General features: G+C 43.2%; 1 protein-coding gene across 3 annotated transcripts; it reads right to left on the reverse strand.

Moving 5' to 3' along the window:
• Positions 1 to 7481: 7481 nt before the first annotated feature.
• LOC137353714 (transcriptional enhancer factor TEF-1-like) lies at positions 7482 to 94308 on the reverse strand. Of its 3 annotated transcripts, XM_068020077.1 has the most exons (14): positions 94146 to 94307; positions 93785 to 93902; positions 90243 to 90351; positions 67660 to 67912; positions 56323 to 56387; positions 55740 to 55802; positions 24694 to 24825; positions 21455 to 21516; positions 13589 to 13653; positions 13015 to 13148; positions 11896 to 12069; positions 9588 to 9728; positions 8943 to 9095; positions 7482 to 8149 (listed from the first exon to the last, which is right to left on the reverse strand). In XM_068020077.1, exons 3-14 carry the CDS (start codon positions 90246 to 90248, stop codon positions 8036 to 8038), a joined length of 1362 nt encoding a protein of 453 aa, XP_067876178.1. In that variant the 5' UTR covers positions 90249 to 90351; positions 93785 to 93902; positions 94146 to 94307; the 3' UTR covers positions 7482 to 8035. The 3 variants fall into 3 exon arrangements, with proteins under 3 accessions (XP_067876178.1, XP_067876180.1, XP_067876179.1); XM_068020079.1 differs by lacking the exon at positions 24694 to 24825 and having other exon boundaries at positions 94146 to 94308; XM_068020078.1 differs by lacking the exon at positions 90243 to 90351 and having other exon boundaries at positions 94146 to 94306.
• Between the last annotated feature and the right edge of the window lie 6954 nt (positions 94309 to 101262).

Consider the following 101262-nt stretch of genomic DNA (forward strand, 5'->3'; position numbering starts at 1 on the left):
GAGCTGTAAAGTGGGATTATGTTGGATAGCTTTTTCAGCCAGCACAGACATGATGGGTTGAATGGCCTCCTTCTGTGCTGCAAATTTTCTTTCGTTTTAGGAATGTTGACACCTAAACTGCTCGAACCAGGAGTGCTGGGTTTGGGAGCCCTGGGACTGGCAGTACTGGGATCGAAAGAGCTTTAATTTGGGACTCTCAGTGCCAGAAATCAACTGCAAATATTCAAGACGTAGGTGAAAAGTTTAAACCCCCTCTGAGGCAACGCTCAATAACACTTTTGTACAATATCTGATGATGTTTCATTTTGAAAGAGTCTAAGGGACTGTCACAAACATGTACGAAATAGTTTAGGTGCCAGGTCATGTTGCTATTGGGGTTAATTTGGGAATATTTAATCCAACACAAAGCATTTTTTAAACAGTATGTTCTCATAAAAAGCATTGCAGTATTCTGGTTGCATTTCCAGGTGCAGCTGCCATGCAGTTTTACCCATTGTGGATGATTGGAATCCTTGTCAGAATGTTTGGAGTTTTCACAGGTGAGAGACCATCTGACTGAATGTCTAAAGGTTCAGTGAGAACTGTGGAGCCTGCAATCCATTGCAGGGGAGGGAAGTCAAATTTAGGGAGATTTTTCTTCAGACCTAAGACTTCTGGTCATTCCAATCTGCTTAAAATAGCAGGGCATATTTCATTAGTATACCAAAGGATTTCTGGGGGTCAGAGTAAATCACTGGGGCTCAGAGTAATCTTGACATTGTTACTTTTACGCTTAACAGTAGTGATGGGCAGTCCTCTGAACTACCCCTCTGCACCATCGAGATCACACTGCATGATGTGGGGAGTGTATAGTGGGGAGAACAGTGACCCAATGAAGGAGCACTGGGTAATGTGCAGTAAGCCAGTATAGGAGCAGTGGGGACTGGGTAATGATCCATGGAGAGAGGGGTAATGGGCAGAGAGCCAGTGTAAGAGCAGTGGGTAATGAACAGTGACTCAATGTGACAGAACAGAGGAATTGGGTGATGAGCTACTTGACATGGTCACTGGCATTTTAAAAAATTCATTCATGGGATGTCAGCATTTGTTGCCCATCCCTAATTGCCCTTGAAGGTGGTGGTGAGCTGCCTTCTTGACCGCTGCAGTCCCTGTGGTGTAGGTACATAGTGCTGTTAGGAAGGGAGTTCTAGGATTTTGACCCAGCCACAGTGAAGGAACAGTGATATAGTTCCAAGTCAGGATGGTGTGTGGCTTGGAGGGGAACTTGCTAGTGGTGATGTTCCTATGCATTTGCTGCCCTTGTCTTTCTAGGTGATAGAGGTCGCAGGTTTGGAAGGTGCTTTCAAAGGAGCCTTGCTGAGCTGCTACAGTGCATCTTGTAGATGGTACACACTGCTGCCACTGTACAGTGGTGGTGAAGAGAATGAATGCTTAAGTTGGGATGCCGATCAAGCAGGCTACTTTGTCCTGGATGGTATCGAGATTTTTGTTGCTGGAGCTCATCCAGGCAAGTGGAGAGTATTCCATCACACTCCCGTCTTTTTCCTTGTAGATGATGGGTATGCTTTGGGGAGACAGGAGGCAAGTTACTCTCTGCAGAATTTCCAGCCTCTGGTCCAGTTCAGTTTCTGGTCAATGGTAACCCCCAAGATGTTGTTGGTGGAGGATTCAGCGATGGTAATGCCATTGAAGGTCAAGGGGAGATGGCTAGATTCTCTCTTGTTGGACATGGTCATTACCTGGCACTTGTGTTGTGCGAATGTTACTTGCCTCTTGACATGACTGTTAACCCTTTTCTGCAGCATTATCACTGATGCCATTTCCTTCGCCGTCTCTGGTTCAGTAGCACTGACTACTGGTGTACAGGAAAGTTCTCTAATGATTCATTTATGTGTAAAGTTTATGGGTATCAATTTGCTTTTTTCTAGAGGCCCAGTTGCTTTCAGTGATGACACATGATTACTGCGCTGGTTTGCAAAATTCACACGTGAGTGTTTATTATTTTCTGTCTTTTTAGAGAAGGATGAATCTGAGGCAATTAAGAGGCAACTTCAATTCTGGAATCAAACTGATCAGAACTGTTTTACATATGAGACAGCATCTGGACACCCAGCATTCCTTGATCTCCAGGTCCTGGGGTGAAAGGCTGATGTGGTATATGGCGTACAGCCACAGTGGAAAAATCAAGCAGTTTGCCATCATTTGAAGTAACATTTTGGTTTAAAATGTAAATCCTGGAAAACTAATGTCTTTCAGATCATAAATACCACTACAGACATCTTCCCTCTGTGTGGGGAGAGACGGAGATATCCCATCCCTCCTGTCTGAAGGCACAGAATCTTTTAGTGGCTTCCTACCAGATGCCACCAGTAACCTCATCCACACAGACATTCCTTGTTACTGAGCCCAGGGACTGCCAGTCACATATTCAGCCATGGGAGTATCCATTAGGAAGCTCCAAAGAAGGGTCACTGACCCGAAACGTTAACTCTGCTTTTCTTTCCACAGATGCTGCTAGACCTGCTGAGTGGTTCCAGCATTTCTTGAATGTTAAAACCTGTTCATAATTATAATTATAGCTGCCTTTCAATTTCTAAAGTGAACTTAATAGGGGGACTGCCAATTTAATGGAGTGTTTGCTGGTGGGCTTGACTCTATTGGGAGTCCCGATGAGGGAGCATTTAACTAATGTTCACTTTCCTTTTTGTCGAAATAGAGAAAGTTTGTATGTTTAGGGTACATTTGGGTAAATGTTACTTTACATACGGTTTGTCACACAGGAGGAAACTCTGTTTCACTCAATAAACTGTCCCAAGGAGGTTGAAGATTGCAACTCAGAGAAACAGAGGTTATGTTTTGAAGCAGAATCTGGACGAGTAAAGGAAACCTCATTACAGGTAGGACTGATACCATAACCCACACATTGGTTAGAATCTGTTGCCTGCATCATTACAAGAGGTTTCCTGATTGTTTCCTGTAACTTCAATGGAAAATCTTCGAACACCCTGGAGAAACGGTATAAATGAACATTTAGGCCGTTTCTTGGAGGTTTTCTCCAAATGTTACAAAAGGAGATCTAGGAACCCCTGTGAAAATTTACCACTAAAGTTGGTTTCTCTTCTTCCTCCCCTGACTCTATTTTGGTGAATATGCTAACTCCTGCTCAGGATGGGTTCTACATATGCTGACTCTCGCTGGGCTAAGCGTTCCACAGCACTGATTCCTGCTGGCCAGAGGCACTCTTGGGTATATTACTCAAGGCTTTATTCTTCACATGGGAGCCAAGATGTTGAGTTTTGTTGCTGTATGCTACTGTGAAATCACCAGCATCTGATCCAGTCTTCATCCACAATACACACTTTTTAGCAAGCAAGACTATTTTTAAAACTTGGTCTTCGGATGTGAGCATTGCTGGCAAGGTTTTCCTTTATTGCCCTTGAAGAGATGGTAGTCAGCCATCTTCTTGAACCATTGCAGTTCATGTGGTGTAATAGTGCTGTTATGGAGGGAGTTCGAGAATTTTGACGCAGTGACAGTGAAGGAATAGTAATATAGTTCCCAGTCAGGATGGTGTGATACTTGGAGGAGAACTTGAAGGTGGTGTTCCCATGTGTCTGCTGCCCTTGTGCTTTTAGGTGGTAGAGGTCACAAGTTTGGAAAGTGCTGTTGAAGGAGCCTTGGTGAGTTGCTGCGGTGCATCTTGTAGATGGTACACACTGCTGGTGTAGCCACAATATTTACATGGCTGTTCCAGTTAAGTTTCGAGTCAATGGTAATCACTGGCATGTTGGTGGGGGATTTAGTGATGGTAAATGTCATGGGGAGATGGTTTAGATTCTTTCTTGGTGGAGATGGCTATTGCCTGGCACATGTGTTGCACAAATGTTACTTGGGTAGTGAGTGGGAGCAGGAAACCTGGCTGACTTTTCCCTTCCTTACTCAGGGACATAAATGCCTTGGCTACAATTGGCAGATCAACCAGTGATCCCACTTGGCTTTTCAGGTGAATGTTAAAGATCCCCTGGGCCTACCCAGCCAGCAGTAAGTTCCTTGGGGTTCTATGTGATAAAGGGCCATGCCCTCTACCTACATAACATTTATTGCAATGCAGCTGGTTGTATGTTTTGTGCACAATGGGATGTTTGAGTTGTGCTGGTTTCCTTTTCCTGCTATCTACCCTAACGCAATGTTTTGTCCCCAGCCCCTGATGTGCAAGGCGTGGAAACGTGATCAGAAGCGAACGCTGAAGGAATCTGGCAGGCAGAAATCACCATACATTTTGAAACGACAACTGAATTTCATCAACAAATGGCCTTACATCCTGCGGCGCTTTCTCAGGCTCCCACTCCGCTGACTCTTGCAGTGGGTCCACAAAGGGAGGAGCAGTACCCTCCCCCCCCCTGCTCTGTAAAGCCACTTGCAAAGCAAAATATTAAATAAAATCACTTCCTGCATGTAAATGAGTCATGTTGGAGGAAAGGCAGCGTTCTCAGTGTTACAGGGAAGATCATCTATCCACGCATGAAGAACTGATTAATGCTTAAAAGTGTTCGCAATGGTGGTTGACTCTTATCTGACCTCTGAAATGGCTTAGCAAACCACTCAGTTGTAAAAACCACTACAGCAAAGTCTAAAAAGGTATGAAACTGCACAGACCACCTGGCATCGACCTAGTCATCGGCAATGACAACGGCACACCCTGCAAAGTCCTCTTCACTAATATCTGGGGACTGTGACAAAATTGGGAGAGCTGTCCCTTAGCCTAGTCAAGCAACAGCCTGATAGTCATACTCACTGCATCATAGCTTACAGCCACTGTCCAAGATTTCTCCCTTACCATCCCTAGGTATGCCCTGTTCCACCAGCAAGACAGACCCACATGTGGCAGTACAGTGGATAAACATACAGTTAAGAGAGAGTGACCTTGGGAGCATGCAATATTGACTCCTGACCCCATGAAGTCTCATGGCATCAGGTCAAGTATGGACAAGGGAACCTTTTGCTGATTCCCACCTACCACCTTCCCTCTGCTCCTCTATGTTGAACACCGTTTGGAAAAAACCACTGAGGGTAGTAAGGGTACAGAATACACTCTGGGTAGTGGACTTCAGTGTTCATCACTATGAATGGCTTAGTAGCAACATGACTGACGGAGCAGGCAAAGTACTGAAGGACATATCTGCCAGACTGGGCCTGTGACAGGTGATGAGAGAACCAACCAGAGGGAAAAACCTTCTTGACCTTGCCCTCACCAGTCTACCTGTTGCATCTCTCCCTGACAGTATTGGTAAGCGTCACCACCACCCAATCCTTGTGAAGATGAAGTTCCTTCATCATGTTGTGTGGCACTAGATTTGGAATAGATCTAGAAGCTCAAAAGTGGGCATCCATGAGGTGCCATGGGCCTACAACAAGAAAATTGTATTCAACCACAATTTGTAAACCCGGACACAGATAACTATATACGAAATACAAATCACACCTTAGCTAATGTCATTGGATCCACTGAAGGCTGCTTAAACGTTACACTATCGAAATAACTAATTTAAGGGAAGGGCCAGCATGGATGTCCTGGGATCAGGATGGGCTTGAGGCACCATCTAGTGGGAAGTTATATATTTTAACTGGCAATTTTATGATGTTGTAAGTGCACAGTCTTGTCTCTTTAGCAAAGAAAAATCAAAAATGAAGGCAGCTGATTGTGTTCGACAGTACCAGCTCAGCAAACGCTCAACCTAGCCCAATGCTGAGTGCCTAGCTAACAGCACAACATCTCTGACCCGGTGTAGGAGTCTTGAGGGCCTTCCAATAGCATTGTATCCTTCAAGAGAACATTTCCCAAACTCAAAGATTTCCCAGTGAATTTTCCAATGGGGAGAGAGAGAGAGAGAGAAAGAAAGAAATGACGAAGGTGTCAGTGTTTAAAGTTAAGCCACATTCACTAGTGAAATAGCATATTGAGGATCGTTACCACTGCTTGTGTACAGCTGGTACGATGCTTTAATTTACATTTTCCCCCACAGTTCTCTGCTCCTCTGCTGAAGGCATGTGTAACAGTGAGTAGTGACTGGCATCCTGGCCTGGCCTGGCCTGATCCAGTCCTCAGCCAACAAACACACACTTTTTAGCAGCAGTGTTTTGTTTGTGATTTGGAGCAAGAATCCAGCTGATTTTTGTTTTCTTCTCTAGCTCTGCAACATGGAAGTTTAATTCAGTACCCCCATTAACATGCTGCTGAAAAGCATGTGCCACAGATTACACCAAGATTCTTTACAACCAGTACTGAATGCTGGGTTACTCATTTCCAAACTTCAAGGAAGTGCAGTGACAGAATACAGTCGATAGTGGCTTCACTCCACATATCTGATGTCAAAATACTGTCTTATGCTGAAGTAACCCACATGCAGCATCAGTCTGTGACTCTTGCACTTAGAATTTCAGCAGGGTTTCCCAAAGTTATAGGGGGAAATTGGGGCACCCCCACAATCACTTGACCTGGTTGTCTGTGAGGATTTAATAATGAAGGGCTTGGCTCAAAATGGCGCAATAAGTTGAGCAAAACAGCTTTGAGAATTCAATGCTGGCAATTTAAGGCTGATATGCTGGTTCCATTTTACCCAGTCTGCTTTCTCCACGCACACCCCTCCAAACTCTACCCCCATACCCTCACCCTACTCTACCCAGATCCCAGCTAAAAAGAGATGGAATAAAGGCAAGAGGACACAAATAAAGATGAGATAAAGAGTGAGAGAGCTAGAAAGAGATGGTTAGAGCAAGGAAGAGAGAGATGGATAAAAAGTGAGTGAGCTGAAGAGAGACGGAGTGAAAGATACAGAGACAGATGCACTTTCTGTCTAGTTGGGCATTTTAAAAACAATATAAATACCTTATTGCAGAGCAGGGGAATGGTCATTGTTCCCTCCAGGTACTGGCTCGGCTATGCACTGTAGCTGAACCTCTAGAATACCCAGGAAATATATTTCCCATAAATAGAATCTGAAAAAAACAAATAGAACATCTCCTGATTCACAACTTAAGTGAATAAAGTAAAAGTTTGTGTGTAAGTGGAAGCAGTTTGTCAACCCCCACTGCAGCCTCCCTTCTGGCTTAACCCACCTCCCTGCCTGAGCAACTGAAGAACCCATCAATGGCCATCACTGTGATGCCCATGGCCATGAATCATCCAGGCCGTGGTAAGGGAAAGTTCAACAAGGCGAAATAGATTTATGCACACAGACAGGCATACACACACAGGCATACACACACACACAGCCAGGCATTTCTCTAACCTGTCCAGAGTACTCAAAAGTATAAGGGCATTCTGCAAACATTTCAATAATCACCACTGTATCATAATGATGCAGTGAGAGGTAATATATATATAAAATATATAATAAAGCAAAGGCCATCTGTCCATTTTAGGCAGGTGAGGGTGGCTCGTTGTATATGGATGAGGCTGATGCAGGTTGGAAAGATCACTTTCAGACAATTTATTTACCGTTCCCACACCAGCTTGTGAGTGTGGATAAGTCAAAACACACGCTTTAGCCACTACAGAAGGGCGAATGACTGGCAGATCTTCTGCACCGACAGGCTCAGGAATTCTCTCTTCCAATCTTATCTCCAAGTCTGTTTTAAGTAGGTGACATCATCAATGAAGATAAAGGGAACATTTATCAAAAACAAATGCCAAATGACTTGATTGACATTAAGGTGTAACACAAATAGGCAGCTCCTGGGCTCCTCCCTCGACCCAATTAAATTAAGGTTATGATTTGCTTAAAGCCAAACATGTTGTCATTTTTACTCAAGCATTGGACAGCCTTCGAGGGAACCTTGATACAGTCACCGTCATTGCAGACCCAGCCACTAGATTTATTTTGTCTTGTCCAGAAATCTAGCCTCACCAAGAAGACCTGGTTGGGTTTCCAGTGGGTAAAACGTCAGAATGGTGCATGGACAAAGGCGGCACTGCGAGCCGATCCAGAATGTCCTCCTAGATGTTTATGTACGCATTTGAAAGCAAGGCTTTGGCCTAGTCCTTCACCAGTCTGTAGATGTGATGTTGAGCTCCATGTTCACTGGTTGAGACCTCAAAGACATACGCAACACACAAGAGTAGTTCCTGTGTATCTCTGTTGGTTACCACCTGCAAAAGAAAAAAGAATGCCTGGGTAATCATTCATGGAAACTGAACAGGAGACAGTGAGGCATAAACAGCAAGTGTCGCAAGATACTGGGCCATACAGTGAGAAACAGACAGTGAACAAGAGAGAGATGGGGTGCACAGCACAGATCTATAAAAGTAGAATCGCATGTGGGGAAAGAAAAAAAGGCTCAGTTGGATTTCAGATTTATGTACTTTATAGTTGTGGATAGCGAAACATGGAGATGATGCTGAATGGATTCAAGATATTGTTTAGTGAGAGTGCTGTGTGCAGTTTTGGACATCATGTTATGTAAAGAATACTGGAGTCATGGAAAAGGTATTGTGTGGATTCACTGGGACGATACCAGGGATGAAAAGTTATGGCTGTGATGAGATACTTGAAGAACTAGGGCAATACATACTGGAGTAGATGAGGTTAATAGAATATCTAAGTATTCAAAATTTAGAAAGCAAACAATTATTTCTACTGGTTAATGAACTAGTATCAAGGGACATATATTTAGGACTAGTAATAAAAAGCATTAAAAATTCACAAAGGACTATTAAAATTATGGCATATTACCACAAATGACTATTGAAGTCATTAATTCAAAACATTCAACAGAGTTGAATAATCACTCGAAATAGAAAAAAAAATTCAATGTTATGGAGAAAAAGCAGGTAAATGGGACTTGTGTAGATGGCTCCAGTGAGAGACTGGCAGTGGCATAGGCACAATGGACTAAACGTTCCCCTTCTCTACTTAAATTTCAATAATTGGCAACAACCATACCTGCAGAATGGTGAAATTCTCCAAGACACTATTCATCATGTACTTCTCTGGGAGTTGCTTGAGTTTGTGGATAAAGTTAATCAGATATTCGCACATTGGAGAACGATGGATTCGGTACAGAAAGCGGCCGTTCTCAAACCGTGCATATTCTGTCTGTAAAAGGAAAATAAAGGAATTCTTTGACAAGAACCTGGAGAACTGAGCAGGAGTGGCATGAGGTGGAAACAAACTGGCACTCACTTTCCCAACAGACAGCAGTAAGGTTTTCCACCCTATGAGAAATAACAAAACTGCAATCTCGAGATCAAATAGGATAACATTAGTTAAAAGTATTGGGAGCATTTTCCTCCCCCGTCCATGTGACATGTAAATATCTCTGGGAGATAGCACTGAATTTACAATTTGATGTTCCTTGTACAGGGCTGTAGCATATCACATCTCCGCCTGTGCTCCACCTATGACAGGTGTATCCCAGATGTAATCCCATGGATTTAATTTACAGGTGTGTCCTACAGATAGGTTAGAGGTGTGTCAAAGAGGGTCCACAGGGTACATTAGGGGCAAGTGACACGTAGGAACCATGCAGGTGCAGAACACTAGCACTTCTACCAGGAATCTGCCAAATCTAAGAAAACATGAACTTACTTCAACTTTTTCTACGACTTGTTTTCCAAAAGAGCAGACCTTGGAGGAGCAAGTGATAGTCATGTTCTCAGTGCTTTCATACTGGCTGGTAACTCCATAGAACATGCCTGCTTCATCTTGGATATTAATACTAAGATCGGCCTACAACAAAAGAACAAAGTATTTGAAACTGACCAAATTCTAAGGAAAACTAAACACTTCCCTCCTTCTTTGATTTGATTCACTATCGAAGAACATAAGAAATAGGAGCAGGAGTAGGCCATTCAGCCCTTCGAGTCCACTCCAGCATTCAATGAGATTATGGCTAAATCTTCTACTTCAACAACATTTCCTGCACTATCCCCGTATCCCTCGATGTTTTTTTAATATGTAGAAATTTATCAATCTCAGTCTTGAACATACTCAATGACTAAGCCTCCACTGCCCTCTGGGCAGAGAATTCTAAAGATTCACCACTCTCTGAGTGAAGAAATTCCTCCTCATCTCAGTCCTAAATGACCTGCCCCTTATTCTGAAATGGTTCTGGACTCCCCAACCAGGGGGAATATCCTTCCTGCATCAACCCTGTCGAGCCCTGTAAGAATTTTGTATGTTTGAATGAGATCACCTCTCATTCTTCTAAACTCCAGAGAATGTAATCTTTCTTCATAGGACAATCCCTCCATCCCAGGAATTAGTTTGGTGAACATTTGTTGCAGTCCCTTGCAAGTATAAGTTTCCTTAGGTAAGGAGATCAAAACTGCACACAATACTCCAGGTGCAATCTTACCAAGGCTCTATATAATTACAGTAAGACATCTTCACTCCTGTACTCAAACCTTCTTGTAATGAAGGCCAACATACCATTTGCTTACTTAATTGCTTGCTGTACCTGCATGTTAGCTTTCAGTGACTCATGAACAAGGACATCCAAGTCCCTTTGAAGTTCAACACTTCCCAGACTCTCACCATTTAAGAAATACTCTGGATTTCTGTTTTTCTTACCAAAGTGGATACCCTCACATTTCTCCACATTGTATTCCATCTGCCAAATTTTTGCCCACTCATTTAGCCTCTCCAGATCCCCTTGAACTGTCTTTGCATCCTCCTCACAACTCACACTTCCACCTAGTTTTGTGTCATTTGTAAACTTCGAAATATTACATTTAATCCCCACATCTAAATCATTGATATAGATTGTGAATTGCTGGGGCCCAAGCACTGATCCTTGCGGTACCCCACCAGTCACAGACTGCCATTCCGAAAATGACCCATTTATTCATACTCTCTGTTTTCTGTCCGTTAACCAGTTCTCAATCCATGCCAGTTTATTACCTCCAATTCCATGTGCTCTAATTTGTTTACTAACCTCTTTTGTGGGACCTTATCTAAAGCTTTCTGAATATCTAAATGTACCAGATCCAATGGTTCCCCCTTATTTATTCTGCGAGTTACATCCTCAAAAAACTCCAACAGGTTTGTTAAACATGATTTCCCTTTCATAAATCCATGTTGACTTTGCCCAATTCTACCATTATTTTCTAAGTATCCTGTTATCACATCCTTTATTATAGATTCTAGCAATTTCGCTATGACTGATGTTAGGCTAACAGGTCTGTAGTTCCCTGTTTACTCTCTCACTCCTCTCAAATAGTGGAGTTACATTTGCCACCTTTCAATCTGCAGGAACCATTCCCGAATCTATAGAATTTTGGAAGATGACCACCAATGCATCTACTATCTCTACAGCCACCTCTTTCAACACTCTGGGATGTAGGTCATCAGGTCCAGGGGATTTATCTACTTTAAGCTCCATTAACTTCTCTAGTACTTTTTTAAAATGAATTTTAAGATCTTGCAGTTCCTCGTTTACACTAGTCCCTTGAATCTCCATTATTTCTGGGAGGTTTTTAGTATTTTCCTTTGTGAAGACAGACACAAAGTATTTGTTTGGTGTCTCTGCCATTTCCTTATTCCCCATTATAAATTCTCCTGACTTCGCTTGTAATGGACCCACATTTGTCTTTGCTAATCTTTTCCTTTTTACATACCTATAGAAGCTTTTACAGTCTGTTTTTATGTTTCTTGCTAGCTTTGTGGTTGTTCCTTATCCCTTTGGCTGGAGCTCTTTGTGATCACTGACTTAGGCAAGGCTTATCATGCTAATTTTCCATGCTGCTAAACAATGACAAATGGTGGAAATGTAAACTCAAATACCTCTGTAAAGTTCATCTCTTATGATGTTATTTTGATTTAAGAAAACACACTGATGCCATGTAAGAAGAGGGCCTCAGCCTCACATACAGGAAACACAGATCTTTTTACTGACCCAGAATTTTACAAGGAAGAAGGTATTTGGTGTCCCTTTCTCAAACAGTTCCTTCAGGCCCCCTTTCTTCTCTGGAAATTTATCGTAGATTTGGCGAATGTCAACTGATTCAAGTAGAGCCTCATTGTAGGATGGACTCGACTGGCCGATGTGGACAAAGAGATGTTTATTGTACTGCAAAGGGAGATCAGAAAATGCAACTGTTTCAACACTCCAAAAAGATACATTTCAATTCTAAACTAGGACACAACCAGTTAGTAAACAGCTTTGGTTAGTCAATGATTCCAGATCAGGTTAGGGGCAAAGGGAGACTACATGCTCCCCCAAGGGAGAGGGCAGAATCCAGCAGATTACTCTTGGAATTCCCTAAAATACCCAATCCAAGAGCAGAAATAACAACAGAATATGTTGGAAATACTCAGCAGATCTGGCAGCATCTGTAGAGAGAGAAGCAGAATTAACATTTCAGGCCTGTGACCTTTCATCAGATCTGAAACATTAAGTCTCTCTCTCTCTCTTCCCCCACAGATGCTGCCTGACCTGCTGAGTATTTCCAGTATTTTCTGTTCTTATTTCAGATTTCCAGCATCCGGGGTATTTTGCTTTTGTGTTACAATCCAAGAGCAGCACTGGTAGGTTCTAAGATCAGGCTACCAGCTGCTTGGCTGTGAATGGTGCATGGCACAGGCACAGGGTGATAGAGGAGGAAAAGAAATCAGGAGACTTGTAAACTAAACTTGGAATATTAGGAAGGGTTACACTTAGCCTACAACTTTTTCAGATGTAAGTATTGTTTTCATGCCCAAACCACCCCCTCCAAACTCAGTGACCCCACTTTCAAATGTAAAGTTGAAAATCCAACCACAACTTTACTGCTCCACTGACTGATACAACATTAGCAAATGGAACGGAGATCAAAGGCAAACTCTACAGGCAATAGGCAGTGCTGAAGTAAAAAAACAGGGGCAATTGGTGCCTTAATAATCAGAATGGAGCAACAAATGCTGCAAATACTACATCACCAATGTCCTTAAACATTCCCAAAAGCTTTTGTGTAGACCAGACTATAAATTCTCTCTCACCTGCACATTGCAAGATGATTAACAATGGTGCACTTACGGTTTCTGGATCCCTTTGCTGCTCCATGAAAGCTGAGAATTCCACAAGTCTGATCTTTGGAGTTCCAATGCAACGACCCTGCCAGGCTGGATGGCAGCTTGCTGGTAAAAGGCCAACAGAAGCACTGTCATATCCTGGGTGGGAGAACCATAGCTTCAAATTTATTCATTCATGTCTTCGGTGGCTCTATCGTCAACACCAGGTATTATACACTGCTTTAGGAACTTATACTTTACAGTCCAGTAGCCAGCCAGCCTGCCCTTTGTTAATCAGGAGCTACCACCCTGCTGTGAACTTTGTTCATGATGAAAGCAAGTAAGAGGATGCACTGAGTTAGTTGATCTGACCCAACTGTAGTAGAGATGCTACAATTTGCCTCAGTCAATCAGCCAAACATCTAGGAAATGTTAGTGCACAACATAATAACTTTCTATGATTCTAAAATATCAACACCAAGTGATTATATATCAAGAACACCAAACAATGCCAACACCAACCCAGCACTGCACAACAAGATCACTGCACAATGCCAGCCCCAAATCAAACTGCATGACACCAAAGCAATCTTTCTTACCCAAGATTGGAGCGTGGCTTACATTTGGCTGAACAGCAAATGGTTGTTGGATGAAAGGTTTCACACTGCAAGATAAAGATAAATGTTTAATAAAAAAACAATGACACCAAAAGTGTCCCTCATCCCAGCATTCCTTCCTGTGAAAACAAGAGCCATTCACTCCCATCACATGTGGACCGCAATCTATGGACAACAGCTCACCATAAAATATAACTTTCTTTGATGTAACTTCTGGTTGGAACTTCAAACCCCTCTAACTAACATTCCTCTTACAGTTAGCAGAAGACACGAGCAACCACAAGGGCATGATTCGCCTTTTGGGCCAGGGTTCTGGTCAGTGTCTCCCCACACAGCACAACCTACATCAGAAACTAAGTGGAAAGCATTACAAATATATGTTCGTTCCAGCATGAGCCAGTGCTTTGAGCCTCAGGAGTTTGATGTGAAATCTCTGCAGTGTATTTACTTAAACAAGGTACACAAAGAATTGGGAGAGACAGATAGCACTAGAGTAAGAGACAGTAAGCTATTAGATGTGGTCAAAGTAAGAAGAAATGCAATAAGGTCTAAATTAGGTGTCAAGAAAATACTATATGCCAAATGAGAAATATTAGTTCATCGGTTGGAAACTTACATTAGACTTTTAATGGAGAAAATCTTAGTTAACTTTTTAAAAAACCAACAGCCAAGATGGCCACTGCAATTTGCATCTGAAACACCGTTGCACATTCCAGGGCCCAATTGGAGCCAGAAGTCTGAGAAACCCTGGACCCAGAACAATGGCTTGCTCTTAGTAATCGAATTACCTAAGATTGCTTCATTAGCACAACAGTCAAGACAATCCTGACACATTGACTTTGAAAGAGCAAACCCCTCTGAGTGTAAATATTGGTATCCTGTGGCCTGTGGAGCCAATTCTGAACCTTGTATCTCATTAGAAGGTTCCAGAGAATACCCTGAGGCAGTCATGTGACCATCTGTCCATCTCTGAAAAAACTGGGAGTTTCGTTACACAGAAAAGACAAGCAGTAGCTAAGTGTGCAGCAGCAGAGAAGGCTGTGTGCCTCCCTTTTTCTCTCTCCCTCTCCAGAAAACATGAAGTTTGAAAAACATCTACGATTGTAGACCCTCCAAGCCTACAGACTGCTACAACCAGAGACCAAGGGAAGAGATCCACCTACAAGTCTGCCATCAAGAAAACCTTGAGCAAAGCAGGCCAACCACAAAGTGTACTTTGAACAGCCAAGGACTTCAAGAATACGACTTCATCCAGAAGACCACTGAATTATCCAACCCCACTAATGGTGTATTTAACTTTTATTTATTCTGGACTTTAATCCAACCAAAAAAACCTACTTTCCACTTTGTAATCTATTTGTGTGTGTGTGATTCTTGTGTGAATATGTAACCTATTTTGTATTTTTTAAAATCGGGTTTAGATTGTTGTTATAATAAACTTACCTCTTTCTTGTTTAAACTCAAGAAAACCTGTCCAATTAGTTCTTTCATGATCACATTAAAGGAAAAAGGTAAAACAAAAGGAAAAAGGTAAAATACTCATTGAAGTGGTAAGTACAACCACTGTTTAAAAAGGAACAAACCCTGTTGCAGTCAAATAAGAGGAAGGGCAAGAGGGGCGACTGTGACCCCTTTCCTCACTTGGGCGTAACATAAGTTTACAGTGCATGTATTAAACGCACAAAGTGTGGTAAATAAGGTTGGTGAGCTGCAGGCACAAAGAGCCAGATGGGAATATAATGTAGCGATAACAGAGACCTGGCACGACTAGGTTTTAAATATCCCTGGATACAAGATAGTCAGGAAAGATAGGGAAGGAAAAGGAAGGGGGAGGGGGTGGCAATATTGATTAAGGAAAATATATTACAGTGCTGGAGAGAGAGGATGTCCTGGGGGGTGGGGGGCAGTGGTGTCGTCAAGGACAGAATCTATTTGGCTACAGTTAAAAAAACAATAGAGGTACCATTACACTTCTGGGTGCATTCTGTAGGCCACCAACTAGTGGGAAAGTGGAGGAATTTGCAGGAAAATACAGAGAGATGCAAAAACTATATAGTGATAATGAGGGATTTTAATTATCCTCATAGACTGGGATTGTAATAGTGTAAACGGCAGAGAGGGGGAAGTGTGTTCAGGAGAATTTTCTTGATCAGTATGTTTCCAGTCTAACGAGGAAGGAGGCATTGCTGGATCTGGTTCTGGGGAATGAGGTGGGTCAAGTGGATAAAGTGTCAGCAGGGGAACATTTAAGGAACAGTGATCATAGTATCATAAGGTTTAGGTTATATTTCCAGTAAAAATATTTAATTGAAGGAAGGCCATTTTCAGTGGAGTGAGAACAGATCTGTCTCAGGTAAATTGGAATCAAAGATTGGCAGGCAAACCTGTAACGGAACAATGGGCTGTCTTTGAAGAGAAGATAGTTCGAGTACAGTCAAGGTACATTCCTCCAAGGGGCGGTGGGGGGTGTGGGGGTGGGGGAGGTAGGGCAACCAAAACCAGAGCTCCCTGGATGACAAAAGAAATAGAGAGTAGGATGAAACAGAAAAAAAAGAGAGTATGACAGATGTCAGGTTGATAATACAAGCGAGAACCAGGCTCTATATAGAAAGTTCAAAGGTGATTTAAGAAAGTAAATATGAGAGGCAAAGAGGGAATAAAAGGGAACCAAATGTCTTCCACAGGCATATAAATAGCAAAAGAGTAGTGCGAGGAGAGGTGGGACCAATTAGGGATCCAAAAGGGCATCTATGCATGGAGGCAGAGGGCATGGCTAAGGTGATAAAAGAGAGCTTTGCATCTGTCTTTACCAAGGAAAAAGCTGCTGCTAAAATTATAGTGAAAGAGGAGGTCATTGGATGGGATAAAAATTGATAAATTGAAGGTATTAGAAAGGATGGCTGTAATTAAAAGTTGACAAGTTACCAGGACTAGATGGGATGCATCTGAGGATACTGAGGGAAGTTAGGGAGGAAATTGCAGAGTCACTGGCCATAATCCCCCAAACCTCCTTAGGTACAGGGTCTGGTGCCAGAGGATTGTAGAGTTGCAAATATTACACCCTTGTTCAGAAAAGGGTGTAAGGATAAACCCTGCAACTACAGGCTAGTCAGTCAGTTTAACCAGTGGTGGGAAAGCTATTAGAAATGATAATCTGGGACAAAATTAACAGTTACTTGGACAAGTGTGGATTGATTAAGGAAAGCCAGCACGGATTTGTTAAGGGCAAATCGTATTTAACTGACTTGATTTTTTTTGATAAAGTAACAGAAGGGATTGATGAGGGTCATATGATTGATGTGACTTCCAAAAGGCATTTTATAAAGTGCCACCAAATAGGCTTGCCAACAAAGTTGAAGCCTATGGAATAATAGGAACAGTGGCAGGATGGATATGAGGTTGGCTGAGTGACAGGAAGCAGAGAGTAGTGATGAACAGTTGTTTTATAGTGGGGTTCTCCAGGGATGTTAGGTTAGCAGCTTTTCTTGATCTATATTAATGACCTAGGCTTGGGTGGACAAAGAACAAAGAAAATTACAGCACAGGAACAGGCCCTTCGGCCCTCCAAGCCTACGCCGATCCAAATCCTCTATCTAAACCTGTCGCCCATTTTCTAAGGGTTTGTATCTCTTTACTTCCTGCCCATTCATGTATCTGTCTAGATATATCTTAAAAGACGCTATCGTGCCCGCGTCTACCACCTCCGCTGGTAATGCGTTCCATGCATCCACCACCCTCTGCGTAAAGAACTTTCCACGCATATCCCCCCTAAACCTTTCCCCTCTCACTTTGAACTCGTGTCCCCTTGTAATTGAATCCCCCACTCTGGGAAAAAGCTTCTTGCTATCCACCCTGTCTATACCTCTCATGATTTTGTACACCTCAATCAGGTCCCCCCTCAACCTCCGTTTTTCTAATGAAAATAATCCTAATCTACTCAACCTCTCTTCATAGCTAGCGCCCTCCGTACCAGGCAACATCCTGGTGAACCGCCTCTGCACCCTCTCCAAAGCATCCACATCCTTTTGGTAATGTGGCGACCAGAACTGCACACAGTATTCCAAATGTGGCCGAACCAAAGTCCTATACAACTGTAACATGACCTGCCAACTCTTGTACTCAATACCCCGTCCGATGAAGGAAAGCATGCCGTATGCCTTCTTGACCACTCTATTGACCTGCGTTGCCACCTCCAGGGAACAATGGACCTGAACACCCAAATCTCTCTGTACATCAATTTTCCCCAGGACTTTTCCATTTACTGTATAGTTCACTCTTGAATTGGATCTTCCAAAATGCATCACCTCGCATTTGCCCTGATTGAACTCCATCTGCCATTTCTCTGCCCAACTCTCCAGTCTATCTATATTCTGCTGTATTCTCTGACAGCCCCCTTCAGTATCTGCTACTCCACCAATCTTAGTGTCGTCTGCAAACTTGCTAATCAGACCACCTATACTTTCCTCCAAATCATTTATGTATATCACAAACAACAGTGGTCCCAGCACGGATCCCTGTGGAACACCACTGGTCACACGTCTCCATTTTGAGAAACTCCCTTCCACTGCTACTCTCTGTCTCCCGTTGCCCAGCCAGTTCTTTATCCATCTAGCTAGTACACCTTGGACCCCATGCGCCTTCACTTTCTCCATCAGCCTACCATGGGGAACCTTATCAACGCCTTACTGAAGTCCATGTATATGACATCTACAGCCCTTCCATCATCAATCAACTTTGTCACTTCCTCAAAGAATTCTATTAAGTTGGTAAGACATGACCTTCCCTGCACAAAACCATGTTGTCTATCACTGATAAGCCCATTTTCTTCCAGATGGGAATAGATCCTATCCCTCAGTATCTTCTCCAGCAGCTTCCCTACCACTGACGTCAGGCTCACCGGTCTATAATTACCTGGATTTTCCCTGCTACCCTTCTTAAGCAAGGGGACAACATTAGCAATTCTCCAGTCCTCCGTGACCTCACCCGTGTTTAAGGATGTTGCAAAGATATCTGTTAAGGCCCCAACTATTTCCTCTCTCGCTTCCCACAGTAACAGTAATTGTACAGGGCACAATTTCAAAATTTGCGGATGATGCAAAACTTGGAAGTATTGTGAACTCTGAGGAGGATAGTGATAGACTTCAAGACGACATAGACAGCCTGGTGGAATGGGCAGACATGTGACAGATGAAATTTAATGCAGAAAAGTGTGAAGTGATACATTTTGATAGGAAGAATGAGGAAAGGCAATATAAACCAAAGAATGTGATTTTAAAGGGGGTGCAGGAACAAAGAAACCTGAGGGTATATGTGTACAAATAATTAAAGGTTGCAGGGCAGGTTGAAAAAGTGGTTAAAAAAGGCATACAGGATCCTGGTCTTTATAAATTGAGGCATAGAACACAAAAGCAAGGGGATTATGACGAACCTTTATGAAACACTGGTTTGACCTCAACTAGAATATTGTGTCCAATTCTGTGCACTGCACTTTAAGAAGGATATGAGGCTTTAGGAGAGGGTGCAGAATAGATTTACAAGAATGGTTCCAGGGATGAGAGACTTCAAGTTAAGGGATCAATTGGAGAAGCTGGGGTTGTTCTCCTTAGAGAAGAGAAGGTTGACAGGAGATTTGATAGAGATATTCAAAGCCAAGAGGGGTCTAGACAGAGTAGATAGAGAGAAACTGTTCCCATTGGTGTAGGGACCAAGAACTAGAGGACACCAATTTAAGGTGACTGGCTAAAGAACCAGTGGTGACATGAGAAAAACCTTTTTACACAGTGAATGGTTAGGATCTGGAATGCACTGCTTGGGAGTGTGGTGGAGGCAGATTCAATCATGGCTTTCAGACAGCCAGCATGGACATGACAGGTTGAATGGCCTCTTTCTGTGCTGTGACCATTCTGATTCTATGAAATCTGAAGATGGTGCAATTCACTACAATAAGTAACCTGATGAGAGGTTAAGCCATACAAGTTCCATCATTGGTCTGGGCTGAACTCAGTTGATACAGAATTTGTGTTGCTCCCTATAGCCTTCAGTGCCCTGAATTAGGATAAGGAAAAATCAGGCTGGGTTCCTGCTCCTGATCATGACCCAGTGACTCCTACAAGAAAATGTATGCATGGATGTTGGTGAGGTCAAGGCTTGACTTGAACATGATACAGTCCATTTTCGAATAACCTGCCCAAGCTCACTGTAGAAGGTCACCAGGTAAGGTACCAGAGCATGTTTTTTTCTTTTTATTCATTCATGGGATGTGGGTGTCACTGGCTAGGCCAGCATTTATTGCCCATCCCCAATTGCTCTTGAGAAGGTGGTGGAGAGCTGCCTTCTTGAATCGCTGCAGTCCATGTGGGGTAGATACACCCACAGTGCTGTTAGGAAAGGAGTTTCAGGATTTTGACCCAGTGACAGTGAAGGAACGGCGATATAGTTCCAAGTCAGGATGGTGTAAGACTTGGAGGGGAACTTGCAGGTGGTGGTGTTCCCATGCATCTACTGCCCTTGTCCTACTAGGTGGTAGAGGTCGCGGGTTTGGAAGGTGCTGTCTAAGGAGCCTTGGTGCATTGCTGCAGTGCATCTTGTGGATGGTACACACTGCTGCCACTGTGCGTCAGTGGTGGGAGTGAATGTTGTGAATGGGGTGCCTATCAAGTGGGTTGCTTTGTCCTAGATGGTATTGAGCTTCTTGAGTATTGTTGGAGCTGCACCCAGCCAGGCAAGTATTCCATCACACTCCTGACTTGTGTCTTGTAGATGGTGGACAGGCTTTGGGGAGTCAGGAGGTGAGTTACTCGCCGCAGGATTCCTAGCCTCTGACCTGCTCTTGTAGCCACGGTATTTATATGACTACTCCAGTTCAGTTTCTGGTCAATGGTAGCCCCTAGAATGTTGATAGTGGGGGATTCAGCGATCATAATGCCACCATATGTCAAGGGGAGATGGTTAGATTTTCTCTTGTTGGAGACGGTCATTGCCTGGCACTTGTGTGGCGCGGATAGTCAGAAGCTTTTTCCCAGGGTGGAAGAGTCAGTTACTAGGGGACATAGGTTTAAGGTGAGAGGGGCAAAGTTTAGAGGGGATGTGCGAGGCAAGTTCTTTACACAGAGGGTGGTGAGTGCCTGGAACTTGTTGCCGGGGAGGTGGTGGAAGCAGGTACCATAGAGACATTTAAGAGGCACCTTGACAAATACATGAATAGGATGGGAATAGAGGGATATGGACCCCGGAAGTGCAGAAGGTTTTAGTTTAGGCAGGCATCAAGATCGGTGCAGGCTTGGAGGGCCGAATGGCCTGTTCCTGTGCTGTACTGTTCTTTGTTTGTTCTTTGAATGTTACTTGCCACTTATCAGCCCAACCCTGGATATTGTCCAGGTCTTGCTGCATTTCTACACGGACTGCTTCAGTACCTGAGGAGTTGCGAATGGTGCTGAACATTGTGCAATCATCAGCGAACAACCCCACTTCTGAGCTTATGACTGAAGGAAGGTCATTGATGAAGCAGCTGAAGATGGTCGGGCCGAGGACACTAAAAACTGAAATGTACCCCAGTGAAAGTCAGCATCTTCAAAGGAGGCAGAGAGAAAAGGAGTGAGGAAAATACAGCTCTTTCAAGAACATTAGAGAACATACCCAGCAAAGACTAATCGGGGGAAAATCCTGCATTAAAAGGGACCAATGCAGTAAGTGAATTTCAGATTGTATCCAGGGTCAGGGTTTAGGTAACAAACCTAAATTTTCTGAGTTTTGAACTGCAGTCTATAAAGTAATGTGAATATCCAGTTGCTGTGTGTAATGCTGATTGCAGCCCTCCCAACACACTCTGCTCTTTGGAACTGCACCTACTCTTGTGAGGAGCCTTCTTCCGAAGTTACAGCACCTGGCCAAAACTGAAAGAACTCGGGAGTCTGTGGAAAGAGAACAAACAGATAAAGTTATAAATAGAAGGAAAATCTCACTAAGCAAATGTTTCTTTTTATCTCAATATCAGCTCTACCTCACTACAGGATCCTACCTAGTTTGAAAGCAAAAGAGCGTGCCAACAAGTCTGGCAGTAAACAGAACACACAGTCTGAATAGATTTCTGTCTTCATCACCTGGATGGAATGCAGAGCTCCCTTCCATTACTACAGTACAAACCTCTCTGCCAGATCTCCCTTTCTCTGTTCCTACTAGTTGATGCTCAACAGTCAGTGGTGAAAACCTGGACAACTGTGTTAATTAACAAAGGGAAATGACTGATAATGGCCTTATAAAAGGCTGTTTGTGATAAAGTTCTTCAACACAATGCAGCGGAAACAGAAAGACTGAACTCCCATTCAGAACAGTATCTTTATGAAAGATACTCAAGATATGTCAGCATAGCCAATACATACTATTGAAGAATAAATAAGTGATGGATTTCGGGGAAGGCACTATCTTACTAATCCAGTCCTGCTGACAGCTTTAACCCAATTCTCAGTAACATTTCAAACATCCAAGTGAATGATGTGTATCACCAAATCACCACAGGTTTGTTTATTTGAGTATGTGGGTTGCTTACAGCTGACAAATCACCACTCTTAACAGAGAGAAGCAGGAAATTATATAAAAAGTAAGATTATAAAAAAGTCAGATTTTTGAAGATATGAATGAAATAAATTAAATACAAATAAAAGGTAAATTTACTTAAAGTCAGCAAGCCTCATTCAGCATCTACCGACTGTGAACAATTGAGACTGTAAGAAGTTGAGAGACAGAATGTGATGTGAATCCAAACACTTTCAGTCTGTGGCACACTTAACCAACCTATAGCATCCTTATGGCACCTGAATGGAAGCTTTTTAAAACCTAAAAGTTAATACACAGGTTATATAAAGCCAAGTAAAATCAAAATACTGCAGATGCTGGAAATCTGAAATAAAAACAAGAAATGCTGGAACCACTCAGCAGGTCTGGCAGCATCTGTGGAAAGAGAAGCAGAGTTAACGTTTCGGGTCAGTGACCCTTCTTCGGAACTGACAAATATTAGAAATGTCACAGGTTATGAGCAAGTGAGGCGGGGGTGGGGCAAGAGATAACAAAGGAGAAGGTGTAAATTGGACAAGGCCACATAGCTGACCAAAAGGTGATGGAGCAAAGGCAAACAATATGCTAATGGTGTGTTGAAAGACAAAGCATTAGTACAGATAGGGTGTTAACGGACTGAAGATTAAACAGCAGAAAGTACAAACATGAAAAAAAACAGTGGGTAAGCAAACTGAACAAACTAAGATGAAATGAAATAAACTTTTTAAAAAATTTGTAAAAAATGTAAAAAAAGAAAAAAATAACAAAAAATAAAAGTAAAATGGGGGGCTGTCATGCTCTGAAATTTTTGAACTCAATGTTCAGTCCGACAGGCTGTAGTGTGCCTAATCGGTAAATGAGATGCTGTTCCTCGAGTTTGCGTTGATGTTCACTGGAACACTGCAGCAATCCCAGGACAGAGATGTGAGCATGAGAGCAGGAGGGAGTGTTGAAATGGCAAGCAACCGGAAGCTCAGGGTCCTGCTTGCAGACTGAGCGGAGATGTTCCGTAAAGCGGACAACGAGTCTGCGCTTGGTCTCCCCAATGTAGAGGAGACCACACTGTGAGCAGCGAATACAGTATACTACATTGAAAGAAGTACAAGTAAATCGCTGCTTCACCTGAAAGGAGTGTTTGGGGCCTGGGATAGTGAGGAGAGAGGAGGTAAATGGGCAGGTATTACACCTCCTACGATTGCAGGGGAAGGTGCCATGAGACGGGGACGAGGTGGTGGGGGTAACGGAGGAGTGGACCAGGATGTCGCGGAGGGAAGGATCCCTTCAGAATGCTGACAGGGGAAGGGAGGGAAGATGCGTTTGGTAGTGACATCACGCTGGAGGTGGCGGAAATGGCGGAGGATGATCCTTTGGATATGGAGGCTGATGGGGTGGAAAGTGAGGACAAGGGGAACCCTGTCACGGTTCTGGGAGGGAGGGGAAGGGGTGAGGGTAGAGGTGCGGGAAATGGGCCAGACACGGTTGAGGGCCCTGTCAACAACAGTGGGGGGAATCCTCGGTTAAGGATATATTATATAAAGCCAAGTGTTAGCCAGTCTAATCATATTAGCATTAAATTACAGGTTATAAAGAGCAGGAAGCTCCAGTATCATAGTGTCAGCTGTCTTATTTTTTGGCCCTATGGTGGAGTGGACATCGGGGTTGAAGAGCGATGATAGAAAGCAGGCGCTAGGTTGTGCTTTAAGGTCAGAGGCAGCTAGTAATTTTTGTTTACTGTTTGGGATATTGGGTGTGAATGGGATGGGTTGAGGGGAATGGAAGTGGGAAGGATCAGTTCCAAGCATTTTTTTTCTTAAAAATGTGATGAGGGTTTCTATCTCTACCACCCTTTCAAGCAGCGAGTTCCAGATCCCCTCTGGGTAAAAGAATTTGTCAACTCCCCTCTAATCCTGCCAATTGCTTTAAATCTTTGCCCCTGGTTATTCACACCTCTGCTAAGGGTAACATGTCCTTCCTATCCACTATATCTAGGTCCCACATAATTTCATATACCTCAATTAAATCTCCCGTCAGCCTCCTCCATTCTGAAGAAATTTGTCCCAGCCTATCCAATCTTTCCTCATATCTAAGATTCTCCATTCCCGGCAAAATCCTTGTCAATTTCCTCTGTACGCTGTCTAGTGCAATCACATCGTTCTTGTAATGTGGCCTAACTAGCGTTTTATACAGTTCGAGCATAACCTTCCTGCTCTTATATTCTATGCCTCAGTTAATAAAGGAAAGTAACCCATTTGTTACCTTAACCACTTTATCTACCTGTCAAGGTAAGTGTCAAGGCACAGAGAGGGTGACAGTTCCTGTAGCTGTCTGCACTGTCCAGTAAGGGATGAAGTGTACTGGGATCATGTGCTTTCATATTGTAAACCGTACTAATTTACCAATAAATCTCATCACAAAATACAGCAGATCCCTTACACTAAAACAGGATAGCATGTGGCGTCTCAGTGGCAGTCCCAACAGCCTCCAGCTTCCTCACTTTATCTCACACTGACCATGACAAAAAAAAAATCATTACCTACCCCTGATGTCATGGGAAAAGGGCGAGACATATTCGATATGTCCAGTTTGTTTTGAATTGCAGTCGCTGAGACGATCTGCGCTGATGACATGGCTGCCATACTGGCGAGGGCTTTGTCCTTTGCTGACTGATCCTAATGGACAAGAGAAAAGGGTGAGAGACAGAACAACAAAGTATTACAGGGAACTCTTGTCATCGCTAATTAAACCCCAGTAGCATTTGCTGCTGGCCCTGTAAGAGTTACAGTCATGATGGAGGCAAGGAGTTCCATAGTGTTGAGGTTCTGGGAAAGGCTGTGTTAAATTAGGAGATAGTATAAAACAATTAATTTTGGTTTCAAAGTAGTTATGTCGGGAAAGGAACAACAGGTGGGATGGGGTATTTTGAGCTTGGGTGGAAGGATAATGAAAACAAGAACACAACAGAATATATAGAACATGAACAGACAGGAAGGTGATGGCATAGTGGTAATATCACAGGACTAGTAATCCAGAGAAGAGGCTAGTGCTCTGGGGAGAGGGGTTTGAATCCCACCATGGCTGATGGTGAAATTTGAATTCAATTAATAAAAACAGGATTTTTTTTTTAAAAAGCTAGTCTAATGGTGACCGTGAAACCATTGTCGATTGTTGTAAAAACCCATCTTTAGGGAAGAAAATCTGCTGCCCTTACCTGGTCTAGACCCCAGACCCACAGTCCTCTGAAATGGCCTAGCCAGCCCCCCATTTTACTTTCATTTTTAGTTATTTTTTTCTTATTTTTTTAAAAACATTTTTTACAACCTTTTTTTTGCATTTATTTCATTTCATCTTAGTTTGTTCAGTTTGCTTACCCACTGTTTTTTTTCATGTTTGCACTTGCTACTGTTCAATATTCAGTCCGTTAACACCTTATCTGTACTAATGCTTTGTCTTTCAACACACCATTAACATATTGTTTGCCTTTGCTCCATAACCTTATGGTCAGCTATGTGGCCTTGTCCAATCTACACCTTCTCCTTCATTATCTCTTGCCCCACCCCCACCTCACTTGCTTATAACCTGTGACATTTCTAATACTTGTCAGTTCCGAAGAAGGGTCACTGACCCGAAACGTTAACTCTGCTTCTCTTTCCACAGATGCTGCCAGACCAGCTGAGTGGTTCCAGCATTTCTTGTTTTTATTATAGCAAGCCACTTAGTTCAAGGATAATTAGGATGAGCAACAAATGCCAGCCTAGTCAGCGACACCTACATTCCATAAACGAATAAAAAAAGCACAACACCAAGAATGACAATGCACTCTGTGTTCACTATGGAGAAGGATGATGTAGGTGTAGAGATCAGGGAAGATGATTGTGATATACTCGAACAAATTAGCATTAAAAGGGAGGAGGTATTAATGGTTTTAGTGGGCTTAAAAGTAGATAAATCCCCAGACCCAGATGAGATGTATCCCAGGCTGTTATGTGAGGCAAGGGAGGAGATAGCAGGGGCTCTGACACAAATTTTCAAATCCTCAAATTAGGGCGGCACAGTGGTTAGCATCGTAAGCTCACAGCTCCAGCGATCTGGGTTCCGTTCTGGGTACTGCCTGTGCGGAGTTTGCAAGTTCTCCCTGTGACCATGTGGGTTTCCGCCGGGTGCTCCGGTTTCCTCCCACAGCCAAAGACTTGCAGGTTGAAAGGTAAATTGGCCATTGTAAATTGTTCCTAGTGTAGGTAGGTGGTAGTAGAATTGAGGGAAGGTGGGGATGTGGTTGGGATTAATGTAGGATTAGTATAAATGGGTGGTTGATGGTCGGCACAGACCCGGTGGGCCGAAGGGCCTGTTTCAGTGCTGTATCTCTCTATGACTCTCTGGCCACAGGAGAGGTACCAGAGGATTGGAGGACAGCGAATGTGATACCATTATTCAAGAACGGTAGCAGGGATAAACCAGGTAATTACAGGCTGGTGAGTCTGACATCAGTGGTTGGGAAACTATTGGAAAAGATTCTGAGGGACAGGATTAATCTCCACTTGGAGAGGCAGAGATTAATCAGGGATAGTCAGCATGGCTTTGACAGGGGGAGATCGTGTCTAACTAACTTGATTGCATTTTTCGAGGCAGTGCCTAGATGTGTAGATGAGGGTAAAGCAGTTGATGTACCCTACATGGACTTCAGTAAGGCTTTTGATAAGGTCCCGCATGGGAGATTGGTGAAGAAGGTAAGAGCCCATGGGATCCAGGGCAATTTGGCAAATTGGATCCAAAATTATCTTGGTGACAGGAGGCAGAGGTGATGGTCGAGGGTTGTTTTTGCGAGTGGAAGGCTGTGGCCAGTGGTGTACCACAGGGATCGGTGCTGGGACCCTTGCTGTTTGTAGTGTACATTAATGACTTAGACGTGAATATAGGAGGTATGATCAGTAAGTTCACAGATGACACAAAAATTGATGGTGTCGTAAATAGTGAGGAGGAAAGCCTTAGATTACAGGACGATATTGATGGGCTGGTAAAATGGGCGGAACAGTGGTAAATGGAATTTAATCCTGAGAAGTGTGAGGTGATGCATTTTGGGAGGACTAACAAGGCAAGGGAATATACAATGGGTGGTAAGACCTTAGGAAGCACAGAAGGTCAGAGGGATCTTGGTGTACTTGTCCATAGATCACTGAAGGCAGCAGCACAGGTAGATAAGGTGGTCAGGAAGGCATATGGTATACTTGCCTTTATTAGCCGAGGCATAGAATATCAGAGCAGGGAGGTTATGATGGAGCTGTATAAAATGCTAGTTAGGCCACAGCTGGAGTACTGTGTACAGTTCTGGGCACCACACTATAGGAAGGATATGATTACACTGGAGAGGGTGCAGAGGAGATTCACCAGGATGTTGTCCGGGCTGGAGCATTTCAGCTATGAAGAGAGACTGAAAAGTCTAGGGTTGTTTTCCTTAGAGCAGAGAAGGTTGAGGGGGTACATGATTGAGGTAAACAAAGTTATTTGGGGCATTGATAGGTTAGATAGGAAGAAATCTTTTCCCTTAGCGGAGGGGTCAATAACCAGGGGGCATAGATTTAAGGTCAGGGGCAGGAGGTTTAGAGGGGATTTGAGGAAAAATGTTTCCACCCAGAGGGTGGTTGGAATCTGGAACACACTGCCTGAAGAGGTGCTGGAGGAAGGAACCCTCACAACATTTAAGAAGTATTTAGATGAGCACTTGAAACGCCATAGCTTACAAGGCTACGGGCCAAGTGCTGGAAATGGGATTAGAATAGTTAGGTGCTTGATGACCGGCACAGACACGATGGGCCGAAGGGCCTGTTTCTGTGCTGTATAACTCGATGACTATTATTAAGAGAGAGCGCCAAAGGAAGAGAAAGTGAAAGAAAGGGGAGAGAAAGAGGGGTAGTGAGAGAAAGAAAGAATTAGCATGCACAGCAAGGCATGCATACCCAAAAGGAGAATAGCGAAAGTGGGAGTGCACGAGACAGACACACACAGACAGACTAAGAGAGAAGGGTCATTGCTAAGCCAACTTCTGTCGCATCATGTTCAGGTGCAATTGAGCTGCTAAAAGATGCACTCCAATAGTAACCAATTACATTAAGCATACTGACCAATTTGGGCCAGGTTTCTTTGTTATATTAAATGCAAATGATACATTTAATCAGTGAGGTAAGAATTCTCTAGGGGTAATGGGAGGAATTTGTATCCTGGTGTGGCAGCTGCTCCCGTGATAACATTCTCAGGACCGGCAACTAAAGCTCTCAGACGCTGCCCTCACTCACACAAACTGCAAGACTGCAATTATGTTGTTTAACCAGGGATTCTGGTAGGGAAAGAAAATATCCTGCGAATCTACAGCATCAATACAAAATGCTGGGTAAAACAATGTGAAACAGCTAACAGCTACCTGTAGGAATCTAAATATTCATTAAACTAGGCAGCAGAGTCCTCAAACATGGGCAGTGGACATGTACAATCCCAGGTGATCCTGGAGCAGGTTCACATGCTTCCGTTTAAATGTCATGGCCAGTGGGCACAGTTAGACATATCAGTGTTGCCTATCAGAATGGAATAATATTCTAAACTCTCACACGTTTTTTACTTTGTTATGAGCTGATTCTTTTAGAGGTTCCCTCCTGCAGAGGAAATAGTGCACTTAAAAAAAATCATAGAAATCACTGAAAGTTTACAGCACAGTAACAGTATTGATTATATAATGAAAGTAGTAATGAAAGGAATCAAGTTAGCTCCAGAGTTTGATTTCTTGGTGAAACACTGACAGTCATCATCAGAATCTCTTTAAAACAGATGATAAGGAACTATCCAAACACTATTCCTTTCCATTGATGTCGCATTCCCAGTATATTTACTTAAACAGGAAGGACCAATTACATCAACAGGGAACTACCAATCACAGTTCCTCATGGTCCTCACCCTTCTTTGCAATATCAGAACACACTGAGAAGTTTTTCAAATCACAAAGCACTCAGCAACCATGTCTTCTTTGGGCCTCCTTATCTCGAGAGACAATGGATACGCGCCGGCGCATGCCTGGGCAAATTTATGGAGGTTGAGAGTTGCCCAGTCGTCAAAACCCCCCTCTCGGCCTTTCTGGTGGGGTCCAAAGGAGTGCAGGACACGACGTTTGGCACCAGTATGGCTGCAGGAACTGCCGGAAACATGCCAAAGGTGACACATGACCGCCTACGAGGTTCCGCTCCGGATTTTCTGTTAGGGTTTACTCCCTTAGCCTTGGTCTCTCCCGAGACGCCCACAAGGCAGTGGGGTTAGGACTTTAATATCCTTTCTATAATTGAGTGCCTAAACTGGACACAGTTTAGTTACATAAATACAATGTTCTTTCTTTCTAAGGCAGAAGCATTACCTTGTACTATCTTTCATTGCCTCTTCAATCTGGTACTATACACCCCTAATTATAAAACTCAAAATGCCATGGCCCTTTTTTAATGAAGTATCTACTTGCAAAGAAATGAATATTTGTACCCCTCAGTCTCACCCATCCTACAGAACCCTCCCATTCATGCACTCCCATTCTTCTGAAGATGTGCAGCATCGACTTTGTGAAATTAGCTTATGTCTTGGCTCTAAAATTCTTGGTGAATCCTCCTTAAATGGAGCTTCTTGTTAATCAGGAAAAAGACATAAGCTCCTTAAAAATAAACCCTTAAAATTACTTTCAGAAATTTGAGACTGGATTTGAAAACATTCATCCATTTTCTTGTAAAAAATTATCTGCAAATTTTAAACCATGTTCTGATGGTTTAAAGGGTTCAAATGGTGACCAGTCAGTTTCCAGCTAAGTTAAAAAGAGTGCACCTAAATTAAACAGCCCCCTGCAATTAAAGCCATAGCCAACAGTGAGAGAAGGACAGGTTAGACTAGTTATACAGCCAAGAGCACAGCTTGAAGCAGTCACTCTGTTGGGGTTGGGGCAGCTTTTTACGGGGAGACGCTGCAAGTAGGGTGACTTTACAAACTTTCCATTGTTCTCCCCTTCTCTCCTGAAGTTGCTGGCTCTTCTTTATAGTTTCACAGGCGCCACTCACCCTCCAGTATCTTCGCCAAGTTCCCATTCTTCATCAGACAGCATAAGCAGCGAATTTCAATAGGGCTATTTGACTATAGTGGACATCATAGTTCAGCCTTATCTTGTCCTCATTCAATATCCACATAGCAGGGGTCACTGAACAGGAATGGGGTATAAGGACCCTGACACATTGGGCTGGATTTTAACCAAACTCCGGTGTTGGGTTTTGTGGCGAAGCAGGCTGGAAAATGCCTGCGGGAGAGGGCTGCTATGCAACCCAATGACAGGAAGGTCCAGCCTGATATTCCCAGCAGTGGTGAGGCCTCGTGGCGGCCCCCCCGCTGCTTGGCGACGGGACCTCAATTTGAATATTTAAATAAATTCAAATGATTGATTTAATTAAACTCACGTCGCCTCCTGATGTCCCGCTACGATCTTCTGTCCGGCGTCCGGCACTCCCACGCCTTCAGATCCCCACCCAGGGAAATGAAGCGCAACACTGCTGGGGAGGGGAGGTATGTTTATCAGTGCGGTGGTGGGGGGGGGGGGGGGTGCAGAAAGAGAGTCCAATTAACTTGTTAGGGGTAGGGGATAGTGGGAAGGGCTGTAGTTGAAAGTTTGTGCAGTTTCAGGGGACAACGTCAGATGGTAAAGGTAAGTGCTTTTTTTTTGGCGGTGGGGGGGGAGGGCAAATAATTAATTTACTGGAACCACTCAGCAGGTCTGGCAGCATCTGTGGAAAGAGAAGCAGAGTTAATGTTTCGGGTCAGTGACCCTTCATCCGATGAAGGGTCACTGACCTGAAACGTTAACTCTGCTTCTCTTTCCACAAATGCTGCCAGACCTGCTGAGTGGTTCCAGCATTTCTTGTTTTTATTTCAGATTTCCAGCATCCGCAGTATTTTGCTTTTATACAAATAATTAATTTGATTGTTATTGAGGGGGGTGGGAGAGTGGCAAGAGAGATCTATTTATTTATTTTACTTCAATTTACCTTTAAATATTTAAATTAGCCAGTAGGGCTGACAGCTCTTTAAAAATGGTGTCGGTGCCTGCACACAGGCATCTGATGTCATTTCCCAGGGTTGTGGGGGGTGGGGGGGGGTGCGGGGGAGGTGGCCCCGGGGATGCAAATGGGTGCGGCGGTTCTATGCTTGGGCGGGCCGCCGTTTTTTTCATCCCGCTGCCAAGATCAGCGGCAAGATTATAAAATCCAGCCCATTGTATCTACCGTAGCATGCAGAAGACATGGACAACTTGCTGATGCTGTAATGGGGATCATGAGGTTCAGATGATATTCAAATACTATTTAAACCATGCTCATTACAGAATTATGCTCACTCTGTGTCTATTACAGCCTTGTAATATCTCCTAGCTATTTCTAAATACTTAGAATTTTAAAACGTATCCAAAAATAAAACTGGTTTTATGGCTGGCACTGGATGTGGATAGACTTCACTTTACCCAGTTAATGCTGACGCCAATTCAGCAACTGAGAGTCGCTTAGATATGTAAATCTCAGTAAGTCAGTGTTCATTCTGAACTGCAGAATGCTGCTTACAACACAGGGAGATTCAATTCTCCTTAGAAGGGTTTTATTTTTCCCTTTACTAAACATGGAAACAGCAGCAGGCGGCAAAGTCAGCAATCAGGAAGAGTTTCCATATGTCTCTCAGCACCAGAGCATGCAATGGGAATCTTTCCCCAATTCTAAAATTGGACAGGAGGTGGAATCAAGACTCAAGTTCAGAAGGTTACTTTTTTGATAGAAATTCATCGAGAACCTGAAAAACTAAATGTATCCCTATCACAAGATTGAAATAAATGGGAAAAATTGGTAATTAAGCACAGACTGTTGGTATCTAGTTTATATTTGAGCAATTTCCAGACAATTCTCTCAAAAGGCAGATGGTTGATGGCAATGCGACATTGGGCGACCCTTGGCAGTGCATTAGCAGGAAACAGGAGTCTTTACAGGAGCAGGATATCAGTACAAAGCAAGAGAGCCATTTCAAAAAACTAGCACTTTTCCCAAGAGCTCACCATATTGATTGCCTGGAAACAATGAGAGATTGTCATCCATTCCAGTCACCAAATTGGCAGTCCATTCAAAATAAAAGTAAATAAAAAGATTAATCATTTTTAAAAAGCATTTACTAATGGAGGAGATATTTCCTCACACCTCCCCATTTTTTATTTCATCCAATTATCAGTTTAACCAAAACACTAGTAACCCATTTATAACAAAACAAACTTGCTTATATAACCTTCAGTCACACATGTTGGTCCTGTTCAAAGGCTGAAAGCAGAGAGTAAAAGACAGGGGAATGGGGAAACACAAGCTTGACTCATTGTAGAGACACACCCTAGTACAAGGCTGCTTAAGGAAGAACAAAAATTTAATCTTTTCTCAGTCTCCTCCCTCAAAGAGAGATCTGCACATTGACTAGGGTCTCTTGGTCTTTTCTGTAGATTTAGCTCTTCAGTGATATTCTGACATTCTGCTCGAGTAACATCTTCAACCAGGAGTCCCCATGATGCTCCCCTCTCTGAATAAAGAGTATGTTGTATCACTTCATTGTCAGACACTGAGGGTTTTATGCAATGATGAGGTTGAAGATTGCATTCCAGAGCAGCACATGAGCATTCCCTCACACACCATGTTGAATACCCTGCTCTACCTAGAGACTCCAGATCCCTTTCCATGCTCTTTCATCATCTACATAGCAGCAGTAATTACACTTCAGAAGGACTTCACTGTCTGTAAAGTGTGTTGGAATATCCCAAGGTGATAAAAAGCACTGTACAAATGGGAGTTCCTTTTAATTGTTAGCCTACCTTGTAATGCCACTGCTATAGAATATACAGTATTCTTTTGAACTTAATTATTACTATGAAAGAACAGAAACAAGTAACAAATAATTGAAAAATATATATATTACTTCCTGTAAATTATCAGTAGCACATACACAGTCACACAAATTAAGCATCATATTGGTACATAAATAGATTTCCTTACCTGGTGATTCTCTTACTTTTTAAGCACAATCAAAATTGATGGCGGTTAATTTACTTTCTTGATTATGGCGGAAAAATTGGATAGGGCCTGAAAAGACGCATGGGTATCACAATTCAGGATTACTTTGCGCCCATTGCTTTCAATGCAGACAGCACACAAACTCTGTACTACCTACTAATGTAAATGATTGCAGAATTCAGCCAGCGCTGTTTCGTGGCTACACATCTGCTGAGCAGGGGTGCAAAATTGAGAGAGGATAGCACAAGTTAAAGCTAGGATGCAGGTGCAGCAAGCAATTAGGAAGGCAAATGGTATGTTGGCCTTCATTGCGAGTACAAGAGTAAAGAAGTCTTGCTGCAATTGTATAAAGCCTTGGTGAGACCGCACCTGCAGTTTTGTGTATTTTTTGTCTCCCTACCTAAGGAAGGATATACTTGCCATAGAGTGAGTGCAACGAAGGTTAATCAGACTGATTCCTGGGATGGTGGGATTCTCTTATGAGGAGAGATTGAGGAAACTGAGCCTGTATTCTCTAGAGTTCAGAAAAATGACAGGTGATCTCATTGATGCACACAAGTTTCTTGCAGGCCTCAACAGGGTTGATGCAGGAAGGATGTATCCCCTGGCTGGGGGAGGGTTTAGAACCAGAGGACACAGTCTCAGAATAAAAGGTAGGCCATTTAACATTGAGATAAGGAGGAATTTCTTCACTCAGAGGCTGGTGAATCTGTGGAATTCTCTACCCCAGAGGGCTGTGGAGGCTCAGTCATTGAGTATGTTCAAGACCGAGATCAATAGATTTCTAGATATTAAACATATCAAGAGATATGGGATAATGTGGGAAAATGGCGTTGCAGTAGATCTAGTTGAATAGCGGAGCAGGCACAAGGGGTCTACTCCTGCTCCTATTTCCTATGCTCCTATGTTCCTATTGTTACAACTGATGGGGGAGGAGTGCACTGTTAATTCAGTCCCACTTCTCCACAGATCACAACATGTATTTAAATTTTCCCGTCAATCAGATACTCAATTTTTACCCCAGAATAAAGCGCACCAACCAGGTTTCTTTAATAAATAACAAAATTATCCATTTATTATACCCCAAGTCTTAACAATAATAAAGTAAACATACACACGAACTGAAATAAAAAGGGATTTTTGTTTAAAGCTGTTACAAAGAAATAGAAGGAATAAAAAAAAACTTAGACTGATGAGAAGGTATGGAAGTCCTTTGTTTTGGTGAGGTGTCCCAAAGGCGAATAGAAGGCTGCCATGAGGAATCTTCCCAGAACAGTTCTTTCCAGGCGATGTTGAAGAACAGTCTGGGTAGGCTTTCAAGAGATGCAGCTACAGAAGGCTTCACATAGGTCTTACATCAAGTGTGCAGCAACAAAGGTTTCAATTCTCACACAATCAATGCAAAGTTCCTTCAAAGATGCAGAATGTCTTCAAAGAGAGAGAGATAACAGTACAACTTGAGACAGGATTTTTCTTTTCGAGAGAAAGATAAGCAGGGTCTTCTTCTGTTCTCTTGGCAGGTCAGGAAGCAAACTTCTTTTTGTTCTTGGCCAAAACTAACTGGCTTTTTTAAACATTCAATGTGAAACAAAACTGTTAAGCAATAATCCTGTGATAATTATAAATCATGGTCCGTCATTTCCTTGCAAACATCTGTCCTTCAGGTTATAACACAACACCCTGCTGCATTTACTTGAAATCAGATGCTTTCCAATAAGGGTTGTTTACTGGTCAACCTTCTGTTGACCTTCCTTTTAAGAAAAACACCCAAAGTTTAGCTTCTTCAAGATTCCAGCATCCATGAAATCCTTTTCAGTTTTTAAAATGTAGATTCTCAAGTTTTAACAAAAAATGGAAACCCTCATAACACCTCCACCCTTGGAGAAATGAAACACCATTTTTAAATGTGTTTCATTACAATGTATAAAAAAAAAGTTGAAAACATTTCAAAACACATTCCCACACCACCCCCCCCCCCCCCCCCCCCCACCCACATTGACTTTAGCTAATACAATTCTGCTTTGTACCATCTTTACTCACATAACTCAAACAAAATTAGATTCACGACAAAGCATCTGCAATAACATTATTCTTTCCCGGAATGTGGACAATCTTGAAGTGATTGGTCGGCAACAGTAAACTCTATCGGAATATTCTGGCATTCTAGGTTTTAAACTTTTCCACAAAGGTAAGCCAAATCAGCCAATTGCAACCTTCCAATCAGAGCCTCCCAGTTGTTCCAAGTGTTTTTTTTCCAAGTGTCACTGTAGACCAGACATCAACAAGGTAAACTACACAGTTAGGAACACTGGCTACCACTGGGTTCATTAACCTGTATGGTATCACATGGCACTGAAAAAACCCATCCAGTGTGACAAAAGCTGATATTTCTTTAGCTCGGGGTGTTCAAGGAACTTGCCAGTATCCCTTTAACAAATCTATCTTTGTAATAGAAACATAGAAAATAGGAGCAGAAGTAGGCCATTTGGCCCTTTGAGCCTGCTCCACCATTCATAATGATCATGGCTGATCATCCAACTCAGTAGCCTGTTCCTGCTTTCCCCCCATACCCTTTGATCCCTTTAGACCCAAGAGCTCTATCTAACTCGTTTTTGAAAATATACAATGTTATGGCCTCAACTTCTTTCTGTGGTAGCGAATTTCACAGACTCACCACTCTCTAGGTGAAGAAATTTCTCCTCATCTCAGTCCTGAAAGGTTTACCCCATATCCTTAAGACAATAACCCCTGGTTCTGGACTCCCCTACCATCGGGAACATCCTTCCTGCATCTACCCTGTCAAGTCCTGTTAGAATTTTATAGGTTTCTATGAGATCCCCCCTCACTCTTCTGAACTCCAGCCAATATAATCCTAACCGACTTAATCTCTCCTCATACGTCAGTCCCGCCATCCCAGGAATCAATTTGGTAAACCTTCCTGCGCTCCCTCTATAGCAAGAACATCCTTCCTCAGATAAGGAGACCAAAACTGCATACAATATTCCAGGTGTGGCCTCACCAAGGCCCTGTAGAATTTCCGCAAGACATCCCTGCTCCTGTACTCGAATCCTCTCGCTATGAAGGCCAACATACCTTTGCCTTTTTTACCGCCTGTTGCACCTGCATGCTTACCTTCAGCGACTGGTGTACGAGAACACCCAGGTCTCGTTGCATAGTCCCCTCTCTCAGTTTATAGCGATTCAGATAATAACCTACCTTCCTGTTTTTGCTACCAAAGTGGATAACCTCACATTTATCCACATTATACTGCATCTGCCATGCATTAGGCCACTCACTCAACTTGTCCAAATCACCCTGAAGCCTCTCTGCATCCTCCTCACAATTCACCCTCCCACCCAGTTTTGTATCATCTGCAAATTTGGAGATATTACATTTAGTTCCCTCATCTAAATCATTAATGTATATTGTGAATAGCTGGGGTCCTAGCACCGCTCCCTGCGGTACCCCACTAGTCACAGCCTGCCATTTGGAAAAAGACCCATTTATCCCGACTCTTTGTTTCCTGTCCGCCAACCAATTTTCTATCCATCGCAATACACTACCCCCAAACCGATACGCTTTAATTTTACATGCTAATCTCTTATGTGGGACTTTGTCGAAAGCCTTCTGAAAATCCAAATAAACCACATCCACTGACTCCCCCTCATCAACTCTACTAGTTACATCCTCAAAGAATTCTAGTAGATTTGTCAAGCATGACTTCCCTTTCGTAAATCCATGCTGACTCTGCCCAATTCTACCACTGTTCTCCAAGTGCTCTGCTATAAAATCTTTGATAATGGACTCTAGAATTTTCCCCACTACCGACGTCAGGCTGACTGATCTATAATTCCCTGCTTCCTCTCTTTTTAAATAGTGGGGCTACATTAGCTACCCTCCAATGTGTAGGAACTGTTCCAGAGTCTATAGAATCTTGGAAGATGACCACCAATGCATCCACTATTTCTAGGGCCACTTCCTTAAGTACTCTGGGATGCATACCATCAGGCCCTGGGGATTTATCGGCCTTCAATCCCATCAATTTCCCCAACACCATTTCTCTACTAATACTGATTTCCTTCAGTTCCTCTCTCTCACTAAGCCATGTGTTCGCCAACATTTCTGGTACGATATTTGCATCCTCCTTTGTGAAGACAGAACCAAAGTATGCATTTAGTTGGTCAGCCATTTCTTTATTCCCCATAATAAATAAATATGTTTCTATAGAGATCAATGATGATGATCATAATAAATGGCGGAGCAGGCTCAAAGGGCCAAATGGCCTACTCCTGCTCCTATTTTCCATGTTTCTATGTTTCTAAACATGGCACTGCCCACTCTGTCAATACAGTCTTCCAAGCAAGGAATTGGGTAGCAGTCTGCTTTTGTTACTGCATTAACTTTTTTGTAGTCTATGCAAAGTCTAGTTGAACGGTCAGGTTTATGCACTAATACTATCGGTGAACTCCAGCTGCTTTGACTGGGTTCAATTAGGTGGTTTTCCGCATTTACTTGGGCCTGTTTGTCTGGACTTAAGTAATAAGGATGCTGTTTTATAAGAACAGATTCCCCTACATCAACATCATGTGTGGCTAAGATTGTACATCCTGGCTTATCCCTACAGACTCCTCTGAATGCTGTGAGTAGCTTGATAGCCCAGAGTGGGAGACTGGAGTCAGACAGAGAGCGAGAGAGCGAGAGTGCGAGAGAGAGCGAGAGAGAGCGAGAGAGCGAGAAACCTGATCATGGCACCATGGTACAGGAAGCCATTCAAGTGGAGGGAGTAAAAATGAATGTAGTGGTAGGGGACAGTATAGTTAGGTGAATTGACACTGTTCTCTACAGCAAAGAGCGAAAGTCCAGAGGCTGTGTTGCCTGCCCGATTCCAGGGTTCCGGACATCTGCTCAGGGCTGGAGAGGAACTTACAGTGGGAGGGGGAGGATCCAGTCGTCGTGGTCCATGTCGGTACCAATGACATAGGCAGGACAAGGAAATAGGTTCTGCATAGTCAGTATGAGGAACTAGGCACCAAATTAAGAAGCAGAACGTCAAAGGTAATAATCTCTGGATTATTACCTGAGCCACGTGCAAATTGACATAGGGCAAATAAGATTAGAGAAATTAATGCGTGGCTCAAAGACTGGTGTGGTAGAAGTGTGTTCCGATTTATGGGGCACTGGCACCAGTACTGGGGAAATTTGAGGCTGTACCATTGGGACAGTCTACACCTGAACCGTGCTGGGGCCAGTGTTCTAGCGAGATGCATAACTAGGGAAGCAGAGAGGGTTTTAAACTGAATAGTGGGGCAAGGGATCAAATTTGGGAAGATATGGTAAATCAAGTAGTAGAGACAAAGCATGAGAGAAAGATATTAATAAGGGAAATGATAAACAGACTGTGACAGGAAGGGACAGAGCGTACAAATCTAAGAGAAAATCAACAGATAAGGCTAGAGGCTACAAAAATAATAAAAGGACACAACTAGAGGCTCTGTATCTGAATGCACATAGCATTCAAAACAAAACAGATGAACTGAGCGCAAATAGAAATAAATAAGTACCATCTGATAGCCATTACAGAGACATGGCTGCAGGATGACATGGATTGGGACCTGAATATTGAAGGATACATGGCATTTAGGAAGGACAGGAAGCTAGGAAAAGGTGGAGGGGTAGCTCTGTTAATTAATGATGGTATTAGTGCAATAGAAAGGGATGACCTAAGTTCAGGAGACTAGGAGGTAGAAGCAGTTTGGGTAGAGATGAGAAATCGTAAAGGCAAGAAGTCACTTGAGGGAGTGGTGTACAGGCCACCTAACATTAACCACACTGTAGGACAGGGTCTAAAGGAAGAAATAATGGCAGCTTGTCGAAAGGTACAGTGATAATTATGGGGGATTATAGATGGAAAAATCAGATGGGCAGAGGTAGCCGAGATGAGGAGTACATGGAATGTTTTCGGGATAATTTCTTGGAACAGTACATTCTGGAGCCAACCAGAGAGCAGGCTGTACGAGACCTGGTATTGTGCAACGAAATAGGATTACTTAATGACCTCATAGTCAAGGCACCCCTCGGCAGCAGCGATCACAATATGATTGAATTTTACATTCAGTTTGAGGGAGAGAAGAGGGGTCCAAGATTAGTATCTTAAACTTAAATAAGGGCAATTATGAGGGCATGAAAGCAGAGCTAGCTAAAGTGAACTGGCAAATCAGGTTAAAGGATAGGTCAATAGAGATGCAGTGACAGACATTTAAGGGGATATTTCAGAATACACAGAATAGATACATTTCAACGAGAAAGAAAAATTCCAAGGGTGGGACCTGCCATCCGTGGTTAACTCAAAACAGTTAAAGATAGTGTCAAACTTAAAGAAAAAGCATATAATTGCAGAAAGATGGGAGGCAGGTCAGAAGATTGGACAGAATATAAAAAACGCAAAGAATGACTAAAAGATTGATAAGGAAGGTAAAATTAGAGTATGAGAGAAAGCTGGCAAGAAATATAAAGATAGATAGTAAGAGTTTCTATAGATACTTAAAAAAGAAAAGTTAACAAAATGAGCATTGGTCCTATAAAAAGTGAGTCTGGGGAATTAATAATGGATTATAAGGAGATGGCAGATGAATTGAACAGATTTTTGCATCGGTCTTCATTATTGAGGATACAAGTAACATCCCAGTATTAGCTGTAAGTCAGGAAATGGAAGGGAGGGAGGAACCTAAGAAAATTACAATCACAGGGAAGTGGTACTGAACAAATTGTTGGAGCTGCGGGCTGACAAGTCCCCAGGTCCTGATGGACTTCATCCTAGGGTGTTAAAAGAAGTGGCTAGTGAGATAGTTGATACGTTAGCTTTCATTTTCCAAAATTCCCGCGACTCGGGGAAGGTTCCGTTAGATTGGAAAATAGCGAATGTAACTTCTTTATTCAAAAAGGGAGGGAGACAGAAAGCAGGAAACTACAGGCCAGTTAGCTTAACATCTGTCTTAGGGAAAATGTTAGAAGCTATTATTAAAGACGTCTTGGCAGGGTACTTCGAAAAATTGAAGGGAATCAGGCAGAGTCAATATGGTTTTGTTGAAGGGAAATCATATTTAACCAATTTATTGGAGTACTTTGAGGGAGTTATATGTGCTGTGGATGAAGTGGAACCGGTGGATGTATTGTACTTAGAATTCCAGAAGGCATTTGATAAGGTGCCACATCAAAGTCTATTGCAAAAAATAAAAGCTCATGTAGGGGGTAACATATTGGCATGGATAGAAGATTGGTTAGCTAACAGGAAACAGAGAGTAGGCATAAATGGGTCATTTTCTGGTTGGCAAGATGTAATGAGTGGTGTGCCACAGGGATCTGTGCTGGGGCCTCAACTTTTTACAATTTATATAAATGGCTTGGATGAAGGGACCAAAGATATGGTTGCTAAAATTGTTGATGACACAAAGATCGGTAGAAAAGTAACTTGTGAAGAGGACATAAGGAGGCTACAAAGGGATATAGATAGGTTAAGCGAGTGGGCAAAGACCTGTCAAATGGAGTATAATTTGGGAAAGTAGGAAATTTGGCAGGAAGAATAAAAAAGGAGCATATTATCTAAATGGTGAGAGATTGCAGAGCTCTGAGATGCAGAGGGATCTGGATGTCCTAGTGCATGAATCCCAGAAGATTAATGTGCAGGTACAGCAAGTAATTAGGAAAGCTAATAGAATGTTATTGTTTATCATGAGGGGAATTGAATACAAAAGTAGGGAGGTTATGCTTCAGTTATACAGGGCATTGATGAGACCACATCTGGAGTACTGTGTACAGTACTGGTCTCCTTATTTAAGGAAGGATGTAAATGCGTTGGAGGCAGTACAGAGAAGGTTTACTAGACTGATACCTGGAATGGGCGGGCTGTCCTATGAGGAAAGATTGGACAGGCTAGGCTTGTATCCACCGGAATTTAGAAGTATAAGAGGTGACTTGATTGAAACATGTAAGATCCTGAGGGGTCTTGACAGGGTAGATGTGGAAAGGATGTTTCCCCTTGTGGGAGAATCTCGAACTAGGGGTCACTATTTAAAAATAAGGGGTCGCCCATTTAAGACAGCGATGAGGAGAAATTGTTTCTCTCTGAGGGTCTTGAGTCTTTGGAATTCCCTTCCTCAAAAGGCGGTGGAAGCAGAGTCTTTGAATATTTTTAAGGTAGAGGGAGATAGATTCTTGATAAGGAAGGGGGTGAAAGGTTATCGGGGGTAGATGGAAATGTGGAGTAATCAGTTCAGCCATGAATTTATTGAATGGCAGAGCAGGCTCGAAGGGCCGAGTGGCCTACTCCTGCTCCTAATTCATATGTTCCTATGTTTGTATGCTTGTTATGTTTTCTTGTTGTTCTGCATCTAAATATGAAAGCATAGTGTCCAATCTTCCTACCAATTCAGTATTAGCTAACCGGATAGGAGGAGGTTCAATTTGAGAATTGTCTAGGCTTCTCACTATCCCTTTAATTCTTCACTGTCCCTACTACCTGACATAGCTGTGCTTGCTTATCCTCCTCCCGGCGATGATATTGTTTCTACATATTGATATGATACAGTCGACTCTTTTTCTGGTGATCTGGGTGTCAATCAAATAAATTTACCTTACCAATTCTTTTGACCACTTTATGCAGACCACTGAACCGTGCTTTTAATGTAAAGGTAGTACTACCAACACCTCATCCCCTGGTTGAAATGTTCGAGTCTTCGCATGTTTGTCTGCCCATTTTTACAATTTTTTTGGGATGCTTTAAAGTGTTCCTGAGCAAGCTTTCGTAAGCCTTTCCCAGAACACAGGTACATAATCTAGTACAGAAGATCATTCCTCTGTTCTAAAAACCTTTCTTTAGTTAGTTTTAAAAGACCTGTTCTCATGTCCGGAAATGAATTCAATAGGACTTAAACCTGTAGAGTCATTAAGTGAATCTCTAGTGGCAAATAAAAGTCTTGCCCTTTATCCCAATCATGGGGTATTCATGACAGTACGCTCTGATCATTATTTTACGGGTCTGATGGTACCTTTCTAAAACTCCGTGTCTGTGGGTTGTATGCTGAAGACTTTAACTGTTATACCCAAATTACCCATAACTTCTTGAAATATTTTAGACATGGACTGAATTTCAATCGATAATCCATATCTAGTGAAGAATTGGGTTAACTTCTCTACCACCACCTTAGCAGTAATTGTCCTTAAGGGAACAGCCTCTGGGAATCCAGTAGCCATATCCATGCTAGTGAGTATATATTGGTGTCCCGCTTTCGTTTTCGGTAAGGTCCTACGCAATCTACCAATACCTTACTAAATGGTTCTCCAATCACTGGTATGGGAATTACAGGTGTCGGTTTTATGGCAGGTTGTGGTTTTCCCACAATGTGGCACGTATGGCATGTTTTACAAAACTACATCACGTCCTTGGAAAGACCTGGCCAGTAATAGAGTCATAGAGTTATACAGCACAGAAACAGGCCCTTCGGCCCATCATGTCTGTGCCGGCCATCAAGCACCTAACTATTCTAATCCCATTTTCCCAGCACTTGGCCTGTAGCCTTGTATGCTTTGGTGTTTCAAGTGCTCATCTAAATACTTCTTAAATGTTGTGAGGGTTCCTGCCCCTACCACCTCTTCAGACAGTGTGTTCCAGATTGCAACCTAATAATGTTGACTTAAGTGATTTGATCTTTCGGATCCCCATATGTCCTGCTATAGGAATTTTATGCGCTAATCTTAATAATTCCCAGCGATACTTAGGCGGTACCCCTATCTGTCGAACAACCGTCCACTCTTCATCCGCAGGTCTGTGAGGTGGTTTTCACTTCCTCATCAGAATCCCATCTTTAATATAATAGCCTTCTGGAACTCCTTTTGCCTTGGTTTCTGTTAGAGCTGATTGTGCCACTTTATTTAACTCTGGATCAGCTTGCTGAGTTGTGATCAGAGAAGATTTACTAAACATTTCATTTGGATTATCTAAATCCCCAAAGAAATTTTCAGATATTTGGCTCTCTGTGTCTAATGCTAATTGTACCTCTGATAATGGAACTTGTTTAGCCATTACTACATACGAAGGAAAAATTCCTTGCAACCTTTTCCTGTAACTGTTCAGTCACTTTAACTTCACTTGGTTTCTCTGTGACTACGGGAGAATCTACTACTTTCGCTCTGGCCAAATAATTCCCTAGGAGTAGGTCAATTCCATCTACTGGCAAACTATGGACAACTCCTACAATTACCATCCCAGGCATTAGGTCACACTCTAGGTGCACTCAATACAAAGGTAGGGGTATATACTTCCTGCCAATATCATTGACTAAAACTTTAGCATTCAGTGCGCTCTCTGGTGGAAATGTTATGTCTTTTACCAGCAAAAGTTTGGGTGGCTCCTGTATTCCCAAGTATAACCATAGATTTACCTGCCTCACTTGAGGGATAAGGAGTTACTTTTCCTTCCGACAGGTATCTTATTCTCAACCCCTGCACTCACATTGTTTTTGATTTTGGCTTTACAGCTGCAGTAAGAGCTACAGTCTGATCTGCTGTACTCTCAGTCAGAGCCCCTTTCTCTGCATTGACTTGGTGTATCCCAATAAGTGCCATGGCTTTACCTCACAACTTCCAGCATTCTGAACGAAGATGTCCCGCCTTGTGACAATGATAACGCTTAGGCTTGTGGTCCTCATTTCCACCCTCAGCACCTTCCTTTCTGGCCTGAGGAGGGGACCCTGGGGTGTCCTCAGCTGTCCTTTCTTGTCTCTGGCACCCTCCCACTTTCTATCCTTCTTGGGTTTGTGGGGGTGACGGACAAAGGGTTTGGGCTTTTGCACAAGCTCAAAATCATTAGCAATTTCCGCTGCCTGGCCCTTGAAACCTTCTGGTCTGCTACATGAGTTTGTACCAATGGAGTATTTTTAAATTCTTTCAGGAGAATTAGCTCTCTAAGGTTCTCATACATGGCTTCCATTTTTAGTGCCTGTATTTAATGATCAAAATTAATTTGCTTTACCTTTTCAAATTCTATATAAGTCTGCCTAGCCAATCTCAGGAGCTTCCGAAATGTCCGTCGGTAAGCTTCAGGGACTAACTTATATACAGTGACAGTAGTCTTTTTGCCATCTCATAATCTGCAGAAGCCTCCTCAGAAAGCATGGCATAAACTTCATGAGCTCTGCCCATCAACCTGCTTTCCATAAGCAGTGTCCAGCTTTCCTTTGGCCATTTCATTTGTTTGGCTACCTTTTCAAAAGAAATGAAAAATGCCTTTATGTCCCTTTCCTCAAACTTAGGGAGAGCTTACCAAAATTTAAACAGCTCTCCACTGGATCCTGGATTGGAGATGGATCTTTCCCCACCAGAACTTCGTGGAGCCAAGACCACTCCTTTGTCTTAGAATTCAAATTCCCTTCCTTCTTTTTCACTTTCTCTTTGAAATTCAAGCTCAAGTCTTTCCAATTCTATTTATTTTTCCTTTTCTTTGTCAAAGTTTTCTTAGTTCTTTTTCTGTTTCCTGTTGAAGCTTATGTTTTTCCATTTTGTGTTCCCACTCAAGTTGTTTCACTTGTAACTGAATTTTCGCTAATTCAACTGCACTACCCTCTGATTTATTGGCTTCTTCTTCCAATTTGAAATGTTGGAGTATTACTTCAATTATCTCTGCTTTTTTAGCACCTGATTTCAATTCTAACCCCAATTGTGCTGCCAAATCCTTTGGTTAAGTTTTTCAAGTCACTGAGGAATACATCCCGCTTCCCCAGAAAAGTTTCAGCAATTGCTACAGGAATTCTGGTGGTGTAGACTTTACCCTATTACACAAGAAACCTGGCTCTTTTATTTTCCTTTTTTCAATTATTATTACCCCACTTACAAGTGAACATTGTCAGTGCTGGGTTTAACCCAGACAAGCCCCCAATTAATATGTTACGATCAAGGTGGAGGAGTGCACTGTTAAATCAGTTCCATTTCTCCAGAGGTCACAACATAGATTTAAATTTTCCCACTTACCAAAACTGTCAATTAGATACTCTATTTTTACCCCAGAATAAAGCACACCAACCAGGATTCTTTAATAAAGGACAAAATTATCCTTTTATTATAACCCAAGTCTTAACCAATACAAAAGTAAACATACTCGTGAACTGAAATATTAAAGCCCCTTATTTTATCCTAGCCCTCACATACACAACAGGTTAACCGGGGGGAAAAGGAATTTTGTTTAAAGCTGTTACAAAGAAATAGAGGAAATAAAAAAAAACTTAGACTGATGAAAAGGTATGGAAGTCCTTTGTTTTGGTGAGGTGTCCCAAAGGCGAATAGAAGGCTGCCATGAGGAATCTTCCCAGAACAGTTCTTTCCAGGCGATGTTGAAGAACAGTCTGGGTAGGCTTTCAAGAGATGCAGCTACAGAAGGCTTCACATAGGTCTTACATCACATGTGCAGCAACAAAGGTTTCAATTCTCACACAATCAATGCAAAGTTCCTTCAAAGATGCAGAATGTCTTCAAAGAGAGAGAGATAACAGTACAACTTGAGACAGGATTTTTCTTTTTAAGAGAAAGATAAGCAGGGTCTTCTTCTGTTCTCTTGGCAGGTCAGGAAGCAAACTTCTTTCTGTTCTTGGCCAAAACTAACTGGCTTTTTTAACCGTTCAAAGTGAAACAAAACTGTTCAGCAGCAATGCTGTGACAATTATAAATCATGGTCTGTCATTTCCCTGTAAACATCTGTCCCTTCAGGTTATAACACAACACCCTGCTCCATTTACTTGAAATCAGATGCTTTCCAGTAAGAGTTGTTTACTGGTCAACCTTCTGTTGACCTTTTTAAGAGAAACACCCAAAGTTTAGCTTCTTCAAGATTCCAGAATCCATGAAGGCAGGAACCCTCACAACAATTAAGAACTATCTAGATGAGCATTTGAAACGCCAGAGCAAACGAGGCTATGGGCCAAGTGCTAGAAAATGGGATTAGAATAGCTTGATGGCCGGCACAGAAACGGTGGGCTAAAGGGTCTGTTTCTGTGCTGTATAACTCTATGACTCTATAAATTATAGATTTTCAAGTTTTAACAAAAAATGGAAATCCTCCTAACACGATGTACTTAAAGCCAGCCTGCATCGCTTAAAGGTGGGGTACATTGTGGCTGGAGCAGGTTTGAAAATGGATCTGTAAGTGATTTTGATATGGGGAACACTCAGGAATGACACAAGAGGGCAGAAAGCAAGCTCTAAGATGTTCTGATGTTTCACTGGTGCAGAAGATGCAGAGAAGTGGGAGGGGGGGGGGGTATGATCTATTCAGAGGGGGGCAGCAAGTTCTCCAGACAAGCTATGTGAGGGAGTGGGACCAGATAGATGTGGCAGTCAATGCCTGGAGTCAAGCACAGAGGACCTGGTTGCAGTGCTGCAAGAAGTTCAATGACCTCACATGAGTGGTCAAAGTCAACAAACGTATCTTCAAATACCATATTCCATCAATTGCACTACTAGCCTCAAACACTGTTTACTTACCAATATTCTCCATCAATCACAACTCCCACCTCACATTCATAGCTTCATCACACCCTCACATACTTAGCACTGCTGCAAGCCTAACACCCACATCACACAGCTTACACACATTCACCATGACAGAATCATCAACCAGATTGCAGCACACTCACTGACAACACTTCCCTCTTGCACATAACTGGAGGCAGCAGGACTTAACTGGAGGGGGACAGGCAGGGCTGCAAGTTCTTGCTCCCATAGGGGAGACAGTATTTGCCATCATGGCTGAGGCGTGGCCAGTGGCTGAACTGGAACCAAAGGTGACAGTATCCTGATGCCTAATCCTCCCTTTCTGTTCCCACGTCACCCTCATTCCACAGTTTTGAAGCTGCAGATGGTACAAGCATGCACTTCTTGCTTTCCCATCCCCACCTTCATTATAACCCTACCTTTGTGGGGTTTTTTCTTTCAGTTACCTAAGAATTGCCACCTGGTCTGACAGATGTGGAAGAGCAACAGGTGCAAGAAAACGACCACAGTGAAGAAGAAGAAACAGCCACCAGCTCAGATACTGACACTGCGTCTAATTTAGAGGACAGCATAGAGGCGGATCTGCATGTGGGCAGACACCAGGCACGAGTGGCCTATAGCCAGGGCAGGGGGCAAGGGTAGCACAGGAGCCAACTCACCAGATGGCAAGATTGCACACAAGTTCTGCTGTACAGGACTCCAATGAGCACTTTGATGGGGCGGGCTATAGTAGAAGACTGATGGGTATGCAAAATGGTGCATTGGCAGTCCTACCAAAAAGCCTGCATGCAATGTTAAGAGGTATGGAGGAGTCTGCAATGAATGTTCAGACTGCTGCCATCATGGCTGTGAATACCAGTGTTCAAAGGGCCTTGCAGGGTATTGCAGCAGTCCAGCAACCTGTCCTACAATAGATTTTTAGGATTGTTATAACACCACCCTAGGAAACTGGCAGTGGTTCCATGCAGCAAGAACCTGCTGTCCTTTCTCAGGAAGACAACACTCGTCCTTCCAATCTCGCCACTCCGCCAGTGCTCTTGCTGTTGCCCATCAGCCAGCCAGCCCAGCCTTGTCGAGCTGCTCGAGGTCATCATGCAAGGCCTTCTGCAGTCTTCCCACTGAAACTCTGAAGCCTTTCACCAGTCATGATGCAGCCACTTGGGAGCACTGGGAAAAGGCATACTGAAGGCAGATCACTAAGGGACTGTATAAGGATGATTAGTTAACATTTGTATACAATATGGCATGGATTGATTTATAAATTTGATCTGGAATGTTAATTTTGTGTTGACTTTTGTATTTGCGCTGTGGCCAAGAGAACACTGATGGTCAGGAAGGTCAGTAACAGAGGGAAGGGAAGGTGTGGGACTTGGTGAATGGGGAAGCCGAAGCCGGACAGGTGGTTGATGTGTTGGTGGGGGAGCATTTTGGTGATAGCAACCAGAACATGGTACAATTTAAGCTTGTTATGGAGAAAGAAACAGACAAGTTGCAAAAAAGGTTTTTGGATTGGGGTAGAACGAATATTAGTAAAATAAGGCAGGATCTGGCCAAGGTAGACTGGAAAGAGTTACTTGTCGGGAAATCTACAGAAGAGCAGTGGGGGTCATTCAAAAAGGAAATAGGGAGGGTACAGGCCCAACATGTTCCCTCTAGGGTAACAGGCAGGAGCAACAAGCCCAGAGAACCATGGATGACCAGAAACATTCAGGGTACGATGAGAAGGAAAAGAGAGGCTTTTAGCAAATACAAGGACAGCAAATCAACGGAAGCATTAGTGGAGTACAGAAAGTGTAGGATGGAGCTTAAGAAAGCAATTAGGAGAGCAAAGAGGGGATATGAGAAAGCTCTGGCTGGTGAAAGTAGGGAAAATCCCAAGATATTCTGTAAGTATATCAATGGGAAGAGGATAACCAGGGAAAGAGTAGAACCCATTAGGGACCAAGGGGGAAATCTGTGGGTGGAGCTAGAGGACATTGGTAGGGTGTTGAACGAATACTTCACATCTGTCTTCACCCAAGAGAATGAGGATGTAGATATGGAACTTAGAGAGAGAGACTGTGAGGTTCTTGAGCAAATTGTCACAGGGAGTGACAAGGTATTGGAGGTTTTGGCTGGCTTAAGAGTAGACAAATCTCCAGGTCCGGACGATTTGTGTCCCAGAATGCTGTGGGAGGCGAGGGTGGAGATTGCAGGGGCTCTGACCCTAATTTTTAATTCTTCTCTGGCCATGGGGGAGGTGCCAGAGGACTGGAGAACAGCTAATGTGGTCCCACTATATAAGAAAGGTTGTAGAGATAAGCCAGGGAACTACAGACCAGTGAGTCTCACGTCAGTGGTAGGGAAACTATTGGAGAAAATTCTGAAGGAGAGAATCTATCTCCACTTGGAGAGGCAAAATTTGATTAGGAATAGTCAGCATGGCTTTGTCAGAGGGAGGTCATGCCTAACAAATTTAATTGAATTTTTTGAGCATGTGACCAGGTGTGTAGATGAGGGTAGTGCAGTTGATGTAGTTTACATGGATTTCAGCAAAGCCTTTGATAAGGTCCCACATGGAAGACTTATCAAGAAAGCAAATGTACATGGGATACAAAGTAACTTGATAAAGGTGGATTCAAAATTGGCTTAGCTGTAGGAGACAGAGAGTGATGACAGACGGCTGTTTTAGTGACTGGAAGCCAGTGTCCAGTGGCGTACCACAGGGATCTGTGCTGGGTCCCCTATTGTTTGTCATTTATATAAACAACATAGATGACTATGTGGGGGGGTAGGATCAGTAAGTTCGCGGATGACACAAAGATTGGCCGAGTGGTTAACAGTGAGGTTGAGTGTCTTGGGTTACAGGAAGACATAGATGGGATGGTCAAATGGGCAGAAAAGTGACAGATGGAATTTAACCCTGAAAAGTGTGAGGTGATACACTTTGGAAGGAGTAATGTGACGTGGAAGTATTCAATGAATGGCCTGACACTGGGAAGTTCCGAGGAACAAAGGGACCTTGGCGTGTTTGTCTATAGATCTCTGAAGGAAGAAGGGCAGGTTAATAGGGTGGTGAAAAAGGCATATGGGACACTTGCCTTTATCAATCGAGGCATAGATTACAAAATCAGGGAGGTCAAGCTGGAGTTGTACAGAACTTTGGTAAGGCCACAGCTGGAGTACTGTGTGCAATTCTGGTCGCCACATTATAGGAAGGATGTGATTGCACTGGAGGGGGTGCAGAGGCGATTCACCAGGATGGTGCCTGGGATGGAACATTTAAGCTATGAAGAGAGGTTGGATAGGCTTGGGTTGTTTCCGCTGGAGCAGAGAAGACTGAGGGGTGACCTGATCGAGGTGTACAAGATTGAGGGGCATGGACAGGGTGGATAGGGAGCAGCTGTTCCCCTTAGTTGAAGGGTCAGTTATGAGGGGTCACAAGTTTAAGGTGAGGGGCGGGAGGTTTAAGGGGGATTTGAGGAAGAACTTTTTTACCCAGAGGGTGGTGATGGTCTGGAATGCCCTGCCTGGGAGTGTGGTAGAGGCAGGTTGCCTCACATCCTTTAAAAAGTACCTGGATGAGCACTTGGCACGTCATAACATTCAAGGCTATGGACCAAGTGCTGGCAAATGGGATTAGGTAGACAGGTCAGGTGTTTTAATGCATCGGTGCAGACTTGATGGGCCGAAGGGCCTCTTCTGCGCTGTATTATTCTGTGATCATGGCTGATCATCCAACTCAGTAACCTGTTCCTGCTTCCCCCCCATATCCTTTGATACCTTTAAACCCAAGAGCTATATCTAACTCCTTCTTGAAAACATACAATGTTTTGGCCTCAACTGCTTTCTGTGGTCGTGAGTTCCACAGGCTCACCACTCTCTGGGTGAAGAAATTTCTCCTCAACTCAGTCCTGAAACTTTACCCCATATCCCTAGACTATGACCCCTGGTTCTGGACTCCCCCATCATTGGGAACATCCTTCCTGCATCTACCCTGTCAAGTCATAGAACATAGAACATTACAGCACAGTACAGGCCCTTCGGCCCACGATGTTGTGCCGACCCTTTAACCTACTCTAAGATCAAACCACCTACATACCCTTCATTCTACTATCATCCATGTACCTATCCAAGAGTCGCTTAAATGTCCCTAATGTATCTGCTTCTACTACCACCGCTGGCAGTGCATTCCACGCACCCACCACTCTCTGTGCAAAGAACCTACCTCTGACATCTCCCCAAAACCTTCCTCCAATCACCTTAAAATTATGCCCCCGGTGATAGCCCTTTCCACCCTGGGAAAAAGTCTCTGACTATCCACTCTATCTGTGCCTCTCATCATCTTGTACCCCTCTATCAAGTCACCTCTTATCCTTCTTCGCTCCAATGAGAAAAGCCCCAGCTCCCTCAACCTTTCTTCATAAGACATGCCCTCCAGTCCATGCAGCATCCTGGTAAATCTCCTCTGCACCCTCTCTAAAGCTTCCACATCCTTCCTATAATGAGGCAACCAGAACTGAACACAATATTCCAAGTGTGGTCTAACCAGGGCTTTATGGAGCTGCAGCATAACCTCGCGGCTCTTAAACTCAATCCCCCTGTTAATGAAAGCCAACACACCATACGCCTTCTTAACAACCCTATCAACTTGGGTGGCAACTTTGAGGGATCTACGGACGTGGACCCCAAGATCCCTCTGTTCCTCCACACTGCCAAGAATCCTGTCCTTAAGCCTATATTCTGCATTCAAATTCGACCTTCCAAAATGAATCACTTCACACTTTTCCAGGTTGAACTCCATCTGCCACTTCTCAGCCCAGCTCTGCATTCTCTCAATGTCCCGTTGCAACCTACAACAGCCCTCCACACTATCCACAACTCCAGCAACCTTTGTGTCATCGGCAAACTTACTAACCCAGCCTTCCACTTCCTCATCCAAGTCATTTATAAAAATCACAAAGAGCAGAGGTCCCAGAACAGATCCCTGCGGAACACCACTGGTCACCGAGCTCCAGGCTGAATACTTTCCATCTACTACCACCCTCTGTCTTCTATGGGCCAGCCAACTCTGTATCCAGACAGCCAAATTTCCCTGTATCCCATGCCTCCTTACTTTCTGAATGAGCCTACCATGGGGAACCTGTTAGAATTTTATAGGTTTCAAAATCCATTGGTCTGGATGATGACTACTACTGACAAGAAGCACCTCCTCCTCACACTCATTCTTGAAACACAGACATGCTGCCCGCTTCTTGTAGCCCTCGCTGTCGTAGGTGCGTGTCTGATTGTGCTTAATCTTCATCATCTGGCTCTGGATGGGCGGGCAGACAACCGCCTCCGAAACTCACAGGGGGGAAAGGAAGAAGAGAAGCTGGCAGACAAAATATAATTATATATTTATCAACAGAGGTCACGAGCACTCTCCATCCACCTAATCGCGCCTTTCTCTACTGGTCCGCTGGCTTCTCCTATTTAAATGGAGCCACATTCAGCCCGTACGCTGCTGCCATCTTCCATGCCAGACGTCAAAGTGTTGAGGGTGCCAATGGGAGAATGTACTCTGGGTGGAGGACCTAACAAGAGGGAAAAACCTACTTGACCTCATCCTCACTAATCTACCTGTCGCAGATGCATCTGTCCATGACAGTACTGGTAGGAGTGAGCACTGCACAGTCCTTGTGGAGACGTTGTCCCATCTTCACATTGAGGATACACTCCCTCGTGCTGTGTGGGACTATCACCATGCTAAGTGGATAGATTTCAAACAGATCTGGCAACTCAAAATTGGGCAGCCATGAGGCGCTGTGGGCCATCAGCAGAATTGTATTCAACCACAATCTGTACCCTCATGGCCTGGCATATCCCCCACTCTACCATTACCATCAAGCCAGGGGATAGAGTGCAGGAGGGCATGCCAGAAGCAACACCAGGCATACATAAAGAGGAGGTGTCAACCTGGTGAAGCTACAACACAGCACTACTTGCATGCCAAACAGTGGAAGCAGCATGCAACAGACAGAGCTAAGCAATCCCACAACCAATGGATCAGATCTAAACTCTGCAGTCCTGCCACATCCAATCATGAAACGTGGTGAACAATTGATCAACTAACAGGAGGAGGTTGCTCCACAAATATCCCCATCCTCAAATGATGGGGGAGCCCAGCACGTCAGTGCAAAAGCCAATCTTGAAGCATTTGCAACCATCTTCAGCCACAAGTGCCAAGTGGATGATCCATCTCGGCCTCCTCTGGAGATCCCCAGCACCATAGATGCCAGTCTTCAGCCAATTTGATCCGCATGATATCAAGAAACAGCAGAAGGCACTGGATATGGCAAAGGCTATGGGCCCTGAGAACATTCTGGCAATAGTACTGAGGACCTGTGCTCCAGAACTGGCTGCGTCCCTAACCAAGCTGTTCCAGTACAGCTACAACACTGGCATCTACCTGGCAATGTGGAAAATTGCCCAGGAATATCCTGAACAGAAAAGCACAAATCCAATCCGCCCAATTACCGTCCCATCAGTCTACCCTCGATCATCAGCAAAGTAATGGAAGGTGTCGTCGACAGTGCCATCAAGAAGCACTTAAACAGCAATAACCTGCTCAGTGACGCTCAGTTTGGGTTCCGCCAGGGCCACTTAGCTCCTGACCTCATTACAGCCTTGGTCCAAACATGGACAAAAGAGCTGAACTCAAGAGGTGAGGTGAGAGTGACTGCCCTTGACATCAAGGCAGCATTTAACCGAGTATGGCATCAAGGAGCCCTAGCAAAACTGGAGTCAATGGGAATCAGGGAAAACTGTCCACTGGTTGGAGGTCAATCATCTCAGTTCCAGGACATTACTGCAGGAGTTCCTCAGGGTAGTGTTCTAGGCCCAACTATCTTCAGCTGCTTCATCAATTGCCTTCCCTCCATCATAAGGTCAGAAGTGGGGATGATTGCATTATGTTCAGCACCATTCGCGACTCCTCAGATACTGAAGCAGTCCGTGTAGAAATGCAGCAAGATTTGGACAATATCCAGGCTTGGGTTGATAAGTGGCAAGTAACATTCGTGCCTCACAAGTGCCAGGCAATGACCATCTCCAACAAGAGAGAATCTAACCATCTCCCCATGACATTCAATGGCATTACCATCGCTGAATCCCCCACTATCAACATCCTAGGGGTTCCGAAGAAGGGTTACTGACCCGAAACGTTAACTCTGCTTCTCTTTTCACAGATGCTGCCAGACCTGCTGAGTGGTTCCAGCATTTCTTGTTTTTATCCTAGGGGTTACCATTGACCAGAAACTGAACTGGAGTAGCCATATAAATACCGTCAGAGGCTGGGAATTCTGCGGCGAGTAACTCACCTCCTGACTCCCCAAAGCCTGTCCACCATCTAAATGGCATAGGTCAGGAGTGTGATGGAATACTCTCCACTTGCCTTGATGGGTGCAGCTCCAACAACACTCAAGAAGCTCAACACCATCTAGGACAAAGCAGCCCGCTTGATTGGCACCCCATCCACAAACATTCACTCCCTCCACCACCAACGCACAGTGACAGCAGTGTGTACCATCTACAAGATGCACTGCAGCAATGCACCAAGGTTCCTTAGACGGCACTTTCCAAACCCGTGAACTCAACCACCTCGAAGGACAAGGTCAGCAAATGCATGGGAACATCACCACCTGCAAGTTCCCCTTCAAGCCACATACCATCCTGACTTGGAACTATATCGCCGTTCCTTCACTGTCACTGGGTCAAAATCCTGGAACTCCCTTCCTAACAGCACAGGGGGTGCATCCGCACCAGACGGACTGCAGCGGTTTAAGGCAGCGGTTCACCTTCTCAAGGTCAATTACGATAGGCAATAAATGCTGATCTAGCCAGTGATGCCCACATTCTGTGAAAGAATTAAAAACACAAACATATTTTGTGCAACAGAGCCACGAGCCATATCATCAACAGATAGCCCTTGTTGCGCAGAGCCACCCGTTAGTTTATCGTGATAGCTCAAATGCAGCTGGCACAGCAGACTGCCATAGAATGCAGGCATCATGACTGCTGCCAGGCTACTGGCCATTGTCCTCCATGATACACTGCTCGTGATCACACACTAGCCGGACATCGAGGAAGTGAAATCCCTTTCGCTTGCGATACATCTCAGAGTTGACATGCGGTGCCTACCAAGCGATGTGCATGCAGTCAAGTACCTTCCTGTACCATAGGGAAATCTGTAATCCTCGTGAAGCCGCATGCTTGCTCTACCTGCTGTTCTCTGGCAAGAGAGAATGAAATGTATTCACTTCTCGTAATACAGAGACCTCTCTTATGCAACAGTGGATGGGTAAACTGCTGAGATATTGTATATACCTCCTTGTCCAGCCTGGAAGGAACCCAATGCATAAATGTTCATTGCCACGGTCAACTTCACAGCAATTGGCAATGTGGTCCTTGGCCTGCTGAGGTGGTTTAGCTGCCACATATGGCAGATAGCTGGCATCTGGACTGGTAGTCATAATTAGAATTGGACTGGGATTGGAACTGGATCTGGAGTGGGAACTGATCTGAGTCACCTCTTTAAATGTGTGCGCCAAACCAGTTGTCTGGCATCGCTGTTTCTTCCCCTTTGCACCATTAGAACGGTTTGTCAGTATTTACAAACCCAGGAAGTGGCTGCAAATTGGGATTTTAAAGATAGATTTGAATTTATGCTTAAATTCAGAGAAACAAAATGAAATTTGTGACTGGATGCTCAACCTGAGCAATAGGAAATTGAATGCACCAGAGACAAAGTCCAAGTGCAGCGAGGCTGCGTGCTGACCGGGGAAACAAAGCGGAAAAAAAACAGATGTTTTGAAACACTTAACACTCAAGTTCGTTCAAAATCATTCTTTCAGCAGTTAATGAATAGAGTTAAAGGTCACAATGTCACCATGATAACCATATAAAGCACTAAACTGTCAGAACAAGTGAGCCCTTACTTTTAACTTGCTGTGAATCTCACGCGACTTTCTTCGAGCAAGCACCTGAATGTGACTTGATACCTAATGGGGGAAAGAGAAGAAAAAGAACGAACTTAAAGGAAGTGTTTTACATTGATGATGGTCACTGTTTAAAAAAAAAAAAGAGTGAATGCCAGAACCAAGGGTCATTGTGACGTTCACCAACAGATAAACACAAAGATGAGATGAAACCTTGGGTCCATAAAGCCCACCATGTAGCCAATGTTTTAAACACTTGCATCATTCACCCACACCGTAACTCCAGAAATACACTGCAGCTAATTTAGGAAAAACTCTGGAAATTCCTCCCCAATTCTCCAAAGATAATCAAAATACTCCCCATATTCAAAATTGATTATTTGCGGACACAGGCCAATGATCCAAGCTCCAGCCCAACACCACTGGAGGGCAGTGTACTCGCAGGTAATTTCCACCACACACTCAGGCACCCAAGGAAAAAAACACCACACACGCCCTCTCCCTCCCTCCCAACTGCACATGCCCCTCCCCAACCACGCGAAATAGACAAATTGCATTAAAAACAAAATCCACATTAACAAACCTGTTTGCGTGTCCGTGTTTTTCCTGTCCGCAGCTTGATATATCTAGCGATTAACTCATTGCGTCCTGAGGAAGGACGAAATAAACAATTAATAAGGCAGTTTTAAGATGATCTTTTACATAAATAGACAGACACCTGCTATATTCCTTCACTTCAAGAAAACATCTGTGCATTGGGAATTCACACTTCTCGCACAGTCTCACCCCTCCTAGTTCACTGACCTCCCCCAGCCCTCCGCTCCAAACACCAGGTTTGTGTGTGCTGAAGATAGCATTGGCTTTGACTTAACAGGGAGCCAACTCACACCTGCACAACAAGAGTTACCCATCCCAGTGTAAGCAGCACTCCACACCAAGAAAACAGATTGATTTTGAATTCCAATCACCTTGTGCCCTTTTTAAAACCAAGTGACAAAGTTTGGAACAAGGTAAAAGGGGCAAACGAAAATCCCGTCGGAGAGAAGAACAGAACTTCTTCAAGGTAGGCATTCCTGGAAGAGAAGTGGCAGTGAATTAAACACGAAAATAAAAGCAAAATACTGCGGATGCTGGAAATCTGAAACAGCAGAGTTAACGTTTCGGGTCAGTGACCCTTCTTCGGAACTGACAAATATTAGAAAAGTCACAGATTATAAACAAGTGAGGTGGGGGTTGGGCAAGAGATAACAAAGGAGAAGGTGCAGATTGGACCAGGCAACATAGCTGACCAAAAGGTCACGGAGCAAAGGCAAACAATATGTTAATGGTGTGTTGAAAGACAAAGCATTAGTACAGATTAGGTGTGAATATACTGAATATTGAACATCAGCAAGTGCAAACCTGAAGAAAAACAACCTGAAAAAAACAGTGGGTGAGCAAACTGAACAAACTAAGATGAACTGAAATAAATACAAAAAAAGATTGGAGTTGGCTGGTTGGAGATTCCAAGGACTAAAAATTGGATATGGTGGCCCATTTGCGGGCATGGTGATGGAGATGCTTGATTAAGGTGATGCAGGCACTATGCAAACTTTGTGTTAAATTAACTCAGCTCTCATTACACATTATAAATAATTGCAAAACAGCATAATGTGCTCTCTGCCAACATTTAACTTAAACACTGCTTGCTTTTCCTTTACTAGGCAACCGTTTCAGGCTTTGGTCTGGTTTTCTTTCGCCAATTTTCAAAGTTCCTGCAATTTGCTCCAGATTGCCAGTCTGCACATTGCACCTGCCAGGCCTTGAGGGAATGAGTCTACTAGAATTCTCAGCAACAGAGTCTTTCACCATGCTGGGGATCAGCAAGACCTTGGCCCTTCCGAGCAGCTGCTGCTGGTCTTTTTTCCCTCTTCCCTTTCAGATCCAAGCACCATTTACACACCCCTGTCTTCGTTCACAAAGGCCTCTAAAGGATCAGCTGAATTAGTGCAATGACGTTATTAATCAGCAGTCTAATAAGCAAGGCCTAGTGGTTTTGAAACCTCTGTCCAAGTAGCTCAGCCCCCTCAGACAACGTTTTATATCACAATGGATCTGTATATTTCTGTGTCTGCTCCTGGTGTGGTCAAGTGTTTCTTCCCTGCTCTCTGAATACATAGGTAGCAAATAATATACACACAAATAAAGCTCAAACCATAAATTAGAGTTATATAAACACAAAGGTTTTATAGCTTTTTTTAAGTCTCCCCTGACTTTCTAAAGTTCACTCAATTAATATGGTTATTCTGCTGCTTTGCAGTAATTCTGCTACCTTGAAGATTCCCTTTTCCATTATAATCGATCTTCATGCTGTTGTGGGTACCTCCCCACACTCAGCCAAACAATCTTCCCTCTGTTCTGATGAAGTTGCCACACCTGCTGTGTATTTCCCCACATTTTCTGTTTTTATTTCAGATTCCCAGCCTCTTCAGTATTTTGCTTTTGTAATCTTCCTTCTCCCACTGTCCTTTTGCCCTCCCAAAATTGCTCACTCCTCTTGCAGCTGCTGCCTCCCGTCTCTGCCAATGGTTTGATCAGTACATCCTGCTGCAGACCATTGCCAATATGATGGATTCAAACAGTGTTCAGAGCCAAAGACAATCTTCACCAAATGGGCCCCATGTCCATTAGCAACTCACAAGTACTTTATAAACATTTAACAAAATTACAGAATGCAGAGTTACAGAGCTTTGCCTTGATGTGAAAGCTGATCTCTCTTTCAGAAACACATGTCTTCTTGCTTTCATTCCTTAAAGATGATGTGTTTTTTCCCCTCACCCTCCAATACTCAGACGTGAGATCACCAATCTCAGACACAAAAGTTTATCCTCAGCGATAGGAAAACTGACTCAAGCAGAGTGATGTTGACCCGCTCTCTCACAGTTCCAGTAATTACTCTCGTGCCCAGCTTCAGCTTTACAGCTGTTTCGCATTAAATGTCTACTGTAATCTTTACAGCCTAGAAATTGCCATTCTAGTTAATACGTTCAGAACAATAGCAGAGAGTGAACTTACTACAAGTATGTTGGGCTCAGACAACATTACTGCTAACAAATTCCAGGCTTATATCTCCACTTTTGTTTGGTCTTTTGTCGGGAGCTACTGTGAAGAACACAATGGTTGCAATAAGTGACTTCTCTTATGCTTCGAAGCACCACTCAACAACAATCCCATGTGTTGTACACAAAATTAATAAATCAGAGGTCAGGCATACACTACAGGTTTTGTAAACACACAGTTCAAAGGTTCTGATATGAAAATACAGGTGCCAATGTCATTTCAACTCCAAAAATGCTGCCCAGATCCTAACATGTCCCCTTTACTGTATACACATATCTGCAGTGAACAGACTAGTTTCAGCAGTAGTGCAATCATAGTGACCAGGAGATCCTGGGTATGGTGTTTAGTGACATAACCTCAACCAGGGTTGCAGCAGAGGCACTGTAACTGGTTTCTGTGCCTTTCGAATCCTGTATCCTAGCATGTCTTCTAGGGGTCAGGGGAGACACTGCAGAAAAAAAAATGACAGCTTCAAGTTAACTCTCACTGGCTAGGCGTTATACTTCAAGCTGCTCGTTGTATAATTTTGGGGCTTTTCCTATGTTACATGCTAGCATGTTTGGTCTGGGGCCCGATGTCTACAAAAGGGAACTAGAAGAGTGATGGGCCCATAGATGAACAGAAAACAATATACAAGGAGTCTCTGTTAAACCCTTCATTCATATACACAAATACAATTACACATGTTACATACCCTCTCATACAGAGCTACACATACTCAACATAAACTTTACAAGATTTTGAAATTCGTTCTCTAACTATTCATCAAATAATTCTGGGAAAACAATCCAGTGGAAACTGTGGGAAGCAAACCAAAATATTCCAGCTTTGACTGGATTAAATATTTCTGATGTATCCTGGGAAAGTATGCCCATCAACTCCAAATCCAGACAGGGCTCCTGCCCAATTCCGAATTCAGACACGGAATAGGCTCCTGCCCACTTGTGCTCTTCCAGATATTTTATTGAAAGTGTGGCTGGATCTGGTACAATGTCACAAGGCTCAGGGAGGAACCGTGATCCAAGTGGCAAGTTTAGTCAGATGATCCCATTCTATTTTACAATGTAGAATTTTATAACCCATTCTCCCCTCAACCAATAACATGAATTTAGACATTCAAATTTCAACTGGAAAAAGCCAAAGTCATTTCTATTTCCCGGTGGGTAAGAATTGACAGTTATTTCTGCAACACCCTTAAGTGGTCTTAGGCATCTTGTAGAAGTCACTTGGTCTCATTCCTGGTGTTTTTGATGTTTGGAAGCACATTGCAAAGCAGTTTATGCTGCTCATTTTCTCTATGCAAGCCTATGTTATTACTCACTCTAGGTGTTCGTACTAATCCCAAAATCTTGCATTGACAATTGCAGTAACAGACTATAGCTAATCATTGCCCAACAGTCTGCTCTGAATGAAGGTGGCTCGATATGTTTGAAAAAAATCCCTTTTAGATAGAGACTCCAAAGCAGCCATACGGGGAACAAACTGTGTAACTACACTTGACCTTCTGCCAGAGTCCCTGCAGCTTGTGCCACATTGACAAGGAACTATCAACATATGGAAAATGTCAGAAATGACATCTACAATCCACAAGACATAGACTGCAAACTCATTTAAACACATGCAGCCAGCCGTGTGCAGCTAGTCTCAGCTGCAGGGGTGGTATAGGTGGTACAATTCCCCTCATTGGCTTTGGGTTCAGGGGAGAGAAATATCAGCATGTTCCCCCAATCATCATCCTACAAAGAATGCAGAAGATGAGTGACATTAGGTTCAGTCTCAGCCGTGAAACCTCCAACGATTGATTAACTTTTTCACACTCATTGCCTGGGCTCACCCACAAAGAGTGGTCACATGGGTGGGATACTGGAGGGCAGCAGCCACTCTTCACTGTACCCCAGCAACAGTCTTCAGGGGAGGAGCCACAATAGAGAAATAAAGACCATTATATTTCCTTAACTTGTAATCATGATGGACAGGGGCAAGAGATGAGATGTACCAGGGCTAGCGAGTGGGATGAGGGGGTAGGGATGGTGGCATAGACAATATGGGTATACATGTATATTGGGAGTGGGCAGGAGATAAGCTATACAAGGAGGGGAGGGGGAGCAGGGGGTTATGGGAGACAGGAATGGAGATATACAGAGGGACAAGAGATGAGATGTATAGGGGGCAGGATACAGCTGGGATATAAAGTAAGAATTTCAAAAGTAATCTGCACATTTGTCCGTGGGGAGCGACAATCATCAATCACAATCATTGGCTGCTCCTGCAATGACCTTCATGCTGAAGGATTGTATGGTGTAAGGTGGGTCCCCAGCATGGTCTGCACATTCAGCATTTTTGAAATGACTGCGTGGTTATGTTACAGCAGGCCAAGAATCCAGGCCATGTGACTGCCTGGAATTGGGACATGGAGGCAAAAACAACATGGGTCAAGAAGGTCAAATGGTTTATAGTTTACCTGTTTTTAAAAACGTCCTAGCTGACTCTTGCTGGAACAGTTTCTAGGGCTATCAACTTCTCCAGTCACTCATTCTTCACATATACCTCAAGTGTGCGAGTGAGTACTGGCAGTATGTTCACATAAAGAGACTACAGTGCAGCACGATCCCATCCTCATCCAATGACCTCTCACATATGTTTTATGGCAGGAGTCACTAGTCATCGAAATTAGGATTGCTGGGGGCTTTCCCCACCCTAGCCCAGGGTGCTGAGGCCAATTGCAGCATCCCAACTGAGATCAACATGGACTGGAGATAGACTGTGGGATCTTCCTTAACAATCTGCAAAACTTAGAGAAGCTGAAGAACTCCAAATAAAAATGTACAATAAAAAAGTATTTGCATTTATATATTGTCTTTCATGAGCTCGGGCATTCCAAGGCACTTAAAGCAAATTAAAGTACTTTTGAAATGTAGCCACTGTTGCAATACAGGGAAACATGGCAGACAATTTGTGCACAGCATGACCCAACAAACAGCATTGAGATAATCTGTTGGTTGAGGGATAAATGTTGGGGAGAACACTTCTGTTATTCATTAAGAGTATTGTGGGATCTTTTATGTTCACCTGAGACGGGCCTCGGTTTAATATCTCATTCGAAAGACAGCATCTCTGACAGTGCAGTCCTCCCTTAGTACTGTACTGGGGTGTCAGCCTGGAGTTTGTGCTCCATTCTCTGGAATGGGGTTTGAAACCACAACATTCTGACTCAGGCGATAGTGCTGTCCACCAAGCCTTGGCCAACCAGCACCTAAACACCCTGTAACTAACATGTAGCTTGTGAAGGAAGGGAGCATTTAGGATCTTTTCCTACATTAAAGGTGCAATATAAATGCAAGTTGTTGTGCTCGTAATCCATATGGGACAAGCAGAAACTCTACCGATTTCTCAGTAGTTTAGTTTGGCGTCTGTAAGGTAGTTTCTGTGGGCAGAAACACTCAGTTTTGACTAGGGATTCCACATGAAGAATGGTTACTGCAGGGAGGTACAAGAAGGTAGCTTCCACCTGTGGAACTGCACCCCAGCAAGAGTCCACTCCCTCAGGACAAGAGGGAAAAACTGGGGGTGGGGGAGGGGGAAATCAAAATCTGCAACAGCAGCCTACTCGTTTTTTTACTGGGTTAAAATGACAACACGCACCAAGTGTTGGGTCGAGCAGACTGTTTGAAAAGTAAGTCTGAATCAATCAGTAAAACATCAGAGCTCTGGTAATCAACATGGACAATACACAGTTCAATAGAACATCAAATGACATCATGCTGCCTATGAATTCCCTAAGCACCAGGCTGTTGGAATCAAACACTGGCCACATGCAAATCTGATACTTTTCATGTCGCGGCTAAATTGGCCTCAAGGTAAAACTGAATTGGTTCACAGGCTAAAAAGAGCAGGTCAACATGTGAATGATTCAAAGAACACCCAGATCACAAGCGACTGACCCCAAATGTCAGAATTTATTTTAAAATAGGGTCCGTCACACACCCTTTACCCGATCAGGAAGCCTGCTATATAGCATGGATCAAATTTCCTCTTTGTGACCAAGGAAGTTTCGGTGTTCAAATGACCTTGAGACTAAACCATGAGTCAGGGGCATGTTACAGCAGGTCACGCTAATCCAAACCACTTCCTTTCCTCACCTGTCCACTTTGACATTTGACCGTTTCACATTCACGTTCAAGGCAACATGCGCTTTTGCTCTGGTTCTAGAACTCCTGTTGTCGATTTGACATGTGTCAAGTAAAGCTGCGTTATTTCATTCAATGAAAAAATACTATACTACTGTGGCAGTCTTGAGACCAAATATTAATGCTGACCTTACATGTGAAACACTGAAAGATCTGATCCACTGTGCAGGGCAGGGTGACAGCGCTGGTGTTGACAAAAGTGTCTTTAGGACCCTCCCACATCACAGTTGATTATAGGAGTAATACCAGAGAACTGGCAGCAGTTCAGAGCCTCATTCCAGTAGGAGGGGGAGGGTGGAAATGAAGCAATTAAAAGCTAATGAAAGACCTTCAAAACAAATGGGAAAACCAAATGAACTGAGGTGTTTTATGTTTTAAAAAGGAAAATTAAGTGAAAATCTCATTTTGTTCATCCACTACACCAAAGTCCAAATAGAAAGCTGTGCCTTTGAAATTTCCTTCTCACCATCAGGCTAGGGGCACATCTAACATTTAACCTCTCAGAACAGGCTAACACTTAAGTCACTCCAGTCCCTGATGCCCTTATATAAAAGCACAATACTGAAGATGCTGGAAATCTGAAATAAAAACAGAAAGTTCTGGAAATACTCAGCAGGTCAGGCAGCATCTGTGGAGACAGAAGCAGAGTTAACGTTCAGGTCAGTGACCTTTCATACAAGGTAAACGAGATAAACGGAAATCCTGTCACAAGGATAATACACAGTTCAACAGAACATCAAAGGTCACAAAGCTCTATATCCTGCCTTCGAGTACTCCACATAGACGGACAATTTATGTACACCGAATCCCCAGAAGCTCCAACACTCTGTCCGTGCACTTTCCCTTCCAATTTCTGGTCAGAACCACTTGCAACAGGCTCACTCTCACGCCTTTAATAATATCACCATCAAACCAGCCAAGCCAGTCACTGCAAGATACATGCGAGTGATCTTCAGAAGACCTTCCATTTTAAACTTTTTCATATTACAGCCTTGCAGCTGTTGACAGCAGCAGCAATAGGAGCATGATGTAAGTGAGATAATCCTACAGCAGCATTAGGGGCTGGAGAATGATGTAAGTGAGATAGTCCTACAGCAGCATTAGGGGCTGGAGAATGATGCAAGTGAGATAGTCCTACAGCAGCATTAGGGGCTGGAGAATGATGTAAGTGAGATAGTCCTACAGCAGCATTAGGGGCTGGAGCATGATGTAAGTGAGATAATCCTACAGCAGCATTAGGGGCTGGAGAATGATGTAAGTGAGATAGTCCTACAGCAGCATTCGGGGCTGGAGAATGATGCAAGTGAGATAGTCCTACAGCAGCATTAGGGGCTGGAGAATGATGTAAGTGAGATAGTCCTACAGCAGCATTAGGGGCTGGAGCATGATGTAAGTGAGATAGTCCTACAGCAGCATTCGGGGCTGGAGAATGATGTAAGTGAGATAGTCCTACAGTAGCATTAGGGGCTGGAGAATGATGTAAGTGAGATAGTCCTACAGTAGCATTAGGGGCTGGAGAATGATGTAAGTGAGATAGTCCTACAGCAGCATTCGGGGCTGGAGCATGATGTAAGTGAGATAGTCCTACAGTAGCATTAGGGGCTGGAGAATGATGTAAGTGAGATAGTCCTACAGCAGCATTAGGGGCTGGAGCATGATGTAAGTGAGATAGTCCTACAGCAGCATTAGGGGCTGGAGCATGATGTAAGTGAGATAGTCCTACAGCAGCATTAGGGGCTGGAGAATGATGTAAGTGAGATAGTCCTACAGCAGCATTAGGGGCTGGAGAATGATGTAAGTGAGATAGTCCTACAGCAGCATTAGGGGCTGGAGAATGATGTAAGTGAGATAGTCCTACAGCAGCATTAGGGGCTGGAGAATGATGTAAGTGAGATAGTCCTACAGGTATCTATAGCAGCAGTTTTGGGCGGTTTTAGTTCTGGATTGATAATCCAACATCAGAAATCCAACTCCACCACAGCATGTTCTGAGTTAGCTTCAGGGGAACAAGTGACCAGGAAAGTTGCTGTTTTTGTTTTATCAACGCAATTGCTTCACCAATGTACTTCATGAAGGGTCCCTGCTACCCCTACTCTATCTGGCCTGCATACAACCCAAGTGTATACTACGTGATTGACTCTTAACCTGAGGGAAACTAAGGATGGGCAATAAATATAACCTGCCCAACAATGTCTCCTCCCCGAGAGCAATGTGAACTTTCCTCCTCTGTGGCCATCTTTTGTGTAAAAGGGGTAGTAATCCAGTACAAAGCAAGACTCTGTCCAGCAGAATTGATTCTGAAATTTATATTTAAGTCTGAAAATCAATAAGAGAAGCCCATAACCTCTGTTCCACCCTTCCTATAACACCTACCAGTAATTTTATACATTCGTTTGCCCCAAGGCACAATTACTTTCACCTGCATTAATCCAAATAACATGAAATGATCTCATATGGAGTTTTTAATCTTAGGTTTAGTGGGGTTGGGAATATTGCCTCACCCATACAGATCACACAAGGTGGCAAGCAACCCTCGGAACATTTTCTTGATTCTCCAAGCCCAGCAGACCCAACATCCCCTCATCCTAATGTAAAAGTAGTTATTGAAGCAAACTTACTGACAAGAGCCTCTATTGGCTCCTTCTCTCCATCTTACTTTCCTTTGACCTTATGTAAATAACTTTTCTCTATGATTCCACTTTGCTTAAATGGTCCTTATGTACAAACCTAAATTGTTGGCAATTATTCGACCACAGAGGCATTAGGGCTCCTGTCTGCAACGGACCTCCATATACGCTGTTCACAGGGACACTGGATAATGGTGTTATGGTGGTGCTTCTATATTTTTAAAGTTTTTTTTGAGGTCTCATATGTTAGAATTATGGACATTGTTTTCTTTGGGAAAACTGAAAGGATTCCATGGATATTTTTTTTTCCACTGGGGTCATTGAAAGGAAACTTGAGAGGTCTTGTTTGAAAACAACATTTACTGAAAGGCACCTGTCTTCAGATAAATACCCAGCAGGGGCTTTTTGACTTGGGGGAGATGTTTACAGAGAAGTGACAGGTCAAGATTTATAGGGATCAGGAGGTTTGACTCTTGAGATATTGTTTTTGGTTTCGCTTTGGACAGTCTGTTGGGGTGTGAATTGAGTTGACAGCAGTTGGAGAAAACCAGCCAAGAGAGCATTCACCAGCAGCACTCTCTTCCATCTCTGAGAACTTCCTGAGAATCAAGAGTAAGAAATAGAGAAACTGATGCTGCATTTCTCCTGAAAAGCCTGCCAAATTGATCTTCAATGTTGCCTGAAAAGAACTGTTCTGGAAAGATCCCAGTGACAACTGTCCACATGTATTTGGGACCCAAACCCAAAACAGATAACTGACATCTTTCCACATCTCTTTTTTCTTCAAGAATTAGCAAGTATTTGGCCAAAGTATTCTATTTTGTCTTTTTTTCTTGTAACAGAGCTCGAAAGAGAAAAACTCTGTGTGTGTCTGTTTGTGTGTGTGTGGCTAAGGTAAAAGGAAACTTTCATATTTCAATCTGTGTGTTAATGCGTTGCTTCTTTACTGGTCAAGTCTTGTTATATACTAAACTGATAATTTTGCTGTTTATTAAAGAAACCTGGTTGCTGTATGTTATTCTGGGATAAAGAGAAGAGTATATGATTGACCGCATCAGTATCTGGGTAAACATTTAAATAAATGCTGTGACCTGTGGAGAAGTGGAACTAGAAAAGACAGTGCACTCCTCCCACCTCGGTTGTAACAATGGGAACATTGCCTGAATTTTCCAGGCGCACGGAGGTCAGTGAGAGTAATCCAACTGCAACATGAGCGAGTTAAACGAGCAGAATCAGGCAAGAAAGCAAGCAAACGATGATAAAAATGTTTAATTTTCAAAAAGGTGCTCTGAATAGTAAATCTCTCTTTCACAAAGAAATCCCCTTGTCTATAGCAGAAGGAATGTTCAGAGAGGGTACTACCTACTCAAAATACTCCCCTAACGCCATTGTGAAAAGAAAATGCACAGCACAGATTTGTTCTTTTAAAACTACAAACCTGCAGACCTGCCTTGCTGGAGGTCCCTTACATCAGATCTCCTCCCTCCCACATTTATACAGAGGATGGATTAGGCAATATTACTGAGAAGGTGGAGCAGCTATATCCTCAAGTAGCTCCATTTATTTAATGGAGAACATAATAATGGACTGGCCTGGGGAGCAATGTTCCTGCTGAGGTGTGAGTGCATGCACCAATCTGGAATGTTCTGCACGTGGAAATAAAGAGGCTGCTCACAACTTCATGAAAGTTCAGTGATTTTTACAATGTAAGCTGCCCTTGGACAGAAAAATAGTGCTCAGAGGCATTTGTAGCCTGCCCAGTACAAAAGAAAATTTAGAGGGAATATTGCTTGGCAGCCAATTTCAAGACAACCAAGCTCAAAGTGTGCTGTGCACAGTATCAGCCTGAACTTGTGCACTAACCTACAGATTAAGTACTCAGTGAGGCTAACAGACTGGACAATTTTCCATCTCAATGGAAACAAGACGGACTGAGGAATCAATGATCAGCATTAACGTACAGCCTGTAGTTTACTCCTCCTTGAAATGAAAGTGTCTGTCACTCACCGTACATTTTTCCTTCATCTGACAGGATAATTTTCCGCCTGCCACATGGTGGGTAGATGGCCAGTGCTTCCTGGAAGCTCTGCTCGATGTCAGGACTCCACACTCCCTCTGCATCGCTGTCCAAATTCTTCTCGATTGAGTCGCTCATCGTCTCAGAGTTGTGGTCAGGGCTTGCGCCCTCGCTCCAGCCGTTTGTCTCTATTTTAACAGTGTAGGGTCTCCAAGCTGCAGCTTGGAGGGCAGCACAGCACATCTGAGAGTAAAAAGCATTTCAGAAATGGATAAATAAATTTGAATAGATGCACCTCACCAATGGGCTTGTGCCATTTCATTGGAATAGTTAGGGACACAATATTTGTCTCAGGGCTTGGCTATTTGCAGCTGCTACATCCACTTTTGCAAGTTACTTTTATTCCTTCTCCTTTGGCCTCCCTCGTCCCTTCTCAACATAAAGAGAGTCCTGTAATTAACTGGCAGAAGAGGCATAAGAGTGGAGGAGGGAAGAGAGAGTCAGTGATTGTGAGGGGCAATAGAATAGTGAGAGACACAGGTTAGCAGAATTTGGGAAAGAAAGAGACACACCATGACACTGCATTGGCAGATGAGAAATTATCAGACAACTAATGATTTTTAGAATAATTTCCTATTTTTACTCTCAACATTTACCTCCCTGATCTTCAATTTAGGTTAGTGTAGCTTCCAATTTTCAATATCTGTATTGTTATGTTGACATGGAGGAGATTCCACTCTGTGGAATTCCACACTTACATGTGAAATTTCAATGCTACAGCCTGACGCACCAGACTCAGGAGCAGAAAATCAGCCAACGTATCAACAGCATGTCAGGAAAGTACATAGGCACTTTCCTGCACAAGGAGGGCAGCACTCACCAAGTACACCAGGGAGTCTCAAGTAAGGGGAAAGGATCTCTCCATTAACATTTGAGGTTTCTCCAAGTATATATAAAAATTAACTAACCCAGCACAGTGGTGAGTCTGTAACCATCCTGGCCCACACAGCCTAGTTCATTGATTCTCATCAATTCCTCTTCCCCCTCATGCTCATCTTTACCGAACAAGCCAACAGGGAACCTATTGAACTTACTTTAGTTCTCCGAACAATGTTTTATTTTAAATAACGGAATCGTGCACGGGACTAATAAAAGATTTGGCCACTTCACAACTTAAATTTCTGATCTCAAATTTCATGATCTCCTCTGAATTTTTTCTTTTAATTATCCTGTAACATCATTCTTACTTCTAACTTTCTATACGCTATCACACACTCCCAAGAACTCAGCTCCTTCGAAGCAAAAGTTGTCCCATGAGAGAACTCTACAGTAACATGACAACTATTTGCACTGGGCCTTTTGCTTTCCTGCTACATCCATGGCATTTTAATGATGAAAGACAAATGGAATTCCTTCAATGGGATATTCACCAATTGTACACCAAAACTTGGCCACAGCCATTCAGTATCAAAATGCTGTAACAGACAATCATATACATTGACTGTAACACAAAGGCAAGATTGATTGTGAAATGTGAATCAAACAGTTTTAGCACTACCTGAGCTTGTAAGAAAGGTATTGCAATAAACTTGAGGGACTTGAATTTTCATAAAGACTGGACAAATCAACTTGGCAAAAGTAGTTTGGAGGACAAGTTTATGGAATGTATTTGAGATAGTTTCCTAGAACAGTACATTTGGAACCAACAAGGGAAGAGACTGCAAGACGCAACATCAGCTCTTTTACCTCCACCTCTCCTCATCGTCCAACGGCCCAAACACTCATTTCAGGTAAACAGCAATTTACTTGTACTTCTTCCAATTTAGTATACTGTATTCACTGTTCATAATGCAGTCTCCTCTACATTGGGGAGGCAAATGCAGTTTGTGTCACTGCTTTGCAGAACCCTTCCGTTCAGTCCGCAAGCATGACCTCAAACTTTTAGTTGCCTGTCATTATAATTCTTTGATGCACTCCACTCTAACCTCTGTCATCAGCCTCCTACAATGTTCCAATAAAGCTCAATTAAAGCTCGATGAACAGCACTTCATCTTTCGATTAGGCATGTTGTAGCCTTCTGAACTCAATACTGAGTTAAACCATTTCAGATCATAACTTCTTCCCCCATTTTTTGTTTTTGGATGGCAGCTGCCATTGATGATTCTGCTTTTACCATTTACAACTATAGAGTCATAGAGGCACAGAAGACCATTCGGCACATGAAGTCCATGCCAGCTCTCTGTAGAGCAATCCAGTCAGTTTCATTCCCCCACTCTATCCCCATAGCCCTGCAAAATTTATTTCCTTCAGATGCCCAACCAATTTTCCTTTGAAATCATTCCTGGTCTCTGTTGCCATCATCCTCGTGGGCAGCAAGTACCAGGTCATTACCACTCACTGCATAAAAAAAGTTCTTCCTCACATCCGCTCCCAAATTTCTTGCCCAAAATCTTAAATCTGTGTCCCCTCACCCTTGTACCATTAGCTAAAGCGAACAGCTGTTCTTTGTCTACTTTATCCAAACCTGTCATAATCTTGTGCCCCTCTATCAAATCTCCCCTCAATCTTCTTTGCTTCAAGGAGAATAAGCCCAGCTTCTCCAACATAATCATGTAGCTAAAATCCCTCATCCCTGGAACCATTCTCCTCTAGGTGGATCTTTTAATTCTGTACATGCCCCGTTATCATGGCCTTTTGCTTTGCACTATTATCCCTTTTGTCATTTAATCTTTTCAGCCTTTCATCCCATCAAAGATCTTCCTCTTTGTTCTTTCCACCCCCCCACCCCACCTTTATACTTGTTTAGAACCCGTTATATCTCAAACTTTTTCCAGTTCAGATGAAAGGTCATTGATTTGAAATGTTAACTCTATTGCTCTCTCTGTCCACGCATGCTGCCAGGTCTGCTGATTATTTCCCCCATTTTCTTTTTTATTTATTGGGGAGGAGGCTATTTTTGACAGGGTTAATTGTAATCTTATAGCAAGAGATCCTCTGGGGAAGAGTGATCATAACATGATGGAATTTGACATTGAGTTCAAGAGTGACATACTTAAGTCTGAAACAGGAGTATAAAACTTAAGTAAATTAAATTACTTAAGTCTGAGGCACCAAGTTGGCTAAAGTAGATTGAGAAATATTAAAAGGTATGATGGCAGTTAAGGAATGGCGAATATTTAAAAATAGTGGGAAGCCACTTAGGACAGATATGAGGAGAAATTTTTTTTACTCAGAGGGTTATGAATCTTTGGAATTCTCTACCCCAGTGGGCTGTGGAAGTTCAGTCATTGAGTGTGTCTAAAGCAGAGATTGACAGATTTCTAAATACCAATGACAAAGGGATATGAGGATAGGGTGGAGAAAAAGGCATTGAAGTAGATGATCAGCCATGATCTTATTGAATGGCGTGGTAGGCTTGATGGGCTCAATAGCCTACTCCTGTTCCTATGTTCCTAGTTAAAGCATTGCGGGCCCTTAAACAAAGTGTGTTGTGACCAGCAGTTGCAGTTTGAGAGTGTTTTGCTATGAAGCACATGTAGCGAGACCCTAACTGAATAGTTCTGAAGGGCATTATGAAGAAATTATTTTTACAGTCAGTCCTTCTTTAGCATTTCTCTCATTTAGAACAGCTGCTGTCCAGACTAACACCACCTGTTGCAGATCTTAATGGAACACAGTAAAAGCAAAGCCTGACAAGCAGGCTGACAACAGGCACAGACTCATATCTCCCATCAAGCATCGGGACCTCACTGACAGCTGCCTGCTGATATCATTTGCTTTCTTTATGTGAAAAAAAACTCAATCACTTGTTAAAAACTTTCAAAACTCAATGAAGATTAATGTAAATGTAAAAACATGTGTTTTTAAAATGACAGCAGAGAAATGGGCATTATCCGTCTGGAGTAAACAAACAACTGAAAACAGCTCTGAATATATGAGCATGCAATTCAGAGTCTTCGTGTCAGCCATGGCTCAGTTGGCAGCACTCTCGCCTCAGTCACAATGTTGAGAGTTCAAGGCTTATTCCAGGATTTGGGCATGACAATATAGGCTGACACTCCAGTGCAGTACTGAGCTGCACTGTTGAATTTTTTTTAATATTCATTCCTGGGATGTGGGCGTCGCTGACCAGGCCAGCATTTATTGCCCATCCCCAATTGCCCTTCAGAAGGTGGTGGTGAGCTGCCTTCTTGAACCACTGCAGTCCATGTGGGGTAGGTACACCCACAGTGCTGTTAGGAAGGGAGTTCCAGGATTTTGACCCAGCGGCAGTGAAGGAACAGTGATTATAGTTCTAAGTCAGGATGTTGTGTGGCTTGGAGGGGAACTTGCAGGTGGTGGTGCTCCCATGCATCTGCTGCCCTTGTCCTTCTATGCCGTCTTTCGGATGAGATGTTAAACTGAGGCCCTGTCTATTCTCTCAAGTGGACATAAAAGATCCCATAGTACTATTTTGAAGAGGAGCAGGGAGTGCTCCCTAGTGTCCTGGCCGATATTTGTCTCTCAATCACAAAAAAATTAAGCAGATTATCTGGTCATTATCACTGTTGTTTGTGGGAGCTGGACATGTGCAAATTGGCTGCCATGTTTCCTACAGTGACTACACTTCACAAGTACTTCATTGGCTGTAAAACACTTCGGGACATCCGGTGGTTGTGAAAGGCTCGATATAAATGTAAGTCTTTCATATTTTGTATTTGGAAATGTATTGATGTAATAACAGATATGGATAAGAGCACAGCCAAATTGAACAAAGGCAAGGGCATCTGGCAAGTTGTCTTGCAAGACATCTTTTCAGTTTAGCAAAAAAAGATACTAGTCATAGAGTCATAGAGTTACACAGTACAGAAACAGGCCCTTCAGCCCATCATGTCTGTGCCAGCCATCAAGTACCTAATTATTCTAATCCCATTTTCCAGCACTTGGCTCGTAGCCTTGTATGCTATGGCATTTCAAGTACACATCTAAATACTTCTTAAATATTGTGAGGGTTCCTGCTTCTACCACCTCCTCAGGCAGTGTGTTCCAGATTCCAACCACCCTCTGGGTGAAATTTTGTTTCTCAAATCCCCTCTAAACCTCATGCCCCTGACTTTAAATCTATGCCCCCTGGTTATTGACCCCTCCGCTAGGGGAAAGCGTTTCTTCCTATCTATCCTATCAATGCTCCTCATAATTTTGTATACCTCAATCAGGTCCCCCCTCAGGCTTCTCTGCTCGAAGGAAAGCAACCCTAGCCTTTTCAGTCTCTCTTCATAGCTGAAGTGGTCCAGCCCAGGCAACATCATGGTGAATCTCCTCTGCACCCTCTCCAGTACAGTCACATCCTTCCTATAATGTGGTGCCCAGAACCGTACACAGTACTTCAGCTGTGGCCTAACTAGCGTTTTATATAGCTCCATCATAACCTCCCTGCTCTTATATTCTATGCCTCGGCTAATAAAGGCAAGTAGCCAATATGCCTTCCTCACCACCTTATCTACCTGTGCTGCTGCCTTCAGTGATCTATGGACAAGTACACCAAGGTTCCTCTGACCCTCTGTACTTCCTAGGGTCCTACCTTCCATTGTATATTCATTTGCCTTGTTAGTCCTCCCAAAATGCATCACCTCACACTTCTCAGGATTAAATTCCATTTGCCACTGCTCTGCCCATCATACCAGCCCACCTATACCGTCCTGTAATCTAAGGCTTTCCTCCTCACTATTTACGATACCATCAATTTTCGTGTCATCAGCGAACTTACTGATCATACCTCCTATATTCACATCAAAATCATTAATGTACACTACACACAGCAAGGGTCACTGTGGTACACCACTGGTCACAGGCTTCCACTCGCAAAAACAACCCTCGACCATCACCCTCTGACTCCTGCCACTAAGCTCATTTTGGATCCAATTTGCCAAATTGCCCTGGATCCCATGGGCTCTTACCTTCTTAACCAATCTCCCATGCGGAACCTTATCAAAAGCCTTACTGAAGTCCATGTAGACTACATCAACTGCTTTACCCTCATCTACACATCTAGTCACCTCCTCGAAAAACTCAATCAAGTTTGTTAGACACGATTTCCCCCTAACAAAGCCATTCTGACTATCCCTTATTAATCTCTGCCTCTCCAAGTGGAGATTAATCCTGTCCCTCAGAAATTTCTCCAATAGTTTCCCCACCACTGAAGTTAGGCTCACCGGCCTGTAATTACCTGGTTTATCCCTGCTACCCTTCTTGAATAATGGTACCACATTCGCTGTCCTCCAGTCCTCTGCTACCTCTCCTGTGGCCAGAGAGGATTTGAAAATATGTGTCAGAGCCCCTGCTATCTCCTCCCTTGCCTCACATAGCAGCCTGGGATACATCTCATTTGGGCCTGGGGATTTATCTACTTTTAAGCCCGCTAAAATAGCTAATACTTCCTCCCTTTCAATGCCAATATGTTCAAGCATATCACAATCCCTCTCCCTGATCTCTACACCTACATCGTTCTTCTCCCTAATGAACACAGATGAAAAGTAATCATTTGAAACCTCACCTATGTCCTCTGGTTCCACACACAGATTGCCACTCTGGTCCCTAATGGGCCCTACTCTTTCCTTGGTTATCCTCTTGCCCTTAATATACTTATAAAACGCCTTGGAATTTTCCTTTATCTTGCCCCCCACTGCTTTTTCATGTCCCCTCTCCACTCTCCTAATTACTTTTCTCATGATGTGACTGTTGCATGAACCAGACTAATCACCTGTTATTTGAAAAAAAGGTTGTCTAAAATAGTGCCAAAATTGAAACATTTCATTGATAAAGCTTAACAGACTGCTGCTGCAAGCTGTAGTTGGAACAGAGCCTTTGTGAAACTTCCACTGAGGACAATGCACCTTTTATTTACTATTGCAGAGAAAGGAAAACATGACTGTAGGAAACAACAACAACTTGTATTTATAGATCACTTTTAACATAATGATACATCTGAAGGCACTTCACAGGAGCATTATGGAAATGGTAGCATAGTGGCAATGTTACTGGATTAGTAATCCAGAGGCCTGGACTAACACTCCAGAGACATGAGTTTATGGCAGCTGGGGGAATTTAGAAACCATTAATAAATAAATCTGGAATAAAAGATAGTTTCATATGATAATCATGAAACTACTGGTTTGTCGTAAAAACTCATCTGGTTCACAAATGTCCTTCAGGGCAGGAAATATGCCAGCCTTACCAGTCTGGCCTACATGTGACTCTAGAGACTCTCAACTGCCCTCTGAAATAGCTTCTTGGCCACTCAGTTGTATCAAATTGCGACAGAGAAGTCAATGGCAGCAGAAATGACAAAGGCACACCCTGCCCAGTCAACCCTGCAAAGTCCTCCTCACTATCATCTGGGGACTTGGGCCAAAATTGGGAGCGCTGTCCCACAGATTAGTCAAGCAACATAGTCACACTTACAAATTCATACCTTTCAGCCAACATCTCAGACACCACCATCACCATTCCTGGGCATGTCTTGTCCCACCAGCAGGACAGAGGTGGCGGCACAGTGGTATACAGTCGGGAAGGAGTGACCCTGGAAGTCCTCAACATTGACTCCAGATCACATGAAGTCTCGTGGCATCAAACATGGGCAAGGAAACCTCCTGCTGATTACCAACTGACCCCTCTCTTGGTCATTACTCCTCCATGTTGAACCCCACTTAGAAGATGTACAGAGGGTAGCAAGGGCACAAATGTGGGAGACTTCAATGTCCATCATCAACAGTGGTTTGGTTGCACCACTACCTACTGAATTGGTCGAGGCCTGCGGCAGGTGGTGAGAGAACCAACAAGAGAGAAAAACCTAGTTGACCTCATCCTCACCAATCTACCTGTCACAGATGAATCTGTTTATGACTGTACAGGTAGGACAAAAGGGCTGACTTCCAGAGGTGAGGCGAAACTAACTGCCTTGTCATCAAGGAGCCCTAGCAAAATTGAAGTCAATAGGAATTGGGGGGAAAACTCTCCACTGGTCAGAGCCATACCTATTGGTTGTTGGACCCCAATTATCCCAGCCCAAGATCATTGCTGCAGGAGTTCTTCAGGACAGTGTCCAAGGCCCAACCATCTTCAGCTGATCCAACATAAGGTCAGAAGTGGGGATGTTCACTGATCATTGCACAATGTTCAGTCCCATACGCAACTCCTCAGATACGGCCTCCTCCTGAACTTTCCAGCATCACAGATGCCAGACTTCAGCCAATTCGATTCACTCCACGTGATATCAAGAAACAACTGAAGGCACTAGATATTGCAAAGGCTATGGGCCCTGACAATATTCCAGCAACAGTACTGAAGACATGTGCTCCAGAACTTGCCACGCGCCTAGCCAAGCTGTTCCTGTACAGCTACAACACTGGCATCTACCCGGCCCAGGTAGGTCCTGTACACAAAAAGCAGGACAAGTCCAACCCAGCCAATTACCGCCCCAGTCTACTCTCAATATCATCAGTACAGTAATGGAAGGTGTCATCAACAGTGCCATCAAGCGGCACTTGCTGAGCAATAACCTGCTCAGTGACACTCAGTTTGGGTTCCGCCAGGGCCACTCAGCTCCTGACCTCATTACAGCCTTGGTTCAAACATGGACAAAAGAGCTGAACTCAAGAGGTGAGGTGAGAGTGATTGCCCTTAACATCAAGGCAGTATTTGACAGAGTATGGCATCAAGGAACCCTAGCAAAACTGAAGTCAATGGGAATCAGGGGGAAAACGCTCCACCGCTTGGAATCATACCCAGCACAAAGGAAGATAGTTGCGGTTTTTGGAGGTCAATCATCTCAGCTCCCGGACATCACTGCAGGAGTTCCTCAGGGTAATGTTCTGGGCCCAACCATCTTCAGCTGCTTCAATGACCTTCCTTCAATCATAAGGTCAGAAAGGGGGTGTTCACTGATGATTGCACAATGCTCAGCACCATTTGTGACTCCTTAGATACTGAAGCAGTCCGTGCAGAAATGCAGCAAGACCTGGTCAATGTCCAGGCTTGGGCTGATAAGTGGCAAGTAACATTCGCGCCACACAAGTGCCAGGCAATGACCATCTCCAACAAGAGAGAATCTAACCATCTCCCCTTGACATTCAATGGCATTGCCATCATTACCCCCACTATCAACATCCTAGAGGCTACTATTGACCAAAAACTGAACTGGAGTAGCCATATAAATACCGTGGCTACAAGAGCAGGTCAGAGGCTAGGAATCCTGAGGCGAGTAACTCACCTCCTGACTTCCCAAAGCCTGTCCACCATCTACAAGGCACAATTCAGGAGTGTGATGGAATACTCTCCACTTGCCTGGTTGGGTGCAGCTCCTACAACACTCAAGAAGCTCAACACCATCCAGGACAAAGCAGCCCACTTGATTGGCATTCACTCCCTCCACCACTGATGCACAGTGGCAGCAGTGTGTGCCATCTACAAGATGCACTGCAGAATTGCAGAAAGGCTCCTTAGACAGCCCCTTCCAAACCTGTGACCTCTACCAACTGGAAGGACAAGGGCAGCAAATGCATGGGAACCACCTGCAAGTTCCCCTCCAAGTCACACACCATCCTGACTTGGAACTATATCGCCATTCCTTCACTGTCACTGGGTCAAAATCCTGGAACTCCCTTCCTAACAGCACTGTGGGTGTTTCTATCTCACATGGACTGCAGCGGTTCAAGAAGGCAGCTCACCACCACCATCTCAAGGGCAGTTAGGGATGGGCAATAAATGCCGCCCTTGCCAGCGACGCCCACATCCCATGAATAAAAAAAAAGTCCATGTACGCATATAGCAAGACCAGGATAACATTCAGGCTTAGGCTGATAAGTGGCAAGTAACATTCATGCCACACAAGTGCAAGGCAATAACCATCTCCAACAATAGAGAATCTAACCATCTCTCCTGGACGGTCAATGGCATTACCATCACGGAAGCCCCCACAATCAAAATCCTGGGAATCACCATTGATCAGAAACTTAACTGGACCAGTCATATAAATACTGTGACTACAACAGCAGGTCAGAGGATGGGAATTCTGCAGCAAGTAACTCACCTCCTGACTGCCCAAAATATGCCTACCATCTTACAAGGCAGAAGTTAATTATTTATTTTATTTATTTTTATTTTATTTAAAGATACAGCACTGAAACAGGCCCTTCGGCCCACTGAGTCTGTGCCGACCATCAACCACCCATTTATACTAATCCTACACTAATTCCATATTCCTCCCACATCCCACCTGTCCCTATATTTTCCCTACCACCTACCTATACTAGGGGCAATTTATAATGGCTAATTTACCTATCAACCTGCAAGTCTTTGGCATGTGGGAGGAAACCGGAGCACCCGGAGAAAACCCACGCAGACACAGGGAGAACTTGCAAACTCCACACAGGCAGTACCCAGAATTGAACCCGGGTCGCTGGAGCTGTGAGGCTGCAGTGCTAACCACTGCGCATAGTGGAAAACTCTCCACTTGCCTGGATGAGTGCAGTTCCAACAACACTCAACAAGCCTGACACCATCCAGGACAAATCTTAATCGTCACCCCATCTACCACCTTAAACATTCACTTCCTCCACCACCGGCGCCTGTGACATCATCTGCACGATCCACTGCAGCAATTAGTCAGGGCTCCTGACGTTAAGTTTAGCAGTAGGTGTTGATTGCCTGGCTGGTTGTTCCTCCTACCTTTCCCTCCCAGTCCAATGGCCCAGTTTACTACCCCCAATCAGTGTTCCCCAGCTCCTGCCCCAGACCTCTGACCAATTCCTTTCCTGCTCACTGCACAACAAGCTGTTTGCAGCAAAACTTTGATTCCTGAATTAGCTCAATTTTATCCCTTCCAGTCTAGAATGATATAATCTGCTAGGTGGTGTCTGAAATCCGATACCTCGCCCAATGGCCATTATTCCTGTGCAAGCTTCGACTCAGCTTGGCCTCTAAGTGGAACATAATCCTGTCCTCACCAGATATCCATTTGTGCACTTTCCACCAGGAGCCAGAAAAGACACTTTATCTTTCTCTTAATCTGAATGCAGTGAACTGAGGCCAATGTGTCTCTCCTGTGCTGCCTCAGCTAAGATCAGCTCACCCAGCACAGATGAAGGATCTAATTAAAACAAGAAACGCTGGAAATACTCAGCAGGTCTGGCAGCATCTGTGGAGAGAGAAGCAGAGTTAACTTTTCAGGTTCATCAGAAGGGTCATTGACCTGAAACATTAACTCTGCTTCTCTCTCCACAGACGCTGCCAGACCTGCTGAGTATTTCCAGCGTTCCTTGTTTTTATTTCAGATTTCCAGCATCTGCAGTATTTTGCTTTTATTGAAGGATCTAATTGATGTTTTGAAGATTTTCCTGTGCACTTCCTGCACAACTAGTGTCTTCAACCTATAAAGTCAACCACATTTTATGTAAAATATTATACATTAGTTAATACCAAGTTCACTGTAACATAATCAGTGAGGGGGAAGGGGCGGGGGTGGGTGGGTTACTGTCTTGAGAGTATGGTCGCCTTGAATAACTGGGTTTGATAATGTGCATGTTTGGCTATTGACCAGTTGCTGAACAGATTTGGAATCTTATCTCTTTGAAAATTTAACAAGCGGGAAACAAATTAAAGCAGGGAAGAAAATGCCAGAGACTACTGCTCACAATTCAACACCAACAACATCCTCCTTTTCCACGTGAAGAACATGGTAAAAGCCTCTCCAAGGGCAGCCTGTTAATTACAACTACAACAGGATATAATTCATATAGCTTAATCTCTGGAAATGAAAATTGAAAGGATTTCCTGGGTACTCGCAGTATTTAAAAAAATGCATTAGAATTAATAGAAAAGTACATGTAAAATATACTTTTGGTGAATCTTGTATTTATCAAATGGAAGGTCAGTCCTTGGGTATGGACAGGGAAATCAAGAATGCTAGCAAAACTGGACCAATAGCTTCAAAAGAAGGCGATTGCTCAAAAGCAGCCTTGAATATAGGTTTGATGACACATGAAGTCAAGGAGTTCGATTGAAAGCGCAGTGGGACATGAGCTGGCCATAAATTAAGCTGCAGGTTTCTTGCAGTTGGAAAACCAGAGTACAAAAATGGAGTGCTGGATTTAGAAATTCCCAAGTAAGAAATATTTTAAGAACTTTTAGATCCTCAGGACTGCTTAAAGTGCTTCACAGCCAATATAGTCACTGCTGCTATTTGGCAAATAATGTAGCCAATTAGCACACAAATAAATGTTGGCCAGGACACGAGGATAAAACCCCTGCTCTTCTCTGAACAGTGCCATGGGATCTTTATGCCGACCTACCCAAGCAGTTAGTCCTTGATTTAACGTCTCATCCAAAGACAGCATTTCAGACAATGCAGTAGGACCTCAGTAATTACTGAAGTGTCAGTCTTGATTATATGGTCTGAACCCACAACCTTCTGACTCAGTGGTGAAAATGCTACCACCGAACCAAGCTGTATTAAAAGGAGGGGATGAGTACTGAAACTTACTTTTCTTGGCCAGGGGTGTTCAAACTGCAGCAGATGGACCACGTTCCTTAAAGCTTAGACAACTCTGTTCTCAAAGAACAAAGAACAAAGAAAATTACAGCACAGGAACAGGCCCTTCGGTCCTCCAAACCTGCGCCGATCCAGATCCTCTATCTAAATATGTCGCCTATTTTCTAAGGGTCTGTATCTCTTTTCTTCCTGCCCATTATGTATCTGTCTAGATACATCTTAAAAGACGCCATCGTGCCCACATCTACCACCTCTGCTGGCAACGCGTTCCAGGCACCCACCACCCTCTGCGTAAAGAACTTTCCACGCATATCCCCCCTAAACTTTTCCCCTTTCACTTTGAACTCGTGTCCTCTAGTAATTGAATCCCCCACTCTGGGAAAAAGCCTCTTGCTATCCACCCTGTCTATACCTCTCATGATTTTGTACACCTCAATCAGGTCCCCCCTCAACCTCCGTCTTTCTAATGAAAATAATCCTAATCTACTCAACCTCTCTTCATAGCTAGCGCCCTCCATACCAGGCAACATCCTGGTGAACCTCCTCTGCACTCTCTCCAAAGCATCCACATCCTTTTGGTAATGTGGCGACCAGAACTGCACACAGTATTCCAAATGTGGCCGAACCAAAGTCCTATACAACTGTAACATGACCTGCCAACTCTTGTACTCAATACCCCGTCCGATGAAGGAAAGCATGCCGTATGCCTTCTTGACCACTCTATTTACCTGCATTGCCACCTTCAGGGAACAGTGGACCTGAACACCCAAACCTCTCTGGACATCAATTTTCCCCAGGACTTTTCCATTTACTGTATAGTTCACTCTTGAATTGGATCTTCCAAACTGCATCACCTCGCATTTTCCCTGATTGAACTCCATCTGCCATTTCTATGCCCAACTCTCCAATCTATCTATATTCTGCTGTATTCTCTGACAGTCCCCTTCACTATCTGCTACTCCACCAATCTTAGTGTCGTCTGCAAACTTGCTAATCAGTCCACCTATACTTCCCTCCAAATCATTAATGTATATCACAAACAACAGTGGTCCCAGCACAGATCCCTGTGGAACACCACTGGTCACACGTCTCCATTTTGAGAAACTCCCTTCCACTGCTACTCTGTGTCTCCTGTTGCCCAGCCAGTTCTTTATCCATCTAGCAAGTACACCTTGGACCCCATGCGCCTTCACTTTCTCCATCAGCCTGCCATGGGGAACCTTATCAAACGCCTTACTGAAGTCCATGTATATGACATCGACAGCTCTTCCCTCATCAATCAACTTTGTCACTTCCTGAAAGAATTCTATTAAGTTGGTAAGACATGACCTTCCCTGCACAAAACCATGTTGCCTATCACTGATAAGCCCATTTTCTTCCAAATGGGAATAGATCCTATCCCTCAGTATCTTCTCCAGCAGCTTCCCTACCAGTGACAAGTGGTTTCTCTGTCTCCGTCTATTCAGACAATGCAACCTTCCATACCAGCAGTAGCAGGAAGTGGTCCTTCAGTGGCAGTTAATTGGCCACTTGAGTCTAAATTGGTCTGGGGTGGGTGGGCTGCTTCTTGCCGCCACCACTCGTAAAATTACAACAGGGGCGGGAAGGCAACAGGAACGGCACCCCCGCCTCCCTCTCAATTTTAGACCCCCCTGCCCGCCTCCAGCCCGCTCCTGTGGGGGGCATAAAATTCCAGCCTGCTTCTCTCTCCATAGATGCTGCCAGACCTGCTACTTCCAGCATTCTCTGTTTTTATTTCCCGCATCTGGAGTATTTTGCTTTTGTATCTGTTCTAATATGCTTGTGTTTCTTATTCACTGGTGGTCCTGTTTGGAGAGGGCTTATTTTACCAGTGTTGTCTCACTGGTGGATAAAACATAAATCAGAATAACAAGATGGGTTAGTATGAGCAACTTGCGATATCAGCAAATAAATGTGGACAGGGATTGAAACTTGTGGCTCTGAGGCCTAATTGTATGTACCAACATGATTCATGACAAGGAACCCTTGGATACTCCCATCATACAGGATCTTCATTTGTTGCATTTTTGGGTGTTTTAGACCCTCCAGTCATTCTGTCTTTCAGGAATTGTTTTAGAACTATTAGAAGTATTTTAAAGATGGAAATAAAAGCAGCTGTAGCAACTACAATTTTACTGGGTCCACTTTCCTTTACAACACAGTAATCCCAATGGCAGTGTAATTCAGGTTATAAGAAAATCCAGATTCACTACCACTGCTGCCATGTCTAGACCAAAAGGCAGGCTAGAGTTATCTGGACACGTGCTAACTTAATGATTTTAAATATACATGTTTTTCAAAAGTAGTTTCAGACAGGATAAGGGTATAGAGGGACTGGAGAAGGTGCAAAAAAGATTTGCATGATCCTGAAACTGAATGGATCAGGAAAGACTGAACAGGCCAGGGCTCTTTTTGTGCTCTCAAATAGGTTGACTGCCTCCACTCTGGGATTTGTAATCTATTAAAGTGTTATTGATTATATTGTTACTCTTCAGTATTTCCCATGAATGGGTGACTCTCTCCCAGTTACTGCTGGTTATGAGCATGTGCTATACTCACAAACTATAACACATCACAGTGATATATGGTCAGAAAATCTTAAATATGAAATTCTGTCATTATGTAAATTAATTGAAACTGATTACTACTCCAACCCATTCTCTATTTTATTTCCAAGCCCTGGCAATACAAGTGCTGTGAGAGGAATGTCAAACAAAGCCAGCGAATGCAATCCCACCAGGGAACATCCACCGCTTCTCAAATATGAAGCTGCGCCCAAGAAAACAAACCTTCACACAACAGAACGGCAGACATGCCCCAGTGACACAACTGCAGAAAATTAATTGAAAGCTAAATGTTATACATAAATATATTTACACATACACATATGGACCCATATTTGGCAAAATGTTAAATAAATAAACCTGCAATGCAACTCTCTAAATCTCTAAAAAAAAAACTTTCCTGTCTTAATCATGTACCAAACCAAAAAGGTGATGTTCGACCTCTGTAACTCTTTGTTGGACTGCAGTTAGAATATTGTGTCCAGTTTTGTGTTTCCTACTTTAGAGAGGATGTCAAGGCCATGGAATAGGTGAAGAGAAGATGACACCAGGACTGAGATACTTCAGTTATGGGAAGAGTTAAGAGTGAGACTGGGGTGGGTGGATGGTTAAAATACCAGATGGCCATTTCCTACTGCCATTTTAACTCCTGATCATTGCAGTGACAATCAGCATGGGACCTGCCAGTGAAACCTAATAACATGCAGGTTGGCAGTCAGAAGAGATCTAGGTAAGCTTGAACATTTGTTATTTTGTGGAGAATAGAGAGATTTGCATTAATATAGCACTTTTCCTGACCACTGGATGTCTCAAAATGCTTTACAGCCAAACAAGTACTTTTGAAGTGTAGTCACTGTTGTAATGCAGGAAGCTTAGCAGCCAATTTGTGCACAGGAAGATCCAACAAATAGTTGTGTGATGTTGGTTGAGGGATAAATATTGGCCAGGAATAACTCCCCTGTTCCTCTTTGAAATTGTGCCATGGAGTCTTTTATGTCCATCCGAGCAGGCAGATGGGGTCTTGATTTAACATCTCACCCAAAAGACAGCACTTCTGGCAGTGCAGCACTCCCTCAGTCCTGCACTGGAGTGTCAGCCTTGATTTTTGTGCTCAAGTCTGAATAGTTAAAATGGTCCAAAGTTCACGCATTTTCCGTGCCAAGTTTAAAAAAAAATAAAATCGGGGTTTATCTCTCTTTTTATTAGAACAAAGAAGTTAAGAAGCGATCTAATGGAGGTACTCAATAAAATTAAAAAAGGATTTTGCTAAGATAAAATAGAGGAAAACTATTTCTGCTGCTCAGTGAATCAGTAACTAGAGGGCATCATTAATTTAATTAATTTGAGATCATCACCCAAAAAAATGAAAACGTTAGATGATTTTTGTCATACACAGAGTTAAGACATGAAATGTCCTACCAAAAATATATCAATCTCTCTCTCTCATTATATATTAAATATATATAGTTACGAGTTCTTCCATTTTTGTTAAATTATGAGGATTTGTGTTTTAAAACTGAAAAAAGATTCCATAGATGCTGGAACTTTGTGTTTGTTTAAAAAGAGGTCATCACCAGGTCTTTTGGACTTGGCTTGTAAACAACAGTTACTGGAAGGCACCTGTTTCAGATGAATACCGATCAGGGGTCTTTTTTGACTTGGGGAAGATGTTTACAGAGAAGTAACAGGTCAGGATTTATAGGGGTCAGGAGGTTTGACTCCCGAGATGTTATTGTTTTCGCTTTGGACAGGCAGTTGGGGTATGGGCAGAGTTTTAAAAAGGAGTTAAAGAATCAACCTGTCAAGGACAAACCCCAACTCAGCCTTTTCCAGCTCTTTAAAAACCTTGTCAGTTTTTCCATCTCTTTGAGAAGCGCTTAGAAACGAGTGTAAGAAATAGAGAAGGTGGTGGTGAGCTGCCTTCTTGAACCGTTGCTGCACACCAACAGTGCTGTTAGGGAAAGGATTTCCAGGATTTTGACCCAGTGACAGTGAAGGAACAGTGATATAGTTCCAAGTCAGGATGGTGTGTGGCTTGGAGGGGAACTTGCAGGTGGTGGTGTTCCCATGTGTCTGCTGCTCTCGTCTTTCTAGGTGGTAGAGGTCGCGGGTTTGGAAGAAGCCTTGGTGAGTTGCTGCAATGCATCTTGTAGATGGTACATGAGGACATAGCTGCCAATGAAGCAGCATTAAAAATTGGGAATGTGCAAAAGGCCAGAATTGGAGGAGCGCAGAGATCTCAGAAGATTGTAAGCCGAGAGGAGGTTACAGAGGTAGTAAGGTCATGGACGGACTTGAAAAAGGAAGAGAATTTTTAAAAAGCATTTAAAAAGTTTATCTTTCTGCTTTTCCAGACACAAAAGCGTGTGAGGTGGAAATATAATCATGGATTATTCATCATTGAGAGTATAATTCTAAAGGGGGTGCAGGAGCAGAGGAACCTAGGTGTATATGTGCACAAGTCATTGAAGGTGGCAGGACAGGTTGAGAGAGTGGTTAATAAAGCATACAGTATCCTGGGCTTTATTAATAGGGGCATAAAGTACAAGAGCAAAGAGGTTATGTTAAATATGCACAAGACACTAGTTCGGCTTCAGCTGGAGTATTGTGTTCAGTTCTGCGCACTGCACTTTAGCAAAGACATGAGGGCATTGGAGAGAGTACAAAAAAGCTTCACAAGAATGGTTCCAGGGATGAGGAATTTCAGTTATGAAGATAGATTGGAGAAGTTAGGACTGTTTTCCTTGGAGAAGAAAAGGCTGAGGTGATTTGATAGAAGTATTCAAAATCATGAGGGGTTTGGACAGAGTAGATAGAGAGAAACTGTTCCCACTCGTACAATGATCGAGAACGAGAGGACACAGATTTAAAGTATTTGGTAACAGAAGCAAAAGTGACAGGAGGAAAAACTTTTTCACACAGCAAGTGGTTAAGGTCTGGAATGTGCTGCCTGAGAGTGTGTGGAGGAAGGTTCAATTGAAGCATTCAAAAGGGAATTAGACAGTTATATGAAAAGGAAGAATGTGCAGGGTTATGTGGAGAAGGCAGGGGAATGGAACTGAGAGAGTTGCTCTTTCAGAGAGCCAGTGCGGACACGATGGGCCAAATGGTCTCCTTCTGCGCTGTAACAATTCTGTCATTCTATGTCTACTATAATCACCAGGGATGGTATAACTGGAGCATAAACTTCCACCCAGTCATTGAAGCCTCAGGGTATATCACATCAAGCATAAGATCTGTTACTGGATTTCAGAGGAATACCCTTTGGAGATGATAAGTGAGAATATTTTGGAGTTTTGACAAACCAAATGGCCAACCCCCTCCTCCCCAAACGTTCAATAATCCGTCAAGAGCCATTTCTAAAATGTTCACATTCCAGCCAAAGATTATAACAATCTGAATTCATAGCAAACAATGCTAATTGTGATGGATTATCCTCACAAAAAGGCTGATCTCAAGCAGAGTCTAATCAAGAATTCTTGGGGCTCTAGGCACCAAGGACATTCTGGCACCTCCACACATTCCTTCCCCCCAATCCATTAAACCACAAATGCATGAAGAAATATGTCCATAGAATGACACACTGCATTGATCGTACAATAGAAAATAAGTCTTACATTACCTTTTCAATCTCAGAACACCCCAATGATCTTTACAGCCAATAGTCACTGTCGGAGCATAATAATTCACAGCAGCAATAAATTCAAATCATATAATATACTATGCTTAATTGAAACTGCCCCCTGGTGGGTAACCCACATTTGATTGGGGTCCCTCGGCACAGGCCCCATAGGCCTGTGTGTCAATTTCAACCTAACCTTGTAGGTAAAACCCTGATGATGGAAGGTGGGATTAGATTGGGTGGCTAGTTTTTTTGGCTGGTGCATAATGGGCTGAATGGCCTCCTTCTGTGCCAAACTTTTTCTATGGTTCTAACCCCCATCCCTGGAACCATTCTGGTAAATCTCCTCTGGTAAGATTTAGATTTTTTAGATTTAGAGATACAGCACTGAAACAGGCCCTTCGGCCCACCGAGTCTGTGCCGACCATTAACCACCCATTTATACTAATCCTACACTAATCCCATATTCCTACCACATCCTCACCTGTCCCTATATTCCCCTACCACCTACCTATACTAGGGGCAATTTATAATGGCCAATTTACGTATCAACCTGCAAGTCTTTTGGCTGTGGGAGGAAACCGGAGCACCCGGAGGAAACCCACGCAGACACAGGGAGAACTTGCAAACTCCACACAGGCAGTACCCAGAATTGAACCCGGGTCGCTGGAGCTGTGAGGCTGCGGTGCTAACCACTACACCACTGTGCCGCCCAAGAACCCTCACATCCTTCCTAAAGTGTGGTGATCAGAACTGGATGCAATACTCTAGTTGTAGCCTAATCAGAGCTTTATAAAGGTTCAGCATGACTTCCCTGCTTTTTACTCAATACCTCTATTTATGAAGCCCAAGATCCCATGTAGTGTTCCAGTGAACCTCAACGCAAGCTCGAGGAACAGCACCTCATCTTCCAATTAGACACTCTATAGCCTTCTGGACTCAGCATTGAGTTCAACAATTTCAGAGTATGACTGCCTTTTAAAAAAATTTTATTTTAATTTATTTTATTTTTTTAACCATGTGCCTGTATACTTGTTTTCATGTTGTTGCTTTTGGATAGAGTTGTTCATTTCTTCCTGGACTAATACTTTGTCTTTTACTACAAGTATTAGCACTCCCTTTGCCTTTGTTCCATGACATCTCTGTCATTTAATCTCTCCTGCCCTCTCACACACCTTCCCTTTTGTTCTCTTCTCTACCCCCCTCACTTGCTTAAAACCTATTACATTTCTAACCTTTGCTAGTTCTGATGAAAGGTCATAGACCTGAAATGCTAACTCTGTTCCTCTCTCCACAGTTGCTGCCAGACATGCTAAGTATTTCCAGCACTTTGTTTTTATTTCAGATTTCCAGCATCTGCAGTATTTTGCTTTTATTTATCCCATACTGTCTCAGTATGTTCTGCCCCCTTCAAAAATCTATGCACATGAACCCCCACATTCTTCTGCTCCTGCACTCTTTAGATCTGTGCCATTGCCTCTCCCGATTCCTTCTGCCAAAATGCATCACCTCACACCTCTCCATATTAAATTCCCTGATGCAGTGGAAACACCCTCAGAGCTCTGCTGATGTTTGAGCAAAGGCACTTCATTGGTTTAGATGGAAGGGAAGCAGTGCCTGTGCACCAGCTCCTTGCATTTGCACTGCCATCCTGGTAGCAGAATCATTGGCCCTCTGACAGCATGCTGCTTGGCATTTAAATTGCAGCCCAAGCTCAAGCTGCAGTCCAAGGCACAGCTAAAATCTACTCAATTCAGTGCTGCACATTTCAGTGAATGGCAAGAGTGCTGCTGCAGTTAAATGTGAGATTTGTTGCTGCCAGTAGATAGGGACCAGAGTGAGCATGGAGCCTGGCACTGAGCTCTGATTTTCCTGAAGTGGACTGGCCACAAACATTTACTGCATTCATACTTGAACAATGGCAACTTGGGCAAGATACTGGAAAGTGCCATATGAAACTGTAGCAAGGAAGGGGCCGGATGGAAGAAAACAGAAGAGTCAGAGAATTTGCTGCGCTCAGTGTTGGGATTTTCAGGGTTAAATCGACTAAAAGCTGCATCAGCAGTCAACTATAAGCAGCCATAACTCATGTACTATAGCATATGCCCTGCCAAAATACTTGTAACATCGCAACCTCTGCCAGCTTCCAGCGTCATAGAATGCTAAAGTACCTGCAGAGGTTAGGTAGAAGCTGATGATATCAGTATTGTGTCACTATGATGCCAGTGTTTAGTTCTGGATCTGTTGTCTGATGTGCTATTGCTATTGAAGATGAACTTATTTCCACCACCCCCAACCCTTCACATGTGCCGACATTTCAGCTCACCTCGTACCTGTCCCCAAAAACTAGTCATTCCTGTTGCAAGGGCCCCCATGGCAACCCCAGTCACCACCATGAGTCACGCCAGCTAATGCAGCACAAACCAGGGTGATGTTGAGTGGAAACTGGGCCTTGCCTGCTCTATGTGGCTCAGTGCAAAACCATTGAGCCAGCCCTGGCTGCTGATCATATGGGTTGGTTAGTTTATCCATTAGATTCGCTATCCATTAGTAATGTTTAGGAATCAGAAACTGGCTCAGCTTTGCATCCATTAAATAGAATTGAAGTTTTCATTGAGGCTGAGTGAAACCCATCAATCAAAAAAATACATTATAAAATGTCAATAATACTTAGCAATAGGTCAGGGCACATTTATAACCTGTAACCGAGTCAGTACTTCAGGCCTAAGCCAAAAGTTGTAAGAATAGATGATGGAGTGGAGGTTGAGGCATCGCTGGGAACATGACATGGGTTCTGATTATTGCTCCACTGATAATGAAAACAAATTGAAAAGTACTAGTAACTAACAATCAATTTCATTTATAGAGTTATCAGAATAACATGCTTAATAAAAGAACCAACTATGAGGTTGTCATTCTTAGTGCACTGTTACACTCAGGTTGTGTCTAAGCCAGAAGCCAGGCCAATTCCAATTTGAAGGACAGAACTTAGACCTGGATTGCTGGCTGTTTCACATTCAAGTGAACAAAGATTGAAAACATCATCTACCACCAACATAACACTTTACTGAAGTCAGAGTGAGAACTGTACTGCAAAATATATGTTCATACCCAATCATCATAATTACCAAATAAAAGTTATATTGCTAATGAAAATGATACATTGTGGGTGTGAACAATTACATCAGTCAGGAGATTGATACAGATGAGAAAGGCCATTCTGCCAATCCAAACATATCTACCTAGAGCCCTAATCTCCACAATTGCTGCATCCAGCTGTCTCTGAAATTATCCCAAGGTGTTTACTGCTACTACATTCCTGAGATTTATTCCATGTGTTGGTCGCTGTTTGTAAAAAGCAGAACTTTTTGACATTAGTCCTGAATTTGCCAATTGAATTTGAAACTGTTTCTTCATTTTAAATTTACCTTGAAGCAACAGACTATGATTCAAAAGTAAAAGAACAGCATTCGTTTTGTAACAAATTTTCAAAAGAAAAGAAAATTGAAATTGCAAACCTTAATGAGGGTATCAAGTTCTGGTGAAAGCTCACAGACCTGAAACATTAACTCTGCTTCTCTCTCCACAGATGCTGCCAAACCTGCTGAATATTTTCAGCACTTTTTGTTTTTATTTCAGATTTCCAGCATCTGCAGTATTTTGCTTTTATTATATGAGGGTAACATCTGCTGAAGTACAAATTGCACTTTTTCCGTCATGTTCAGTTTCTAGGGGGCTGGCAGAGGTCAAAAAAAAATTTCAAGATGTCCTGTCTGGAAAATTCCTCAAAGGATATTCCAATAACTCATTAAAATGTAACATAAGCAGTATATCAAATACCTCCATCAGCACATGCAGTAGAACCTTTGGTATAAATACACAGAGGATATTGGACAGCTCACTGTAGGCACTGCGAGGATCCAGCCGAGAGGTTCAGCAGCATCACAAACTGAAGTGAAAATTGAATGGTTTATTTATTAGCTGTTCCTCAAGATCCTACTTCCATTCAGTGTAAAATAATGGATTCAATAATTGGGAGAAAATTCGTGGATTTTTGCAAAATAATAACCTCGTTAACAGCTCAGATGCTGAAGCGGGAAGATCCTACCTGACTAACCTTGATTTCTTCAAGGTAGTGACAATCCAAGTAGGCTGTGGGAAGCACTATGATGTGGAATAGCTAGACTTTCAAAAGGCAAAGTTCCATATGAAAGGCTGTTGGTTAAACTCAAAGCATTAGGATTGAGGGTAAACCTGGAATAGAAATTGGCTGATGGGTAGAAAACAGAGTACTGATTAGAGAAGCTGTGTCTTGATGGTTTTCCAGATGAAACAGCAATTTACTTGTACCTCTTCCAATTTAGTTTACCATATCTGGTGCTGATAATGTGGTCTCTGCTACCTTGGGATCTACATTGCAGACTGGGTGACCGCTTTGCAGGGCACCTCCATTCAGTCTACATACATGACCCTGAGCTTCCAGTCGCTGGTCATTTTAATTCTCAGCTTCATTCCTGCTCTGACCTTTCAGCTTCCTACACTATTCCAATGAAGCTCAACGTAGGCTCAAGGAACAGCACCTCACCTTTTGGATAGGCACTTTCCAGCCTTCTGGACTCAACAATTTCAGATCATAACCTCTGTCTCCATTTTCCTTTCTATTCTTTGGTTTTGTTTTTGGATAGCAGCTGTTGCTAATGATCTTGCTTTCCAATTTCTTTCTTTTTTTCTTTTGGGCCTCCTTATCTTGAGAGACAATGGATACGCGCCTGGAGGTGGTCAGTGGTTTGTGAAGCAGCGCCTGGAGTGGCTATAAAGGCCAATTCTGGAGTGACAGGCTCTTCCACAGGTGCTGCAGAGAAATTTGTTTGTTGGGGCTGTTGCACAGTTGGCTCTCCCCTTGCGCCTCTGTCTTTTTTCCTGCCAACTACTAAGTCTCTTCGACTCGCCAATTTACACTTCCTCTAAACACATCTTTTGTTTCAGGTCCTAATATCACCTGCTTTTGCTTTGCATCATCATCCCTGTCTGTCATGCTATCACAGGCCTTTCCCTTTATTCTATCCTCCTCTTCCCCCAACCCCCTTTCCCTGCCTCCATACTTGCTTTAAACTTTTCCCAGTTCTGATGAAAGGTCATTGACCCGAAACATTAATTGTTCCATCTCCAACCTCCCTTTCCTCTCCAAAGTCCTTGAGAGTGTTGTCGTCTCCCAAATCTGTTCCCATAAATCATGGAACTCTATCTTTGAATCCCTCCAATCAGGTTTCTACTCCACCACAGTACCAAAACAGCCCTCATCAAAATTACAAATGAGATCCTACGTGACTGTGATAAAGGTAAACTTTCCTTCCTCGTCCTTCTTGACCTGCCCGTAGTCTTTGACATGGTTGACCACATTATCCCCCTCCAAAGCCTCTCCACTGTCGTCCAGCTAGGTGAGACTGCTTTCATCTGGTTCCTATCTATCTAATCGTAGCCAGAGAATCACCTGCAATGGCTTCGCTTCCTCCTCCTGCAGAATTACCTCTGGTGTCCCCAAAGGATCTATCCTTGGCTTCCTATTTCTCAATTATATGCTGCCCCTTGACAACGTCATCTGGAAATACAGTGTTAGTTTTCACCATTATGCTGACAACACCCAGCTCTAACTGAACACCACTTCTCTTGACTCCTCCACTGTTGCTAAATTATCAGTACTGGATGAGCAGAAATTTCCTCCAATTAAATATTGGGAAGACTGAAGCCATTGTTTTCACTCCCCACTCCAAGCTCTATTCTCTAGCTATTGACTCCATCCCTCTCCCTGTTCGCAATCTTGATGTCACATTTGACCCTGAGATGAGCTTCCAACCTTACATTCATGCCATCACCAAGACTGCCTAACATATCACCTGACTTCACCGTTGTCTCAGCTCATCTATTGCTGAAACCTTCATTCATGCCTTTGTTACCTCTAGACTTCACCATTCCAATACACTCCTGGTTGGTCTCCCACATTCTACTCTCCATAACGTTGTCATCCAAAACTCTAATGCCCATCACTTAACTTGTACCAAGTCCAATTCCCCCCATCATCCCTGTGCTTGCTGACCTACACTGGCTCCTGGTCAAGCAACATCTTGATTTTAAATTTCTCATCTTTATTTTCAAAGTCTCTCCCTATCTCTGTAATCTCCTCCAGCCCCACAACCCTCCAAGATATCCACCCTCCTCTAATCCTGGCCTCTTGTGTATCCCTGATTTTAATTGCTCCACCATTGGTATTGGCACCTAGGTCACAAGCTCTGGAAAACCCTTCCTACACCTCTCTGCCTCCCAATCTCACTTTCCTTTTTTAAGACACTCATTAAAATCTACCTCTTTGACCAAGCTTTTGGTCATCTGACCTAATATCTCCTTTTGGGACTTAGTGTCATACTTTCTTTTACAATGCTCCTGTGAAGTGCCTTGGGACTTTTTATGTTAAAGGCACTATATAAGTTGTTGTTGTTTCTCTCTCCACAGATGCTGCCAGGCCTGCAGAGTATTTCCAGCATTTCTTGTTTTTACTTCAGATTATGATATTGAACTGGGAGATACCCAATTTACAGTTTAGATAATGAAACATTCACTGCACTTGCATAGTGTGTAAAAGACATAGAACAGGATAGAATTAAAACATGAAAGGATATAAAGGGATGAGATGGCATGGGATATACTAGTTTAAAATACCCTTCATTTGATACTAAGCTGTGATTGCTCCTCAGCACAACTGTCCCTTAAACACAAGAGGAACCTAATGCAAACATTGCATTTCAACAAACTAGAAGAGAAATCTGATCCATGCAAGTCAGTGCAAGGGGCAGGGGATTTAGAATCAGTACATATTTCAAAGGAACAGATAATTTCGCAACAAAATATTTATGATTTCGATACACTCTAAATTCTATAATACAAAGTATGAAAATATTTAATAAAGTTAAAGTTGGCTCCATAAATCAAAGATCGTGTGCTAATTTAAAAAGTTCTTCCAAAAATATCCACAAGGATTTTTTTCTTTTTAAAATACAAGCTAACAGTTAATGAAACTGCTGCAGCTAATATCTACATCCAAAAAGCTTGGATAAAGAGCTATTTGTATGGCCCTCGTGTCAGGAATACAACTTCCTAAAAATACATTACACTGCATCTAAATGCACATTCTAGCGTTTGGAAAAGTACCAGGAAAGATTAAAAAAAGTTTTTCTGTTGTTTGTGCTCGAACAAGGAAAGAGGTCCCATCGCATTGGTGGGTCAGATTTCGCTTAGCCAGCTATTCCACCTCTCCCTTCGCGGACGGGTACACAATAATACGCTATTAAAAACTTCCTAATAATTAAAATGAAACAAATGTTACTCACAAATGAGAAATATTTGACGAGTTACAAATCTCGGATTCTGGTCTGGTTTCCACAGTCCTTTGTGGTAATTTTAAAATAAACTCTGTTGGGTGAACAAATGCGTTTTTGCTTCCTTTCCCTAAATAAAAAAAATCAAATGAATTTATAGTAAAGAGAAAAGGATTTAAAAAAAATGTATTTTAATCATTAACTCTCAATCTGTAAGTTCCAGAGAGAGAGTCTGAGATTTATTTCTTAAATGCGGAAGTTCGGGCACAAAAATGTCAGAAATGAGAGCGATCCCGAGCCTCCCACATTTTTGCCTTTGTCTTAGCAAAGCGACAACAAGGAGCAAAGAAAGTTTAACTAACCCCAAACTTACCTTTAATACAAGGAGAGGCAGCTCACCGGGAGCCGGTATAAGCTGGCCGCTTTTGGGGGGCTGTCTGCTGCCTTCTTTCCAAGCTGGATTTTTGGAGAAGGAGTATTTTGGAAGCTGGACGGGTGACAGGTTCAGGAAAAATTTCAGGAATGAGTGGCTGGAATGAAATTAACGCGATGAGTCAGTGGAGGAGGAGCTGCAGGCTTCACGTACCCTTCTCGAGGAGAATTTGACTTTCTAATTCATTTTAAAAAAGCCTGAAACTTGGAGAAGAGGAATCCCTTGATAGAAGTCGATGCTTGTATTCTGAGGATTTGTGAGTTTAATGGCAATTTTGGGGAATTTTGTGAGGAGTGAATGAGATAATATAAAAATATGCTCAAAATTTTGGATGAGTGTATTTTCTCTTTAGTGGGTGAAAAGTGGGTTTACAGGTTGCTGTGAAAGAAATACTTGCATTTATATAGCACCTGTCAAGACCAGCGGACGCCCCAAAGCACTTTACAGTCAGTGAAGTGTAGCCACTGTTGTAATGCTGGAAAGAGACAGAGAATAAGGCATGAGAGTGAAAAGAGAATGAAATGCAAGCATCAGAAAAATCTAAATGCAAATCCTCTCCTCAAGGCCCTAACAGTGCCTGACAGACAGCAGCCAGTAGGTCAGCCTAAGGCCCATTCTTTAAGTGTAAGGCCATTCAGGCTATTTGACTATGGAGAGCATTTGAAAAAATACTTTGCATCCATTTTTACCACCCCCATTAAGTGACAGCTCAGCCTTTGTAAAACTACATTCCCTTGATGAGGGCGACAAAGATTTAGTGTGGGCCGCCAACACTGTCTCCTCCTAAACATTTTCTTGTATGCTTCGGAGAAGGAGTCGACAATGATCTGGAGCTCAGTTTCATACTGAGTGCATACTATGGGTCCTGACAACATTCTGGCAATAGTACTGAAGACTTGTTCTCCAGAACTAGCCATGCCCTTAGCCAAGCTGTTCTAATACAGCTACAACACTGTGGCATCTACCTGGTAATGTGGAAAATAGCCCTGGTATATCCTGTGCTTAAAAAGCAGGACAAATCCAATACGGCCAATTGCTGCCCTATTAATTTATTCTTGATCTTCAGCAAAGTGATGGAAGGGGTCATCAACAGTGCTATCAAGCGGCACTTGCTCAGCAATAACCTGCTCGGTGACGCTCAGTTTGGGTTCCGCCAGGGCCACTCAGCTCCTGACCTCACTACAGCCTTTGTCCAAACATGGACAAAAGAGTTGAACTCCAGAGGTGAGGTGAGAGTGATTGCCCTTGACATCAAGGCAGTATTTGACTCAGCATGGCATCAAGGAGCCCTAGCAAAACTGGAGTCAATGGGAATCGGGGAAAACTCTCTGCTGGTTGGAGTCATACCTAGCACAAGGAGGATGGTTGTGGTAGTTGGAGGTCAATCATCTGAGCTCCAGGACATCACTGCAGGAGTTCCTCAGAGTAGTGTCCTAGGCCCAACCATCTTCAGCTGCTTCATCAATGACCTTTCTTCAATAATAAGGTCACAAGAGGGGATGTTCGCTGATGATTGCACAATGTTCAGCACCATTCGTGACTCCTCAGATACTGAAGCAGTCTGTGTAGAAATGCAGCAAGACCTGGACAATATCCAGGCTTGGGCTGATAAGTGGCAAGTAACTTTCGCACCACACGAGTGCCGGGCAATGACCATATCAAACAAGAGAATCTAACCATCTACCCATGATGTTCAATGGCATTACCATTGCTGAATCCCCCACTTTCAACATCCTGGGGGTTATCATTGACCAGAAACTAAACTGGACCAGCCACATCAATGCTGTGGCTAGAAGAGCAGGTCAGAGGCTAGGAATTCTGTGGCGAGTAACTCACCTCCTGTCTCCCCAGTGCCTGTCCACCAACTACAAGGCACAAGTCAGGGTTGTGATGGAATACTCTCCACTTGCCCGGATAGGTGCAACTCTAACAATGCTCAAGAGGCTTGACACCATCCTGGACAAAGCAGCCTGCTTGATTGGCACCCCATCCACCACTTCAACATTCACTCCCTTCACCACCGATGCAAAGTGGCAGCAGTGTGTATCATCTACAAGATGCACTGCAGCAACTCACCAAGTCTCCTTCAACAGAACCTTTCAAACCCATGACCTCTACCACCTAGAAAGAAAAGGGCAGCAGATGCATGGGAACACCAGCACCTGCAAGTTCCCCTCCAAACCACACAGCATCGTGACTTGGAAATATATCGCTGTTCCTTCACTGTTGCTGGTCAAAATCCTGGAACTCCCTTCGTAACTGCACTGTGGGTGTACCTACACCCCAAGGACTGCAGCGGTTCAAGAAGGCAGCTCACCACCACCTTCTCGAGGGCAATTAGGGATGGGCAACAAACGCTTGCCTAGCCAGTGACGCACACATCCCATAAATGAACAAAAAAACGCAAATGTCATCTGCATACTGAAGCTCGACAACTGAGGTTGGAGTGATTTTGGTTTTGGATTGAACTAGCATAGGTTGAAATAAAAACAGAACTTCCTGGAAATATTCTGCAGGTCTGGCAGCATCTGTGGAGAGAAAAACAGAGTTAACGTTTCAGGTCTGTGTAGCGTAGATTGAACAGTTTCCTGTCTGTTCTGTAGATTATCTCCACGCATATGGGTGATTTGTTGGAGGTGAGGTGTAGCATTGCAGCGAGGAAAATGGAGAAGAGGGTTGGTGCGATAACACAGTCTTGCTTGACCCCAGTATTGACTGAGTTAGGGTCTGTGGTAGTTCCGTTGGTGAGGATCATAGCTTGCCTGTTATCATGGAGTAGGCGGAGGATGGTGACAAACTTTTGAGAGCTGCCAAATTTGAGCAGAATGCTCCATAAGCCTTTGCAGTTGACAGAGTCAAAGGTTTCTGTGAGGTCGATTGGTGTTGTTCCTTGCATTTTTCTTTGATTTGCTTCACAGTGAATATCTTGTCTGTGATGGCTCTCGATGGGCGAAAGCCGCACTGCGACTCCGGTAGGAGATCTTAAGCCACTGGGAGGAGGCAATTGAGGAGGATCCTTGCAATGATCTTCCCTGTGACAAACAACTAATCACCAAAATCAGCTTGTGGCAGAGTCTGTGGATCGTGCATTGGACTTATCAGCCATCTCAGAACCCATTGAACCGGAGTGGAAGTAGTCATCCTCGATCCCGAGGGACTGCCTAAGGTGAAGGAGAAGATCCTCCTCAACAAACTCTCTCGATTGCTGACAATTACTGTCTCACTTCACACACAAAGAATGATTACTCAGCCCAGATAATGAACCTATGCTCCACATGTCTAAAATCAGGGCCCTTCTCTCATTGATTAATTTTAGACAGAGTAACAGTGATAAAAACAGAAAATGCTGAAAATACTCAGCAGGGCTGGCAGCATCTGTGGAGAGAGAAACAGAACCGAAGAAAGGTCGAAATGTGATGGGTTTTTTACCTCCCTTCAATTCTGAAGAAGAGTCATATCTGACTTGAAACATTAACTCTGCTCTTTCCACAAATACTGCCAGACCTGCTGAGCATTTCCAGTACTTTCTGTTTTTATTTAAGATTTCCAGCATCAGCAGTATTTTGCTTTTATTGCAAAGAAATGGGGATCCTGGTCAGGTCAGACCTGCAGTACTGTGCACAGTTCTGATCTCCATATTATTAAAAGGATATAGAAACACTAGAGAAAAAAAGATTTACAAGGATGGTACCAGAACAAAAAAAGGAAAAGAGGAACTAAAGTGAGCATTGGTGAGACCAGGGAATTAATAATGGGAAACAAGGAAATTACAGAAGCGTTGAACAGATACTTTGTGTCTGTCTTCACGGTAGAAGACACAAAAAACATCCCAAGAATACTTGAAAATCAAGAGGTAAAAGGGAGGGAGGAACTTAAAATAATCACAGTGGCGCAGTGGTTAACACTTCAGCCTCACAGCTCCAGCGACCCGGGTTCGGTTCTGGGTACTGCCTGTGCGGGGTTTGCAAGTTCTCCCTGTGACTGCGTGGGTTTTCTCCGGGTGCTCTGGTTTCCTCCCACATGCCAAAGACTTGCGGGTTGATAGGTAAATTGGCCATTATAAAAAAAATTGCACCTAGTGTAGGTAGGCGGTAGAAGAATTGAGGGAAGGAGGGGATGTGAGAGGGAAAAATGGGATTAATGTAGGATTAGTATAAATGGGTGGTTGATGGTTGGCATGGAATCGGTGGGCCAAAGGGCCTGTTTCAGTGCTGTATCTCTCTATGACTTTATGACTTGGGAAAAGGTACTGGGAAAACTATTAGAACTAATGGCTGACAAGGCCCCTTGACCTAATGGCTTGAATCCTAGGGTCTTAAAAGAAGTGGCTGCAGAGAAAGTAGATGCATTGGTTGTGATCTTCCAAAATTCCCTAGATTCTGGAAAGGTCCCAGTGGATTAGAAAATTACAAATGTAACACCTGTATTCAAGAGAGGAGGGAGACAGAAAGCAGGAAACTATAGGCCAGTTAACCTAACCTCTGTCATTGGGAAAATGCTGGAATCCATTATTAAGGAGGTAATAGTAGGACATTTAGAAAATACAATCAGGCAGAATCAACATGGTTTTGTGAAAGGGAAATCATGTTTAACTAATTTATTAGAGTTCTTTGAGGAAATAACAAGCAAGGTGGATAAAGGGAAACCTGTAGATGTGGTGTACTTGGATTTCCAAAAGGCATTCAATAAGGTGCCACATAAAAAGTTTCGACACAAAATAAGAGCTCATGGAGTAGGGGTTGATGTATTAGTATGGATAGAAGACTGGCTAGCTAACAGGAAGCAGAGAGTTGGGATAAAAGGGTCTTTTTCTGGTTGGCAATCTGTTACTATTGGAGTGCCACAAGGATCAGTGCTGGGGCCTCAACTATTTACAATTTATATCAATGACTTGGATGAAGGGACTGAATGTTTGGTAGCTAAATTTGCTGATGACACAAAGATAGGAAAGTAAGTTGTCAAGAGGACATAAACAGTCTACAAAGGGATTTAGTTAGGTTGTGAGTGGGCAAAAATTTGGCAGATGGAGTATAATGTGGGAAAATGTGAACTTGTCCACTTTAGGGTGGATGCTGAGAGGGTGTTTCCCCTTGTGGGGGAGCCTAGAACTAGAGAACACATTAGGGGACACATTTAAAAATTAGGGGTCTTCCATTTAAGACTGAGATGATGGGAATTTTTTTCTCTGAGGGTTATTAGTCTGTGGAATTCTCTTCCCCAGAGAGCAGTGGAGGCTGGGTCATTCAATATATTCAAGGCTGAGTTAGACAGATTTTTGAGACAAGGGAGTCGAGGGTTATGGTGATGGGGGTTGCAGAAAGGAAAACGGAGTTGAGGCCACAGTCAGATCAGCCCTGATCTTATCAAATGGTGGAGCAGGCCTGAGGGGCTGAATGACCTACTCCTGCTCCTAATTCTTGTTTTCTTCTGAGAGGTTACAGTTATTGGGAAACAGTCAACAAGTTGGGCCATTTTTCTTTTGAAAAGTTAAGACTTATAGGAGACCTGATGGAGTTCCTTAAAATTATGAATGGGTTGGACAGGGTAGATGTGGAGACAATCCAAAACTAGGGTCCATAAATGCAAGATAGTTATTGATAAATCCAATAGGGGAAATGTCTTTACTCAGAGTGGTTAGAATGCGTGACTCGCTACCATAGAAAATGGTTAAGGCAAATAGCTTAAATGCTTTCAAAAAGAAAAGAGTACGAGAGAAAAGGGAATAGAAGGATATGCTGAAAGGCTGAGATGGAATGAAAGGAGGGTTGTGTGGAGCATAAACGCCAGCAAAGACTAGTTGGACTGAATGACCTGTTTCTGTGCTGTATATAGTACATAATTTTATGTCTCAATTAAAACAAAAACTCCTCCCCAGACAATCCGAGAGTGTCATAGATAATCATGGCCCCTTGAGATCAGTAAGGCAGCAGGCTGATTAATATGAATGAGGTTAAAAAGTACTCTGTCCTGTAAAAACTCTATAAACTTGTCTTGAAGATTTTATAATGTTAAAATATGTAAAATAGTAACAGAAAAGATCTTTGCCACTTCTTGATTTCACATTTCTGTTAAAACAAACTGAAAACATGCAGGAAAACTAAGATATCTGACATAGCTCTTCCTTTTTCAGCAAAATGATCTCAGAATTTAAAAAAAGCATGTTGAAAATACAAAAGAATTTTGTTGTGAAAATTGTACAATACTATGTAAAATTAACCTGAAACAATGTGAGAAAAGATACTTTTAATTCAGCTTCAGGTGCAATCAGACAAGGTAACTTGTCAAAAGGGGAGAAAAGAATGATACATAAAATGGAGCTAAACGAGAAAGTGGAATATTGAGCAACAGAGATAGATAGAAATGGAGATAAAATTATCAGAAGCTGAAGAAAAATAAATGGAGAGGAAAGAAAAGATAATGGCAAGAACAAAGGCAGAAAAGGACAAAAACTATGGGGGGATAAAAGAAAAATTCAAGGAGAGTGACAGTTTCTGATTGGGAGAATTGAAAGGAAGGAGCAGTGATGTGGAGGCATAAACAGCAACTTGATAACTGGAGCAGCTGCACTGCAGGCAGGCCTTGAGTTTGAGTTTTAGAGCTGCTGTTTCATTCCCCCTCCTTGGCAACTGTCTGAGGCTGAAGCAAACTTGGTGTCATATTTGGCCCCGAGACGAGCTCTGACCACGTATCCATCCCATCACTAAGACTGCCTATTTCCTACTCTGCAACATTGTCCGATTCCACCCCTGCCTGAGCTCATCTACTGAAACTCTCATCTTTGCTTTTGTTACCTCTATACTTGACTTTTAACACACTTCTCGCCGGCCTCCCACATACAACCTTCTGTAAACTTGAGATCATCCAAAACTCTGTTGCTGTCTCCTTACTCGCATCAAGTCCTGTTCACCCATCACCTCCGTGCCTGCTAACCTACATTGGATTCCAGTTAAGCAATGCCTCAATTTTAAAATTATTATCCTTGTTTTCAAATTCCATGGCCTCCCTCTCTCTGTAATCTCCTCCAACCCCAAACCTTCGAGATATATGTGCTCCTCTA

This window comes from Heterodontus francisci, chromosome 41, assembly GCF_036365525.1.
Source record: "Heterodontus francisci isolate sHetFra1 chromosome 41, sHetFra1.hap1, whole genome shotgun sequence".
NCBI classification, from domain to species: Eukaryota; Metazoa; Chordata; class Chondrichthyes; order Heterodontiformes; family Heterodontidae; genus Heterodontus; species Heterodontus francisci.

Excerpts from the sequence above, each read along its gene's own strand:
- LOC137353714 (XM_068020077.1), bottom strand. Across the intron at positions 55,803-56,322 it reads AAACACGGACACGCAAACAG|GTATCAAGTCACATTCAGGT; the intron begins GTTTGTTAATGT and ends TTCCCCCATTAG. Across the intron at positions 13,654-21,454 it reads GAAGAAGGCTCCTCACAAGA|TGTGAAACCTTTCATCCAAC; the intron begins GTAGGTGCAGTT and ends TTTATCTTGCAG.